Source organism: Thalassophryne amazonica, chromosome 2 (assembly GCF_902500255.1).
Source record: "Thalassophryne amazonica chromosome 2, fThaAma1.1, whole genome shotgun sequence".
NCBI lineage: Eukaryota > Metazoa > Chordata > Actinopteri > Batrachoidiformes > Batrachoididae > Thalassophryne > Thalassophryne amazonica.
This window is the reverse complement of record NC_047104.1, coordinates 36,680,467-36,824,645: the sequence shown is the minus strand read 5'-3', so window position 1 is coordinate 36,824,645 and position 144,179 is coordinate 36,680,467. Positions and strand designations below refer to the sequence as shown.

Sequence of the window (144,179 nt, the reverse complement as noted above, 5' to 3'; positions counted from 1 at the left end):
ATTGTATTCATAGAATACGCAATATTAACTCCAATATTTGTAAAAAAAAAAAAAACAAAAAAAAAAAATTAAATTCATTAGCAGTATTTTTGCTGTACATATACACATCATTCTCAATAAAATAATCCGGTAGCTGTTTGTGTAGAGTTTAGTCTCATTCCTTTATTTAATATATTCCATGTTGCTTTCATGTTTTCATGAATTTTTGGCTAAAAAGTTACTGAAACGATTTTCAAGTCACTGAATCATTTCGAATTGTTTCGTTCTAAATTAATCAAAATTGTTCTTTATTGGTAACCATGAATTGTGATACGAATGGAATCTTTGGTAAAATGAATTGTTACACCCCTACAGACTACTGTTAAAATAAATAAAAAATCAAATAAAACTATATGACTGCACTGTGCGCTGCTTTATACAGTTTATACAGGGTGGAAGATAGAGCCCACTGTGTCTCTTGGTGCAAAAGGCTTAAATTTCTAGGACTTTCCATTGTAATGCTAAGTTAGGTTGATTTAACACAATGCACGGCTGCTGTGTTGAGTAGTGTATCAGGTTTTAGGGTTAGGGTTAGGGTGCGTTTGTTGACGGACTGGATGTGGTGGTGGATTTCGTTACACTTGATCCTCATGCTGAACAAGCACGTTCTCTCTCTGCCAGCAGGGAAACCTCAGAATCGTCCACTTACTCATGTTTGCTGCACAATGGCTAATTTAGTCACCGCCTAAACCAAAGAACCTTAGCACAGTTTCTGCCAACAATAACAAATCATCATAATAATAGAAACAATGTCTTAGTTAATGTGGGTTCTCCCTTCTGACCTCCAGCTGCAATAAAATTGAATCCGTCAGCATCAGCTGGAAGACCTCCTGACCAGAAAACCTAAACACCACCTGCTGATCTCTGCAGACTCTTGAACAAAATTTACTCTTGAGGTACTTTTAAACTCTTGTTTTGCAACGTTAAAGATATCAGTCACATTTTAAAGTGCTCCGTGGTCCCAGTGAAATGCGAGCTCTGGAGCCACATGTGACCCATTTATATTAAACAACCAACCACACACACCACATTACGGGTACATTCCAATCCCCTTATTCCACTGCTTTGTGCATGACCCACAACTTGATCAGATCCTCCATCATGCATCTGTGCATAAAGCATGCAGAGATCTGGGTTGGGGAGGCCTCCCAGAGAACACTTTGTAAACCCATTTGTCACAGTAATGGATGAGAAATTCTTGTTCCCCTCGAAGTGAGCTGCAGCTTTAAATGGAGAAAATATCAATAAATCCAGCTTCTGTACATGACTTGACAGTTTCCAACAATTTATATCCTTAGAAATGCAATGTTAAATGATACCAGATGCGTTTCAAGTTATTTTTCAGTGCTACATGAGGGGAATATAACTTGACAGATTAAACAGCACACCATCAGCATCAGAGCACCATATGAACCCCTCCTCCGACTGACAGGAAACGTAAGACATCCTGATATCAGGAAGTTGGCCAATGTGCAATTGCTAAAGTTGATCACATCAGAGTTCAAACTGAGATCAGTTTTGCTTCTGCTCACCCCCTTTTTGGTCACACATGTCACTGTGGAATTATCTTGTATATCAGTTTTTGTTATTGACGAGTTGTGTGCCAAATAAGTTAAAGGTCAGGTCTGGGAACATTCGCCCTATTGAGGTTTCAAATCCCGTGAAATCTCGCAAAATTTTGTTTGCCGCTCTGTGAGATGTCAAGAACATTGAGAACTGCACTGACGGTCTGATAAGGCTGCAGTTTAACCGCTGCACACAGACAACACCATTAACATTGCAAGGTAAAACTTTGTATATTGTGCCTAAAACTCTCGTGAATATTATATCTGGGTTTTTAGATGTTGTTATTGTGTTTGTTTTATGTAAAAATGCGAGAAGCTTAGATTGTTTCTCCTTTATTTTTAATGTGAGCTGTGATCGCTTCCTGTTCACGTCGTTCTGGGGGAAAGAGAAGTTTGCTCTTTAACGTCCTGCTTATTGTCCTTTACAACTCTGTTTATACTGTTTGTTCTAGAGTAATAGATATAAGATGTCTGAAATTCGGTTTGCATTTGTGAAGTTCCACACAGGTTAAATGTAGCAGACACGGAATATTTGAAATATTTGTTTTAGCAAGTTTTCAAGGTCTCATGCATGCCGTCTCTTATAAAGATTAAGAAAGTGTTAGATAATATCTGTGCTATTCCTTATTTTATGTTAGTGATTAAGCATTTGTTTTTGATATGTGTTTGGAAGTCTCTGAAATCTGGTTTAAAGTTAAGATTCACTTCCAGCACGCATGTGCAAGTTGAGACCTCCCCCTGATGGTGAGAGCCAGTAACACTAGAAATGTGAGACTGTAATGCCCACATTGTATAAAAAGTGCCGTATGACCCATTTTCTGGGCCTTTTCACAAGATGGACACTGCCGATGTGGGTCCCAGTCCTGGTTTTTATTGTGACCTTTGCTAAACTCAAAATGAGGAAAATAATGGTTTGGTTCTTGGTAAGGGACAGTAAATTATATAAAAGAACCTGGAGAAATTACAAAAGGCATAAAAATGTATATTTTTGTAGTATAATGTTCATTTGCAATTTTGCAAAGTGTCATGTGGCTTCTCTACATTGTTTGGACTGCAGTGACTGTCGGAGGTGCAAGGAATTATGGGATATCTCAATAGGGCGAATACACTGGTGCTGCACATTGCAATGTCTACCGCCTTGGGTCTTGGATGGCAACCACCCAGGCACACAATTGGCCCATCTCTACCTCCTGAAAGTAACCCTCTTTCTGCAGCAGCCAGGTGAAAACTGTGTGTCCCCTTGGCCTTTTCGAGTTGCTGGGATCATGGAAATATAGACCTGGAATGGACGTCACGTGATTAGCGGCATGCCGCACGGCGGACATTACTAAGGGTGGAGAGAGCGCCTTGAGCCAGGCACCTGTTAAACAGAAGCAAAATGAGAGGAAAAAAGGCAGCCAGTGCTTCACCATCAACTGCACTAAAATGAACTGTACAATAGCCTTAATGTAGAGTAATTATGTAAAACAAATGTCTATTTTAAAGTCGTTGTGTCGCAATTTAATATTGATATACTGATATAAACGCCATAAGTTCTTTTCATTAAGCTGCGTTCACATGCATACAAGATAAGATGCCTTTCATTGTCATTGAATAAAATTCAACAAAATTTAAATTGCAGCTTCACCTTGTCTAGCACAAAACCTCATACAACAATTTAAGACAAAGGACAAAAATACACATTCAACTATATACACAGAGAATACAGTAGGCAAAGAAGTGCAGCAGGGAATATCAAAAAGTGCTGTACGCATAGCAACTATACGAGGGCTGTCCGTAAAGTATAGGTCCTTTTTATTTTTTTCAAAAACTATATGGATTTCATTCATATGTTTTTACGTCAGACATGCTTGAACCCTCGTGCGCATGCGTGAGTTTTTCCACGCATGTCGGTGACGTCATTCGCCTGTGAGCACTCCTTGTGGGAGGAGTCGTCCACCCCTTGTCGGAATACCTTGTTAGACCTCAGTGCTGCTTTTGATACTGTTGACCATAAAATTTTATTACAGAGATTAGAGCATGCCATAGGTATTAAAGGCACTGCGCTGCGGTGGTTTGAATCATATTTGTCTAATAGATTACAATTTGTTCATGTAAATGGGGAATCTTCTTCACAGACTAAAGTTAATTATGGAGTTCCACAAGGTTCTGTGCTAGGACCAATTTTATTCACTTTATACATGCTTCCCTTAGGCAGTATTATTAGACGGCATTGCTTAAATTTTCATTGTTACGCAGATGATACCCAGCTTTATCTATCCATGAAGCCAGAGGACACACCCAATTAGCTAAACTGCAGGATTGTCTTACAGACATAAAGACATGGATGACCTCTAATTTCCTGCTTTTAAACTCAGATAAAACTGAAGTTATTGTACTTGGCCCCACAAATCTTAGAAACATGGTGTCTAACCAGATCCTTACTCTGGATGGCATTACCCTGACCTCTAGTAATACTGTGAGAAATCTTGGAGTCATTTTTGATCAGGATATGTCATTCAAAGCGCATATTAAACAAATATGTAGGGCTGCTTTTTTGCATTTACGCAATATCTCTAAAATCAGAAAGGTCTTGTCTCAGAGTGATGCTGAAAAACTAATTCATGCATTTATTTCCTCTAGGCTGGACTATTGTAATTCATTATTATCAGGTTGTCCTAAAAGTTCCCTAAAAAGCCTTCAGTTAATTCAAAATGCTGCAGCTAGAGTACTGACGGGGACTAGAAGGAGAGAGCATATCTCACCCATATTGGCCTCTCTTCATTGGCTTCCTGTTAATTCTAGAATAGAATTTAAAATTCTTCTTCTTACTTATAAGGTTTTGAATAATCAGGTCCCATCTTATCTTAGGGACCTCGTAGTACCATATCACCCCAATAGAGCGCTTCGCTCTCAGACTGCAGGCTTACTTGTAGTTCCTAGGGTTTGTAAGAGTAGAATGGGAGGCAGAGCCTTCAGCTTTCAGGCTCCTCTCCTGTGTAACCAGCTCCCAATTCAGATCAGGGAGACAGACACCCTCTCTACTTTTAAGATTAGGCTTAAAACTTTCCTTTTTGCTAAAGCTTATAGTTAGGGCTGGATCAGGTGACCCTGAACCATCCCTTAGTTATGCTGCTATAGACGTAGACTGCTGGGGGGGTTCCCATGATGCACTGTTTCTTTCTCTTTTTGCTCTGTATGCACCACTCTGCATTTAATCATTAGTGATCGATCTCTGCTCCCCTCCACAGCATGTCTTTTTCCTGGTTCTCTCCCTCAGCCCTAACCAGTCCCAGCAGAAGACTGCCCCTCCCTGAGCCTGGTTCTGCTGGAGGTTTCTTCCTGTTAAAAGGGAGTTTTTCCTTCCCACTGTAGCCAAGTGCTTGCTCACAGGGGGTCGTTTTGAACCGTTGGGGTTTTACATAATTATTGTATGGCCTTGCCTTACAATATAAAGCGCCTTGGGGCAACTGTTTGTTGTGATTTGGCGCTATATAAAAAAATTGATTGATTGATTGATTGATTTAGAGTGCGATTTGGTTCAATTTAGAGCGCAAATGTGGTTCCATACGTTTGGTATCATTGCACTTTATACACACACCTACACACATACACACACGCACACACACACACACATGTGCATGCACATGCTCGCGCACACACACAAAGCAAATCCACTCCCGGCACACATACGACAGTCAGATACTGTGGAGACTTTTAAATCACATTTAAAGAAATTTGTTTTCCTTGTTTTATTGTCTTATGTGTTTTCATTCTTGTGTTCTTTTATGGTTTTGTTTTATTGTGTTATTAAATTTTTAATTCAGTTTTCTCTGTTTTTATTATGCTGTGTGAAGCACCTTGAGGTATTCTCATCACGAATTGGCGCTATATAAATTAATAAATTTGAAATTTGAATTTGCCCTGTAAGCCGTCTGGAGGCTGTTGCAGGAAGTTAGATTGAAAATCTACACACAAACACACACACAGAATCCACTCCGCTGTAAGCCGTCTGGATGCATGAAGAGCTGGTCAGATAAAAATTTGAAAAGCTGATGTGGTTTTTGGCTGGATTGAAGAACTACACAGTCTTTTTTTTTTTTTAAAGAAGTGTGAATGAAGTCAGTGCACACCATCACCAGACTACACGTCACAATTTGGACTCCTATTTAAAGTTCGTGTTGGACTTTAGCAGCACTGGATAATAAAAAGCAGCACAAATAATGAATGTTTTTACATTCTTTCACTGGAATGAATATTTAATTCAGTGAAACCTGGAACATACCATTCAACGAGTCGTTGAATGGTATGTTCCAGGTTTCACCTCATGAAATATTTGTACCATTGAACTCATAAACACTCATTATTTGTATATTATATAACGGCTGAGTGGATCCTTGTCATTTGATTGGTCTTTGTATGTCACATGACATGGATTATTCGTCCCATTTGCGTTGCATTGCATTTAGAGTGCAAATTTGGTTCCATACATTTGGTACCACTGTACTCTGTGCACGCACACACACACACACACACACACACACACACACACACTGTGCTGTCTGGAGGCTGTTAGCAGGACGTTAGAATGAAAAGCTGGACTGATTTTTTTTTCACTGCACTGAGGATGTACTCAGTCTTTTTTTTGTAGTACACTCATGCACAAGTGCCAACCAGGTTGTGTGAGCGCGCGTGCGCACACATGTGGGACAACAACACGAGCAAGATGATGATTTGATTGAGCTAACTGACGGTGCTAATTCCTGTAACACACATATATATATACACACACACACAAAATCCTCTCCGCTGTAAGCTGTCTGGATGCATGAAGAGCTGTTCAGATGAATAGCTGAAAAGTTGATGCAAATTTTGGCTGGACTGAGGAACTACACAAAGTCTTTTTTTTGTGTGTAGTCCGATGATGCAGTGCATCACCGGACTACATGTTACAATTTGGATTTTAGCAGCAGGGGAACACCAAAATGTAAGTCCCTTTTCTGTTGTTTATACATTAATAAAATATCAAATGACAATGATCTGTTTTAGCACAAATAATGAATGTTTTAAACAAATAATGAATGTTTTTACATTCTTTCAATGGAACAAATATTTAATTTGGTGAAAGCTGGAACATACCATTGCTGGAAAGCTGGAAGAAACCATTCAACGAGTCTTGCTGAATGGTTTCTTCCAGCTTTCACCTCATGAAATATTCGTACCATTGAACTCATAAACAGTCATTATTTGTATAATAAATGATGTGGGGAAAATGACTAAAATTGTTGAATAAAGGTTAGAAAATGATTTATTTTTTGTGTCGATCTGTATTCTGCAAAGTAGTGACTTCAGTTTTACTGCCTGAATGTGTTGTCATGCTAAATATCTCACCATTCGTTTCGTGATTCAATTAAAAGTCTCACTTTCATAAGTCTCAAATTATCCCTTTTTAATTAGTCTTGGGGTTTCTTCTTCACATCAGGTTTTCCTTCCTGAGATATTCTGTCAGAGCAAAGTCATAGAATGGAAATGCTTTTTCTCTCAATTTGGTGGGTCACATGACAGTCACTTTGACATTGTATATTCTAATAATATAAGAAAATATACGAATGAGAATAATTTATCAATAATATACTGAATATTCCAGTCTAGTGTTTTCAGCTTTCTTTCAACTTGGTACAGAAATTATTGAATAATCTAACTTCCATCAAGCTTACTTTTATTTTTTTTTATTTCAAATTTTTGCAGAGAAGCTCTCCTCTTTAATATGATGTGAGCATGCGACGCTGTGACTTTCAACCCGATTATTTCCCATCTTTAACTTCATAATGAAATGAATTAAGGATCTGGGGTCTTGGCAGACATATTGTGTTTGACAAAATGATGGTATTATTTTCTAACTTGATTCACAACATCTGGACTGGGACGAACAAATTCATTCAAGTCCATAATAGAACAGTCTGATCCTTTTTTTTTTTTTTAAATATTGGCTGTACAAATATGAGACTGAGTTTGAATAAATGTAACAGCAGTAATAGCATAGAAAATGCAGATTTATCTTAAACTCTCTTGAAAACATAGATCATGCCCATCAATTTCTATTTATGTCCGGCTGTCAGATGCTAACCAAAATGGCAGCACTTTGGCAACAGCCAGCGAATGAGCGGATCGCCTCGGTCAGAGTGCTTTGATTGGAGAGTGGCGTCGACTTAGAACACGGCGCCATTTTGGTTCCAACTGCGCTGAACTACTGAATGGACCTTTAATCTTTTCAACATTTTTTAAAATCATTTAACCACATACAGCAACACACCCAGGTACAGGTGCTATCAAAATAATATAAAAATAGTTAAGCTATCAAATTTACAATTTATGATGATTTATTTAATTAATTTAAAGCCTGATTTAAGCAGCTGCTGCTCTTTCACTCCGTGCCATGCAATGACATGCGTGACACTTTTAAAGTTCTCTGTCTCTGGATTATGCTTTATTATGGACTAATTTGACTCTCAACAAGCTTTTCTTTCTACAATCATCACCTCCAAATCAAAGGTAAGCTGAACATTTTCCTCTTTTATCGACTTTGTGCTGTAATGTGATGCAAATTTTTCTGATCCATTTATCAGTGTTCGCGCTATTATAGTATGATGGCAGACGAAGCAGTGAAAGCAGAAAAGTGTCAAATCACAGCTTTTTGTGTTTGATTTAACAGGTGCACATCAGACTGTGGGTCCGTGTCTGAACACCGTTTGAAAAAACTAAACGGTCGGACTTTTAATCTCAGAAATGATTCCTCTCCCACTTTCCACAAATTGGCGAGGGTCAGAGCTGAACTTTAATTTGTACCTCTGCACATCCAGACTGCTCGGGGTTTTAATGGAAATACATTGAGATCGGTCAGGACATTTTATCCGATGTGAGAGAAAAATCTGTGATACAAAATCCATTATATATGGTGTTTATTACATGGAAAACAATACAAAAACTTTGGGACTTTTTTGTCCGGTGACTGTGAATATCTGGTTTATACGATGATGGTTTAGGTGAGTTTTACTGTACATGGGACTGAACAATAAATTTACCTTTCAAAGCTTTGATGATGATGTTGGCTTCCATCCCACATGGCTGACTTTATTTTAACAAATTTTTCTTCTGTTCAAATCTGAAGGGAATCTGCACATCTTGAAGCCCTTGTTGTGTCTATTTCTGCATCCAAATGCACAGCAACCCGGCATTGTCAGTGAATAAATAAAATAGCTGGATTTGCATGCAGATATATTAACAGCCAATGCTATTTTTGCCCCAAGATGGTACCATGAGTCATGTGACTGATTTTTTTTTTTTTTTTCTCATGTTGCCACACTCTCTAATAAAGGCACTCTAGTCCCGGTCCTCCATCTAGTGATTCAATATATCTATGGTCTACACACATTCACCCAACCACATACAGGTACTTTGGTACCACCATAGTAAGTCCTTTCGGCTTCTCCCTAATTTCACTCAGGGTTGTCACAGCGAGGTGGATCTGGATGTTGATTTGGCACAAGTTCTCCGCCGGATGCCCTTCCTGATGCAACTCCGCATTACATAGAGAATCGCCAGGGGTGGTCTTGAACTGGAAACGTTCCGCACTGGAAACAAGCACACCACCCCTGGCTGCTTAGAGTGCATCCGGAAAGTATTCACAGCACTTTACCTTTTCCACATTTTGTTAAGTTACAGCCTTATTCCAAAAGGGAGTAAATTCATTTTTTTTCCTCAAAATTCTACTCACAACGCCCCATAATGACAACATAAAAAAGTTTTTTTTTTAAGTTTACAAATTTATTAAAACTAAAAAAACTCAGAAATCAGTACCTAAGTATTCACACCCTTTGCTCAATACTTTGTTGATGCCCTTTTGGCAGCAATTACAGCCTCATCTCTTCTTGAATATGATGCCATGAGCTTGGCACACCTATCTTTGGGCAGTTTTGCCCATTCCTCTTTGCAGCACCTCTCAAGATCCATCAGGTTCATATCAACAGGTTCACTGTTGAATTGTCTTGTTTATCAGTTTTTTGTTATTGTTGAGTCTGTGTGCCAAATAAATTAATTAATTCATTCAGGTTGGATGGGGTGTGTCGGTGCACAGCCATTTTCAGATCTGTTCAGAGATGTTCATTCAGATTCAGGTCTGGGCTCTGGCTGCGCACTCAAGGACATTCACAGAGTTGTCCTGAAGCCACTCCTTTGATATCTTGGCTGTGTTCTGAGGGTCATTGTCCTGCTGACAGATGAACAGTCATCCCCAGTCTGAGGTCAAGAGCGCTCTGGAGCACATTTTCATCCAGGATGTCTCTGCACATTGCTGCATTCATCTTTCCCTCAATCCTGACTAGTCTCTCAGTTCCTGCTGCTGAAAAACATCCCCACAGCATGATGCTGCCACCACCATGCTTCACTGTAGGGATGGTGCCTGGTTTCCTCCAAATATGATGCCTGACATTCACACCAAAGAGTTCAGTCTTTGTCAGGTGCCTTTTGGCAAACTCCAGGCAGGCTGCCATGTGCCTTTTACTAAGGAGTGGCTTCCTTCTGGCCACTCTACCATACAGGCCTGATTGGTGGATTGCTGGAGAGATTGTTGTCCTTCTGGAAGGTTCTCCTCTCTCCACAGAAGAATGCTGGAGCTATGACAGACTGACCATTGGGTTCTTACTCACCTCCCTGACTCAGGCCCTTGTCTCCCGATCACTCAGTGTAGATGGGCGGCCAGCTCTAGGAGGAGTCCTGGTGGATCTGAAGTTCTTCCATTTATGGATGATGGAGGCTACGGTGCTCATTGAGACCTTCAAAAAATCAAAAAATGTTTCTTTATCCTTCCCCAAATTTGTGCCTCAAGACAATCCCGTCTTGAAGGTCTACAGACAATTCCTTTGACTTCATGCTTGGTTTGTGCTCTGGCATGCACTGTCAGCTGTGGGACCTTATATGTACACAGGTGTGTGCCTTTCCAAGTCATGTCCAATCAACTGGATTTACTCCAGGTGGACTTTAATTAAGTTGTAGAAACATCTCAAGGATGATCAGTGGAAACAGGATGCACCTGAGCTCAATTTTGAGCTTCATGGCAAAGGATGTGAATACTTACATCTGGAACGTATTCTCAGCACTTCACTTTTTCCACGTTTTGTTATTATTTTTATTATATGTTATATCATTACATTTTCTTTTTTCCTCAAAATTCTACACACAAAACCCATAATGACAATGTAATTTTTTTAGATTTTTGCAAATTCATTAAAAAACCCAAATAAACAAGAAATCACATGTATGCAAGTATTCACAACCTTCAGTATTTATTTTTATTTATTTATGTCACGTGACTAATTAGTTTAATTTCATTGCTGACTTCTACCTTTTGTTGTTTCTTTGATGTACCGCCCACGTGAGTGATGTGTGTGTGTGTGTTGCAAATTGTAGTCAAGTTGTGTTCACTTTAGAACATGGGTGCATAAATTCTATGAACACCCAAACATGAATCTTGGAGGAGGGTCATGGTCCAAAAAGAAATTTTAATGTTACATTATTATTTTAGATTAATATTTGAAATCTAAAACTAAATTCCAGTAAAATAAAAGACTCGTCTGTAATATTTTTTCAGTATTTTATTAATACACAGACTGCAGACATTAATAAAACATCTGTATCCTTCTTTTTGCATAACATATTAAAAATTGGGTTGACCACCACAGAAATTCCACAGTGCCTCAGTTTTTACATGTAATATGTATATGTCGTAGACGTGAACTAGCAAAGCTCTTCAGCATCTCACCATGTCATTTAGGACCTCCAGACTTTTTTTTTTTTTTTGAGTAAATGCTTCAGAGGAGCAAACCTTTCAGCTTCCGGGAGGGAGCTCTGCCATCCAGACCCCCCGCCTTTTAAAGCATTTTTCTTTTTTGCCTCTCACATGCCTTGAAGCTCCTCACCATCTAACCATGTAATTTAGGTCCTTCAGGCTTTTTTTTTCAGTAAAATGGTTCTTGGGAGCATAAGCATGACTGAAACCTTTTGCCTCCAACATGTCTGGAAGCTCCTCACCATCTCACCATGTCATTTAGGTCCTTCAGACTTTTTTTGAGTAAATGCTTCAGGGGGAGCATTAGCATGGCTAAAACCTTTCAGCTTCTGGTGGGGGTGGAGCACCGTCCCCCCAGACCCCTGCCTTTTTAAGCTTTTTTTTTTTTTTTTGCCTCTCACATGTCTGGAAGCTCTTCACCATCTAACCATGTAATTTAGGTCCTTCACACTTTATTTTCAGTACATGCTTCTGAGTAGCATTAGCACAACTAATAAGGTTGAGCCGGACATTCGTTTCAGACAAGTATACAGTACGGATAAAGCATTTTTGATGAGCACGAGCCTAATCCGAATAAAACTCATCTATATCTGTGCTCGTGCTGAAGGAAAATTCTCGTTGGCTAACTGACTGTCTTCATGCTCTGTGATTGGCCAGTCACACACAGCGCCCACCCCTCCCTACACAGACACATCTGTCTGCAGCTTCTCTCACACACACAGACAGGATCTCTCTCTGTGCTTGGCTGGATTCTACCTAAGTTTTCTTCAGCTCACCTCTTTTTTCGGTTTGTATGAGAAAGTTAATTTGTGAACTTGTTTCATATCGTACGCGGTGCATTTGACAAGACAGAGCTGAAAATGGCTCATGTCGCATCGGCCACTGCCTCTACTCAGGTTGAGTTTTCATTTGTTGGTGATATAAAGTCAGTTGAAAAACTTTGCTCCTACTGAACGTGGTGCTTTTGAGAAGAATACAGTGAACAAGGCTGATATATTATTTCCCTGTTTGCCATCACTGGATGTTTGCATGAATCACCAAGTTCACACAGATCATTAAAAAATAAACAGTCTTACAGACCACTTACACACATACACACATATAGCTGAAAACACAAAGTAGCCTATATTAATATTTTTATTGAATATGACTACATGCAGTATCTGACACTTTCTCACTGCAGTTCATAAAAATAAATTGGTAAGTTGAACAACCTTTGTCTCTCACACAGTCAGTCACACACATATGCACACACAGACACACATGCACACACAGACACTCTTGCACACACAGACACATGCACACACATGCACACACAGACACATGCACACACATGCACACACAGACACATGCACACACATGCACACACAGACACTCTTGCACACACAGACACATGCACACACATGCACACACAGACACATGCACACACAGACACTCTTGCACACACAGACACACCTTAATCAATATTGTTTAATTTTGTGTGGAAAAAATGCCAAGAAAGTTAGGTAGTAAAAATAAATAAATAAATAACTGAAAAATCACAGTTTGATCATAAAATTAAAAAAAGAAAGTTGTGTTGAGTATGACAACTCTTGTTCATGCATACTTAGTAGTTCATCATTTCCTACTGCTTTGAATGTCAGTTTTGAGCCTGTTCTGTTATTCATTCATACACTTAAGAAGATTCATGTTCTGAGTTTATTAAAAAACTTGTTCTGTAAAATAGTTACTTTACTATTGTGATCAAAAACATATTCATGTTCTGAGTTTATATAAAAAAAAACTTGTTCTATAAGTAGTTCTTTTACTTTTGTGATCAAAAACATTGATTTGAATCTCAATTTTGAGGCTGTTCTGTAAATAGTTTTCAAATAAACAATAAATATAGCAGCTTCTGATCAATCCATATCAGTTTCAGACAAAATAATGTACTGATTTAAGACCCATCCAGTTTTTGTTAAACCACGCCCACTTCCGATTTAGACCACGCCCACTACAAGTACAGTTATGGATATAGATCATTTAGATGGTTGAACAGATACGGATAGTGGTGTACTTGCTCATCCCTAAAAAAACCTTCAGCTTTTGCAATCATAAGGTTAGGATACTGTGTCCTCCAAAAGTATTGGAACACTTGATATTTCACACATTTTAATTTGTTTATGCCATTTCAAATACAAGAAATACAAAAATATAAAGAATAAAATTTTCTAAAATGATCTTCCTTAAACTCTAACTGAAAGCAAATCTCTAAAACTTGATAAAATCTGTAAATAATAATCAGTTTCATTGCCAGTTTTCTTCAGACAAGTCAGGGGATGGAAACATAAACATTTCCAAGTCACCTAATATGTCTTGGACTTTATTTACATCAATTATGAAGAAAAACAAAAGTTTCTTCCACCAAAACATCAAATCTAGGCTTGCATCTCAGATGTACTTTCTGGCAAATTGTTGCTGAACTATTGGATGTTCTTTTTAACAAAATCCCCCTCTACACCACTTCACCAGGAAGCTGTATTTTATATTTTGAATTAATTTATATCAAGTTGTAGAGATTTCCTTTCAGTTTGAATTTAAGGAAGATTTTAAGGAAGATTTATTTAAAGTTGTGTCACTGGTGTGTCACTGAGACAGCAAAATTAAGAGGTTACACAGGTTTTATACAGAACAGAGGAGGAGAAATTTCCTGTATTTCTGTCAGGGTGAGCGTCTTCAAGTTATATCTCATGAATCAACAGCTGCCTGCTCATTTAAAAAAGACACACACACATATATAAGACAACTTGAATTAAAGGAGAAATGCTGATTTTAACAACCTGGACCTCATTTATGGCTTAAAATATGGTAGTTTACTCACCAGTATAACTTTGGTGTCATTTGGAGACTGTGGTTCAACAATGTTTTCAGTTTAAAATCTTAGTCAAACATTTTTCTTCTTCTACTAAGGTGGATTAAAACTTCTTGTGGTGGTACACAGCACCATTTACTGTACAGGAGAGACCTAGAAGTCAATATGGGTCACCGATTTCAAAGTGCAGCTCTTTTCAACCAGACGTGCGGTGCTGTGACATGTCAATCATCTGTGTCCAACAGTGTTGCCATAGATACTTTGAAAAAGTAATCCAATTACTGATTGCTCAATTTTAAAAGTAACTAAGTTAGATTACTAGTTACTTTATTTGTTACTTTCAGCAGCTACCGACAACCCCCCGCCACCTCAACATGAAAATGATAACCTGTTTTGTCAATACTCACTTTATAGTCACCCTGTCTTGACTTCAATGAACATAAATACTTGTTTTAATAAAAAATAAAATAAAGACATCTTTCTTGACCTCATATTTAACTGTTGACAGCAAGGTAACAGGGAAACTTACCAACATTCTTTGTAAACATTTTTCCTAATTTAAATTCTTTCTAAACATTTTAGTTGTTGAAATTATTATTGTTATTATTATTATTATTATTATTAGTAGTAGTAATAGCATGAAAAAATGTCTTTGTCTAGGGACACGTCTCCCCCCACCCCCGCCGCCCACATTCCCTTCCTGCATGTCCACGGCTTGCTGTTTTAGCAGAAGAATGGATAGTGTTTATTTATGCATAAAACACAACCAGATTGGCAGGTAAGAATGTTTTAGCAGTGTTTTTTACAATCCCAATTCCAATGAAGTTGGGGCATTGTGTAAAATGTAACTAAAAACAGAATACGATTTGCAAATCTTCTTCAACCTATATTCAACTGAATACACCACAAAGACAAGATATTTAATGTTCAAACTGATAAACTTTATTGTTTTTGTGCAAATATTTGCTCATTTTGAAATGGATGCCTACGATACATTTCAAAACAGCTGGGACAGTGGAATGTTTACCACTGTGTTACATCACCTTTCCTTCTAACAACACTCAGTAAGTGTTTGGAACTGAGGACACTAATTGCTGAAGCTTTGTAGGTGGAATTCTTTGCCATTTTTGCTTGATGTGTTATGTGTAGGACGCAGGACGGAGAACCGACCAGCGTTTGAAGGACCCAGTATAAAATAAGCAGAGCACGGTACAAAGGATAACTGAATTTAATAACATAACAGTGATGTGCAAAATACAAACAAATAAGTGCGCGGTCTGGCGTGGTGGAATGCCGGTGTGCTCCCAGCAGCACTAATGGTCCGGAGCCAGAAACAGTTCGGACCCAAGGACCCCGCCGACACCCCCCAGGTGGCCGCGACAAACCGAGTCTGTGAAAGAAGAAACCATCATGTGAGTCCACACTCCACACACAGAGAGACCACTCAAAGGTGTACATAAACAGCAAACACTTCCTGGCTTAATCACTAATCAGCTTCCCACCCTGCAGGCATGGAACACCCAGTTCACATTATCACTGCAGTGGAAGCTGATTAAACGACTAACATAACAGCTCAATATAATAAGGTGTGAGGGACACCACATTTACTGACTGTACTAATGTTAGTCACAAAACCTACTGTACCTCAGGAAGTGTGCTGACGAGCGTGAGACCTCACCCCCTCCTCTTTCACAGACCATGGCATCAAACCTGGACGGTCTCTGCATCCATGATGATGAGATGGCTCTCAAGACGACGATCTCACCCGTCTGGTCACAAGGTCGAGTCTCTGGCAAATACACACTGTGTACTCCAGACTTAAATGCAACTATGCTCCAATCCATGTAGATGCACCACAGCTGTGAGTCCTGACGAGCTGCACATGACCAGCCTCAGGTGATCAGGGTGAGGTCCTGATAGCTCAGCCACACAGCCACTCAGTCCTGATGCAAGCCACCTGGAAGGAAAAACAAAAGACAGAACAGAAGACAGAAACAAAAGGCAGCCAGGCACCCCCAGCCATACAACATGATGTACGACTTCAGTTGTTCAACAGTCCGCGGTCTTTGTTGTCGTATTTTGCGCTGCATAATGCACCGCATTTTAAATGGGTGACAGGTCTGGACTGCAGGCAGGCCAATCTAGTACCTGCACTCTTTTACTATGAAGCCACACTGTTGTAACGTGCGGAATGTGGCTTGGCATTGTCTTGCTGAAATAAGTAGGGACGTCCCTGAAAAAGACATTGCCTGGATGGCAGCATGTGTTGCTCCAAAACCTGGATGTACCTTTCAGCATTGATGGTGCCATCACAGATGTGTAAGTTGTCCATGCCATGGGCACTAACACACCACCACACCATCACAGATGCTGGCTTTTGAACTTTGCGCTGGTAACAATCTGGATGGTCTTTTTCCTCTTGAGTCCACATTTGAAATGTGGACTCATCAGCACACTTTTTAGGCGTTAGAGTAAATTATAGCAGAGTTTTAGATTTTTCTGGAAGGCGTATGTTAGTTAGGTTAGGTGTGCTGTTTGTTCATTTAACAGCTAGATTCACCACTGGGGGTTCGGGGGGTTTTGAGGTTTTTTTGGAGCTGTCACCAAGGGAGATTATCTGCTTTCTCTTGTTAATAACTATTCTATTCTGTTTGATTATTAAACTTGCACTGAACATGCCACCTTTTTTCAAATTACTTGATGAAAAACTCAGATCAATTACAATTAAGAACTGGATGGGGTGGTCAATATTTCACATCTACCTTTCAAGCCAAGTTGAGAGGCGTGGCCATAATTATAAGTAAGGATACACATTTCGTGCACTCTAGCTCATGGTCTGATGCCAACGGACGATATTTGGTGGTTACTGGTTTCCTATGTGGCATGAAGGTTGCACTGGTTAATATATATGCACCCAATTTTGATGATTCTTTGTTTTTTCAACGAGTTATCACATTGATTCCTGACCTAAATTCGCACTTGCTTATATTTGGTGGAGATTGTAACTTTTGTATGGACCTGGTGCTGGACAGATCCTCCTGTAGACAGGGCAGCAGGCAATCAGAATCAGCTACCTGCATGCAAGCCTTTCTTTCAGAATATGGAATTTCTGATGTATGGCGCTTTTTACATCCATACAACAAAGAATACTCATTTTCTCGCATGTCCATAACTCCTACAGCTGGATAGATTATTTTTTCATTGATTACTGTGAGTTTCTCTGTGAATTTTCAGACCTTTTGTCTGACTTAGTGCTTAGCTCAGATAAGATAATTATAGTGGGCGATTTTAACATCCACACAGATGCTGAGAATGACAGCCTCAACACTGCATTTAATCTATTATTAGACTCAATTGGCTTTGCTCAAAATGTAAATGAGTCAACCCACCACTTTAATTATATCTTAGATCTTGTTCTGACTTATGGTATGGAAATTGAAGACTTAACAGTATTCCCTGAAACCTCCTGAGTTATTTTCATTAGTTACTTCATCCAAACCATCAACATGTCTATTAGACCCCATTCCTACCAGGCTGCTCAAGGAAGCCCTACCATTATTTAATGCTTCGATCTTAAATATGATCAGTCTATCTTTATTAGTTGGCTATGTACCACAGGCTTTTAAGGTGGCAGTAATTAAACCATTACTTAAAAAGCCATCACTTGACCCAGCTATCTTAGCTAATTATAGGCCAATCTCCAACCTTCCTTTTCTCTCAAAAATTCTTGAAAGGGTAGTTGTAAAACAGCTAACTGATCATCTGCAGAGGAATGGTCTATTTGAAGAGTTTCAGTCAGGTTTTAGAATTCATCATAATACAGAAACAGCATTAGTGAAGGTTACAAATGATCTTCTTATGGCCTCGGACAGTGGACTCATCTCTGTGCTTGTTCTGTTAGACCTCAGTGCTGCTTTTGATACTGTTGACCATAAAATTTTATTACAGAGATTAGAGCATGCCATAGGTATTAAAGGCACTGCGCTGCGGTGGTTTGAATCATATTTATCTAATAGATTACAATTTGTTCATGTAAATGGGGAATCTTCTTCACAGACTAAGGTTAATTATGGAGTTCCACAAGGTTCTGTGCTAGGACCAATTTTATTCACTTTATACATGCTTCCCTTAGGCAGTATTATTAGACGGCATTGCTTAAATTTTCATTGTTACGCAGATGATACCCAGCTTTATCTATCCATGAAGCCAGAGGGACACACACCAATTAGCTAAACTGCAGGATTGTCTACAGACATAAAGACATGGATGACCTCTAATTTTCTGCTTTTAAACTCAGATAAAACTGAAGTTATTGTACTTGGCCCCACAAATCTTAGAAACATGGTGTCTAACCAGATCCTTACTCTGGATGGCATTACCCTGACCTCTAGTAATACTGTGAGAAATCTTGGAGTCATTTTTGATCAGGATATGTCATTCAAAGTGCATATTAAACAAATATGTAGGACTGCTTCTTTTGCATTTACGCAATATCTCTAAAATCAGAAAAGATCTTGTCTCAGAGTGATGCTGAAAAACTAATTCATGCATTTATTTCCTCTAGGCTGGACTATGTAATTCATTATTATCAGGTTGTCCTAAAAGTTCCCTGAAAAGCCTTCAGTTAATTCAAAATGCTGCAGCTAGAGTACTGACGGGGACTAGAAGGAGAGAGCATATCTCACCCATATTGGCCTCTCTTCATTGGCTTCCTGTTAATCTAGAATAGAATTTAAAATTCTTCTTCTTACTTATAAGGTTTGAATAATCAGGTCCCATCTTATCTTAGGACCTCATAGTACCATATCACCCCAATAGAGCGCTTCGCTCTCAGACTGCGGGCTTACTTGTAGTTCCTAGGGTTTGTAAGAGTAGAAGCCTTCAGCTTTCAGGCTCCTCTCCTGTGGAACCAGCTCCCAATTCAGATCAGGGAGACAGACACCCTCTCTACTTTAAGATTAGGCTTAAAACTTTCCTTTTTGCTAAAGCTTATAGTTAGGGCTGGATCAGGTGACCCTGAACCATCCCTTAGTTATGCTGCTATAGACTTAGACTGCTGGGATAACTAAGCAGCATAACTAACTAAGGGATACTTTATATATACTTTACAAACATAAATATATACATACATACATATACACAGTCACTTATATACATAAAGTATATACATATGTATATAGGTATATATGGCACAGCCCAAGCAGAGGGTCACCCCCAAGAGCCTGGTCTGTTTGAGGTTTCTTCCTTATAGGGAGTTTTTCCTCACCACAGTTGCCTAGTGCTTCCTCTGGGGTTGGTAAGGTTAGTCCTTACTGGCGTAAAGTGCCTTGATTCGATTTTCTTGTGATCTGGTACTATATAAATATAATTATAAGTGAATAGTATATTGATGTGTATGTCTGTGTGTCGACATGTAGTAGTGAATTTGTATTTATGTAAATATGACTGATAAGAATTGTGGACTTGTACGAGCAGGGGTGGGCGCTAATAAGCTTTGCTTCAGCCCACACCCTTTCGGACTCACTAGTTTTGTCTGTGTTTGTTTGTGGAATTGTTCATTTTTTTCTATTTAAATATTTTGTGTGCCGAATAAAAAAACTTTGTCACTTGTCACCTACGCAATGCATACAATTTAGTGTGGATCAGACAAGGAGATGAATGGAAGACAGCATTCAATACTCCCACCGGCCACTATGAGTATCTTGTCATGCCCCCAGCTTCACTAATGCACCTGACATATTTCAAAACCTGGTCAATAACATTCTACGTGAGTTTTTGAATACATTTGTATTCCTGTACCTAGATGACAGTTTGATCTTTTCCCCAGATGAAGAAACACACACCGCATGTGCGTTTACTACTCCAGACATTGTTGAGTAACCATTTATTTGTTAAAGTGGAAAAATGTGAATTTCATAAATCCACAGTCTCGTTTCTGGGGTTCACAATTGCACCAGGGAAAATCCAGATGGATCCAGAAAAAAATAGCTGCAGTGCATGATTGGGTAACCCCAAAAAGTCAAAAGGAGGTCCAAAGATTCCTAGGTTTGCAAACTTTTACTGTAGATTCATTTGAAATTTCAGTACAGTGGCAGCTCCTCTGCACAATGTCACTGCATCCCTCCAGACCTTTCACTGGTCACTGGAGTGTGATGAGGCATTTCGGGTCCTAAAGAAATGCTTCACAGCAGCCCCAATTCTACTCCTCCCTGACCCCACCCGACAGTTCGTGGTCAAGGTGGACGCTTCCGACGTTGGAGACATTTTGTCTCAAATTGATCCTGCTGATAGAAAATTACATCCTTGTGCTTTTTTGTCCAAGAAATTATCTCCAACTGAACGAAATTCCAACATCGGCGACCGGGAACTGTTGGCGGTAAAAGTAGCCTTGGAGGAGTGGTGCCATTGGTTAGAAGGGACACAAGTACCGTTTTTAGTGTGAACTGCTCATAAAAATCTAGAATACCTATGCTAGGTCAAACGGCTCAATTCCCAGCAAGCTAGGTTGTCCATCTTCTTTAGTCACTTTAACTTTGTACTGACATACCAGCCCGGCTCTAAAAACAGCAAACCTGATGTCCTCTCCCAGCACAAAGAGCCGTTGGAAGAACCGTCTGTACCCAATACCATCTTGCCCGCATCCTGCTTCGTCTCTGCTATCACCTGGGCCATTGACACTAGGGTCCAGTCCGCTGTGCTTAACGATCCCGTTGCTCCGGGTTGTCCCTTCCCTCAGGGGAACAGTGTTTGAAATAGGGATGAGCGAGTACACCACTATCTGTATCTGCATCTGTTCAATCATCTAAATTATCTGTATCCGTATCTGTACTCATAGTTGGCAGGGCCTAAACCGGAAGTGGGCGTGGTTTAACCTGAAATGGCTGGGGCTTAAATCAGTACATTATTTTAAGTCAGAAATTGATATGGATTGATCAGAAGTTGCTATATTTATTGTTTATTTGAAAACTATTTACAGAACAGCCTCAAAATTGAGGTTCAATTTTGACAGCTTATTTGCAAGGAGATTGGTAGAACCTCATCTGTAGCAAATGACTCCCTGTAGATTGTGCAGAAGCAGCTGGCGCCATTGATCAAGCAGGTTCTGTTTTTCTTTTTGGTGTTTTTTCCTTGGCTGTTTAGTTATGGCCCCAACCGACATAGCAGCAGCAGCGATAGTAGAGGTCATAGTACTGTCAGAGAGGATGCCAGCATTCCAAAGCTCTGACTCGATCTGCAGAGCCAGCGTAATAGCATTAGCCAGCGTCAGGTCTGATTTCAGCAAAAATCTGTCTCTAATGCTTGTATTGGCAACACACTCTATCAGATGGTCACAAACCATTTGCTCCATCATATCTACAAACTCAGAGCAGCTTACACAGTGCTGCCAAAAACTGATTAATAGACTCATCTGGTTGTTCGGTAATCACATTCGCTTGAGGAACAAAGTGTTTCTCAAGTGCTGCCACAGCACTAGTAAAAGTAGCACCTGAATCTGGTAGAGTATAAAACAGTCTTTGTCCCTCTGTGCCAAGTGCATGGAGAAGACGAGCCCATTTCCTTGCTTCTGACCATTTTTTAGCATTGATGACTGGCATGGATGACTTTAGAGGTGAAGAGGAAGAGAGTCAGAGGTCAACAAAAGATCAGATGGTAGAACCTGAAAGAGGAAGAATGTTGTGTGAAATTCAATGAGCAGATGAGACAGGCACTGGATGAAAAGAAAGCAGTTTTGGACTCCTGGAAAAGTACTGCAGATGTGGTGAGTGAGGCAGCTAGGAAGGTACTGGGTGTGACATGTGGACAGTTTAAAGAAGACAAGGAAACAGTGGTGGAACGAAGATGTTTAGGAAAGTATAAGGAGAAAGAAGTTGGCAAAAAGAATTGGGATAGTCAGAGAGACAAAGAAATAGGAGTACAAGGAGATATGGCATAAGGTGGAAAGCGAACTGATAAAAGCTAAGGTAAAGGCATATAGCAAACTGTACATGAAGTTGAACAGTAAAGGCCCTGTCACACCTTGACAATTTAGCCTACGTATGCCAACCATTTTAAAAACTCTGGTGCATGCTGTTGTACGTTTAATAAATTAAGGAAGGAGAAATGCACTTGTAAACAGTGGCCAACGGGACCGAGCTTGACAGGATGTGCAGCAGGTTAGAGTGGTAAAGGATGCAGATGATAATGTGCTGACAATCAAGGAGAGTGTGTTGAGAAGATGGAGGGAATATTTTTAGGAGCTGATGAATGAAGAAAATGAGAGAGAGAAAAGGCTGAGTAATGTGGAGAGAGTAAATTGGGAAGTGCAAGAGATTAGTAAGGATGAAGTGAGGGCAGCTATGAAGAGGATGAAGAGTAGAAAAACAGTCAGTCCAGATGACATGCCAATGCAGGCATGGAAATGTCTAAGAGAGATGACAGTGAAGTTTCAAACCAGATTGTTTAATAACATCTTGGAAAGTGAGATGATGCCTGAGGAGTGGAGATGAAGTGTGCTGGTTCCTATTTTTAAGTTGTTCTTAAAAATTGCAGAGCGGCACTAACTACAGCAGCATAAAGTTGATCAGCGACAGCATGAAGTTATGAGAAAGAGTCGTAGAAACTAGACTTAGACTGAAAATCTGTGAGCAGCAATATGGTTTCATGCTGAGAAAGAGCACTGCAGATGCAATGTTTGCTCTGAGAATACTGATGGAGAAGTACAGAGAAGGCCAGAAGGGGTGACATTGTGTGTTTGTAGATTTAGAGAAAGCTTATAACAGGGTGCCAAGAGAACAGTTGTCATATTGTATGAGGAAGTCTGGAGTGGCAGAGAAGTATGTGAGAGTAGCACAGGGCATGTACAAGGATAGTGTGACAGTGGTGCACTTCAGTGGTAATGTGACAGATGTGCAGTAGGAATGACAGACTCATTCAAATTGGATGTGAGATTACACCAAGGATCAGCTCTGAGTCCTTTCTTGTTTGCAATGGTGATGGTGACAGGTTGAAGCATTAGATCAGACAGGAGTCTCTATGGACTACGATATTTGCAGATGACTTTGTGATCTGTAGTGATAGCAGAGAGCAGGTTGAGTGTAGCCTGGAAATGTGGAGATACACTCTGGAGAGCAGGGGAATGAAAGTCACTCGGCGCAAGACCGAGTATGTGTGTGTGAATGAGAGGGAGCCCAGTGGAATAGTGCGGTTAAAGGAGTAGAAGTGGTGAAAGTATGAGTATAAATATTTGGATTCAATTGCACAAAGTAATGGAGAGTGTGGTAGAGAGGTGAAGAAAAAGGTGCCTGCAGGGTGGAGTGGGTGGCAAAAGGTGGCAGGAGTGACTTGTGACCAAAGAATATCAGCAAGGGTGAAGGGAAAAGTCTACAAGACAGTAATGAGACCAGATATGTTGTATGGCTTAGAGACAGTGGCACTAACAAAAAGACAGGAGGCAGAGCTGAAGATGTAGTGATTCTCTTTGGGAGTGATGAGGATGGACAGGATTAGGAATGAACATATCTGAGGGACAGCTCAGGTGGGACATTTGGAGACAGTCAGAGAGGTGAGACAGAGATGGTTTGGACATGTGCAGAGGATGGACCCAGGGTATATAGGGAGAAGGATGCTGAGGATGGAGCCACCAGGCAGGAGAAGAGGGAGGACAAAGAGGAGGTTTATGGAAGTGCTGAGGGAGGACATACAGGTTGTTGGTGTGACAGAGGAAGATACAGAAGACAGGGTGACATGAAAATAAATGATCTACTGTGGCAACCCCTAACAGGAGCAGCTGAAAGAAGAAGATCTGCAAAAGTGATCCAGCCAGTACTAAGCCTATGCAATGCCATGATATGTATTACAGGTGGGAGGATACTCTGAACATGAGAGTGTATTCCTTTTTTCTTTGTCTCACATTAACGCCACAGGAGCAATATGCAAAAGTCAACTTTATTTTGATTAAACAATGAACTATGTGATCATTACATTTTTGTGGATTTCCATTTTTTTTAAAACAAAATTCATAGTTTACATGTTGAAGAAGAAAAGGAAATATAAATAGTTTTATTTGAAAAACAAAATAGTCGGCAGCATGAATGGCTGAGGCCACAGAGTTCCGACATAAAATGCACAGAACTGAAACTGAAAGTACATACACACAAACACACACACAGAAACGCATTCCAACAATCACTACATACGCCACTGCTGTATGTTTTGAACATCGAATTCAGTGTGAAATGTTAAGTATACATATATATATAGTTTATGGTTGAAGTATTGCAAAGAAAAAATAATCATCAGAAACCCTGTGTATAAAAATGTCTGCTTTTAAGGACAATATTTTCTTTAAAATATAAAAATCTTTGGTTTGTTGCTTAAAAAACAACCTGAAAATGTCATTATTTTGAGCAGAGTTTAATCTGATCTCATTCATATCCCCCACTAGAGGGCCCTCAAACAATCAGCATGGGTTGTTACATTTCAGTGTTCAAAAAAAGAAGAGAAACATACACTACTGCTGCACCTCAACACCTAATGGTTGGCGACTGCCTGTCCAGACAACCAGTCCATCACTACCTGTTAGACCTATCTGCCATACCCACCTGATACTCAGCCCTGTGCCGTTGTCCAGTTACTGGGGTCCTCAAAACCGAGGCACCTGCATGCTGGACTATATAGACCTCACACTGTCACAATGTCATAGCTGACACTCCTAAGTGATACTTCTCATCAGTCTATGTAAGGATCCTTCCCCTCCTTTGCAAGATCCTTGGATACCATTAGTAGTGGGCAGCAAATATCATCAAACTGACTAAAAACTACTTTTTTAGTGAATTATTATGTATTATTTATAATAAATTTGCAGTTGCTAAATTTCAGACTGTCCTTGATACTTTTGATGTGATCAGATACAGTATGAAATTGGAAACGCCCATTTTCAAAGGTCAGTTCAGGTCTGGAAGGATGTGCTGGTACCACATCTACCATTTTACAGAACTGTTCTGGTTCCTGATTGTCAACCACCCACAGAGGCCACTGGTCTATCCCAAGTGCTACATACTGACCATCCATCTGCTGCAGCCAGGTGATACATGGGTGTGTCCTTGGCCTTCTCTAGTTAATGAAATCCTCAACACTGAGGTGTCAGCACTTTGGTTCATGCCCAGAGATGTTATAGCGGAAGTTCCCTCACAATGCAAGTAGAACTCTTCATCTGAGAGACTTTCAGTTAGCATTCATTTGACACCAAGTCATTCCAGCAGCATCCAAGGAGCATATCCCAGCAGTCATAGGCTGTGAGGTGGGTACACCCTGGGCAGGACACTAGTCCTCTCACAGGGTGACATACAGACAAACATACACATTCACAGCTATGGTCAATTTAAAGTTTCTAATTCACCTAACCTGCATGTCTTTGGATGTGGGAAGAAGCCGGAGCACCCGGAGAGAACCAGCGCAAACATGGGGAGAACATGCAAACTCCATACAGAAAGGCCCCAGGTGGGAAGCGATCCCACAACCTTCTTGCTGTGAGACTACAGTGCTAACCACTAAGCCATCAAAGTGGACAGACAGAATAATTATGAACAATAAAACATTTAATAAAAAAAACTGATGAATTGATGATTGAAATCATTATTCGCAGTCTCCATAACGTGTTGAGTTTTTTTATTTAGTCATGTCACGTGTTGGTTGCTTGTCAAGTTGAAGACATTGAGGGCAGCTTGTGTTCTGAGACACGAAACTTGAAGTGAGCTGACTGGACTTGAACTCGGCACCCTCTGTGTGGAGTGAGCGTGGAATTGTTGTGATTGTTGTGTTCTATGCTCTTCCTGCAGCCCTAATGACCTCACGAACGGCAGTGAGGCCTGTAGCAACGTATACTAGCTCTACGATACCCTGACTGACCTTACTGGAGTCACAAACCCCAAAATTCGGTGCATCATTTTCGCTCCTTCAGTTTCTTTCCAAAAACATACAGCATTACCGGTGCATTACACAAGTGGTCCTCGAAGCTACTGCGACAATGTTTCTATTGTTGGTGCATGGCAGGTTGGACCACCTTCTCCTCATTATTGTTGTTGCAGAACTTGAGGTTGATGTCGAAGCTCGACTGCTTCCTGAGCGCTCGTGGCATCAGCTTCTTCTTGAGGAACAGTTTCTGTATGAACCTGTCTCTGATGATGACTGGGCAGTAGCTATGGAGGAAATACATCAGGCCAATGCCTGGCCCAGCAAAGTAGCGCACCAGAGGTTGCGGAGACAACAATGCCTGCACGATGACGTCAATGACGGGGCTGACATCCGGGTTGGCTGTGCTTGTGTAGCTGCAGAAGAGCTCCTTGGTCTCAGTCACATAGTCCTCACCGTACTCCTCGAGCAGTGCTGGCGACAGAGTCTGAAGCAAGTGTTTGTGCTGCTGCTCCCAGTAGGCCTGGTTACTAGATTGACCTGAGGATGACAGACAAGGTTAAACATGATCATAACAACCTGTACTGTTTTCTGGTTGTGACAACAAAACTGATATCCATGAGAAATTTAACAGTGAATTTTTCAGAATTTGCTTTTATAATTGTTTAAATTTTGCCAGAGGCTGTTACATCTTCTCATTTTAGGTGGTAACACACAAAAACAAAAGGTAAACACTGACAGTTACAGCAAGACTGTGATGAAGACAGTGGCAAGCCTGAGTGACGTCACCCATCAGTTTTCCATCGATACCAGGAACAGCTGATATGTAGCTAATAGCGCTAACTTTGGCTACGTCATGATGAACCCATAAATGGCTGAAGAGGTGGAGCGTGGGTGGCTCAGTGTGCGACAAAAAAGCCTGAACACGTTGCTATCTTTGAATGTGAATCAGCTATGCTAACAGGCTAACCTTGATTTGGGTGTTTATTAAATCACATTTCTGGGGACAACGTGGTGGTTCTCATAATGATTTGCTTTGGTGTTGGCATAAAAAATTCTGAACGGGTTTTTTTTTCAGTGATCTGGCATTAGATGGATCTAAAGGATCAGGCTACCGATAGCTGCTAAAAGTGCTAATGCTGTTAGCATACAACATTAAATAAGATGAGAATTTCACTCAATGCAAATTATTATTTTTATTATTAACATTAACAAATGTATTATGTTTCAGTACATAAGTTGCACCGGAGTATTAAGCAACAGGACCTCCCAAACTACTAGGGGTGTAATGATTCATCTACTACATCGATGTATCGATTTATATTCCTATGATCCAACTACATCGATCTGTGCTTGACAAGTTGGCCTTCCGCACAACATATACCGATCTAATATAGTTTTTAAAAGGTAATGAATCGATTGTATCAATACTAGGAAATAACGCACTGGATTTAAGCACAGCAGATTTTATATGGATGTGTTTTGTCAGCACTTTTAATGACAAAGACGTTAAACATTACTTGATTCAATCTGCCTGTCTGTGACGGCATCACTATGCGCCAGAAGACAACAAAACATAGCATGGCGGGTGGCAGAGGAGAAGCTGGTGAGCGAAAAATTATCAAGCCACTATTGTGGTCCAGTGTGTGGAAACACGTTGGCTTTTGCAAAGATGGAGATGTTCTAAATAAGTTGCTTGCTGTTTGTAGGATATTTCACACAACGCTGAGTGAGGAGCAATAACGATGGATGGCTGGATGTCATGCTCAAATTTATTTCACACTCACACTGGTTGAATTTTATTTATTTGTTCATATTGTTTCACTCATTCATTGCCATCTTACATAAGACTTCCTGTTCGCTGACCTCTCCAACAAACAGACTGAATTCTGCTTTGCATTTTAGATGTTTTGGTTTTTTTTTGGTTAATTGTATTCATAGAATACGCAATATTAACTCCAATATTTGTAAAAAAAAACAAACAAAAAAAACAAATTAAATTCATTAGCAGTATTTTTGCTGTACATATACACATCATTCTCAATAAAATAATCCGGTAGCTGTTTGTGTAGAGTTTAGTCTCATTCCTTTATTTAATATATTCCATGTTGCTTTCATGTTTTCATGAATTTTTGGCTAAAAAGTTACTGAAACGATTTTCAAGTCACTGAATCATTTCGAATTGTTTCGTTCTAAATTAATCAAAATTGTTCTTTATTGGTAACCATGAATTGTGATACGAATGGAATCTTTGGTAAAATGAATTGTTACACCCCTACAGACTACTGTTAAAATAAATAAATAAATCAAATAAAATACTATATGACTGCACTGTGCGCTGCTTTATACAGTTTATACAGGGTGGAAGATAGAGCCCACTGTGTCTCTTGGTGCAAAAGGCTTAAATTTCTAGGACTTTCCATTGTAATGCTAAGTTAGGTTGATTTAACACAATGCACGGCTGCTGTGTTGAGTAGTGTATCAGGTTTTAGGGTTAGGGTTAGGGTGCGTTTGTTGACGGACTGGATGTGGTGGTGGATTTCGTTACACTTGATCCTCATGCTGAACAAGCACGTTCTCTCTCTGCCAGCAGGGAAACCTCAGAATCGTCCACTTACTCATGTTTGCTGCACAATGGCTAATTTAGTCACCGCCTAAACCAAAGAACCTTAGCACAGTTTCTGCCAACAATAACAAATCATCATAATAATAGAAACAATGTCTTAGTTAATGTGGGTTCTCCCTTCTGACCTCCAGCTGCAATAAAATTGAATCCGTCAGCATCAGCTGGAAGACCTCCTGACCAGAAAACCTAAACACCACCTGCTGATCTCTGCAGACTCTTGAACAAAATTTACTCTTGAGGTACTTTTAAACTCTTGTTTTGCAACGTTAAAGATATCAGTCACATTTTAAAGTGCTCCGTGGTCCCAGTGAAATGCGAGCTCTGGAGCCACATGTGACCCATTTATATTAAACAACCAACCACACACACACACATTACGGGTACATTCCAATCCCCTTATTCCACTGCTTTGTGCATGACCCACAACTTGATCAGATCCTCCATCATGCATCTGTGCATAAAGCATGCAGAGATCTGGGTTGGGGAGGCCTCCCAGAGAACACTTTGTAAACCCATTTGTCACAGTAATGGATGAGAAATTCTTGTTCCCCTCGAAGTGAGCTGCAGCTTTAAATGGAGAAAATATCAATAAATCCAGCTTCTGTACATGACTTGACAGTTTCCAACAATTTATATCCTTAGAAATGCAATGTTAAATGATACCAGATGCGTTTCAAGTTATTTTTCAGTGCTACATGAGGGGAATATAACTTGACAGATTAAACAGCACACCATCAGCATCAGAGCACCATATGAACCCCTCCTCCGACTGACAGGAAACGTAAGACGTCCTGATATCAGGAAGTTGGCCAATGTGCAATTGCTAAAGTTGATCACATCAGAGTTCAAACTGAGATCAGTTTTGCTTCTGCTCACCCCCTTTTTGGTCACACATGTCACTGTGGAATTATCTTGTATATCAGTTTTTGTTATTGACGAGTTGTGTGCCAAATAAGTTAAAGGTCAGGTCTGGGAACATTCGCCCTATTGAGGTTTCAAATCCCGTGAAATCTCGCAAAATTTTGTTTGCCGCTCTGTGAGATGTCAAGAACATTGAGAACTGCACTGACGGTCTGATAAGGCTGCAGTTTAACCGCTGCACACAGACAACACCATTAACATTGCAAGGTAAAACACTTTGTATATTGTGCCTAAAACTCTCGTGAATATTATATCTGGGTTTTTAGATGTTGTTATTGTGTTTGTTTTATGTAAAAATGCGAGAAGCTTAGATTGTTTCTCCTTTATTTTTAATGTGAGCTGTGATCGCTTCCTGTTCACGTCGTTCTGGGGGAAAGAGAAGTTTGCTCTTTAACGTCCTGCTTATTGTCCTTTACAACTCTGTTTATACTGTTTGTTCTAGAGTAATAGATATAAGATGTCTGAAATTCGGTTTGCATTTGTGAAGTTCCACACAGGTTAAATGTAGCAGACACGGAATATTTGAAATATTTGTTTTAGCAAGTTTTCAAGGTCTCATGCATGCCGTCTCTTATAAAGATTAAGAAAGTGTTAGATAATATCTGTGCTATTCCTTATTTTATGTTAGTGATTAAGCATTTGTTTTTGATATGTGTTTGGAAGTCTCTGAAATCTGGTTTAAAGTTAAGATTCACTTCCAGCACGCATGTGCAAGTTGAGACCTCCCCCTGATGGTGAGAGCCAGTAACACTAGAAATGTGAGACTGTAATGCCCACATTGTATAAAAAGTGCCGTATGACCCATTTTCTGGGCCTTTTCACAAGATGGACACTGCCGATGTGGGTCCCAGTCCTGGTTTTTATTGTGACCTTTGCTAAACTCAAAATGAGGAAAATAATGGTTTGGTTCTTGGTAAGGGACAGTAAATTATATAAAAGAACCTGGAGAAATTACAAAAGGCATAAAAATGTATATTTTTGTAGTATAATGTTCATTTGCAATTTTGCAAAGTGTCATGTGGCTTCTCTACATTGTTTGGACTGCAGTGACTGTCGGAGGTGCAAGGAATTATGGGATATCTCAATAGGGCGAATACACTGGTGCTGCACATTGCAATGTCTACCGCCTTGGGTCTTGGATGGCAACCACCCAGGCACACAATTGGCCCATCTCTACCTCCTGAAAGTAACCCTCTTTCTGCAGCAGCCAGGTGAAAACTGTGTGTCCCCTTGGCCTTTTCGAGTTGCTGGGATCATGGAAATATAGACCTGGAATGGACGTCACGTGATTAGCGGCATGCCGCACGGCGGACATTACTAAGGGTGGAGAGAGCGCCTTGAGCCAGGCACCTGTTAAACAGAAGCAAAATGAGAGGAAAAAAGGCAGCCAGTGCTTCACCATCAACTGCACTAAAATGAACTGTACAATAGCCTTAATGTAGAGTAATTATGTAAAACAAATGTCTATTTTAAAGTCGTTGTGTCGCAATTTAATATTGATATACTGAGACTATAAACGCCATAAGTTCTTTTCATTAAGCTGCGTTCACATGCATACAAGATAAGATGCCTTTCATTGTCATTGAATAAAATTCAACAAAATTTAAATTGCAGCTTCACCTTGTCTAGCACAAAACCTCATACAACAATTTAAGACAAAGGACAAAAATACACATTCAACTATATACACAGAGAATACAGTAGGCAAAGAAGTGCAGCAGGGAATATCAAAAAGTGCTGTACGCATAGCAACTATACGAGGGCTGTCCGTAAAGTATAGGTCCTTTTTATTTTTTTCAAAAACTATATGGATTTCATTCATATGTTTTTACGTCAGACATGCTTGAACCCTCGTGCGCATGCGTGAGTTTTTCCACGCATGTCGGTGACGTCATTCGCCTGTGAGCACTCCTTGTGGGAGGAGTCGTCCAGCCCCTTGTCGGAATTCCTTTGTCTGAGAAGTTGCTGAGAGACTGGCGCTTTGTTTGATCAAAATTTTTTCTAAACCTGTGAGACACATCGAAGTGGACATGGTTCAAAAAATTAAGCTGGTTTTCAGTGAAAATTTTAACAGCTGATGAGAGATTTTGAGGTGATTCTGTCGCTTTAAGGACTTTTCACGGTGCGAGACGTCGCGCAGCGCTCTCAGGCAGCGTCATCAGCCTGTTTCAAGCTTAAAACCTCCACATTTCAGGCTCTATTGATCCAGGACATCGTGAGAGAACAGAGAAGTTTCAGAAGAAGTCGGTTTCAGCATTTTATCCAGATATTCCACTGTTAAAGGAGATTTTTTTAATGAAAGACGTGCGGACGGGTCCGCGCGTCGGGACGCAGCCGACGCGGCGGCACAGGAAAAACACCTCCGTGTTGATAACCATTTGTTAAAATCCAGTTGGCTTTTGATGGCTTTCAGTGGAGCGAGTATATGAGAAATTGTTTATCAGCTGGAGATGTTCCAACTTGTCCTTAAGGCTTCCAGCAGAGGTGTTTTTCCTGTGACGGAGCGTCGCGGCGGCTGCGAGCCGACGCTGCAATCCGCCCGCACGTCTTTCATTAAAAAAAATCTCCTTTAACAGTGGAATATCCGGATAAAATGCTGAAACTGACTTCTTCTGAAACTTCTCTGTTCTCTCACGACGTCCTGGATCAATAGAGCCTGAAATGTGGAGGTTTTCAGCTTGAAACAGGCTGATGACGGCGCCTGAGAGCACTGCGCGACGTCTCGCACCGTGAAAAGTCCTTAAAGCGACAGAATCACCTCAAAATCTCTCATCAGCTGTTAAAATTTTCACTGAAAACCAGCTTAATTTTTCAAACCATGTCCACTTCGATGTGTCTCACAGGTTTAGAAAAGATTTTGATCAAACAAAGCGCCAGTCTCTCAGCAACTTCTCAGACAAAGGAATTCCGACGAGGGGCTGGACGACTCCTCCCACAAGGAGTGCTCACAGGCGAATGACGTCACCGACAGGCGTGGAAAAACTCACGCATGCGCACGAGGGTTCAAGCATGTCTGACGTAAAAACATATGAATGAAATCCATATAGTTTTTGAAAAAAATAAAAAGGACCTATACTTTACGGACAGCCCTCGTATAGATAAAAGTGCTGTGTGCATGACAGTTCTATAAAAGTGCAATGTGCCAGGAGTTGCAGACCCTGTGAATAAATAAATAAATAAATAAATAAAACAGGCCAGATATACTGAATGCATGATTACAGTCCCTAAAAAGGTTTGTGTGTGTGTGTATGTATATATGTGCATGCACACACACACACAAATACATATACATATATATATACATATATATATATATATATATATATACATATATATATATACATATATATATACATATATATATATACATATATATATATATATATATATACATATATATATACATATATATATACATATATATATATACATATATATACATATATATATATATATATACATACACACACACACAGACACACACACACTTGTAGTTGTTTAATATGATATGCACATGGTGGTCACAGGCGGCATTTAAATTTTAACAGTGTGGTTGGAGGGGATGGGGGTGGTACTTTTTACCCTGACTGAGGGTCAAAAGTCAAATTCTGAATGGCTTTACATCTACTTGTAATAAAATGTTAGTAAAAATCATATATATGTTGTTGTAATTAAAAGACTAGCAATAATATTACAGTGGAAAAAGCAGCAAGGCAGTGGCGGCTGGCCCATAGGGGGCGCTCGGGCGCTGCCCTCCTAGATGTGGAGGGGAAAAGTCATAATATATATATATTTAAAAAGTATTATCAATGTCAGTTTTACTTAATAGTATGTGCCTACATGTAATATGAATGATTAAAACAACACTTCCTCCAACTGACTCTCATTCAACAGTGCATTTCCACCGACAGAAGCAGAGAACGTATCATTCCTCGTCTTGGGCGGTCATTCAAAGCGCCCTTGAAGTGCAGCGAAATAACCAATTGTATGTAGTTGCTAGGGAAAATTAATAAATAATTGGCAAATCAACATTGCCAAAATTAATGGCTTTGGGGCGCCGTAATTTTAGCCCCTGCTACAAAAATGCGGGAACGTTAGATTGCTACAGTCAGTTATACGTGACGCTGCAGCTGCTGCTGTCAGTCAGTCAGGAAGAGTGACGACGACGTTTGGGTTATATTTATTTATTTTTATTTTGTCTCCGTGTGTTTTGCTGGAGTAAGTTGAAGAACTCTGGGACTCCTGCTCGTTATGTCTTCCGAGGTTTAAAACGGGACAAAAACGAATTAAATCAATGACACCAAAGTTTCGCGGGGATCCTTTTGGAGGCACAATGGAGCTGCGCACATCAGATCTTTCTCGTGGTTTTAATGACAACTGCACATCCCGGTTGGAGGAGAGACGTTTGTCTGACTCGTTATAAACCGTGTCAGGCTTCATTCACACGGTCAGCGCGCACACGTCACGGAGGCTGCTGATCTGCGCGGATGGAAAGGAGCGCATCCACCACTTCAGCTCAGGTGAGCTGACGAGCTGCTCGGATTTATTCCCGAATGTTGCTCCTGGTGTGGAAACGAGGATGAAAACTTAAGATAAAACGAATGAGTGATGTTTTTTTGTTTGTTTTAGGGGGTCAAAGCTGTGATCTTTATTGGGACAACAGACCAGTTATAATGGTAATAGGGGAGGCCGGGGCTGTTTGTAACAGTGTTCAAAGCTGCAGCCATGCTGGTATTTTGATTTCACTTTACACGTTATGAGGATCAGTTCACAGAAGTGAAATATTCTTTGGAGTATTCCACAGTCTAAAACAAATTATTTGCTCAGTTTAAAAACAAAACAAAACCCTAAAATAGCAATTTGCATGTTTTTTAAAGAAATTCTAACTCAGCCACTGAGTACACACAAGACACTTATGGTCAGACAAACCCAAGTTTAGCAACGCATTTAATTAAGTGGTTTTGTATACTTAATTTGCTTTGTCCTCTACACTCTTAATTAATTTTAACCATTTTAATTTAAAGGTTTTGGTGTTATTAGTTAGTGAAGTTATTTAAGTTTTTCAAGCTTCTTTAGTTTGCCTCCATTCCACTCAGTAATGTTCATGCAAAATATTACCTTAATTTTCTCTCGCTCTCTCTCACACACACACTCTCTCTCTCTATCACACTCTCTCTCTCTCTTACACACACGAACACTTTCTTTCTCTCACTCTCACACACTCTCTCTCTCTCTCTATCACACTCTCTCTCTCTCTTACACACACGAACACTTTCTTTCTCTCACTCTCACACACTCTCTCTCTCTCTCTATCACACTCTCTCTCTCTCTTACACACACGAACACTTTCTTTCTCTCACTCTCACACACTCTCTCTCTCTCTCTATCACACTCTCTCTCTCTCTTACACACACGAACACTTTCTTTCTCTCACTCTCACACACTCTCTCTCTCTCTCTCACACACACACACACACACACACACACACACACACACACACACACACACACACACACACACACACACACACACACACACACACACACACACACACAAACATTTTCTCTGTCTCTCTGTCTCTCTCTCTCTTGGAAGGTGGTGTGAACATTGTGATATTTTCTATTTTGTTAAGGGGGTGTCATTGTGAACCCCAGGATCTGTTTGTCTGAAGATAATGGCAGTGCAGTACAGTTTGGTGTACTATGTGTGTAATTGGTGTCAAATAGTGAAATGTTCTTTGCTCAAGAACTTGAGTGTTGTATTGCATTTGATACTGTTCCGTTCCAAAGTAGAAATGGGGCCTGATATAGCTGTAAATGCTTAACTTTATCTGTAAAACTGCTGATTTTGAGAAGGACATATAATGATTATTGTGGAATTGTCGTAATTTTCCGACTGTTCTCTTGAATGCCTGTACTGGACAAGGCAAGGGAATCTATTGGCACAGCAGCCCCACCAAGACTGTGTTTCACCAGCCGCCACTGCAGCAAGGTAAATGACCACAATGGCAAGGCACACTTCAGATTTATATTTTAATACATAAGGATTTTTTTGTTAAGAAATAGCGACACTAGTGCGAAAAAAGCGATCAGTTTATTATTCATGATCTGCACATCTCCACCCTTAGCAATGGCGCCACCCTGTCCTGAGCGACGCTAATAGATTGAGGCGCAAACTTCCATTCCAGGTCTCTATTACCATGGCTGGGATCCCCAAGACAGACACCTACATGCTGGGTCATGCCCACTGAAGCACCCCACATGGATAAATGTCATATCTAATATTCCCAAACATTGCCTGTGATTCTCCTCATTCTCCCTAAGTAAGTCAAGATCTTGGCTCAGTGGGCTTGGCCTTAAGATGGACTTTGCACTATTACGTACTTTCTTTTGTAACTGCTTGTAACTTTATAGCTGTGAGAATGGCCTAAGCAGTGGGTCACGCCTCTGAGTCTGGTCTGCTTGATTTTTCTTCCTCAAAAACACCACAGGGAGTTTTTCTTCACCACTGCCCCATATGTGCTTGCTCAGAGGGGTTGGTAAGGTTAGACCTTACCTGTGTGATGCACCTTGAGGCAGCTTTGTTGTGATTTGATGCTATATCAATAAATTAAATTGATTGAGAAGTAATCATTTGTTTGACAGAAACTCATTTGAGCAGTGCCCAAGGATCCCCTGAAGAGTCCCATTACCAAAGACCTCCAGTTGTCACCTTAAATCTTGGAGAACAGCCACATCTCACAGGTATACAATAAGACAGGAAGCACCAGGACCCTAAAAACCTTACATCTCCTGCAAAGGTATTGGCATCACCAAACGCCTCTCTCCAATAACCTCATGACTCCATAAACGTTTGCCAGGTGTCAGTCTAAGTGGATGAGGACCTAGAGATATGAAGGGTACTGAATGTCTCTACACACTTTTACCAGATACATGTCTGATGGTTGAGCACAGGAAGTCATTGAATGTCTGGAACAGACTCTTCTGTCAGTTTCCGCAGTGCTGCAAACATGGTATCCATTGATTCTGCAAAGACAGCAGCATCATCTGCAAACCTTTCCTTGCAAGCAAAGACACACAGTCCCACACACAACCCCGTCCACGCAAGCACTGAACAGACTAGGAGCCAGAACACATCCCTGAGGAATGGACCAATTCACTGGGAAGAATTCAGAAACACTGTCCCCACTCTGCACAGCAGGACTGTACAAAATTCAGAACTGAATTGGCAGTGACTCTTGAATTTCCATTCAATTCTTGAATTTGAGTTGAATTTTGAACTGATTCCGAGTGTTTAGAACCTTCAATATATTGTGGAGTCACTGTTGTGTAATAACTGTTGTATGAAAGTAAATTAAAGAAATCTAAACCCACATACAGAACAGGAGTGAAACACACACACCTTGGAGGCCTCAGGCTGTACGACCGATACTACAATTACAGCCTGGGCCATACTCCTTCTGGGAACAATTATCTTCCTCCTCCCACATTTGAGTGGGAGGTTAACTTTTTTAGATTCTGTTTAAATTTTCCACACTTGCAGCTGTCAGGTGACTTGGTTTTAATGACATTTGAAGAAACAATGTTAAGGTTCATTCAAGAGTGAGAAAATGTAAAAACTGTGCAGTAGGTCTTTGGGTCATTAAATTCTTTGAGCTTGAACTCTCTAATCACATTCACTCTGCAGCGCTGCCACGTCTGGTCTGTCCTCAAATGTTCTGTCCCACACATGCTCCACATTATCCGTGTCTCTGTGGGAAGCCTGTCATCATGTTTAATGTGGATTCAACACACAGTGCACCCCCAGCAAGCACACTGCAAAATATAATTGCTTTTCCACCAACACAGTGGATCAGTTCTTTCATTCTGGAATGACAGGATCACTCAACAAAGCAGCTGCATTTCCAAGGATTTAAATCTGACACTAATAACAGAGATGACACTTTCCCCATTCTGACATCCACGAGGAAGTCAGAACAGAATTAGTTTACAGTAAAAGGCACCCAATGATGTGGTTTTGAACGCCTAATCAGGATCCTGTGTTTTGGATTCATGTTCAAAGTGGGGTAGACCTAGAAAATGCTGAAATATTCTTTAGATAAGATTTTATTGATCTCACAGTGGAGAAATTCACATGTTACGTCAGCTCTTAAAAAAAACATAAGATGGGTGCGAGTAGAGGAAAATGTGCATCAAACACCATGTGCAAGGATAAGCGGACATATTATTGCATATGGTTATTTCACAGTGTTAATTGTAGGAGGTCTATTAGAAACGTATCCGACCTTATTTTTTTAAAAAACCATATGGATTTGAATCACGTGTGATTGCGTCAGACAAGCTTGAACCCTCGTGCGCATGCATGAGTTTTTTTCATGCCTGTCAGTTGCGTCATTCGCCTGTGGGCAGGCTTTGAGTGAGGTGTGGTCCACACCTCTCGGCGGATTTTTATTGCGAATAAATGTCTGAATGATTTGGAGCTTTGCTGCATCAATTTTTTTCCAGAAACTGTGAGAGACCTCCAGGTGGACACCATTCGAAAAATTAATATGGCTTTCAGGGACAATTTTATGGGGATTAAACAGATTACGGAGTGTTACTGCCGCTTTAAGGACTGCCCACAACTCCTGAGAGTGCGGCGCACTCCCAGCCCCCATCGACAGGCTGACACCCCACTGGAACAACCAGATCATTTCCAACATGAAAGCTTAGTTGATCCGGGACCTCGTCTGACTTTCACAAAAAGGCAGAAGATGTGGACATCAGCACTTTTTCGGTACATTCCACCATTACAGGAGTTTTTTTCATGGAAAGAAAAGCGGAGGGACGCGCCACGGAGCCGTTCATTACACGGGACAAAACCACCTCCGTGTTGGTCTCACAGGATGGCTTTCAGGTCGATTTCAGACGGATTCCGGTTGCTTTCCAGTCATGTGAATATCCGATTGTGATTGTGCATGAGCTGGACATGCCAGAACATGTCTCGTGAGGCTTCATCACAGCGTTGCTTTGCGCTGAGCGTGAAAAAACTCACGCATGCGCACGAGGGTTCAAGCTTGTCTGATGCAATCACACGTGATTCAAATCCATATGGTTTTTTAAAAATAATAATAAGGTTGGATACTTTTCTAATAGACCTCGTACAGTCTGACAGCAGCAGGGAGGAACGGCCTGCGGTATTGTTCCTTCTTGCACTGAGGGTGCCTCAGTCTGTCACTGAAGAAGCTACTCAGCTCCACTACAGTCCGGTGCAGAGGGTGAGAAGAGTTGTCCATGATGGATTTGAACTTGGCTAACACCCTCCTCTCAGCCACCTCCTCCAGAGAGTCCAGAGGACAGCCCAGGACAGAGCTGGACTTCCTGACCAGCTTATTCAGTCTCTTTCTCTCCCGCTCTGTGCTGCCTGGGGCCCAACAGACGACAGCATAGAGGAGAGCAGAGGCTACAACAGAGTCATAGAAGATCTTAAGCAGAGGCCTGCTCACTCCAAAGGATCTCAGTCTCCACAGGAGGTGGAGGCGACTCTGGCCCTTCTTGTACAGGGCATCGGTGTTGTGAGTCCAGTCCAGTTTGCTGTTGAGGTGAACACCCAGGTATTTGAAACTCTCCACGGTCTTTATGGCCTCTCCCTGGATGTTCACCGGTGGGTGAGGTGGTGTTTCCTCCTGAAGTCGATTACCATCTCCTTCGTCTTACTGGTGTTGAGACACAAGTGGTTGCGCTCACACCAGTCCACAAAGTCTGTGATGACCAACCGGTACGCCAGCTCATTCCCCTCAGACACACAACCCACAATGGCGGAGTCATCAGAGAACCTCTGGAGATGGCAGTTGTCTGTGTTGTAGGTGAAGTCTGAGGTGTAAAGGGTGAAGAGGAAAGGCGAGAGGACGGTGCCCTGGGGGGCCCTGGTGCTGCACCTTACCCCCTCAGACTGACAGCCACGCAGCCGCATGTACTGCGGGCGGTCAGTGAGGTAGTCGATGGTCCAGGCGGCGAGATGTCCATTCACACCTGCATCCTCCAGCTTCCCCTGCAGCAGCGCTGGTCTGATGGTGTTGAAAGCGCTGGAGAAATCAAAGAACATGACTCTCACAGTGCTCCCGCCAGTCTCCAGGGGGGTGAGCACTCGCTGCAGCAGGTAGATGACAGCGTCATCCACCTGGATGTTGGGCCTGTAGGCCAACTGCAGTGGGTCCAGGGTGTCGCTCACCATGGTGCGGAGGTGAGACAGGACGAGCCGCTCCATGGTCTTCATGAAGTGGGAGGTCAGGGCAACTGGTCTAGTGGGCTGTGTAGAAGAATTTTTAGGTCCATATTTGAACTGTGATGAACTATCAAGTGTCCTGATCTGAACTGTATGTCCTCTGGTTGAACTAGCAGGTGTTCAACCCAAAAAAGGGCTCTATTAGTCATTCAGTCTGTCAGGGGCTTTCCAAGGCCTTTTAGGTGCTTTCCCGCAGGCCACGTGCAGGGGCCTCAGGCCAGCTGCACGTGTGGCTGAGGCCACGTGCGGAGGGGGCCTCAGGCCAGCTGCACCTGTGGCTGAAGGTCTTTTAAAAAAATCAGTTGTAAATCCTTCATGTTTTAGTGGGAGCGTTTGTCACATTGAAATAATGGCCTAACACCTGCTTAGGGTTCACTAGAGGACGCTTCCAATAGAAAACCATGTCTTGGGAATGAAATAAATAAAAAAGTCGAAGGAGGAGCGATGCCCGCGGGTCTCCAATAAATAGACGAGCGCGGTTGTCATATTCAGTCTCTCTAGAGGACTCAGTTTGTCTAAGCTCTGTGTCAAAGGCTTAAATAAACTTAAAAACTCTGTGCATTTTATCTTGCTTAAGGCTGAATTATTCTAAAGTGTTGTGTCATTTTCTAGCATATCACTTGCAATTAGTTTGTGTTATCTAAAAGACGACATCCTGAGAAGACTAAAGACGAGCCGCGACAGAACTTGGCGAGCCAGCTTCAGGAGGGTCCAGGGGCATTCCGGCAGCCTGGGGCAGTCCAGCTCATCCCTCCAGACCGTAAATAACAGTGATCACGACTAAAAGGTAAGCAGAAACCTTTTATAACTTCTGCACGATCTGGAGGAGTGAGTCGGGATTTCCGCCCAAGTTGACAGGTGATATTTTTAATTGCCTCTTACCCAAAAGAACCTGGACTAAGAAAATTGATAAGAGACTAAAAAAGATAAGATTGAAAATTATCAGGCCTTGTAGATAAAATGCTCAGAAGGTGTGTGTGTTCCCGGGAAAAAGAATGTCTATGTGAGTGAAAGGTCAGGAATGTTCATGAACTCTGGTGCGGAAAGAGTGCGTGGAGAACTAACCTGGATGCTTGGGGAATAATTGGTGTTGAAATTCGTTACTAACGTGCCGGCTGATAGCATGCGCTGTAGGGGTTAATTTAGGGGAGTATACTGACAAATAGATACAAGGTAATACAAGGTTATTTAAAGAGTTTAACAGAGACTGAAGTGAAATAAGTGAGAAAAAAGAGTTTAACAAGAGAATACGTGCAGAGAAAGCACAAGATAAGCGCCTGAGGGGGCGCAGTAGAAATACCGTACATGATAAAGAGATTTAAAAGTGCAAAGTGGCACAGCTGACAGTAAGTAAAAGAGCTCAATTAAGGACGTCATTTTTTAAGAAAAGAGAAAAACTATAAAAAAAGATAAAATGAATGAAGAGTTAGTGCAGAATACATGAGAATTAATGAAGCAGAAAATAGTGCAGTAAGGCACCAGATACACGCTTGTGGGGCGTGGGAGAAGAATAAGTAATTAAGTACACAGTAATATGAGTTTTTTATAAGAAAAGAAAAAGAGAATATTTTCAGTGCAAAGGCACATTAAGCTCACGAGGAGCTCAGTAAGTGAAGAAAAAAAGGTAGAAGAAAGTGCAGAAAGGCACAGGATACGCACGCGAGGCGCGGTAAGGCGTAGAAATAAATGAAATATTGTATGCTCAGAAAGGAGCTTGTGAAAATAATATAGTAAGCACAGGATACGCACGCGAGGCGCGGTAAGGCGTAGAAATGAATGAAATATTGTATGCTCAGAAAGGAGCTTGTGAAAATAATATAGTAAGCACAGGATACGCACGCGAGGCGCGGTAAGGCGTAGAAATAAATGAAATATTGTATGCTCAGAAAGGAGCTGGTGAAAAATAATATATTAAGCACAGGATACGCACGCGAGGCGCGGTAAGGCGTAGAAGTAAATTAAATATTGTACGCTCAAAGAGGGCTTGTAAAAAAGGTAATATATGAAGTTGCTGACAGCGCCGGAGAAGCTGTCTAACGTGAAGAAGAGATACATGCTTAAACAGAACACATTGGTGTTAAGTGAATAAAAAGGTTGTTTAAAGCCGCGGAGTGAAAAGTGGCAGAAGTCTAGATAGAGATATATAGAAAGTTGTTTTTAATAATTTTTGTGTATAAAGCTGTTGAAAATTGTGTGTGGGAGAGTGGAGAGTAAGCGGGGAGGTGCAAGCAAAAAGCTGTGAGGGCTTGCAAGCTGGCTGACATACAAGATTAATGTGAAAGAGTACGAGGGGGAGGTATTTAGACCCAACAGGAGGACTTGGGAGGTGCATGACAGGCAGAGAGGAAAGTGTGAAACAGAGACAGTGAAGAAAAAGACAGGAGAAGAGTGCTATGTAAATACAGAGAAGGTAGATATTATTTCAAAGAGAGAAAACTAATAAACAAACATAGCAGAAAAAGACGAGAAGCAGAAAGTTAAAAAAAAAAAATAATTAGAAGGGAAATAGAAAGTCGGGAGCAAAGACATTAGGAGGTGTTAGGGTTGTAAGAGGATTAAATAAATAAAGTTGGTTATAAATCAAAAGAGATAAAGCTTAGATTATAGTGAAAAAGCTGACAGACTGATCAATGCTTGGGACAGTCATTGATGGGAGACTTAAGTGATGATGAAATAATACTCCCAGAACATTACTTGACTGACGGAGACATCGAAACCCAGGGAATCAGGACACATTTTTGGCTGGAAAGGACCTATTTTGACAGGGTAGGAGCAGAACATTGGCAGGACGAACAAGAGATCAATCAGAAATTATGGCAGATTACTAAGGTAATCAATCTGAAGCAAAAGAAAGAACAATTCCCTCTAATTAATTGGGAGCTGCTGATAAGACGTCTGTGGCATCAGGGTTTAACCCCGTGGCTGGAGCTGCTTTGTGCTGACCCTAATAAAGAACTTAGCATACCATTAAATCATTTAGTAACACTACCAACCGATCCAGGTGAAGAACTGTTTCCTAGGTTGACTCTGACTGTGGTCCCAAGGAAGGTTCGGTGGGAAACAGGTAAATTTTCATATTTAGTTAAAGAAAAAGAAGACGGGCATAGCAGTTGGAAATTTAATCCTTTTAAGGGTTTAAAATACAAAACAGGTGTTACAGCCAGCAAGTTATTGGTCTGGATCAGGACAGCCCCTGAGGGACTACCAGAACACCATAGAAACACCTCACATAGCGTTTGTCAGGGTTACATGGGTAACTCTCAAGGTCAAGGTCGGGAAAGTACCCCGCTAGACTTAGTACTAAGAAAATATCCAGGAAAACGCACTAAGGCCAACCAATGTATGAGAAAGTGGCACAAAAGGTCACATGGGGGCAGGCAATGGCCTTTGGTGGGATCATTTGACCCGGTGATGTGTGAAGCAGTTGCGGTAGAAATACAGAAAAAAGAAATTAAAGATCAGCAGAAGAACGTAAATAACAACAAAAAACGCACTGAAGAAAAAGAAGTTTTGGCCTTGTTCAAGCAGGAAGCACAGAGGCTACAGCAGAAAAGAGAAAAAATGGCAGAGGAAAGATCCAAAGAGACTAAAGCCAGTGCACCGAGCTGGGAAGCAGAGCCACCCCCATATAAACGTCATGATATGGGGAAGACAGCTGGACAATTTGTATTAGGAACTCGTGAAGAGGACCAAGGCATGGATGTGGAGGGCAAATTCACACTGACACTAAAAGCTCGAGAGCCACAAGGAGACAGGTCCTCAGTCTGTCAAATGGATCATACAAGGTCTCAAGTCTGAAAGTAAGTGGTCGCACACCACGACCAGCAGGGGGGGCCACAAATAACAGTGACACGGAGGCAGACGAGGATAAAGAGAGAGACCTGAAGGCTCCGCCTGCACATCGAGGTCCACTGAAAACCGTCCCCTCCCACCATAAGTCAGCCGACTGGACCTTCACAGGCTATAGAGGCTCCGAAGAGTGGCACAAGAGCTTCTGTGACACACTGGATCTGGCCAGAAGAGATAATGAAGAACTAGCTGAGCAACTTCGGCTAGCGAAGGAAAGAATACAAAGACATAGGGACGCCGAGGAAAGAAGAATATTACAACAATCGACGCCCAATCAAGGGAATCACATTATAGAGCCACCCACCCGAAAAATTTCTGGTGAGATCATCATTGAGAGTGCAAAAGAGGCCCGACTCAGGCAAAGACAACAATGTGTAGGCAAAGACATAGCGGCTTTAGAACAGAATATAACCGACTGGATGGACTGCCTGGAACCAGTCAGTCGCACTCGATCTGGAAGACAGTATGGAGCCCCCACAGAAGAAGAGGAGGACGAAGACCTCATATGCCCATTGGTGGTTAGAAATGGTCATCATGTGTATACCCCATGGAGCTGGACAGACATGGTGGGGCTGGCCAACAGGCTGCCAGACATCACCCAAGGAGCTGGGAGATGGATAACTGCCTTAGAAGAAGGCACTGCAGGGGTAACCTTGTCTTTAGGTGACATAAAAGCCTTGCTAATGCATGTCATGGGAAAACATGACACTGAAGAATTAGCAGGAAAGGTTGGACTAACACAAATGATGGGCACTAATCAACATGATGAAGTCCCCTTTAATCGCTATAGAAACTCCAGGTGGGAAGGACTGAGAAGAAAGTACCCTGAGGTCTTGGATCCCTCTAAATTGGATGATGAGGAGTGGACACCTGAAGAGTGCCCAAAGAAGTTCCTGCACCGATTCCAGAAAAGATGGGCGGAGGAAACAGGAAATGCATGGAACCATTCTCCAGCAACTGAAATCCTGTTTAAAATAACTGTAAAAAAGGCTCTACCAGATGAGGTTCAGAAAGCCCTAGATGGAGTTGTGGGACTATCGAAAATGAATTGGGCTTTATACTCTGAGCATATTTGTCACCATCTTGAAATCTACAAGAAAGAAAAACAAAAAGAAGAAGATGCAGCAAAATCCCTGACGAAAAAATTGGTGCAGATGCAGTTGGGAGAGCTAACCAAAGTCAAGAAAGAAAAAACAAAGACCCAGGCACCAATGATGACCCCTGTTCCTTCTGAGTCGGCAAGCCTAGGCCCTACGGCAAACACTGCTGCCACCATACAGGCACCTGTGGTAACAGCCACACAGAGCCCCCAAGGAGCAGCAGGAAGCACTCCTACAGGAGAAGTCTCAGCACCAGTGGAGCATCACTATCACTACCATAGCACTGGCACACCCGGAAATGGACCCACCTACAGTCATGGGTAGAGAGGAGAGTCACGGAACTTTCAAGGTCAAAGAGGAGGGTGGCGAAGAGGATCTCGCCAACCTTCATTTGGAAGCAGATTCCAAAACTCAGCTCCCAGGAACAGTCAAGCGGGACCGCCTATGGGACCAACACCCCCAATAGGGGATCAACCCTCTAATGAGTGTTGGAGCTGTGGACAACCTGGACATCGAATGAGAAATTGTCCGGCCCGACCTTGGGTTGGACCCTCTGCCTATTGGCAATAGGGAGGCCTAGAGAAGACAGAGGGGGAAACGGTGGCATTGGCTATTTCAATGATACCTAAGGAAGAGCCAACCGTCACTGTTAATATACAAAACAGAGATTTCCCTTTCATGGTGGATACAGGGGCAACATACTCTTGCATAGGGAAAATGGGCGCTCATCTCCCCCTCTCTGGGTCTGTAATTAAGACCATCGGCTTCTCTGGGAAAACTCAAATAATACCTTTTACACGCCCACTTCCTGTAACGATTGCAGGAAAAACAATTGAAGCACCCCTGTTATACTCACAAAATACACCTGTGAATTTGCTGGGAAGAGACATTTTATGTAAGCTACAAACCCAGATAGTGTGTACCCATCAAGGACTGCAAATACACTTTCCTGACGAAGCACTTGCCAACATTATGGTGCTTATGGACATGGAAAACAAGGTCCGACCTGTGCAACCCATGGTATACTGGCTGAAGTTACAACCAGAAAATTCAAATCTTCAACTGGAATGGGAAAAATGGAAGCCCTGGGCAGAACAACACTATGAAGCAATATGTACACCTAGTTTACCTTTACATGTCACCCTGATGTTCGATGCCAAACAAGAACAAACTGACTATGCATGCTGCTGGGATGCATTGATGAATCAACGGCTGTTTCACATAACCACCACAGAAATTTATTTAGGCCCCCAAGGGGCCGCAGCTTCTGTCAAGCTAACTTCAGCTGAACAACAATGGTATCAAGTGCCGAATGCCATGCCTCATGTGACCCTTTTAGTCTCAGAAAAGTATGAATCCCATGACCTAGGTCCAATGGTAAAGACAGCCTCAGAAGTTGAAGAATGGCAAAACATGGAAAGTCCACAAGTACATCTGTCAAAAGACCAGCAGTTTATACGAATTAATTTAAAAGTAAATGATGAGGCTATAGCTCAAAAAGTGGAGCTCAATCCTAGATCAGAGGGACAGATGGTGTTATCGGCCCAACAAGAGAAATTGTTAGAGCAAATACCACCAGTGGTGTGGTCCAAAAGCAAAACGGATGTAGGACTAGTAAAAACAGCCTTACCAGTAAAAATAAAAGTAAAACCGGGAGCAAAACTGCCTCACCAAAGGCAGTATCCATTAAAACCTCAGGCTATTGAAGGCATAAAACCAGTAATCAAGGGACTAATGGCAGCTGGAGTTTTAATAAAAACTGCAAGCCCATGCAATACTCCTATCTACCCTATCCCTAAAAACAATACCAAAGAGTATCGGCTGGTACATGATCTGCGTCCTATCAATGCAATTATAGAAATGGATGCACCTATAGTACCTGATCCGCATACTATACTATCAAGCATCCCTGCTGGAGCAAAATGGTACACAGTAATCGATCTGTGTTCAGCCTATTTCAGTGTGCCTGTGCACCCAGACTCACAACATTTGTTTGCATTCACATTTCTGGGACAACAGCTAACGTATACACGGCTACCTCAGGGACTGAACCTGTCCCCAGCCATCTTTAACAAAGTCCTGGCTGAAGATTTACAACACCTTGACATACCCAGTACATTGGTGCAATATATGGATGATCTCCTTATTGCATCAGAGACTCAAGAACAGTGTGAAAAAGATTCATTAATTGTATTGCATGCATTGGCAGATGGAGGTCATAAAGTAAGTAAGGACAAATTGCAGTTCTGCAAACAACAAGTAGAATACTTGGGAAGACAGTTGTGTGGGACCACGCGATGTATAGCCCCAAGCCAAGTGGAGGCTATAATCAAGGCTCCCAAACCCCAAACAGTGGGACAGATGCTTTCATTCCTTGGGATGGCAGGGTACAGTCGGCCGTGGATTTGTGATTATGCTATAAAAACTGCACCTTTGCGTGCCATGATTAGAGCAGTGGGGCAAACAAGCAATGCAGCTCTCCTCGTCTGGACAGATGAGGCAACGGGAGCTTTTGAGGCCCTAAAAACAGACATGCAATCTGCTCCCGCGTTAGGTAACCCAGATTATGGGAAACCTTTCCATTTGTATGTTACTGAAAAAGCTGGTTATGCTTGTGCTGTACTAATGCAGGAAACAAATGAAGGAAAACAACCATTGGCCTATTATAGTACAAAGCTTGACAACATTGAAACAGGATTGCCACCATGCTATCAGGGTCTAGCAGCAGCTGCTTTTGCATTTCAAAAAGCATCATCCATAATCATGGGACATGCAGTAACGTTGTACACGTCGCATCAGTTACATGCCCTGCTAACCAGTCAACGTTTTGTCTTAACACAAGCTAGACGCACTGGATATGAAGTTGTGTTGTCCGCTCCAGAAATAACAATACAACGTTGTCACACGGTGAATCCCGCCACCAAATTGACCACACCGTTAGATGGTACTCCACATAACTGTGTGGCAGAGACAGAGAAATTTTTGAGAGCCAGAGAACATTTGTATAATCACGCCATAGATGCAGATCTAACCCTGTTCGTGGATGGCTCATGCTTTCGGGATGCCGCGGGATTGCATGCGGGTATGGGGATTGTTAAACTAAACACGGATGGCGAGACCTTTGAATTACTGGAGTCCCAAGGAATTGATCAGCCTTGTTCAGCCCAACTGGCAGAAATCAAAGCCTTAACTATGGCTTGCCAGATAGCTAAAGATCAACGTGTTAATATCTACACAGACTCAGCCTACGCTTATGGCGTATGTCATGTACATGCAAACATTTGGAAACAAAGGGGATTCCTGAGAGCAGATGGCACCCCTGTCACTCATGGAGAAGCGATTTCCCAACTGTTACAAGCTCTCCAATTACCGTCTGAGGTAGCCATCATTAAATGTGCAGGTCATCAAAAGAATAATAACATCATAGCTCAAGGTAACAACCTAGCAGATGACGCAGCTCGCAAAGGAGCACAAGGAGAAAATATGTTTCCCCTGCTAACCATCCAAGATTGTGCCCCACTGGTTTCAATTGACGCACTGATAGTGGCTCAAAGTAGGGCCAGTGGAGAAGAAAAACGAATGTGGGTTAAACGAGGCGCTATTGAGACACGCAGTCAGGGGCCAGCAGACAAGCTGTGGCGCAGTAGTCATGGACATTTTGTGTTACCCACCAATTTATTACGACATGCAATCATTTGGGCCCACGGACCCGATCATTGTTCGCGAGTCCAAATTATGAACAAACTAAAAGCTGTCTGGTGGTCACCATATATGGCAGCAACAGTGGACCGTTTGTTGAATGAGTGTGAGGTATGTGCACAGTACAATGTCCGGAAATCATTCACAGCCCCTTTAGCCCACATTCTGGTCCCTGATGGGCCATTCAGACATCTTATGATGGATTTCATAGACATGGGAGCTGAAAATCGAGTTAAACGAATGAGATATGTTTTGGTAGTGATATGCAGATTCAGCCGATGGATTGAGGCAGTAGCCTCTGCAAATCAAGACCATAAAACGGTAGCCAAATTCTTGTGCCGAGACGTCTTTCCAAGATTTGGCATTCCAGATACTATCTCATCTGACAACGGTAGGGCTTTTGTAGCCAAGGTTACACAAGAAACATTCAAACAATTGGGTATCAAACAGAAGTTTGGGTGTGTTTATCACCCTCAATCAAATGGGGAAGTGGAACGGGCTAATGGCATTTTAAAGAACAAACTAGCAAAAATCATAGCAGACAGCAATGGCAAACTAACCTGGCTGGATGCGTTGCCGCTTGCTTTATTGTCAATGCGCTCACAAACTAACCGACTAACCCATTTGACACCATTTGAAGCTCTTACAGGTCGGCCGATGCCTATTCCATACCTGAGAGGACCCTACGAAGGACCATCGCTGGAGCAGCTACAAGACGAATGGCATAATTATCTGAGACAGTTAACCCAAATACACAAAACTATCTTTTTGCAGGTCAAAGGTGCTACAGAAGACAGAGAAGCAGAGATTCCACTTGAAAATCAGAGCATCCAGCCTGGTGATCTGGTTTACGTCAAGGTGTTCAAAAAGAAGTGGGACAGGCCCCGCCGAGAAGGTCCTTTCAAAGTTATTCTTGCCTCACGTACAGCAGTCAAAGTAGACGGTAAGGACACTTGGTTTCATTTAAACCACTGCTGTAGGGTTGGTGGCCCAGCGCCCCTGCGGCCTCGGCAAGCTCGTCTTGGCAGAGCCGCCGGGCCAAGGGGGGAAGCAGGAGAAGCCAGAGACCCTACAGCAGCACCGAGGGACGGCCACGCCTCCCTGCAGCCAGAAGAAGCACCAAGGGAAGGCCACGCCTCCCTGCAGCCAGGCGAACACTGGCCAAGGCGCTCACAGAGACTGATTGAACAAAGACGACGCACAGCTTCAGAGAGTAGTGGATCCCTGCCAGATAGAGCAGCGACAGACTCAGATGCAGACTCAGAGACAACTGGAGACGCAGGCCAACAGACAGACAGAAATACAGACCGACAGATAGACAGGCCACAGGAGACATCAGACTCGGACAGCAACTCAGTAGATTTACCGACAGAAGAACCGCAGGAAGTACAACCCAGACAAAGCACAGATACACCACACATCCCTAGTGACAGCTCATCTAGTGACGGCTCACTTAGTAGCACATCTAGTAGCACATCTCAACAGTCATCAGAGCAATGATTAAGGAATTATTCAAGGGATTGACAATACTACTGGTGGTCAGTATGGGAGAAAATAGACATCCAAAACATACAACGGACTGTGCCGTGGCCATGGCCGCAATAGCAGCTAAACAAGGCATTCTAAACACAGGAAAAACATATAATTTGGTATACATTAAATCAAAAGCCTACAAGAACATAGGAATACAGGGAAAGCTGGGGGATTACATATTAGGCGAAGCCATTAGCATCAAATGTGAAGAGGAGGGAACACTCAACATAGAGGTAATTTGTGATAAAAGAGGATGCAGGGAAACCAAGCAAGACGTAACTGTTACAGTACATGAAGCCACAAAATGGGTAAAAATCAAACCAAGGAAAAAGAGGACAATTAGAAGCCTAGAAACAAGCAGTCACTTAGGGAGATGGGATCCCAGTACAGACCTAGCCCGCACACAAGGGTTGAAGACCAATTTATTTTACCAATGGTTGAAATTTTCGGCTAGGCAGATCAGTGAAAAGCCTTGCATAGCCTGTCACCGGAAAGGTGTGATACCTCAGGCTAAACCCCTACCTGATATCAACAACTGTTATAGGAGTCCCCAACATAACTCAGACCAAGCAGAATGCTATACACAATGTGTTATGAAAATGGCAGTAGGTGATGAAAAATATGCTGCCGACAGTAAACTTTGTCCAGTGCCCCTAAGTACAGAAGGAACCGTTCCACCTATGATTAAAATAGAGAAAGGGATGATACACCCATTCTGTATAGCTAAAGGCTTAGTAGCACAATACATAAGCGATTGGCAGGTAGGGACGACCCAGCCAAAACACCACATACAGTGTATGCAAAAGCAGCAAGAATACAAACCGGCCAAAACAGCATGGAACATTACCGTCTGTCACACCCTGCCAGCAGCAGGCATACAGTGTGAACAAATAGTACCGGCCACAGGGGGGTCTGTAATTGGACTGAATCTCACCCATGCTTCATGGGTATCTACTCCAAATTTAGCTAAGGGAACGGTACCCTTAGCTGACATCTTTTGGATATGCGGACAAAAAAGGAAACTCCTGTCATCGCTGTCCCCGAATTGGAAAGGCCTTTGTGCTCCTGTGATGCTCACAGGAGCAATAACAGTAATTGAAATGCCGAATTCAATACAACCCATGCCACAGAAACTTCGTAAGAAAAGAGGAATAATGACGTTTAAAACAGACTACAACATCACAGTAAGAAACGGGATACCAGAAGGGATACCCCGACAGTTAGAAGCCATAGACAGTAGCAGAGTTAAAGCAGATGAAGATGCGGATAAATGGGGATGGGCATTGGCTCTGTTTGGGGTTACTCCAAAAATCCGTTCTAGGTTCCAGGAGGTGCAGTGGATTAATTACTTGTGGTATAATCAACAAAGATATTTGAATTGGACATTGGCAGCTGTAGGAGCCTTAACCGAACAACTGCACGCCACCTCGCTAATGACAATGCAAAATAGATTAGCTATCGAGATGATGATGGCTGATGAACAAGGAGTTTGTATTATGATCAAAGCCACCGAATGTTGCACAGCTATTCCCATGCGTACAGGGGAAGACGGAAATTTGACAGAGCTCTTAATCACACTTGAAGAGATGCAACAGGAACTGTTAAGTAACTCCATAGGAGGGAGAAATGAAACTGACGATTCTGGATACATTGTAGGGAATGGAATGAATATTGGCCCACTGTTTTCACTGTTTGGGACTCTAAGGAGAGGGTGGATATCATGGAAAGACTGGTTATACCAGATAGGTGTAATCTTGGCACTAACAGGGGTGGCGGTCTTGCTGGTAATATGTTGTGGTATTCCCTTGATAAAATTTCTGGTCAATAAATTGATTTCATCCACAGTAGGACAGCTCCCACTGTTAGCCATCTGAGCCCTGGAAGAAAGCACAAACGAAACAGACAGAGAACCAGAATATATGGAAATGGATGAAATACCAATTATCCTCCCCGACAGCCCCCAACTCCCTAATATTGTGGCGTACACCCCAGATAGGGAGGACTGGGATGGACCGTGCTTGGTGATATTGTAGACGAGGAAGAAGACATGCACGCACATTTACATTCACACACATGCACCCACAAAAATGAGGGATAGGATAGACAATATCTGAAAGAATGACATGGAGCTGTAATAATGAACGTATATGTATATTACTAGGACACAGGAGTATGGCTGAGAGACCAGACTCCCCTGATCAGGGACCTATGCCTGATCTGCCTCTATCAAGTCTGATTGGACTCTCAGAACTGTTTGGAGAAGAGGATATACAGGAGGGATGGTCGAGACATGATTGGTCGCCACAGCCGCCTTCCATCCAGCAGCTAAACCAGTTGGCAACAGAAGGATCTTCATCGTTCCAGCACCTGGCGATGACGGCTTCACAGAATCTGCCTGCAGCAAGAGTCGGCCCGAGGACTCCACCATCACCTGAAGGACCCTTTGGACTCAGGAACACACCCCTTCCGCAGATGCCATGGAGACAGTCACATGTGCCAGTGGCAACGATACCCTCCAGGGGAGGCAGCCAAGGTCGGCCATATGCAGCAACTGCCCGAGTGCATCCTAGACCCAATTCGCTGCTAGGACCTGTCCCCAGCTTTCCAACCCCAAGGCAGGAGAGATATTCTGATCAGCCCAGTACCTCTGGAGGGGGATCAGCAGGGGTGGACCTTAGTCGAACTCACCCACCAGGACAGAGGGGAGCTTTGTACAGGCTACTAAATGCCCAGAGTGTCCCAACCACTTGCCTGTGCGACATCAACAATACTCCCCCCACACACGAAATGCCTTCCCCCTTGTACTTCCTGTCCCCTGGACTGCACAACCTTAATCTGGTCATGGTCACCCCACAGGACATGGCAATCTTGGTTCGAGAGCTTCGTCTTCCACAAGAGTCTGTTCCAAAAACCTTGGAGCAGCTCCTGCCCCTCACAAATCACATTCCCCATGAGCTATTTGAGGAAATCATGCTACAACTAAGTCAGACAGCTGCATACCTGTTCAGGATACACCGTGACAATGCCAACATCTCTTGTGCTCAGGAGGGCCTCCATACTCAACTGTGTGGTCTTCAGTCTAGTATGGACATGCTAGCCTGCATGATGGAGCATATGGAAAGGGAACAGCTAGGGCTGGCCACCACCACCCTGAATGTGGGCAAGAATTCTCTGGGGGCCCTGTACAACCTGGCCAAGCAGCACAAGGAGCTGGAAAGATCCATCAGAGAACTGCACGACTGTCTGAAAGCCAGAATTCCTGATCCTTCCCCCACTACCCCTGAAAGGCCAACCTCCCCATGTTCCCCAACTTCTCCCAAAACTTCAGATGCTGAGTAAATGCTGAGGAGCGCGGACTGACGTAATGGCACTGAACACGGACTATGATCTTGGTTCTTGAGTTTGAATTGCGGACTGGTTTCAGAAATCTGAGTGTAAATAAAAACAAAGAAGGATATATGTTAGTAACGAAGGTTGGGTAAATGTCTGTTCTTACCATCATCTGCGTAACACAGATAAAGCTAAATGCATACACATAGATATCACATTGCAAAGTTATAAAAAGGGGACCCTTACACGGCGTGTTTGTAGATTTAGTAGTAAAAATGCACCATAGGGACCCCTTTTTCTTAAATTATAGCATGCCTCAAGAGACATGCATCGCCTAAATTTGGCGTCTGGCCAAAAAAGGGCATTAGAAAACAAGCTGAAAAAGAAGAAAAACAAAGTGGAGAATGTTGAGAAATGGCCTATAATGAAAACCATTATATGATTGACTAAGGCAAATGACTTAAGGACGGACATGAAGGGAAACCATTTATTGTGTTTATCATTTAACTAGACATAGCTGCGCTAACCTTAGAATAGTTTCTTGATTGGTTGACTAAATAGTGGTAACGTAGGGGTTATTTGATGCATTTAAATAATAAATGTGTGACGCTTTAACAAAATAATATGTAGAACCAAGTATAATGGGTTGGAGCCTCTGGTTGAGTGAGTCAATAGATGCCAGAAGATGATTGGTTGCACTGATGTCAATGTAAAGCCTTTACTTTGCCATGATTAAGAAGTTGCTGTAACTTGTTTTATGTGGCCATTTTAAGTGCCTTGAATTACACCAAAACTCAATGTTTGAATGTCACCTTGCGTTGATATAATCCAGCTAATTGCTCACCTTGTGCCTTAGTATGTAGGTTCACCTGCACTGCAATATATTTACCGTGTGAAGTATCACTGATATTCATATCCGCACCAGAGTTATCAGTAAGTCGAGTGATGTGTTTTTCTTTTTTATTGCAATGCACAAATGAGGATGTCTTGTCAGTAAACAACCCAAGAGTATAGTTGATGTAATGGGACTCTTTCGAGTCCCAGAGGAGGGACTGTAGAAGAATTTTTAGGTCCATATTTGAACTGTGATGAACTATCAAGTGTCCTGATCCGAACTGTATGTCCTCTGGTTGAACTAGCAGGTGTTCAACCCAAAAAAGGGCTCTATTAGTCATTCAGTCTGTCAGGGGCTTTCCAAGGCCTTTTAGGTGCTTTCCCGCAGGCCACGTGCAGGGGCCTCAGGCCAGCTGCACGTGTGGCTGAGGCCACGTGCGGAGGGGGCCTCAGGCCAGCTGCACCTGTGGCTGAAGGTCTTTTAAAAAAATCAGTTGTAAATCCTTCATGTTTTAATGGGAGCGTTTGTCACATTGAAATAATGGCCTAACACCTGCTTAGGGTTCACTAGAGAACGCTTCCAATAGAAAACCATGTCTTGGGAATGAAATAAATAAAAAAGTCGAAGGAGGAGCGATGCCCGCGGGTCTCCAATAAATAGACGAGCGCGGTTGTCATATTCAGTCTCTCTAGAGGACTCAGTTTGTCTAAGCTCTGTGTCAAAGGCTTAAATAAACTTAAAAACTCTGTGCATTTTATCTTGCTTAAGGCTGAATTATTCTAAAGTGTTGTGTCATTTTCTAGCATATCACTTGCAATTAGTTTGTGTTATCTAAAAGACGACATCCTGAGAAGACTAAAGACGAGCCGCGACAGCTGGTTCCTTGGCGTGCGGTGTTTTGGGAACCGGGACCACACAGGAGGTTTTCCACAGGGTGGGGACCACCCCCAGGCTGATGCTCTTGTTGAAGATGTGGTTGAGGACCTCACAGAGATCATCTGCACAGGTCCTCAGCAGCCTCGGGGACATCCCATCAGGTCCTGCTGCTTTCCTCTGCTTCAGCTGCAGGAGCTGGCCTCTCACCTCAGTCGGAGTTACAGTGAGGGAGGGAGGGAGGGGGGAGCTGAGGTGTGAGCTGAGGTGGGCTGGTGCTGAATACAGTCCGGGGAGAGGAGGTGCAAAGTCTGGGGTGCAGTGGAGGTAACCAGGGGGAAGAAGGTGGGGGGTCAGAGGGCCTGGAGGGCTGGCTGCTGGAGACGTCTGGAGAGCCGGGAGCAGGCAGGGGGGCAGGTGTGGAGGAGCCAAAACGATTAAAGTAACAGTTTAGCTCTTCTGCAAACCGAGAATCTCCATCTGCAGTCCTGCTGGCACCCTGCCCAAATCCGGAGGCGGTCTTGAGGCCTCTCCACACATCCATGACATTGTTCTGGGCCAGCTGCTCCTCCATCTTCCTTCCATACTCCTTCTTGGCTGTTGGGAAAGCACTTTATCCCATCAAGGCTGAGAACTGGATTGGAGTGAATTATCCTGCAGCTCCAGACAAGGGCAGTTAAATAATTTTTTTGATATTAAAGTCTGCAGGCCACAGAGCTTATTGTGTGCCTGCTTTGTGGAGTGATCTCTCTGCATCAATAAAGCAGTTAGATTCTGTAGAGGCTTTCAAGTCCAGACTTAAGACGCACTTATCTTCCCTTTCGTATGGCTAGCATACTGGCACAGTGTGTTACTATGCTTCCTACCCTTTTAAATTCATTTTAATCACTAAACAGAGGGGGTCACACCTCAACTTTCTCTAAAGTCTGGGTCTGTTAGTGAAGCTTAGTAGTGGCTGGCGATCACCTTAGTATTTCTTCTGTTTTTCTTGGTGCTTAATGCTAATGAATTAAGTGTAATTTTTCAGGCTGACTGATTCTGTTTTCTTTTTCTCTCTGTCCAAAATGCAGTTGGATCCACATGCTGGATTGGATGCTTTCTGTGGCGGATGGACTCTACTGGAGGAACAGATCCAACAAGTGGCTCAGTGACCTCCCCCTCCCCCAACGGTGGACTGGATGCCTGCATGGATTCTCGTCAATTGTTGTTGTGTTGTGTTCTGTATTGTACTCAACTCAGCTTTTATTTCTAAAGCACGTTTAAAAGACAGTAGTCAACCAAAGTGCTGTACATAATTAAAAAATGGACACCAAGTTACCCCAAATTATAAATAAATCAATGAAAAACAACAATAAAATTACAACAGGCAATAAAACAGATAAAAGACAATGTAAAATAAAGAGTAAAAAGTAGTAGGAAATTATTTTATTTTATTTTATTTACATAGTGGCAAATCACAAGAACGCCGCCTCGGGTGCAACGCATAAGTAAGGTCTAACCTTACCAACCCCTAGAGCAAGCACACAGGCAACAGTGGTAAGAAAAAACTCCATCCAAAGATCTTGAGGAAGAAACGTCAATCAGACCAGACTCAAAGGGGAGACACTCTGCTTGGGCCACGGTACCGAAAGACTACAAATAAGGTAAAATTTGTCAGCATTAAGCAACAAGAAAAACAGAAGGAATACTAAGGTGAAACAGAGATGTAATTGCTTATTTAGGAAAGGCCAGAGAAAAGAAACAGGTTTTTAAAGAGGCTTTAAAAGTCTCTAGGGACAGTGATGATCTAATATTAAAGAGGAGACTATTCTAGAGCCTGGGGGCAGCCGCTGCAAAGGCTCTGTCACCTCTCATCTTTAATCTGGTTTTAGCCACCTCCAGCAAAAGTTGGTCAGAAGACCTTAAGACTCCGGTTGGGGTGTAAAGAAAAGATGATAACTGATAACTTTCAGTCCAACTTTTTTTGCTGTTAAAGCGAGCAAAGTTTAACGGTCAAAAACCCTAAAATCAAATTAGTCCATCTATTGTGTGTTTGTAGCAGACTGGCTGCCTGTCGCTTGCTGATGACATCATCATTCAGTGCAAAATAGTCCAGATCACTGTGTCATTCCATGGGAATTGAATGCCACAAGTGATTTTATTATTTAAATAGCATCAACAGGGTATCAATAAGAAAAAAAGACATTGGTGGCAATTTTACTTCTGCAATTTTGTGTTTTTATGCCAGAATACATGGCAACGCCATCATTTTCATGATTTTAACACTTCGACATCAGAAATGAAACTATGTTTCTTGAGATAAACTTTCATTCTTGAGGAAATATCTGCAGGAAACACCTAATAAATGACAGGTGGTTTTGCTATAGAACTGTATACCTTTGTGTGGCATATATGGAAAATAATTTAAACATTTGAGGTTTTATTAACTGAAACTGAAGGACTTGATCTAGCATTCATGACCGTTTCAATCCCTGTTTTCTTCTGAGGCATTACTTTCACCAGAATGGTTTCAAGTGCATTTCTGGTTGGCATATGTTTGATGTGGATAAAATGTTAGTCCTAAACATGTCAAATATCCTATCTTTAGTCATTTAATTTTTCATTGGAGAAGTCATGAAAGGTATGCAATATATTTTTATCAGTTTATGTGTGAATAATAATGAAGTTTGTTCATCTTGTCCTTTACCCAAAGAGATATAGGGGTCTACATGTGAATAAGTTTGAAAACTTGGCCCTTTAGGATGTTATGGTAATATGTGAAGTGGGAAACATTTATCTGTTTACACTACTTGTCCACTTATTTTAGGGTGGAGAATAATTGCTTGATGAGATCAGGTTATGTGTAAAAGTGGGAATGGACGAGATTATTAGGACACACATTAAAAAAAAACGTATTTGTCATATTTTGGGTTACTGGCTTCACATTTTACCATGTTCATGTGTTAATTAAATGCATGAATATTTTCACAGCTTTAATACAGTCCAGCCCAGACCATGCATTATCTTTTGATCAAAGTGAAGAAATGACCTGTTCTGTAACTGATGAACTGATTAGTGCAGATATGGAAAATGCCATGGGACAGGAGCAGACCACAAATGATGATGAAAATGTTCAATCAAATTATTCTGATGCTGATTATCAGGATGAAATTGTTTCCCTAGAATCAAGATTTGACAGGGAAAAGGTTATTATAATAGATGGACAAGCTATTGTGCAAGGTATGAAGAAGGTTCCTGGCATGCATACAATTGGTGATCTGGCAGATGCATTTGTCAAGAGGATTGACAAAATGCTGCAGTGGTATAATGAAGGTCGCATCATATTTGACCGGTATATAACTGGATCCCTGAAAGAAAAACATGCAACAAGCAAGCAGGGGCTACACAACCAGTGAAATTCATTATTCAAGAGGCAATGAATATACACAATGTCTCCATGAAGCTTCTGCTGTCCCATCCAGACACCAAGGCCCAGTTGACAGAATTTTTGGGGAGAAGGCTGCTAAGGCAGTATGCTGAGAGTGACAAGGGTCTTATTGTCTTTGGACTGCAGTCTATGCTAATCATTCCAACATAATTAGTGAGCAAATCACTACTCACAATAATGGAGAGGCCAATACACAGATTCTGATTCATGTGATTGATGTAACAACTCAAGGAATGTCAACTTCTTTGTCTTTCGGCTGTTCCCATTAGGGGTCGCCACAGCAGATCAATCGTTTCCACCTCGCCCTGTCCTCTGTATCTTCCTCTGTCACAACTCAGGGGACCCAGGACATCGGCAGAGCAGGCTGTGGAAGTGCTCCCCCCCCAAACAGGCTAACCTCCATCTTGGATTCATTAAGATCTAATAAGTTAGCACTCATCCAAGATTTGACCTGACTCAAACAATCCAGTAATGGCTGCATTGGGTCATTGCCTAAGGACCTTAGTGGCAGGTAAATTTCGACTTCAGTGGCAAAGCAGTGGAAAGATATTTGGTATTTTTAAAAGATACCGCTGAATACAAAAGGAAAAGAAAAGGACCTAGAATGGAGACTTGAGGGACTCCACAGGTCAGTGGAGCCACATCTGAAGAAAAGTGGCCCTGCTTTACACAAAAGCTCTGCTCTGTGAGGTAAGAACTGAACCAGGTGAGAGCAGAGCCTGTAATGCCCACACACTGCTTGAGACGATGCAGCAGAATCACGTGGTCCACTGTGTCAAAGGCAGCTGACAAATCTAAAAGCGTCAGGATGGCAGGACTACCTAAGTCAGCAGCTAAAATCAAATTATTAAAAACTCAGCAGAGCGGTTTCGGTGCTATGTCTGGGTTTGAAACCAGATTGGAACTGTTCATAAATGTCATGCTGATTATGACAACTTGACATTAATCAAAGCGACATGACCAGAAGTTGTCTTCGGCTTTTTTGCTCTTCGGTTGTATGCCGACTTGTCAATACAGAAACCAAATGACACTTAATGACAGCAGTCATAAATATTTATGACATTGACATAATGTTTATAACACATTCATAACGGTGTCATGTAACAGTTATGATAGTGTCATGCAACTATTATGATGATACCTTGAAGTAAAGTGTTACCATAATGGGTAATGAAATGTTATGAGTGACATTATGAGAACATACAGGTTGGTGCGGATGCACATTTCAGCACGGGCAATATGTGGCACAGATGTGCTGCAGTGCAGCTTTTGTTTGAAAAGCTGAATGCAAACTTGCAGAGTGACTGCCTCTTACGGTTGATTCCACCTGCATCCTGGAACTATTTTACTCCTGCATGAGCACAGAGGGGTACTTTGCTATGGTTACCTGTTTTGTATGAGGACGGCAGAATGATGGAGACTCGGATACCCCAGGGCTCCAGCTCATGGCGCAGCGTATTGATGAAAAGGTTGAGTGCTGCTTTTGAGGCGCCGTATGCTGCCAGGGAAGGAAATGGCTGGTCACCTGATAATGGAGCCACAATACAGTCATGCCACGGTGCTGTTCAGTACAAAGTATTTCTCAAAGTCATCTGTACCATGAAATGAGCCATCTAATCCGACCGCATCATGCAAGATTGGTCATTTTTAGAATGTTTTTCAATCTTGAATATGTGGATCCCTGACATTATGTGGATTCTCACCACAAAAACAAGCATAAAAAGAAAGAAGCGTGAATTCTTTCTCTGCAAATGATTTGCAAGTGTCTGCAGATGGGTGCAAACAGCACCTTAATGTGTTACTTATTCAGGAGGCACACAGCTGAGTGTCGACCTTTGCACACCTCTACTGCTGACCAGCATGAGCGGCGGAGCATTGATGACTCCTCGGGAAGTTGAGTCCTTTTGTCAAAAATTGGTCATGTGATGTTCTTGCCTGTTTGTGTTGAACCTTTTACATCCTTTGGTCCATTGGTATATGGCTCTGATTTCTCAGATCTCCTGAAATGTAATTAAACTAAAAGGTATAAACTGCTATGTAGATTTTTTTTCCCTCAATCTAATGCAAGCCATGTTAAATTTACCACTTTAAAATCTATTAAACAGTTTCTGTTAATTTTTAACAGTCTTGCTGTACAAATGCTGAACACTTCATTTGAATAGTACTAATAGTAATTGAATGCTACTACTACTACCGATACTAATGCCTTGGTGTGAAAATAATGACCTTTGGTCTTGACCTTCACAAACAATGACATTTTGGGTTTATTAGCAATACCTTGGGCCATAAGTGAACTTGGGCTTTGTCTTCCATTGTGCACAAAGCAGTGCACAGTGCAGCCCATATCTGCATTCAGCGTACGTGTGCTCTACTTTCCCATGTACATATCACTACCTGTCTGTTACATCTTAACATGTCAAATGGGTTCTGTTGGCCCGCTCACATTTTTGCTCATCTGTAGTGGGATGACTGTGTCTCCAGCAGCTATAACAGCAGAATTATATTGTTGATATTCCACATTTAATTTCTGGGATGGAGTCTCTTAATTAGTGTTGAACATTTTCATCAAGGGAAATCTTCTCTGCATTTTTACAGACTTAATCTTGCTGTCAGGTTTTGTGAAAATTGTTTTGTTTGTTTCCCAGAGTGGCTCTGCTAAAAAAGTTCCAGCAGATACAGCAGAAAGAGGACAAAAAAAAAATCCATCCTAAGTGGGGGGGTAACTAAATATCTGTTCAAGCTCTTTTCCAATCCATGTTTAGCCTCTAATTTTCTGTGCAGATGTTTCTCTGTTGGCAGCAGCAGGAGCTATTGTTCATCTCAAGATAATTACCAAAACAACTGGTTTTCTTCCCAGAATTCACAGTGTGATGTTCTTATGCCTACGATGAAGAGGCTTTGGCCTGTTTTGACAGTCCACCCATAGTTTGACTTGACAAGCAGCCAGCTGGAAGCTTCAGTAAGCTGGGATCAGCTGCCAAAGCAGGCCCCTCCCCCAGAGACAAGCTGAAGGCTTGTTTCTTCGTCGGACTGAAACTAATCTGTGGCTTTCGTCTGCAGGAAGGGAACACATTGTTCTGATGGTAGTTACAGGAATAAACCCACCTGCATGGAGGGGTGTGTCCCCCCCCCCCCAAAAAACCTTGATCATTTGAATGTCACATTTGGTGGACATACCGGCTGGACTGGAAATGGTCACAAGGCGTCCTTTGGACTGCCGCAGGAGTGGGAGGAAACTCTGCGTGACGTTGAGCGTGCCGAAGAAGTTGACCTCCATGCAGCCTCTGTAGTTTGACATAAGTGACAGCTCAGCATCTCCAAAGTTTACGCACACTCCGGCATTGTTCACCAAACCCCATAAACCTGTTAGAACAACACATAATACAATACACTTAGGTCCATATACATCTGGACAAGGACAAAGTGTTTTTTTTCACTGTGTATTAGAACTGAATGCAAATGGTGAATATCAGCATCTAATACATTCATAGCATCCAGGGCCATTCTTGCTGATCTAGTTTGCACAATCTAAAGTGCATAGTGCAAGTGCATGTGAGGCGTGCCCAACTCCATCGAGTTATTCACATGGTTCATAACCTGGGCACAAAGTACATTGCAAAAATTTTTTTAAACTTGCAGATATTTAGGAAGATGTTGCCAAGACTCTTTCACTTAAGGCTTTCAACTTGATTGCTCCTGTGCAGCCACGTAGTGCCTTGCTCCTTGTAATTCTGTATGCCATAATAATGGCAGATTCTTTGAATGCACGGAAGAAAAATGTCATGTTTGCTTCCACACCAGTGGAAAAGAATCAAGAAAGCAATCCTCACAAATATCAGTCATGCTCAGAATAGAGCAGTGCAGTCTCATTTGAACCCTGCGTGATACCGCAGGATTTGACCACTTATGGGCCGTGGTGGGCACAGTTCCGCTAATCCGCTAATTAGTGAAGATAACATTTTCATTAGCGGATTAGCTTTTCAGCTAACTTCAAAAGCCATCAGCAGACCAATTAGCTTCTACTACATTTAGTTTGATAACTTTCAGCAGTCTGCTGTTTTTTCTGGCAGAGATAAAGCTGAACAGTCAGAAATATCTGCAAAACCTAAAATCTTACATGTTAAATTTTGGCATGTGCCTTGCAATAAACAGACCACTGTGAGAAGCTCAGTCCTCCCTCCGTAAAAGTGAGCGGACAAGTTGCTGCTGTTGTTGTTGTTACTGTTACTACTATTACTGCTACTGCTACTGCTACTACAAAAAAAATGTAACTTACTTTTAACATGCTGATACAGCGTGGGCAGGAAGACATGAAGTGCAAAGCACCTTTCACTCATGGTTTCATTTAAAACCAACTAATTCCAGACAGTTTATGGAAAATAATGGCAACTGTCATTTTGACAAAGTGAAACTATCAGCTATATGTTTTAGTTTTAAAGTAATGCACAAATTCTAAAGGTTTGACGCATGTGGCGAAAGGCATTATGAGAACATTCAAATGACCTGCTCTCATCACTTCCTCCTCCCCCCCCTCTGTCAAAGTGCAGAGGACACTGGCATTTACTGGATGGGAGTGTAAATAGACCAACATATTCAGAACATCTCAATATAAGTAGATCACAGATCTCAGGCATTGTAAAAACAGACACACAAGTTACAGTAACTTTACAGGGGGTGTCAAAATTGGCATTTTTTTATTGTTTATTTCAGTTTCACGACAGTATATCATTTTAAAGTACCACAATTCACCCCACTGAGATATTCCATAATCCCTTGCGCACCAGAGAGTTGCTGCAGTCAAAATAACACTGATACATATCGACTATTGCAAATGAACATTATACAACCAAAATATAACTTTTATGCCTTTCATAACATTTTTTAAGAGACTGCTGCATGAGATCCTGAATCCTTGCTAAAACAAATATTCCAAATATTCCGTGTCTGCTACCTGCCTGGAACTTCATAAACACAAACAGAATTTCAAACATTTTATATATATTATTCTGGAACAAACAATGCTGTAAAGGACAATAAGTAGTATGTTAAAAAGCAAATTTCAGTTTTCTCCAGAATGACATGAACATGAAGCGATCATGGCTCAGCGATTTCCCGCCCACTGTAGTAATGGTTAAACAACCTGAGCTTCTCGCTGGTTTACATAAAACAAACAATAACGTCTATAAACCCAGGTCATATATTCACAAGGGTTTTATGCACAATATACAAAGTTTTATGTTGGGATGAAGTTAATGCTGTTGTTCGTGTGCAGTGCAGCGGTTAAATTGCAGCCTGATTATACAGTCTCAATGTGAACTCTGTAAACTTTTGTGACATTTTGCGGGATTTGAAACTTCAATACCACACAAATTACAGTTGGTCTATTTACACTCCCATTCAGTAGATGGCAGTATTCTCTGCATTTTTACGGGGGGGGGGGGGGTGATGAGAGCAGGCATTTGAATATTCCCATAATGCCTTTCGACACATGTGCCTGTTTAACTTCAAACCTTCAGAATTTGTACATTTCTTTAAAACTAAAACATATAGCTGATATTTTCACTTTGTAAAAACGAAAGAGGTGACATTAATTTAAATAACTTGTCTGGAATTAGTTTGTTTAAAATTCGAACCATAAGTCAAAACTGCGTTGCTGTGCATGACTCATGTGACATGTCTGCTAGAGCTTTTTTTTTTTTGGGTGGGGGAGCTACCCTTCCGTTTTCTCTGGTCACCAGGGGCCTGTACTACGAAGCAGGGTTAACTTACTCAGATGTAACCCAGGGTCAACCTCTTAAACCGTGGTTGACAAAACCTGGTTCCCTCAAGTGGTGGTAAGCGGTACTATGACGCTGAATATGATGTTGATTTGTTGAACCTGTGTTAACCTAAGTGGAGTATGTGCGCGTTCACATAAAAGGGGCATTTTGCAGCACAGGTCACCATTTTTTCCAATGATGACGCGGTCACCTTACTTTACTGAAGAAGAATGCACAATTATTATGCGGAGCTACGAGGAATTTAAATTAATGTTAAGGGGGAAATCGAACACATCGTCTGCCAATAAAGCAAGACAGGCTTGTTGGAAACGTATTGCTGATCGGGTAAATGCGTAATTGTTCTCCAAATCTGTTACAGATGATTAGCCCGTGGAATGTCTGATATGTGTAGAAAAATGCCCCTCTTCCATTAATTACGCCCAGATGCAACATGATTCAGAAGTGGCCATGGGCCTACTAATAAATGTTAGGTTAATTTAATGTTTCCTTAATAGGCTACCTTGACTGTTTGATTGCTATTCCTAATCCTGTCAATATGTCAGATGCAATAGCAGTGCCAAACGCACCTGGCTGGCAGCAGGTGAAAATGAAATATAAAAACATCCTTCATCCTTCAAAACGGTAGGTTTATATTCATAGCTTGATAAGCCCCACTTCGCCTAATTAATGGACATGCATTAGACCTATTTTGATAAAACCCTTCTTTGATTTGCACTGCAGATAAATGGCCAGGAAAAACGCCAAATGCATCCAACAGTTTAGATAGAGCAAGTACTACCTTGCGAATCATACAACATACAGTATTCTTGCTCAGATGTTCAGCATCACCGAAGGAATACATAAATTGTCCACTGGCAGAATATCTAAGCGCAAGGCACATGATCTGCTCGATCGTCGGGGCATTGCTACACTGTAAAAAATGACTTTTTTGTACAGGAAAACACTGGCAGTTGTGATTACCAGGGAATTCCTGTAAAACATACAGCAGCACAGTAGATAACATTACAGACATTCTTCTTCGACTTTATTTAACCAGGTAAAAAACTCATTGAGATTAAAACCTCTTTTTCAAGAGTGACCTGGCCAAGATGGTAACACAGAAGAAAAGTAGTTACATCAAACACAAAACACACACATTCAAGAAACAGAATTGCAATACATAGTTACAGAACGCAATTACACAGTCCAATTGTCCTTAACTCTCTGTCCTTTATCGTTTTAAATTCTCCCAAAGTTACAAGATGTGTCAATTTGAGGTCCTTCTGCAAAATATTCCATGTGGACGGGGCAGCAACTTTAAAAGCCTTTTTGCCCAATTCAGTTCTAACTCTTGGGACCTGCATTAGTATAACGTCCTGAGAGCGCAGGCTATAAGCACTGAGGTTTCTACACATATATGAACACAAATATGAAGGCAGAAGTTCAAGAATACATCTATAAATAAAAATCAGCCAATGAGAGCGTCTACGAACAGACAAGGATGAACAATGTGCAGCGGCATATAGTGATCAGTGATGTACACAATAACTGCAGCCAGTAATAAAACGTAAAGCACAATGGTATACAACATCCAGTTTCAATAAAAACTGATGAGGAGCATTCATAAAAAGCAAGTCTCCATAGTCCAATAAGGGCAGAAAGACTGTGGTAATCAGTTTTTTTCTAGCTTGCAATGAAAAACATGATTTATTTCTAAAAAAGAAACCCAGTTTCAATTTTAGTTTAAAAACAAGTTAATCAATATGTGATTTAAAAGACAAGTTCTCATCAATTAAGATGCCCAAGTATTTGTAAGATGTGACCGTTTCAATTTCTGCTCCGTAAATGGTTGACAACTTAGGAAGGGAAAATGGAAGCTGCTTGCCATTTGAAAACAGCATAGTCTTTGATTTGTCTGCATTCAGCACCAACTTGAGCTGTTTCAAACGGAGCTGAACAGTGTCAAAGGCCGACTGAAACAACTCAAGGGATTTTAAGGCTGAGGAAGCGAAACAGTAAATTACAGTGTCATCAGCATAAAAATGTGACGCAGCATCAGACAAATCATCGCAAAGATTATTTACATAAATTGTAAACAACAAAGGCCCCAGTATAGAGCCTTGAGGTACTCCATTTTGTACGGGGAGGAAAGAAGAAAAAGACCCGGCAGCCTGAACACACTGCGTTCTCTCTGATAAATAATTGGAGAACCAGTTTAAGGCCCGGTTAAATAACCCAATCTTATGGAGTCTATCCACCAGGACAGCATGATCAACTGTATCAAATGCCTTTGACAAATCTATAAACAGAGCTGCACAGTATTTTCGACCATCTAGGGCCTCTATAATGTCGTTTACCACATAATATGTGTGGATTTACAGTGAATGAACCACGGCTGACTTACATTAAAGGAACTGTTACATCTACAAACAAGAGCTCTTTTTTTTTGTACATTTAACCGCTGTATTTTTTACAGTGGTGACCACAGCTGCCAGCGTCTTCCTGTAAAAACAACAGCCTTTTATTACAGTGTACGATGGATGATGTTACAGACGTCTGGCCCGATCAGCTGTCATAGATTACCAATTCCCTCGTCTGAGGATCTATATCTTTCATAGAGAATATCGTCCGGGTATGTCAGCGGATTCTGGCGGTCTTTAAAAACCCTCGCCCTGCGGAGAGAGCCCCCACAATTTGTGCCCCAATATCAAACGGATCATCCAGATAGGCCGGCATTGTCTTCGGAGTGATGCAGGTGGATGGACGGTACTTATAAAGGGAGTGGTTAAGCGGAAACCTCACGCTAATCCTGGAACATAACCTGCTCGGAGCAGGTTTGGCGCAAAGCGTAAGTTGCCGTGGCAGCATGCCTCGATCGAAACCTATCCACCTTTCATAGTACGGGTTAACCGGGAAGTTACTCCACACATCATCAACTTACTCCACAAGTTACCCTGATAAGCCAGTAACCCCGCTTCGTAGTACAGGCCCCAGATCTCTTTTGCTGACAACTTTACAGAGAACCAGAATACTGTGGGTACTTTGGTAATTTATATCCCAACAGGGGAATGTTTTTTGTTTTCATATTGGGCAGCTTCAAATTTTATTTAGTGGGCAAAAACAGCGCTGGGCTGAATTGCAATCCACTTGGTGGGTTTTTAGAAATGCATTTTATATCCAATTTGAAACAAAACCTAGGAGTGTAAAACTTCTACCATAGACATACAAATGTCTTCTCTCAGCCAGTCAGATTACTGAAGCACCTTCTCATCCCACCTTCACGCAAAGGTACGATCTCACACATTTGTTTTGTAAATTCCAATAATTATGAAATAGTAATCATTCATCATTATGCACAGAAATAATCATTTAAAATGTTAAGTAATTTACCTTCTTCTAAAAGTGCACTATGTGTATGCACGTGTGCACATGTGCGTGAGCGCACTGAATGTGTTCTCACTGCTCTTGGTCAAATAGGAATAGGTTCTATGTCATTTGTCTGCCTTTACAACACGCAGTGTTTGGCACAGTTCTCTGTCCCAGCTGCAGCTTTCCAGAGAGCAGAGGAGTGCACTGTAGGCTAATCAGTAGGTCACATCATGTCACCTTTGACATGATGTTGGCTTTGTTGTCAGCATTTTATTGCTGTCGGATTTTTATGTATGCTTTGGCTGCTTTGCTTTTTATGACACACTAGCCTCAGCAATAGAGACACTGAACAAAAGCTCTAATCCCATGTTTTGGATGGTTTTGTGTATGTTTTGCCATTTTTTTTTAATCACTTTTGAGCTAGAAACCAATATCTAATATCTGACAGCACTGCTCCCTTGATATTTTGGGATAGGAGCATGGAGTGTTGTTCCTCATCTCTGACATATCGTTTTTAAATTACAAAGAAGCTTGAAAGTGCATTTGCCGCAACATGACAAATTATTTTCAATCTAACATGGATTTTGCTGGTAAGAAAAATACATTTAAATATTCCTGCAGTAAAAGGAGACTACAAAATAAAGATGTTTTCATCTGTTATTCATTTTCCTGAGTTTTTGCTTTTGATAATCTTTTCTTTTGAATGTCACATCGACTTATTCCTACTAGGCACGTGAACCTCATCGATTAGATATGCACCTTGATAAGATACGAATCACCCCTGTTCCTGATTCAATGAGATTTCATATGTATTTGATGGCGATTCAGTTCCTCATAGTGTGATACGATGCAATTAATGATTTGTATTGATAAGATTTTATCGATATCGATGCCATCATCGATTCCGCTTATTGATCCGATTCTTTATGGATTCCCTTATCGATACCTCTTGTGAATTTTTTGTGTACTAAAAGTAGGCTTTACAGGTTTTGTATGTCAACATTTTATTGAGTCTTAAAGTAAATAAATATGAAATTGGTCACTGGATCCTTGATCTCTGAACATAAATAAAAATCAATAAAATCTGTGCATGGCCACTGGATCCTTGATGTGCATGATGGATCCTTGATCTCTGGACAGAAATAGAAATAAACAAAATCTGTAGTTTTTGTCAAAACCATTTCCTTTCAGATATTAATGACACAAATGTAACTCCATAGAATATGAGCTGAGCTCTTTAGCCGGCTGCTGCACATCAGGATCAATGTTTCATAAAGAACAAAGGACATCTCATTTTGGGGAAATAAACAGTTTTGGTTGGTTGTAGTTTATAGTATAACGTTTGGAAAACGGCGATTCGCTCTGAAGTTATTCATTCAGGCCAAAACCTGCATGGGTCTTTGGAGCTGTGCACTTAGTCCCACAAAACAGAGGATATTATTATTACGTTTACCTGATGGACAACTTCAGTTTATGCACCAGCTCACGCCAGAGAACCATTGCATAAAACTCCGGTGTGGAACAGAGGACGATTCTGTTTCTTGTCCACTACAAGACAAGAGTCCCAGTTTGTGACCTTAATCCACACAAAGGTCACTCACGATTAACACCTTTAAATGGCTTTGAGGGGGTTAATGAAGACATTGCAGACCTGCTGCTTCAAGCAAAGCAGGGAACCAGCGAACAGCGGGTCGAAGCGCTGCTTCGTTGCTTCAAGCAGACCTGCTGCAGTCTGCAATCAAGTAAGAGAAATGATGATTTCCCAATAAACACCCTCAAAAACAACGGCTGCTCCAGTGTCCCGAACTAAAGGACCGATAAGGGAATCGTTAAGCAAAAAGGCTTTTGATGTCATTATATTTGTTGTGGTAGAAATGGGCTTTGAGGCCTCCGTCAGTGGTGCATTCAATGTGCATTGGAAAAAAAATTGATGCGAGCAGGCAGCGAGCGATGCAACACGATTCAACCCGTCAAATAAATCTATGCACACTGAATGAATCGATACGCTCACATCGCGCAAATTTGCATCTAGATACCGATTCGTATATGAATTGATTTTAGTCTCCACATCCCTAATTCCTACTACTCCTTCAATGTTGCATTTTTTTGTGCAAAAAGCATCAGACAAATTTCTCAGTAGGCCGTATGGTCCTGCGTGCACCCCCCCACCCCTGCCCCCACAACCCTTTTTGTATCATTAAAAAGCTTAGGATGGCTAGATTACAAAAAAATATTTGGCAGCAGGAAATATACTGGGTCTTACTATGACATATGAGCATTTTATTGACCTACCCAAGCCCCCTCCACCCCCAAAAAATGTTCAATTATGAAATCTGATATTTTTCTGCACAACATAAAGTTACCAAATTGTTATCTTTTAAGCAAATGGGATATATAAGACACCAAATGAAAGCTGTCTTTATATAGAATCAACTATATTTTGAATTATATGCACAGCTTTCTTGTTCAGATCAGGGGGTACACTTTAAAAAAAGGAACTGCTGTCTCAATGAGAAAAACTGTAAAAGTGATGTAACAATTTGCATAGATTTTTTAAAGGTTTCTTTTTTCAACTTAGTTATTTCAAGTTTCAACTGGGTTAATGCCAAAAGATGTCTCTAGTTAAGCTGAAATAACTTTAGTTAAGTTGACATAACGTAAAAAAAAAAAAAATCAATGCAAATTGTTACATCACTTTTTCTCATTTTTTAGAGGGCATGCCTTCTCACAAACCCCCATGTTGAAGGTTGTAATGACATACTCTTGACCTCCTTCATTGGCCTCTTCTGCTACTCACAGGCGTCCTTTGACAGTTTTGTATTCAGTAATAAGGTGATTAGTGCAGTAATCCGATGTTGTTATATGTCACAGTGAGCCCCAGTATTTTTACTGTTACCAGTTATTTTTGTAATCTAGACATCCTAAACTTTCTAATGATACCAAATTTATAGGGTTGTGGGGAGCAGATGCATGCTTGACCATGCTGACCCCATGGTCTACAGGAAGTGGCGCTCTGCATTTTGAAAACACGCATGGCAACATACCAATTTCTCATTGTCTTCTGATCATGTGTGCCTACTTTCATTGAAATCGAATGGATTTTTGTTTTCCTTTGGAAAGTCTTCAACAAGATATTTAACACAAAATGTAGATTAGGACACAAATGTTTGGCGCATTGCAATTTTGATGGCTGAGTCAAACATGAGAGGTTTTCTGCTTAGAAAAAACTTCTGCATGCAGAAAGTCAAAATGACATGAGTGAGAACAGCAGCCATCCACTGTGACTCCCTGAGGTGAAGCATTTGGGTGCCTCTTATAACAACTCCTCCACCGACTGCCTGATCTCCTCCATGTCCCACCGGGGGGGACAGCCTCCCCCATCCAACTGTACCTGGACCCTGTAGCCAGACCTGTTTTGGTGCAGTCCACCAGCCAACCCGGGTAGGAAGTAAACTTGTATAAAACAGTGAACCGCACATCCTGCTGCACCCACTTCACTAGACCACACAGATATAATGTTTGTTATAGCAGCATGATAGAATCATATTGATTAGCTTGACACTTGAGGATGCCTGAACGAAAGGCATGTTTTGCTCTTTCGAACAGGGTGACTTTAATTTTCATTTTGCAGTTATGCTACATGCAATTGTTTGATGCTGAAGTTGCTGTGTTCTTACAGCTCAAACCTTGGTGAGAGGATTTGTCTGTTTCATTCTGCAGTGTCTGGGCATGCTGTGAATGTAAAGCTCCAATCAGAACATCGGTTTCTCTCGCTCTCTTGCATTGCTTGTGAAAACAAGCCTGGCTCGTCCTTATCTGATGAGGTCTGAGCTGGAATCTCTCACGTTTGTCCTAACAGCTTTAATTGAAGTGCTGCAGTGTTTCACAATTGCAAACACAAAGAGAACATCCATGTTGGCAGGTGCTCAAATACCTGAGTAACATGTTCTGGTAAAGTCCCGCCTCCAGTATCTGGATACACAGGTGCCAAAACAATGTTTGCATAATACATACTGCTTTTATTATTACCACTTGGTCTTTAACACATTATTACATTTGCTAACCAGGTTATATTTTTAATAGTTAGGAAGATTTGTCACAAATCTTTTCAAACAATATCTAGACAATATGATAGACAGGTGAGGCTCGGGCTGAAAAACAGCCCATTCAAATTCAGTGCAGATCCACTTGAATGTCTTTGTGGTTGTGTGTGTGTGGGGGGGTTTTGTGCAGTTGCCAGTCAGGATCCAGGGTGGTTTTGTAATGTGGTCAATGATGCAACACATGACTCCAGGCATTTCCTCCCTGACCCGACTTTATCAGAATGTGAACATCAGCACAAAATTCACTCACTATTCTGTTTCCATGAGCAGCTTGAGATCAGTGTGAAGTATGAGGTCTGTGATGAAAAAAGCGGCCCTTTTTATTTTTTTCAAAAAATAAATGGATTTGATTCATATGTTTTTACGTCAGACAAGCTTGAACCCTCGTGCGCATGCGTGAGTTTTTTCACGCGTCGGTGACGTCATTCGCCTGTGGGGAGGCCTTGAGTGAGGAGTGCTCCACCCCGCCCGTCGGAATCTCTTTGTCTGAATAGCTGCTGCAGACAGCGCCACTCCTCACTCAAAGACTGCCCACAGGCGAATGACGTAACCGACAGGTGTGAAAAAACTCTTGCATGCCCACGAGGGTTCAAGCATGTCTGATGTAATCACACGTGATTCAAATCCATATGGTTTTTGAAAAAAATAATAAGGTCCGTTACTTTTATCACAGACCTCGTACATCTACAAATCCATGGACAGTGTCAGTTGACTATCATTGACATGCAGTTTATTTGTTTAGCTTTTTTTTTTTTTTTTACACATATACATATGTATTTGCAATAACCTGGTAATGCACTTTGGGGGACATTGTGAATGTAATTATGTGTTGATTGTTCTTTCCTATCATAACACCAGCACTTACTTGTTCATTTTTGCAATGGGTCCATTTTACAATGTAACAACATCATTTTTATTATCGTCATCCTCGACCAGTGTGGTTTAAGCATAAACACTTGCAATTGGTATCATAGGTGGCAGTACTGCACCTTTATGTACAATCCCGGTAGCCAGTCATTAGAAAAGAAGACTGAACTTTATACGTTTTTAAAGAAGAATAAATGTTAACAAATAAATTATATCAGAATTCATTACAAATTTTCTTAAATGTTGTCGGATTCTGGGGTGGAGCAGTATAGTTGGTCTCTTTTCTTTTAAAGCGCAAAGCCATGTAGGGCTGCTTTCTTTGAACAAGAAGGAGACTTTGCCTGCTGCATGAAATGTAACACTAATCTGAAATACTGTGGCAGAGCCACCAACTCCATGATTTACCACGAGCAGGGAACCTACTGTACAATGACAAGAAACCACCAGCTGTGTAGGAGGAGAGGCCTGTGAATCCTGACAGGGAGCTAAAATGCTATCAACCTTAATATGCATGACCCCTGAGCAGCTAAGCTCCAACTGCGGGGAGAAGATGTCTCTGCATGTGTCAACAAATCACTCTATAGACATATCAATATGCACCGCTTGTACTGACATCACATTTCATTCATATCATATCGGGAAGTGTTTATGAGCGAATACATCAAATTTGACAACATTGATGACAGTCCCACTGTGTAGTACTCTTGTCCTGTTTTACTTGTACCTTTGTGAGCTGGTAGATATTGGGAAAATGGAGTTACATTGCCAAAATGTAGACCTGCGTTCAATTCCCACTCATAGTATTTGTCTTTGTCCTTGGATAAGATTCTCCATTAGCATTGTATCAGTCCACCCAGCTGTAAATGGGGACACTCTTGGCTATATCCACATTTTACACTGACTGACAGCAGCACCTCATGAATGAAAACAGGGTAGTACCAGTGTTCTATTGCAAACTTCCTGCTATACTTCATATTTTATGTAACATGCCTGGTTTCTTTTATAGAGTATGCAAAGTGTTTGTTTTGTGGGACACATTTTTATTCATGTTAAAATGTGATATCAAGATCCAGGGTGGTTCTCTAGTGTGGTCCATGTGGAAACACATGGCACTGGTTAATATACTGTAAACCTGAACATAAATATTTCTTTACAGTTCTACATGTGACATATTTCATGATGCCAGACAATAATATGATTTATGTCTTAAATTTAGTGGTACAGTCTGTAAAATCTTGTGACATTATGGACGGTCACATGACAAGTGTCCAGGGGTACCTAGTTAGGAAGAGGGAGGGAGGATTTAGGACATACTGACAGGGGCTATAAAATATTTTGACATTGAAACTACATTTTTAATAGAATATATTGTTTACAGCGCAGTACAAGTTGTGTTTTTTTAAACTTGTTTGGCTGGTCCTGTGACTTGCATATGAGAAAAAAATAGTATATTATCATCTATGACCACACGATAACACTGTTTACACATGACACATTGCTTGAGCTCAGTGAGGTACTGTGCTTCACACTCCAGAGCCGAAGGTGGTGGTAATGTATCATTAAACTGGATACAAACCACCATAAACAAGACGAAAATGATCTGAATGAGAAGGACATCATGGGTCTTGGAGAGTGAAATTAATAAATTATGCTCTCATACTGAAAGACCACACTTGAACAAATAGAGGGATTGGCCTTCATATTACTTATTCTTCATATTACTCGACATTTCACTTCCTTGCATTCATGGGGCAGTCCGAACAGCAATGAAGAGGTCAGCTAGGCTAAGGTAAGGCTAACTTATGTTTTTAAAATGTATAAGCTCTAAAATATTTAATTATTTAATGAGGTACATGTACACACACTTAACGCTGAGCAGCAGTTTACTCTTGAGTTCTTTGTGACTCTTATGATAACATTAATTAGCCTGTAAGCCTTTGCTCACTAATGTGGTATTTGCATTATAAACAAATAATGTGCTGATTAAATTAAATTTGCTTCTTGTGGCATATAGCAATAGCACAATGTATGCATATACAGTGGTGGGCACAGATAACCAAAAAATTAACTTCGATAGCAGATAATCAGATGACTGAAAAGTTATTTTTGATAAAGATAAACCACCCAAAAATGTTTTGGAAGTTACAGATAACCGATAAATTCCAGTATTGTCTCTGGTACATTTGCAACTACTAACAAGCTGAATTTGAGTTTTAACACCACAATCGCTTTTGGAAGCATCAAAAGTGACAAAAGACCTAAACAATAAGCCTGTACTTCTATATTTGAACATCCTGCCCCCTGCTGGAAGCTCTTGTTTACTACACAGCTTATAGCACAGAAGCAAGCTGAGAGCAGGCACAAAGCCAGCTCTCTACCAATCACAATGCTCCGGTCAGGTGCAGGTCTTGGAAAATAAAATCATGTTGACTTATGGTTTTGTGTGAATACTGATAGAATAACTCCATTAATGTGAATACTGATAGAATAACTCCATTAATGTGAATACTGATAGAATAACTCCATTAATGTCAATTCTGTCATTTGTACAAAGTTAAAATATAACATATATCTTTTAATGTTGAATAATGCACTAATTCAGAGGTTTTATAACAAACACAGACAGATCGCAAAGGATTCTGGGTAAAAGTGCCTCTGCTAAACACTGATTGGTTCAGTCATTCATTATGTAAACCAACACGTTAATGTGACATGTGTAATGTGTTGGTGTTTACAAATAAATGTGCTTTTGTAAAATATTCCATTTTTATTTGTAAAAACAGGCATTTTTACAGAGGCTTGGAAGTGTCATCACAAAATGTTTTGCATGTGGAGAGAATGTGCGCACATTTTATTAGTGCCGTGCGCACGTTTGATGATGTAAAATGTGCACTCAGTATTGTCTTGACACATAAATGTTGGCTTTACACTGTGCGACTTTTGGCCCTTTTTCAGATGATTTTTCATTCGTGCAAGAATTTTTTGGACCAAGTTTCAGGTTAATCGCGCATCCTGCATCATGTCGTGTACATGGAGTAACAAGCTGCGTTTAACATCTCACGACCACCTCCTGATCGCAGATCGTATGGTTGAATAAAAATCAAACCTGTTTGATATTCTTCTTGTCGGCCGTCATGAGGGTATCCTGTTGCTGAAGAGCAACAAGCATCTGACCGCTCACACTGTGCATGTGCAAACACCGCAGAGCTGTCTTTTGTTGTTGTTTTTTTTAAACTTTGATGTCTCCCATCGAGAGTTTTTGTATATTAAGTTTGAAAAAAGCTTACGTTTTGGTTCTGGAAACACGAGTTTGAAATGTGGTTTCTGAACGTACAATGGGCCTCATGTATCAACGTTGCGTACGGCGATATTTGAGCGTATATGGGGTGTACGCCAAAACGGCTGCGCCACTTGGCATTTATCAATGTGGTCGTTGGCGTACGCTGCGCTGAAAATATACACCAGGTCGAGAGGTGGTGTAAATTATACGCCAAAATGAACCAGTGCTGGAATCCACATAAAAATGAAAATTATCAACATGATAAACAGTGCCATCATACAAATCAATGCATATGTTACATAAATAACACTTTCCTGATTATACTACATAATAATAAATACAAATCCCGCCTTTGTGGGATTGTTATGGAGCACGACCCGTGGCTACAGCGCTGAGTGCAAAGAAAGCGCTGCTCGCCTTTTTCTCCAGAGTTCAAGCCTGGAGCCAGAGCAGCGCTGAGCTTAACTTTATGTGGTGTGATCGTTTTAGACTATGAAATTGATAATAACAACTGTAGTTTCGTCATTCCCTTAATTCGCCCGTGCTGCAATCAGGTTTTGTCGTCTCCATTCGGTTGTCACAATAAAATAAATACAGAAATACATTTAAAAAATAAAGAAATCTGACAGATTAGGCGTGTCTTATTAATTGAGCGAGCAAATATCCACATGTCAAGAATTATTGACATGTCAAAAGAGAATACAGTGGTCCCTCGCTATAACACCGTTCACCTGTCGTGGCCTAGGAGTCTCGTGGAGTATTTAGTCCAATTTTGCATGCCTTTTTTTTTTTTTTTACACTGTTCTGTGTATCTGTTTATAAGAATCTTGTTGCCCAGAAGAGAAAAGAGCGCCAACAACTACTCATAACTGTGTTTGTCACTCGGAAACAGACACCTGCTGCAGCAAGATGTGAGTGGGAAAAGGCGTGGCGTCAGGATGCAGAGGCGCGATCTGTGAAATACTGGTCAGTCACTATTAATAATTTCTTATGTGTCCGACCTCGTTCGTTGATCGTTAAAATTAATTTGTTAGTTCTAAAAGCCATCATAATTATTTATAGGAAAACGTTCTATTTTTATTTCTCAAACAAATGTTTGGGCCTGAAAACAGTTTGGTCTTATTTTCCTACTAAGGTTTGAACTTTGAGAGTGTTTACACACGAGAGAAAAGTGAGAAAATGTTCATGCCTGATTGAGAAAGTGTATAAACTGTGTAGTGAGGGGTTTTACAGCTTTAAAACGTCTATAATAACTATAAAAAATAACGCAGACTACGTCGCGGATTTCATGTATTACGGGCTATTTTTAGAACGTAACTCCCGCAATAAACGAGGGACCACTGTAACACTTTATTGATTATATACTACAAAACAATTAATACGACGGCTGCTTTTGACGCTCTATTGGCACGCGTCGTGATTGGTGGAATTCTTTTTCATTGCCATCTTCCCGACTTCCATGTTGTAAAATGAGGGTGTGTCTGAAGCGGAGTCTGAATATTTATGGGCGTGTTTATTATAATTACGATCGTTTCCACCCGCCGCATTTATCAAGTTCACGTCAGGCGTACGCTGGAAATGGGCAGGTGCGCACTGCTTGATACATGTCACAGCGACTTTGGTGTATTTCAAGGTTACACCGTAAATTTACGCCACAAGTGCGCAACATTGATACATGAGGCCCAATGTGTGTGAGAACATAAATCGGGCGCTCTGAACTTTTACACTGTGCGGTTCTGTTGTACAGTTTGAACTGAAACAGAGTACAGTGATTAAAATATCATACAGTGTCTGCCCAGCTTCAGGATGAATACTGCCATGAACACTACTGCCCAGGAGATGGCAGTAGAGGCCTTGAAACCTTGCCGAAACAAAATTCTAGATAATCCGTGTCTGCTACATTTAAGATGTGTGGAATTTAACAAACGCAAATACAATAACAACTTCTATAAACCCAGAGAATATATTCATGAGAGTTTTAGGCACTAGAGTTTAATGTTGTTGTCCGTGGAGCCTGAACAGAGTGTCTGAAATGCATTTGTCCTGTCATGAACGTACTGCGATTACCCTATCCTACCCATAATGCACTGCTGGGCACAGCATGTGCTCACTCAAACCTTAAAAAATGAGCACATTACTTTAAAACTAAAACATATATCTGATATTTTCACTTTATAAAACTTCAGACATTACAGTAATTTTAAATAACTTGTCCAAAATTAGTTTGGTTAAAATTTGAACCATAAGTTAAAAATGTATGCCCCTGGATGACTTGGGTGATATTGCCAGCGTATTAGTATGGTATTAAAAGAAAGGATTTTTTTTTTTTGTGACCAGTTCTCTTTTGTCTGCAGAGGATAGAGCAATTTCTTCTGGAAGCAGTTCTCTTCTGTTTGCAGAGGGTAGAACTATACGTTTTAGGAAACTTTTAACAGGTAGGTGCTCAATTGATTTTAAATTTTAAAAAAGTTTGCCACTGTTCAGCTTTCTTTACTACGTTATCGGTCTAAAAGTTATTGGACAAAAATTTATCGTTAGATAATTTGTCTGATAATTGTTTTTAAAGTTATCTAAAAAGATAATCTGATAATGAAAACATTATCTTTGATAATTATGTTATCGGATTATGGAACTGTGCATATATATATATATGCATCTTTTTTCTTCACAACACTTTTTTAGAGAGATGAGACTCAGGTGAAACAGTCTGGGAACAACAGTAATGTTTCTTTTCTCATAAAAATCCAGAGAACCTCTGTGCCAGTACTTACAGTACTTGCTGTTACCTGGAGTATTATGTGTCAATGTGTCAGCCTCTGAAAAAACAAAATCTGATTTCTAAAAAAGGAAAAAAGAGGCGAGAGACAAAAAAGTGACCAGATGTTGCAGAATTTTTCTTAAAAGAGAGGTGATGGCCTTGAGGTAAAAGAAGACCAGAGTCTCAAGACCAGAGGTTATTTCAATTCCCAGACAGCAAAAGCACCAAGGTCCCTGGGATGAGGTCTTTAAGCCTCAAGTTGTTCAAAATGTGGAGTTAAGCACCTTGCTGATATTACACTGCAAATTATTTGGTTCTTACCAAGATAAAAAAGCAAAAGCACTAGATAATTTATCTTGTTTTAAGAGTTAATTTGTTATTTTAAGTGTTCAACATGCTTATTTCTAGATTTAACAATCTTAAGACATCTTGTCAAGTGAAATTATCTGTCCATGCAGCAAGATAATTAACCTCAGATTTAGTGTTTTATATTGTTTTTAAACACCTCTTTTTTGCAGTGTAGTGTCTTTGTGTGTGTGTAGAAGTGTATGTGAGGGGACATTACAAAGTGTGTTGAGCATGTGCTTTGGAGAGAAAAGAGCTATAAAAATATAAGTACTTTATAAAAGGAGGGTGTAGTCCATGAATGGTAAGAATTAGCCTGTGAGCTTCATCCATAGTGAAGTAAATTCTACTTTTGCTCCCCAGACATCAGTTAATAGTGTCACAGAAAATTGTGATCACAGTCAAGCAGTTGACCGTCTTCTCTTACCGTTGGGGCCGAGTTTGTTCTTGGTGACCAGGAGGGCCTGCTGAACCTGCTGAGGCTGGGTGATGTCCACTTGGATGAGGGTGAGGCGAGGTGAGCATGTCCTCTGGAGTTCTTTAGCACCTTCACCAGACAGGTTGAGTACCGTCGCGAACACCTCAAAACCAAGTGCATCCAGACGCATTGCAGCAGCTTTTCCAAAACCAGAGTCACAGCCTGATGGGACAGAGGGACATACAGTGAGCCAGCATACATTCAGAGATATCATAAAATAGCTTAAAGGTTGCATTAACACCTCACGTCGGTCGTAATTTTGTTACTGCTGAAGGCACAGCAGGTCTAAGCATTCCTAGATTCCATGTGTGGTGTGTGCATCTGTGTGTGTCTGTCTGGTTGATGCGTATGCAATGTCTTGATAAAAGTGTTGTGTATTGGTACACAAGATCACCTCACTAAAACAAGCTCAACGCTGGATACGTTTTGACTGTAATTATAGCCACCAGGGGCTGAGACTCAAAGCTAATGCATACAATACCACCACAATGACTTCAGGGATTGTGTTGAACGCTACGACACAAGAAGAGGGGAGGTGATGGCCTAGTGGTTAAGGTGTTGGGCTTGAGTCCAGAAGACCATGGGTTCAAATCCCCGCCTGACTGGAAAATTACTTTATTCCCCTATTGCTCCCGGTGTGTAGTGAGCGCCTTGTATGGCAGCACCCTGACATCGGAGTGAATGTGAGGCATAATTGTAAAGCGCTTTGGAAAAGCGCTATATAAATGCAGTCCATTTATGATTACATTGCAAAGAAAAAAGTTTGACATTGGGTGTTTTTCCAATTTTACACAGGGGCCTTTGATATTTTGACATAGAACACAGGGTGAAACATGGTACACAAGGTTGCCTCACTAAACCGTGGACATCTTCCACATTGGGTGCATTCCAAACACCAGGATAGATGCCATCTTATCCAGACTGGTGAAAGTAACTGGCCAGCAGTGTATTCATCTTTTGCAAACATTCTGTAAAGTGGACATCTTGCAGGATGGCTGTAAAATGCAAGCATTCAGTTCACTGTTCAAAAAAAGGGCAATAAGTAAGAACAGAAGAATTGACATGCAAGCAACATACTCCTTCACATAATTGTGAGAACGCACCTTATCACGTGGGATTCACAAACAGGTGTGGCACAAGATAACAAAAGTTGATATAGCTAACAGCACCTGCTGCACACCAGCACTCGGGTGCCAACTAAATGCAGGTCACGTATGTCGGCAAATGGAATTTCCTTTCCTGTGTTCACCCAGTTAGTGATTTTACTAAATAAATCAATTTTTCAGTTTTGACATTGTCTAAAGCCTGGTTCACACAGTAGGATTTTAAAATTATCTGCAGGTTTCCAAAACCTGAGAGACCACACACGTGAAGATAAAGAATTATGGATCTAACAGGTTTGGTCGTACAGTGAGTGTGTGGTGTTCAGCCACACGGTAAGAACAACACCACCACACACGAACAGATTTCACACACGAACATTCACAGCTCAGACAGGAAATCTCGCAAAATCTCTCGAGATTAAACGTGACTTCAGAGTAAACAAATAGAGATACTTTGTGGACTATTTAAAACAGGGGGAAAAAAACGATACCAAAAGAAAAAGAAAAGGCGTTCTAAAGCAGTGGAGACCACCGGACTTTCTGGTAAGTCAGAACAGCTGTTTTGATTAGATTTCGCTCCGTGCGTCCGTTACCTTGCTTTCTGATTGGCTGCACATCACATTCAGCAGGCTGCGTGCTCGTTTGTGGTCGGAGGACACAACACGCTGCGATATCGGGCCAAAAAAATCCAACATGTTGAATATCCCCGATTTGTGATCGGAGCGCTCCTGACGCCCTTCCGAGCAGATCAGAGTGCTCTGAACACACCACACACAGCAGGAATATCTGATACGTTTTAACGTCATCACAATTGTCGGGGCGTCCTGAAGATTGTCGGAAAGGGAAGATCGGGTCTGATATTGGCCTAATTATCCTGCCATGTGAACCCGGCCTTAGATTTTTTGCTTCATAATGTTCCCATTGGCCAAACAACAGCCAGTTACAGGTCTGCAACTTGCCAAACTACAACAACCTATAAATCATATCAGATCTGGGAGCACGCAGGAGAGTGATGCATCATCACATCCACCACACAATGGAACTGCATGGAACCTTGAATGATAACCAAGGTTATCATTATGACACCTAGTCCATCTCCATCAGCTTCCCCTTGGTCGTGTTCAAGTTGCTGGGGTTCTCAACACTGTGGTACCTGCATACTGGATCATGCCCAGAGAAACATGTAACATGGCTAAAATGCAGTGAGGATGGATAAAGTCTTCACAGCCAGCCCATCTGTGCCAGTGGTCACTTTGAAATCACCCATGATGAGTGGAGTACTGTAACCTCTGGGACTGTCATCCATCACCAAGGTAAGCTGCATCTAGAAACTCTCCCTCACCATGACATCAATCATCACATTTGGGTCACAGACTGAACCAGCAGACAAACATCCAGAGAAATAGTTTGACTCTCATAATATCATCGATTGTCAGTGGTGACATCTGGCAATAGCTGCTTCACCTCAGCCTCTGTCATTCCCTCGAAACACCAACCCTTTTCATGACCAGACTAAAAATAGGTACACCGAAATCTGGCCACCTCCAGGTCTCCAAACGTCAGACAGTGCAACCACTGCAATGCAAAGATTTCCAAGCTCTTATCTTTCTTTTTCGGTGCTACGCTTTGTGAAATGATTTATGGCAGAAGTAATATAACATATGAAAAAAGATTTTAAAACTGTGTACCAGTATTACATCTCCTCATGCCTTGTGGCAAATGGGGGGGGGAACTGCACTTCCACATGTTGGAATTGTGCATTTTGCATCACTACTCTTAGCTTTATAGTGGAGAAGCATTTTCTTTCACCAAAACAGATCAAATCTAAACTTTGTAGCTAAACTTTCAGGTCTTCTTTTTAAGAAAATCCTCACCTATACCACTTCATCATGAAGCTGTATAAATGGTGATACAAAATGCCAAACATGCACAATTTCCCCAATCACAGCCATATAAGTCTATAACTTCTTCTGGGTTGTCTGGGTGGCTTGGTGGCTTTCCTCACTCTTCTCCTTCTTGCACAGTCACTCAGTTTTTGAGAACGGTCTACTCTGTAAGAGTGTTGCATGATGCATAACAGAATGGCTGGCGCACATCCAAAATGTCCTCGTAGCTATCTGATCTCTACTGAACTGCTTTTCAAAATGGCTGATGTACAAAATGTCCTTGTATTTGCCGCGACTAGCTGATCCTTTTAAAACCATCTGATATTTTTTAGCTGTCTAATTGATAAAACCAAAGTATTCACATCTATTTGGACAGCATGATGGAACACTCTGATTTATTGTTTGGCATGACATACACAAACACTATAAGATTTTTACATAATGGCCTTAAACGCAACTTGAGCAGACACCTGCTAATACCCGCCTACTTCACTTTTGCAGCCAATCACATAGACATTGATTCATGACAGGCTAAGGACCGTCCACATGGGGCCAGGTTAGGCACAGAAATAAAAGTTAGCATAGAAAGGAAATCTGGGCTCTTTGTTCTACCTGTTTGGATGTGATCTGGTTCAAAGTCCCCAGCGCTGTTAGATCACTCTTAGCCTGACAACCAGCCGCGAATTGGGTCAGATACTGGCCTCTCTCCTAGCCTGTGACTGGTTGGAGGCCAAGACACTGACATCAGCATTGGTCAGCCTCACTTTGGGCAAGTTTGAGGGTGTGGCACAAGCACTGCTCTTTTATTCATCATTTAGGAATGGGAAATCTCACTCCAAGATGGAGGCCAGTATCCAGTCCAATTCATAGTCGGGCCAGTTGTCAGCTAGATGACTCTCTGAATCAGGGTTTGAACTTTTTTCAGTACAACATCTAAACTTTGAAGTCCATTCCCTGTCCAGTTCTCTCCGAGATCACTCATCACCACAATAAAAGAACCTAACAACTCCATGCAGATTTATAGTATGGTATGATATGTCTTCCCATAGGATTTGTTTGCTAAAATTTATTTTTTTACTCCATTGGGTTGATTTGGGACCAGACTATCCAAAAATGGCGGGGAGCAAATTGTCCCACCCTTAACCCCCCCTCTGGGGGGTTTTTTGGTCCCAAGATGCCCCCCGAACTGCCTCAGCACCTACCTTCGGTAATAATGATGGGATTTTCATGATTTTAAGGTCGTTTTAGGGGTTTTGGGGGACACCGGTTCCATTTATAATACTGCAGTAGTCACTGAAAGTAGTTTTAATGCATTTCGGTGATAATTATAAATTTTGAGTGTCCTGTAACGCCAAAATTTGAGGTCACTATCAAGTTAGAGAGAACCTAGTCATGCAGAACCACTTTTTAGGGGTTTTCAAGTATGACAAATCGTTTTGTGCAGTTGTTTTAATGATAAGACATTCCTGTTACCATGTTTATGAAACATGGTTACTTAGTTTAAGGAATATTAATGTCCATGTATTTTGTATTCTTTCAGGAAAGATGCTGCAAAGCTGGAAGGATCATCATTAAAAGCATGGAACTCTTCAGTTACCAGATATTATACTACATACGTTTAAAGAACCTGGGTGCAATACTTCATTCCATATCTGATTGTGTATTTTCAGGTTGAGATCCTTGGAGGATATCATCATCAGAGAGTAGCCATGTCTGAAAAGAAGTGTGTCATTTGCAGCAAGGGTGCAACCTCAAGTAGGAGATTGATTAACAATCCTGATATGGTTGATGAACTTGTATCATGTTGTAAAGAGCAGCTGGACCTAGGCCAAACTAAACTGAAACAGCTCCATGATCACTTATTCAGTATGAGTGAATCTGAACGCAATTTGGTGAATTATCATAGTGATTGTCGGAAATCCATTGTCAATAAGAACATGATCAAATGACTCCGATGTAAGAGAGACCGATCTGATTCCCCTGCATGTGCTGTGCAAGGGTCTGGCAGCCCTTCAACTTCCAGAGACTCTAGCCAGCCTAAAAGGACAAAATCTATTCCAAAGGCAGAAGTACGTTTGTTCTCTAGCTGCAGCTTCTGCCCCAATGACAATATAGAACCGCTCCACCGTGTTTTCTCAGATAGAATGGGTGAAAATTTCCTCCAGATGAAGCTGAAAACTAATGATGATCATGTCCGAATTTGCGTATCAGATTTGGAAGATCCAGGCGATGCATCTGCTCTTGAAAGGTACTACCACAGAAAATGTTTGCGCTCTGCTCAGCGCACCTTGACCTCAAAAGAATATTGTAATGCTGAGCTCATTCATTCTGCCTGTGACGAACAATTGATCCACTTTGTTGAAAACACTCTCACTGACAATGACGCTACCCTCAATATGGCTGAAATCAATGATGCATACTTGTCGATTTTGACAAGGTATCAAGTAGAGATGAATGAGACGAAAAACTACCGCAAACATCTGAAAAAGCTGATTTCAGATCGCCTCCCCAGTGTCCAGTTCATCAAATCTTTACGGAGGAATGAGCCTGAAATGATTGTCCTCCCGAGAGCAGTTAGCAAAGCAATGGATCTTCAATCTGCTTTCCTTGATGTCGATGAAAAGATTGGCTACCTGAAAGAAATGGCCACAATTCTAAGGGATGAAGTTCTGAACTACTGCAACTGGTCATTGAATGATGGATTTGACAACTTTGAAAATCCACCACTATTGCAGTTCTTCGTCACACAGTTCCTGTTTGGCAGACATGTTTTCAAAGCTTCAGGGACGAGGAACGCTAAAGTTGACAAGGCTGTTGATGTTGGCTGCGAGTTTATCATTCAAAACACTCGCAGTGATCGACAGGTGAAGCATCAGTCGAAACGGGACGGTGGTTTTCGACAGGCTGTTCATACACCCCTCTCGATCAGCCTAGCTCTTACCATTCATTCCAGAGAATGTGACACGTGACCGATGTGTTGACAGTGCTGCTCGATCTGGTCTCTTGTGGATACCTTGGAAGTTGCACTCATCTCAAGTTTCTAACCGGAAAAGCCACAAAATACAGAGAAATAGATGTACTACAGCGAGTACGAGTGATCGGTCGTCAGAAGTCCCTGTCAGTACTCTAGCTGCAGCATTTTGAATTAACTGAAGGCTTTTCAGGGAACTTTTAGGACAACCTGATAATAATGAATTACAATAGTCCAGCCTAGAGGAAATAAATGCATGAATTAGTTTTTCAGCATCACTCTGAGACAAGACCTTTCTAATTTTAGAGATATTGCGCAAATGCAAAAAAGCAGTCCTACATATTTGCAGTTATCATTCATATAGTCTGGAAAATGGCCAAAAACAATTGCCAGGGTATGTAAAATTTTGAGCACAACTGTATTTATCTATCTAATAATAATAACAACAAATTAACCTGTTTAAATATGAAGAATATAAGTTCTTTTTGAAATCAAATATCATGAAAGGAAGAGAGGATCGTGGGGGACGACTTTTACATCCTGGAACTAGTTTTCTTAGAGCTGGAGGTTCCGTACAGTTTAGTAGAGTTCACAGTGTTGGGATAATGTCAGCGACGTCTGCCTTGAGCAACTTTGCTCCATGTGGGTGGTGGTAATGAACACCTGCACCAGCTCTTCCAGCCCAACATTCTTCTTTTTAAGTGTGTATTGTAGAACTGGCTTTTTGTAGGGTGGCACTACAAGAAAGGAATGGAGACACGTGACACACGGAACAGGCTGATGGCCTGAGGCATCGCTGCTTTTGCATGTACGTGTGTGTGGGTGGAAACCAGGTGATCTCTGCTGTCGACTTCACCGTCTTTTCAGGAAATGAACTGTGCTTACTGACTAACTTAGGAACACTTCACCACTTCACAACAACAGAATGATCCAGAACATCACAGATTTGCTGTATGTGATCCAATCTCAAGGTATATATATAAAAAAAATGCAGTCACATATTGGCCTGAGAAATGTTTTTGAAGAGTTTTTATGAATGGGGAGTATCTGTTCCATCAGATGGATCATCAACAGGATCACAGAACTGACAACAAACAGATTTTATTGTTGGCTGTTCCTTTTATCTTTGAAATCTGAATCTCTGAGCAAAAACAGTGAAAGAACGTTTCCAGGATGTTACTGCCACTCATAAAGTAGTTTAATCGCTGTTGACAGAGAAAGACAAAGTCGACGAGTGCAGCTGTAAAATCTGTAGTTCCAAGGGAAATGCTGCTGACTCTACAGTGTTATAACGGTGGATTATAGTCCGCTTTACAGGCTCATAAAACTGGATTATAGTCAGCTTTATAGCCTGTCATGATGCAGCTCATCACTCCAACTGGAAGTTGATGTCCCTTGAAATCAAAGCACGGTGCACCTGGAAAGTATTCACAGCGCATCACTTTTTCTACATTTGGTTATGTTACAGCCTTATTCCAAAATGGAGTCAATTCATTTTGTTCCACAAAATTCTACTCACAACACCCCATAATGACAACTTGAAAAAAAAGTTTTGTTTTTTTTTCAAATTTCATCCATCCATCCATCCATTTTCTTCCGCTTTATCTGGAGTCGGGTTGCGGGGGCAGCAGCTCAAGCAAAGCCACCCAGACCTCCTGATCCACACACACCTCCCCCAACTCCTCCAGGGGAACCCCAAGGCGTTCCCAAGCCAGCCGAGAGACGTAGTCCCTCCAGCGCGTATCTTCCCTGGGACCTCCTCCCGATGGAATGTGCCCGGAACACCTCTCCAGTGAGGCGTCCAGGGGGCATCCGGAAAAGATGCCAGAGCCACCTCAACCTGCTCCTTTCGATGTGGAGGAGCAGCGGCTTGACTCCGAGCTCCTCCCGAGTGACCAAGCTCCTCACCCTATCTCTAAGGAAGCACCCAGCCACCCTGCGGAGGAAACTCATCTCGGCCGCTTGTACTCGCAATCTCGTTCTTTCGGTCATGAGCCAAATCTCATGACCATAGGTGAGGATCGGAATGTAGATCGATCGGTAAATCGAGAGCTTTGCCACTACTCAGCTCTCTCTTCACCACGATGGTCCGATATAGCGACCGCATCACTGCAGATGCTGCACCGAACCGTCTATCGATCTCATGCTCCATCCGTCCCTCACTCATGAACAAGATCCCGAGATACTTAAACTCCTCCACTTGAGGCAAGGAAACTCCACTGACCTGAAGAGGGCAAAGCACCTTTTTCCGATCGAGAACCATGGCCTCGGATTTGAAGGTGCTGATTTTCATCCCGGACGCTTCACACTCGGCTGCAAACCGCCCCAGTGCACGCTGAAGGTCCTGATTTGACGAAGCCAACAGAACCACATCATCCGCAAACAGCAGAGACGAGATTCTGTGGTTCCCAAACCAGACCCCCTCTACACCCTGGCTGCGCCTAGAAATTCTGTCCATAAAGATAATGAACAGAACTGGTGACAAAGGGCAGCCCTGGTGGAGGCCAATGTGCACTGGAAACAGGTTTGACTTACTACCAGCAATGCGAACCAAGCTCCTGCTGCGGTCGTACAGGGACCGGATAACCCTTAGCAAAGGACCCCGGACCCCGTACTCCCAGAGCACCCCCACAGGGTGCCCCGAGGGACATGGTCAAACGCCTTCTCCAGATCCACAAAGCACATGTGGACTGGTTGGGCGAACTCCCATGAACCCTCGAGCACCCAATGGAGCATGTAGAGCTGGTCCAGTGTGCCGCTACCAGGAGGAAAACCACACTGCTCCTCCTGAATCCGAGGTTCGACTATCGGTTGAATTCTCCTCTCCAGTACTCTGGAATAGACCTTACCGGGGAGGCTGAGGAGTGTGATCCCCCTGTAGTTGGAACACACCCTCTGGTCCCCCTTCTTAAACAGAAGGACCACCACCCCGGTCTGCCAATCCAGAGGCACTGTCCCCGACCGCCATGCGATGTTGCAGAGGCGTGTCAGTCAAGACAGTCCCACAACATCCAGAGACTTAAGATACTCAGGATGGATTTCATCCACCCCAGGAGCCTTTCTACCGAGGAGCTTTCTAACTTCCTCTGTGACTTCGACCTGGGTAATGGATGAGTATGTCTCTGAATCCCCAGTCTCTGCTTCCTCTTCGGAAGACGTGACAATGGGATTGAGGAGATCCTCGAAGTATTCCTTCCACCGCCCGACAACATCCCCAGTCAGGGTCAACAGCTCCCCACCCACACCGTAGACAGTGCTGGTGGAGAGCTGCTTCCGCCTCCTGAGGCATCGGACGGTTTGCCAGAATTTCTTCGAGGCCGACAGACAGTCCTCCTCCATGGCCTCCCCGAACTCCTCCCAGACCCAAGTTTTTGCCTCTGCGACCGCACGGGCTGTGGCATGCTTGGCCTGCCGGTACCTGTCAGCTGCCTCCAGGGTCCCACCTACCAACAAATACAAGTAGGACTCCTTCTTCAGCTTGACGGCATCCCTTACTTCCGGCGTCCACTACCGGGTTCAGGGATTGCCGCCGCGACAGGCGCCAGAGGCCTTGTGACCTTGTGCTACGAGCGCCCGCATCAACAATGGAGGTGGAGAACATGGTACACTCGGATTCCATGTCTCCAACCTCCCCCGGGATCTGGGAGAAGCTCTCCCAGAGGTGGGAGTTGAAGACTTTGCTGACAGAGGGTTCCGCCAGTCGTTCCCAGCAGACCCTCACAATACGTTTGGGCCTGCCAGGTCTGACCGGCTTCCTCCCCTCCCAGTGGATCCAACTCACCACCAGGTGGTGATCGTCGACAGCTCAGCCCCTCTGTTCACTCGAGTGTCCGAGACACGTAGCCGAAGGTCAGATGATACGACTACAAAATCGATCATCGACCTCCGGCTCAGGGTGTCCTGGTGCTACGTGAACTTATGGACACCCTTGTGCTCGAACATGGTGTTCGTGATGGACAAACTGTGACTAGCACAGAAGTCCAACAACTGAACACCACTCGGGTTCAGATCGGGGAGGCCGTGCTTCCCGATCACCCCCCTCCAGGACTCACTGTCACCGCCCACATGGGCGTTGAAATCCCCCAGGAGAACAATGGAGTCCCCAGTCAGAGTGCTATCTAGTACACCTCCCAGGGACTCCAAGAAGGTTGGGTACTCTGCACTGCCGCTCGGCCCATAGGCCGAGACAACAGTGAGAGACCTGTCCCCGACCCGAAGGCATAGGGACGCGACCCTCTCGTTCACCGGAGTGAACTCCAACACATGGCGACTGAGCTGGGGAGCAACAGCCAGGGGCTGTGAGCGTGGACCGGGCTGCCGGGCCACCCAACCTCGACTGCCACCCAATCCTCTCTGCACCCGACCCCCATGGCCCCCTCTGCAGGTGGTGAACCCACAGGAGGGCGGGCCCACGTTGCTCTTTTAGGCTGAGCCCGGCCGGGCCCCATGGGCTAAGGCCCAACCACCAGGTGCTCGCACGTGAGTCCCAACCCCATGCCTGGCTCCAGGGTGGGGCCCCGGCTCCGCCATACCGGGCAACGTCTCAGTCCTTGATTTTTTTACTCGTCATGGGAGCTTCTGCAAACATTTTCAAATTTCTTAAAAATAGAATAAAAAAAAAAAGAAATCACACGTACACAAGTATTCACACCTTCTGCTCAATACTTTGGCAGCAATTATTTTTTAATTTATTCAAATGGCAAAACCATCTGTCTTATCTGCAATGTAAATGTGGCTTTACTGAAGAAAGGGAATTTGGAGTAACATTTCAAGACAATTCACAAAAGCTATGATGCTAACTTCCCGACTAAATGCACACCCAAAAACTCCAGCAAAGAGGGTGGACTGCTATTCAGTATTTCATATAGTAACAGCAAAACCTTTCAGATTAGTTTTATTGCCATATGAGTGAACAAGTTCACAACATTAGGAAATTGCTGCGGTACTTGGTGCTAACATTAAAACAAGTAATATATAATAAAACTTAACACTATAGCAATGTTACAAAATGTACAGAATGTATGAGCTAAGATAAATAAATGGTGATGATAAATGGTGATAGCAACAATCTAGAGTTCTAAAAGTTCTTGTTGATGAGGCTAACAGCAGAGGGGAAAAAACTGTTCTTATGGCGGGAGGTTCTGGTCCGAAGGGACTGTAGCCTCCTGCCTGAGGGGAGGAGGTCAAAAAGGCTATATCCAGGGTGAGAAGGATCGGCTCTGATCCGACCTGAACGCCCCACTGTCCTGGAGGTGTACAGGTCCTGAAGAGATGGAAGATTGCAGCCAATCACTTTCTTGGCAGAGCGTATAACGCGCTGTAGTCTCTGTATGTCCCTGCTCCAGCATACCATACGGTGATGGAGGTGGTGAGGATGGACTCGATGATGGCAGTACAAAACTGTATCATGATCCTTGCTGGCAGGTTGAATTTCTTCAACTGCTGCAGGAAGTACATCCTCTGCTGGGCCTTCTTGACAACAGAAGTAATTGTGGACTCCCACCTGAGGTCCTGGGTTAGAGTGATTCCCAGGAAACAGAAGGTGTCCACTATGATGATGGGGGTGTCTGCCAGGGTAATGAAGGGGAGAGGGGAGAGAGGAGTCGGGTCGCGGGGGCAGCAGCTCAAGCAAAGCCACCCAGTCACATGTACCAGAAGCTGATGAAGTGGAGTTAATATTGGTGTAATTTCATCAAATTTCCTTGTCAAATGTCGAGTTGCTTTGAAGACAATTTGTAGTGGTGGTTTGATGCAACTCAAACATTTGCAGGCTGGCAGGGCATGTTTTCCAGAATGTAGCATAAATGCTGAAAAACTGCCACAGTAGTTGTCTGCCACATCTCCTGAGGCACCCTTGGATTCCCAGCATTCCATTTACAGAGAACCTGATCTGTTAAAGTACATGCTGTTCTGTTTGCTGAGTCTTGTGTTGTGGCTTTTGTACGATGGGCATATCATAATAGCTGTTGACAATAGTGTCAGGGCGTTGGCACACTGCTTCACCCTGTGTCCTTGGAGGATGTACAGAGCCACATCTTGAGGCATTGCCAAGAAAACATTGCATAAATTCTATTTGCAGACTGTGTCCTCAGGGCATTCAGTGCCAAGATCCGGTTCACATTGCTATGAGTTTCTTTAAAGCTTTGGCAAGCCAGTAAATAAATAACATAAAACTTTAAACACCACTGAGACCTCACACTAAATTGTGTTTTTATTTTTACTTAACTGTGGTTGCTTCACATTAACAGTGGGTATTGGCCTTCCTGTCCAATCCACCTAGCGTAGATGTATCATGAATTAACCTCCATATACAGTAGTGTTCAGAATAATAGTAGTGCTATGTGACTAAAAAGATTAATCCAGGATTTGAGTATATTTCTTATTGTTACATGGGAAACAAGGTACCAGTAGATTCTCACAAATCCAACAAGACCAAGCATTCATGATATGCACACTCTTAAGGCTATGAAATTGGGCTATTAGTAAAAAAAAAAAAAGTAGAAAAGAGGGTATTCACAATAATAGTAGCATCTGCTGTTGACGCTACAAACTTAAAACTATTATGTTCAAACTGCTTTTTTAGCAATCCTGTGAATCACTAAACTAGTATTTAGTTGTATAACCACAGTTTTTCATGATTTCTTCACATCTGCGAGGCATTAATTTTGTTGGTTTGGAACCAAGATTTTGCTTGTTTACTAGTGTTCTTGGGGTCATTGTCTTGTTGAAACACCCATTTCAAGTGCATGAACTCTTCAGCATAAGGCAACATGACCTCTTCAAGTATTCTGACATATCCAAACTGATCCATGATACCTGGTATGCGATATATAGGCCCAACACCATAGTAGGAGAAACATGCCCATATCATCATGCTTGCGCCACCATGCTTCACTGTGAACTGTGGCTTGAATTCAGAATTTGGGGGTCATCTCACAAACTGTTTGCAGCCCTTGGACCCAAAAAGAACAATTTTACTCTTATCAGTCCACAAAATATTCTCCATTTCTCTTTAGGCCAGTTGATGTGTTCTTTGGCAAATTGTAACCTCTTCTGCACATGTCTTTTATTTAACAGAGGGACTTTGCGGGGGATTCTTACAAATAAATTAGCTTCACACAGGCATCTTCTAACTGTCCCAGCACTTACAGGTAACTGCAGACTGTCTTTGGTCATCCTGGAGCTGATCAATGGGTGAGCCTTTGCCATTCTGGTTATTCTTCTATCCATTTTGATGGATGTTTTCCATTTTCTTCCACGCATCTGTTTTTTTTTTTTTTTTTTTTGTCTATTTTAAAGCATTGGAGATCATTGTAGATGAACAGCCTATAATTTTTTTGCACCTGCGTATAAATTTTCCCCTCTCCAATCAACTTTTTAATCAAACTACGCTGTTCTTATGAACAGTGTCTTGAACGTCCCATTTTCCTCAGGCTTTCAAAGAGAAAAGCATGTTCAACAGGTGCTGGCTTCATCTTTAAATAGGGGACACCTGATTCACATCTGTATGTTCCACAAACTTGACGAACCCACTGACTGAATGCCACACTACTATTATTGTGAACACCCCCTTTTCTACTTTTTTTTTACTAATAGCCCAATTTCATAGCCTTTTGAGTGTGCATATCAGGAATGCTTGGTCTTGTTGGATTTGTGAGAATCTACTGGTACCTTGTTTCCCATGTAACAATAAGAAATATACTCAAAACCTGGATTAATCTTTTTAGTCACATAGCACTACTATTATTCTGAACACTACTGTGTGTTTTCTTTTTGGTTTGTGGTTGCACAACAGCACACAGATTTGGAGCTGAGACCTGATTTGACACTCTGTAAGGGCAAGTCAGGTGCTGGAGAAGGATCTACATGAGATGAAATTAAGGCTGGAGTTCAAAAGTCACATGTTTCTGGGCGGGGCCTCTATCAGATCACAGCATAGTCGGGACTGTGCACGACACAAGTTTTTTTTAAATTTTCTAATAAGTTTATTCAGTGAGGGGAAACAAATGCTAAATTATTGTTGTGTTGTAATTTAATTTTTGTTCAGCCTTTGTGACCCATTTTCATGAAGTTAGATGCAGAAATGTTGTAATTGTCCCTATCCTGCAATGATAAAGAATCTCTAAAAACATTACTGGATCCGGATCGTGTTCCAGACCATTACCAAAATTTAATGACTTCTAAGTTAGGCCATAGTACACCCCTGGTAAAAATTTCATTGAAATCTGTTGAGGATTTTTTGAGTAATCCTGCTAACAAACTAACCAACAAACAAACGGACATGAACAAAAACATAACCTCCTTGGCGGAGGTAATAAGCATCAGAAAAAAGGCATAACAGTTTTACAGTACGTTAGGAACCCTTCTGTCATTACCATGAAGGTCCATTTAAATTTGGCACAGTTTAGACTGAGTATCCTTCCTTCCTTATGCAACTCCACATTACATGAAGAATAGGTGTGTGTGGTCTTGGACTGAGGTCCTTGTCTTTTGGATGAAAGTGCACTGACCACTTAGCCACCACACTGCATGATGAAGAAAAAAGGTTTTACAGTGAACCTGGAAAGTATTCACAGCGCTTCACTTTTTCCACATTTTGTTATGTTACAGCCTTATTCTAAAATGAAGTAAATTCATTTTTTCCCCTCAAAATTCTACTCACAACACCCCATAATGACAACATGAAACTTTTTTTGGGGGGAAATTTTTACAAATTTATTAAAAAAAAACCAAACAAAAAAAAAAACAAGAAATCACAGGTACGCAAGTATTCACTCACTTTGTTCAATACTTTGTTGATGCACCTTTGCAAGCAACTACAGCCTCAAGTCTTGGTGAATATGATGCCACAAGCTTGGTGCACTTATCTTTGGGCAGTTTTGCCTATTCCTCTTTTCAGCACCTTTCAACCTCTATCAGGTTGAATAAGAAGCATCAGTGCACAGCCATTTTCAGATCTCTCCAGAGATGTTCAATCAGATTCAGGTCTGGGCTCTAGCTAGGCCACTCAAGCACATTCACAGAGTTGTCCTGAAGCCACTTCTTTGATATCTTGGCTTTGTACTTATCATCCAGTCAAGTTACCCAATTTAAGGCTCCAACCCACCGCTAATTTGCAAAAAAAAAAAAAAAAAAAAAATCATGTGGGATTCTCCTCTGATATATCCAGGAATAACGTATTAAAAACAGAACAATAGAAGGGGTGGAAGGGCCCAAAATATGCTAATTTCTGTTAATTAGGTATGAACATCAAAGGAACCAGTCAAACAACTGGAAATCTTGTATCTATCATCAAAAGAATTCACCTGTAGTGTTGTTAGAAATACTAGAAATTGAAATTGGGTGCCCTTTTGGATAATTATCTAATTATGCGGGCAGCAATAGCTCAGTTGGTAAAGCGAGCCGTCTTATGACCGAAGGGTCAGCAGTTCGAATCCGGCTCCCAATCAGTCAAAAATCTGCATGTTGCCATTGTGTCCTTGTGCAAGGCACTTAACCCATCTTGCCTGTGTATGAATGAGGTGGTGGTCAGAGGGGCCATAGGCACAGAATGGCAACCACGCTTCTGTCAGTTTGCCCCAGGGCAGCTGTGGCTACACTATAGCTTACCACCACCAATGTGTGAATGTGTGAGTGAATGAATAATGCAACTTGTAAAGCGCTTTGAGTGTCTTGAAAAGTGCTCTATAAATCCAAGCCATTATCATAATTATGTTGCTCAGAATTCAGGAAACATGCAGAAGTCTTTCTGACTGCCCAGATACAGAACACGATCAAATTATTGAAGCTGGGGAGAAGGCAATTCTGTCCCTGTATAATGGAGGAAAAAATGACTGCCTCAACAAAATTAGATGCCAGTGATTTAAAGAAAAGATTGTCAGGTGTTCAAAAGAGATTCGGGTACATGATTTGCCACCAACTTCAGGTGCAGCAAAGTACCACTCACTATGTGTCTTCCATTAAGTAAGTGAATGGAAAGGAGGAAGCCTCAATGTCACTGAATATGGATGGACGGAAAAGAATGGCAAGTTCATTCCAGTACGAACAGACCTGCATCCAGCTCCTGACCGCATACTGGAAAGTATCCACTGTAACTGTAAAACCGGATGCAGTACTTTGAAATGCACGTGTCACAGGCATGGCTTTGAGCATACATTTGGTTGTGGAGACTGCAAAGGTTCTAGCCACTCTAATGCAATGGATCCAGAGGTTGTGACTGAAGATGATGAATGAGTAATCACAGAGCTTCAAAAAGTGTTTCAGTGACTTTGTAATCATTTTGGTTTTGTGTTATCTGGTGTGAGGTGTACTTTTTCTTTAAGCCATATTTGCATAATTACAACCTCTTTAGGATTCTTACATGTGTTATTTGAACGCTTCCTGAATTTGACACTTATCTCATAGGAATTTGTTCAAAGTTCTAAGCATTATGATAAAATAGGTGTTCTTTTCAATAATTGGCTCAATTATAATTACATAATTAACTAATTATACAAAAGAGCACCCGATTTTAGTTTCTAGTATTTGTTAGAACACTACAGGTGAATTTGCATTGCATTTCAGTCCTTTTGATGACAGCTACAAGATTTCCAGTTATTTGAGTGTTTTGTTTTGGTTTTAATACCTAATTAACAAATTTGTATATTTGGGGCCTTTCCACCCCTTCTATTGTTCTCCATTTTTAATACATCCCCTGGCAAAAATTATGGAATCACCGGCCTCGGAGGATGTTCATTCAGTTGTTTAATTTTGTAGAAAAAAAGCAGATCACAGACATGACACAAAACTAAAGTCATTTCAAATGGCAACTTTCTGGCTTTAAGAAACACTATAAGAAATCAAGAAAAAAAGATTGTGGCAGTCAGTAACGGTTACTTTTTTAGACCAAGCAGAGGAAAAAAAATATGGAATCACTCAATTCTGAGGAAAAAATTATGGAATCACCCTGTAAATTTTCATCCCCAAAACTAACACCTGCATCATATCAGATCTGCTCGTTAGTCTGCATCTAAAAAGGAGTGAACACACCTTGGAGAGCTGTTGCACCAAGTGGACTGACATGAATCATGGCTCCAACACGAGAGATGTCAATTGAAACAAAGGAGAGGATTATCAAACTCTTAAAAGAGAGTAAATCATCACGCAATGTTGCAAAAGATGTTGGTTGTTCACAGTCAGCTGTGTCTAAACTCTGGACCAAATACAGGGAAGGTTGTTAAAGGCAAACATACTGGTAGACCAAGGAAGACAAAGCGTCAAGACAGAAAACTTAAAGCAATATGTCTCAAAAATCGAAAAATGTACAACAAAACAAATGAGGAACGAATGGGAGGAAACTGGAGTCAACGTCTGTGACCGAACTGTAAGAAACCGCCTAAAGGAAATGGGATTTACATACAGAAAAGCTAAACGAAAGGCATCATTAACACCTAAACAGAAAAAAACAAGGTTACAATGGGCTAAGGAAAAGCAATTGTGGACTGTGGATGACTGGATGAAAGTCATATTCAGTGATGAATCTCGAATCTGCATTGGGCAACGTGATGATGCTGGAACTTTTGTTTGGTGCCTTTCCAATGAGATTTATAAAGATGACTGCCTGAAGAGAACATGTAAATTTCTACAGTCATTGATGATATGGGGCTGCATGTCAGGTAAAGGCACTGGGGAGATGGCTGTCATTACATCATCAAATGCACAAGTTTATGTTGATATTTTGGACAATTGAAAGGATGTTTGGGGATGATGAAATCATTTTTCAAGATGATAATGCATCTTGCCATAGAGCAAAAACTGCAAAAACATTCCTTGCAAAAAGACACATAGGGTCAATGTCATGGCATAGGGTCAATGTCAATGAGCAGATCTGATTTGATGCAGGCGTTAATTTGGGGGATGAAAATTTACAGGGTGATTCCATAATTTTTTTCCTCAGAATTGAGTGATTCCATATTTTTTTCCTCTGCTTGGTCTAAAAAAGTAACCATTACTGACTGCCACAATCTTTTTTTCTTGATTTCTTATAGTGTTTCTTAAAGCCAGAAAGTTGCCATTTGAAATGACTTTAGTTTTGTGTCATGTCTGTGATCTGCTTTTTTTCTACAAAATTAAACAACTGAATGAAGATCCTCTGAGGCCGGTGATTCCAGAATTTTTGCCAGGGGTTGTATATTATTCCTGGGGTATATATATATATATATTTTTTTTTTGCAATTAGTGGTGGATCAAGTCTCAATATGAATGAACTATTAGGGTCATTGTCCTGCTGAAAGATGAACTGTCACCCCAGTCAGAGGTTAAGAACACTCTGGGGCAGGTTTTCATCCAGGATGTCTCTGTATATTGTTGCTTTCATCTTTCCCTCAATCCTGACTAGTCTCCCAGTTCCTGTCACTGAAAACATAACCACACCATGATGGTGCCACCACCATGCTTCATTGTAGAGATGGTGCCTGGCTTCCTCCAAACATGATGCCTGGCATTCACGCCAAAGATTTCAGTGTTTGTCTCATCAGACCAGAGAATTTTGCTTCTCATGGTCTGAAGCAAATAAAACTCCAGGTGGGCTGTCATGTGCCTTTTAATAAGGAGTGGCTTCTGTCTGGCCTTTCTACCATACAGGCCTGATTGGTAGATTGCTGGAGAGATGGTTGTCCTTCTGGAATGTTCTTCTCTCTCCACAGAGATGCTCTGACACAGTGACCATTGGCTTCTTGGTCCCCCCCCAAACTAAGGTCCTTTTCCCCCAATGGCTCAGTTTAGACAGGTGGCCAGCTCTAGGAAGAGTCCTGGTGGATCTGAACTACTTCCATTAACAGTTGATGGAGGCCACTGTGCTCACTGGGATCTTCAAAGGAGCAGAAATGTTTCTGTACCCTTTCCCAGATTTGTGCCTTGAGACAATCCTGTCTTGGAGGTCTACAGATAATTCATTTGACTTCATGCTTGGTTTGTGCTCTGACATGCACCGCCAACTGTGGGACCTGATATGTAGACAGGTGTGTGCCTTTCCAAATCATGCCCATCAACTGAATTTACCCCAGGTGGACTCCAATTAAGCTGTTAAGATGATTAATGGAAACAGGATGCACCTGAGCTCAATTTGAGCTTCATGGAAAAGGATGTGAATACTTATGTACATGTGATTTTTTTTTAGTTTTTTTTTTTTAAATAAATTTGCAAAAAAAAAAAAAATACTTTTTTCACATTGTCATTGTGTGTGTAGTTTGAGGAAAAAAGTAATTTCATCCATTTTGGAATAAGGCTGCAACATAAAATGTGGAAAAAGTGAAGTGCTGTGAATGTTTTCTGTATGCACAGAGATGTTTTTTTTCTTTGATACATTTTTAAAAATGGTTATTTTAGGAAACAAGAAGTCACTTTTTTTAATTAACTTTTGAGTATGTTGCTAAATATGTAGCAAAAGTTGGGATTATTTAAGAAAAAGGTCTGGTGTTTAACACCATTGTTGTCCCTGTTTAGGCACAAAATACTACATGTATTTGTTTTGTACCAAAAAACTAACATGAAGATGTGCAAAATCAGTTTGCATAAAAATGGTTTCAGTCATCAGCTTCATCTTTTTCACATCGACACAGCCGTCTGTCCTTTGAAGGGACCTGCTATTTGATACATAATTTACTTGCCTGTTACCATGTGTTAAAAAAAAAAAGGTGATCCCTCATCTACTCATATACTGTGGAATTGCAAAGAAGGACTTAAAAAAAATTAAAGCCAGAGGAAGGTATGCTTTAGGGCCCATTCACAGAAGGCTCGCTCCGGGGGTCCAGGTTTTTTGTCTTTGCCCTAGGTTGACATAGCTCAGCAGAGGGCAACGTTGTACTGGCCGTGCTCAACATTTGGCGACAATTCACTGAACAAAAATATAAATGCAACACTTTTGTTTTTGCTCCCATTTTTCATGAGCTGAACTCAAAGATCTAAAAGATTTTCTGTATACATGAAGACCTATTTCCTTCAAATATTGTGCACAATCTGTGTTAGTCAGCACTTCTTTGCTGAGATAACCCATCCCACCTCACAGGTGTGGCATATCAAGATGCTGATTAAACAGCATGATTATTGCACAGGTGTGCTTTAGGCTGGCCCACAATAAAAGGCCACTCTAAAATGTTCAGTTTATCACACAGCACAAAGCCACATAGTGCAGCAGATAACTGAAACAATCCTTCACTTGATGAATGTTCCATTAACTCAAAACCCTATAAACTCAACCAATAATTTGCATCACATTTTACAAAGACTGGAGCAACTTTAACTTTTGACCCTTGTACAACAATTGACCTTTGTCACCATTCTTGCTGTTTTTATCCCATAACATTCAGTCATAGATAGTCCAAACTATAGCTTTTTGGAATCTTTGTGATCAGTATAGCTTTCAATATGATTGGAGCATTTTTAAATTTTGACCCCTGTGTAATTCTTCATTGACCCCTACCTGGCCGCCATATTGGATTTTCAAGTGGCCGCACTTTTTTCTCAAACACTGATTTATGAAGAACATTCATGCCAAATCTGATGCTTGTTTCACTGTGTGAACAATTCTGGCCAAAAACATCAAACGTATCTGCTCCACTAACAGATGTCGCAAGTTTTGAGGGAACGTGTCATTGACATGCTGACTGCAGGAATGTCCACCAGAGCTGTTGCCCATGAACTGAATGTTCATTTCTCTGCCATAGGTTGTCTCCAAAGGTATTTCAGAAAATTTCGTAGTACATCCAACCACGTGTAACCACACCAACCCAGGACCTCCACATCCAGCAAGATCATCTGAGACCTGGACAGCTGCTGCAACAATCGGTTAGCAGAACCAAAGACTTTCTACACAAACTGTCAGAAACTGTCTCAGAGAGGCTCATCTGCATCCTCGTCATCATCATCATCTGGGTCTTGACCTGACAGGAGTTCGTCATCATAACCGAATTGAGTGGATAAATGTTCACATTCGATGGCGTCTGGCTACTGATGAACTCCATGTGAAGGAAATGTGTTGCACTGCGTGAGGCAAATCGTGGTCACACCACATACTGACTGGTTTTTTGACCCCTCCCCCTCTTCAGACCCCTCCCCAATAAAGCAAAACTTCACATTTTAGAGTGGCCTTTTATTGTGGCCAGCCTAAGGCACACCTGTGCAATAATCATGCTGTCGAATCAGCATCTTGATATGCCACACGTGTGAGGTGGGATGGGTTATCTCAGCAAACATTAAGTGCTCACTAACACAGATTCGTGCCCAATATTTGAGAGAAATTGGGCTTTTGTGTATATAGAAAATGTTTTAGATCTTTAAGTTCAGCTCATGAAAAATGGGAGCAAAAACAAAGTGTTACTTTTATATTTTTTCCAGTGTACGTATGTATGACAGACATAGTTCATTGGTAGTGCACTCCGCTTGGCAGAGTTGATCACTGACTCAACATTTGAGATGTCTCGCGATGCAGCCAATATAAACGCAACATAACTGTGATTACATCATTTGCTACTGGTGCATCCTAGAGACAGGTTTTACATATTCTTTCACATTTCTATATATTTACACATTTATTCATGGCCAAGGAATCTGGAGAAGGTGGTGCATCCAGTCAAGCCTCTGATGTTGGCCAGCAGAGGCAAGCAGAGCAGTAATGATGTACTCGTGGTAAATGATGTAGCAGAGCTCAACTCTTTCTGGAATTTTAGCATGAACGTCAAAGATTTTTCAGCATGTTGAAAATTTTTCTGGGACCACGATGAATATCAGCATTACCTGATTGACATCGACTTAGTTCCTGCGGAGTCTGGTGGACCTCAGCTCTGGTTGACAATAAACTTTTCACCCTGTGCAGGCAGATGGTCGGGCTAATGGTCAGGGTGTGAATGTGAAGGCTATCTTGTGTTTTCATTGAATTTATTTCTGAATCAGAAAATGCAGTGCTTGAGCTCATTACGTTCCAAATAAGCTCAGCTTTCTGTCAGTATTTATGCAATGCCAATTTGATGAGAAATGTTGCAACCTCTGTTAACAGGGTGCTGAGCCCACACACAGGCTGCTCTGCTTTTTAGGGATTTGCAGCATGGTACTGCAATGGATCCCTGTTTGAAATGTGAAACTTCACTTCCCGGTGTGTACTTGAAGGCGGTGTGTGTCCACATGATCCTCATCAGCTCCATAGGGATCTGCTCTGCCTGCTTTCTGATATTTGTAGGGCCTCAATTAGTTTCCTTCCTGTGTGGGAGCTGCCTGATAGTGACCACACCTTCATCCAAAGTCCAGCAATATGAACAAAAGTGACAAACACACCTCAACACATACAACGCTGCGGGGGATGGAACTCAACTGAGTGAACAGACGCAAAATCCTTACTGTATCACATGGCAACGAGTAGAAACACACACACACACACGCACACACAAAGCATTTTTAAAATCTTAATTTGAAACCGTTTCAATTAAAACCGTGTATTTTTACAAACTGATTCCAAATCAGTACAAAACATTTTGTTCACACACATCAGATTAAAAAAAAGTTAAATGATACAAAAGTAATTAATGCAATATATTAATGTCAAAATAAATTAATCAAATGCTTTTACTTTAACTGGAGTGCAAAATGTGGAAAAACAAAGTGTAGGACTCAAATTCAAACTGATTCGACAGTCATACAATTTGAAGCATTTCATTCATTCATTCATTAATGCATCTTCAACCGCTTATCCAGGATGGGGTCGTGGGAGCAACAGCTCCAGCAAGGGACCCCACACTTCCCTTTCCCAAGAATTTCAATGAGCCAAAAAAAAAAAAAGGGTAAATGTTCACTAAGTTCAATGGCAAATTTTAAGGTGCAATGAAAATTTTGTTTTTGTCCTGATCTGACCAGAAAAATACACTATAAAACTGATTAGAGACTTTTGAAAATAAAATATCACATTTCCATGGAGACTGGAAATGTTCCGTTGATGAGATGTGTTTGCAACATGAACAGACCGAATTCAAAAGGTGATCATGTTGAAACTAAAATTATCCAATTGTTTTTTTTTAAGGTGGATTTTTCTTAGGTCAGATATCAGCTTGTGTCTCCCATGTACTTTGTTTGTTTGTTTGTTTTTTTGTATGAAAATGCTTCTCTATCCTGCGGGTGATCAGTAAAGTTCATCTTATCACTTATCTCAATGAATCATTGACATTGTTGACATTTCTCCAGGCACAGCTGCAGAAGCCTGTTACTCGTTTTGAGATACCGAGGGTGTCTTGGTGGTGTCCTTCACTTTGAGAACACTCTACTCCAGCATTTGAGAACGGTCTACTCCAGCTTTGTATTAAAGCTGGAGGTCCACACAACAAGCTCATCCATTATGGTGGTCTCACTGTCCAAATACTTGTGGACCTGTGTGTATTTTAAAGGAATAGGAATGTTTGTACATTTCAGACCCGGTTTTCCACGGATGAAGAAAACAAAAACACATTTCCACGTTTCTGTCACAATTCAAGGGTGCCTGAATGAAACCTTCACACAGGCCATTATTGTAGCCAAGTGGCCTCTGTGTGTGTGTGTGTTGCATGTGTGTATGGCTTTGATTACGCAAAAACCAGGGAGAGCTGATTTGTCGTTTGGTATACTTATGTATTTTGGGTCAAGGATGAACGCTGCAAAAATGGAACAATGGATGTTTCTTTCTGGACTCACACGCCATTCCAGCAGGGGGCAGTAAGTCATCTTTATATTCAAATTGTGAGTGTGGTGAGTGATTTTAAGTTCAGTGTAAGCACATAACATAATTGTAAATACACATTGAAAATACATGGATGACACAAGAAAGTGAAAACACTCATTTTTTTTTTTTTACTTTTTTTTTCACTCCACAAGCCCAAAAGTGTAAAAATGTTAATTTTAGCATTGATGTGATTAAAATAAAAATAAATCTTGATCTGATATGTGAGTTGATTTTTATCAGCTAAAACTGATCATTTCAAAGAACAAATGGCTGAAACACTCAATGGACTATAAAAAAAATAATAAAAAACTGAGTTGTTTTTACTATGATGAAGCACACAGCTGGTCAGGGGGAGGAGCTTAACAGTGGCTCTTACCTGTAATGAATACAGCTTTGCCATGTGCAGGCAGAGTGGGCAGTGCCCCGGGCCTGAAAGTGGAGTAAAGCCAGACACTAAGACCAAACAGTGCCATCAAGAGGACAGTGGGCAGGCAGAATGCCCACAACCGCTCTACCAGCACGGTGAAGCTGAGCCATGCCAGCAGTGCCGGGGTGGAGCTCAGGTGGAACGCCAACACCTTCTTCATGACACTGCCAACTATGACAGCCAGGACGGCGAGGTAAATCCAGGTGGGCAGCATATAGTCGTCCATCATCAGAGGTGGATGTCCTCCCGGGTGTCACTGTGGCTGTCTGTGATTGGTGGAACCAGCAACAGGTTCAGCTCGTCCTCTACAGCTGTCTGTCCTCTGTCTGCCTATATTAAGAGCTTCAGCAGGGGGCGGGGCTAAAGGAAGCAGCCCTTCATCTAATCAACCAACCAGCACAAAGTCTCTCACACACACATGCACGGACACATGTGCACACACGGTGTGTGAGGACAGTTTGACATAGTGTTTCCTTAAACCAATTGTGACAGCACGACATGTCCTGAATGCACAAAAAAAAGTTCTTACTGCAGGAAAAAAAACAACCCTCATGGACAAAACGTCTCATTTTCCAAAATGTCCCACTGTCAAAAGAAATATCAAAAAAGATACTTTTGTACCTGATACAGACACTGAAACTGCTTTACAATGATTCATATTCTCTCTCTCTCTCTCTCTCTTTCTCTCTCTCTCTCTCTCTCTCTCTCTCTCATACTACCATGCAGTGCATTCAACTGCACATAAGGAGCAACTTTGAGATTGAAGACTTTGCTCAAGGGCATTTGAGTGAGTTTTAAGTCTGACTGGGGAATCGTGTTGGTCACACACCCACATTTCTAACCTCCAGGCCATCATGTCTCCAAAAGCACTTGGATTGTTTCCAGCTCACTGTTGTTCAGTTCTGAAATCACAATCAGATAAAGGCTGGTGTGGACCAGCGGGGTGTGTGCGTCACGGAGACCTCACAGGTGTCTGTGCTGTCAGTTGAACTCACCAACTGTGTATTTAGTTTCAGAGAAAACAAAACAGAAAATGCAAAGATTTGCTGGACTCGTGATCCAGAGATTAGTGTGTCTGTGGTGCGTCTGCGTTTGTGGTGTTTGGATGGACCTCTTTATTCAACAATTACTGTAAGTGGATCTCTTGAAGTCATGTTTGGGTGGATCTCATGTTGTAGCATTTGGATAGCTGTCTTTATGCTGCATTGAGGTGGATTGGCGGCAGTGGATTAGTGGCACTGTTGCCTCACAGCAAGAAGGTCATGGGATCACTTCTGCATTTAGAACACACCATTCCATGGAGACAGCTCTCACAAAAGTGGTAAATGATCTTCTACTTGCAATGGATTCTGACACGACTAAGTTCTGTTGCTGTGCTGCATTTGATACAGTGGATCACTGTATTCTACTTGACAGCCTGGAACATCATTTTGGGATTGCTGGGAATGTACTTACGTGGTTGACATCCTACCTAACCAGTCTCTCTCACTGTGTCCTGTACAATAACACTACTAACCTTGGCGCCATGAAATACGGGGTTCCACAGGGGTCCATCTAAGGCACTCTGCTTTTATCCCTTTATATAGCACCTCTTACCTTCATCATTCTTCAGAATAAGAAGGATCCTGACGGTAACTACAACACATAGAATTAGAAATGTAGTACTGAGACAAAGCGTAGGCTCAAATGAAACAGTGGTTGATGTTATACGTAAGAAGAAGCTAAAGTGGTTTGGTCATTTTAAAAGAATGAAGCAGGACAGTCTACTGACAAGAGTCCTGCACTGCTATACCCCTGGACGGAGAAGCAGAAGCAAAGCAAAGACATGGATGAATAATATACAGGAAGACCTTAAGATAGATGGCATAAGCATGGAAGAAGCTATGCAACTAACTTGGGACAGGGCTATGTTTAAAAATCCCGTGTCAGTGCCATCATCATCTTAGGATTGACAGAATGGCAAAAGAAGAAGAAGAATAGCACCCCTTGGGCACATACTGTGGCATTAGGGGATTACTTTTCATTACTACGCTGACGGCAGTCAGGTGTACATGGCAATAACTGCTGGTAATCTCATACAGATAAAGCCCTTAGGATTGCCTTGCATCAGTAAAAAGCTGGACGTCCAGCAATTTCTTCATTTTAAATTCGGACGAGACCAAAATGATGGTCCTTGGTCCAGCGAGACATCGTCAGTAGGTAGGCTCATGTGTCATACATCACACTGGCAAAGTGAGAAACCTTGGGTGATTTTTGATCCTGTCCTTTGACCTACGTTTGTTCGTTGGCCTTTGATATCATGGGGACTCCTTTCTTCCACCTTCGAAACACAGCAAAAAATCCTTCTATCCTGTCTATTGCTGATGCAGAGACTCTGACCCATGCATTTGTCTCTTCTGGATTAGACTACTGCAATGTTCTCTTCTCTGGTTTACAGCAGTTCAGCATTAGGGGTCTCCAACTGGTTCAAAATGACGCTGCCAGAATTTTGACAAGAAGCAGAAAGTTTGACCACATTACACTCATTTTGGCATCTCTTCACTGGCTTCCTGTCTCTGTGAGGTCAGATTTTAAGGTTCTGTTACTAACCATTAAAATTATTCAGGGACTAGCAACTTCCTACTTAGGTGAACTAATTACACCCTACGTACCTGTCCAGGCTCTGTGTTCTCAGGGTGCAGGACTACTTTGTTTCCCTAGGATGAATAAAAAGTCTGCAGGTCTCTGCTCAAGATTTGGATAGGCTTAATACTGATATCCTCTCTACAGAAATACAAAAGGCAATTGCATCCCTTAAAAGTGGGAAAGCACCCGGTCCCAATGGCTTACCGTTGAACTTTAAAAAAAAAATTAGCAGTATGTTACACCAAAACAAGCTCAACTGGAAGGTACCCTACCACCAACACTAACTCAGGCAACAATCACAGTTTTTCATAAAAAAGTTAAACATGAATTAAATGTAGGCTCATACTGTCCAATTTCTCTATTAAATATAGATTATAAATATATGCAAAAATCCTGGCTAATAGATTAAATCCTTTACATTCATCCACTGTGACCAAACTGGCTTTATAACAAACAGAAGCTCAACATCTAATCTACGCCGACTGTTTAATATTTTATACACTGACAGAAACATGTATAATGATCTAGTTATTTTGACTCTCCATGTGGAAAAGGCGTTTGATCAGATAAAGTGGGAATATTTGTTTGAAGTACTTAAATTATTAAACTTGTATCATCCACTGGAGTCCCTCAGGGCTGCATTTTATCTCCTTTGTTGTTTGTTCTTTATACTAATCTCTGTCAAAGCCAACATGATAATCATCACATCATAAAATATGCAGATGATTCAGTTATCCTGTCCCTTCTGCATGGTGATGACTCCACAGACCATAGCTTGGTCTTGCTGGACTTTTTAGAGTGGTGCCATTCATCCTCTCTCTATATAAATGTGGACAAAACTAAAGAAATGCACATTGATTTCAGGAAAACACCACCTGTTCTGAATCAAATGTCCATTGATGGGAAGCCCATAGATGTTGTTGAGAATTATAAGCATCTGGGCACCCAAACTGACAATAAATTATCTTTTGAATTGCAGGTTAATGCAGTGTGCAGTAAGGCGCATCAAAGAATGCACTTTCTGCTTAGGAATTACAACGTAGATGGTGTCTTCATGAAAATGTTCTACAGTTGCTTTGTGGAGTCTGTGTTAACCTTTTCCTTCCTGTGTTGGCTCAACTTACTGAACCTTAAGAATCGCAACCGTCTTTGTAATATTGTCAAGGAATGTGATAAAATTATGGGAACTCAGTGCATGGACATCGTGGACATTTTTAAAACAAGGATTGTGTCAAAAGCCAAGAAAATTATGGCAGATTCGGCACACCCTCTGCACTCACAATTTAAGTTTCTGCCTTTGGGCAGATGCCTGGTAATGCCCACAGGCAGAACCAACAGACTAAAAAACTCTTTTATTCCCACAGCCATTGCTCTCCTAAATAACACCTAAGGACTCACTGTTGTACTTAAGTCTACACTGACTTGCACCTTATTTTTCTTGGTTTTTGTTTTGTATATTTATTCTGCTGTGTTTTTATGAACTTGTATGATGTGGTTTTATGAATGCAAATTTTTCTGCTGACTGCACCTGAATTGCCCCCATGGGGACTAAATAAACGATCAAATCAAATCAGACTTGGGTGATAGGTTTATAAATTGGATAAGGCTCTTGTATTCAAATCCTGACGCACAAATTCACACAAATCAAAGCCTGTCTAAATCTTTTCATTTGTTTAGAGGAACATGCCAAGGCTGCCCTTTGTTGGCACTAATTTTTGCTCTCACTATCACACCACTTGCACAAAGTATCTGTTTAGATCCCCAAATACACAGTTATCAAACTAAGACTACAATTAATAAAATTTCATTATCTGCAGATGATATTTTATTATATGTGACTAAACCCCATTGTTCGATACCATCTATTGAAAAAAATCGAGGTTATCATACACTCAACAAAAATATAAACGCAACACTTTTGGTTTTGCTCCCATTTTGTATGAGATGAACTCAAAGATCTCAAACTTTTTCCACATACACAATATCACCATTTCCCTCAAATATTGTTCACAAACCAGTCTAAATCTGTGATAGTGAGCACTTCTCCTTTGCTGAGATAATCCATCCCACCTCACAGGTGTGCCATATCAAGATGCTGATTAGACACCATGATTAGTGCACAGTTGTGCCTTAGACTGCCCACAATAAAAGGCCACTCTGAAAGGTGCAGTTTTGTTTTATTGGGGGGGATACCAGTCAGTATCTGGTGTGACCACCATTTGCCTCATGCAGTGCAACACATCTCCTTTGCATAGAGTTGATCAGGTTGTCAGTTGTGGCCTGTGGAATGTTGGTCCACTCCTCTTCAATGGCTGTGCGAAGTTGCTGGATATTGGCAGGAACTGGTACACGCTGTCGTATATTTTTGTTGAGTATATAAATTGGACTAAATGCATATTAATGCCTGTCCACTCCATCCCCCAAACAACTCTTGCAAGATTCTCCTTTAAAGTATCCACTGACAAATTCACTTACTTAGGCATTGAGGTTACAAAACAGTTCTCCTCTCTCATACAGTCTAACTTTTCACTGCTACTGGATCAACTTAAAAACAAAATTCAGTTTTGGAAAACACTGCCAACATCATTACTCGGGAGGATAAATGCTATCAAAATGATTTTTTCTACCACAAATATTATATTTATTTCAAAATATTCCCATATTTCTAACAAAATCCTTTTTTAAGAAAATTGACTCAATTATCCAACCTTTCCTGTGGAATTACAAGATGCTGAGAATCACCAAAAAGTTCACCAAAACAGTTCTTACCTATCCTGATAGGTAAGAACTGTATAGGGGAGGTGATGGTCTAGTGGTTAAGGTGTTGGGCTTGAGTCCAGAAGATCATGGGTTCAAATCCCCGCCTGACTGGAAAATCACTATGGGCCCTTAGGCAAGGCCTTTAATCCCCTATTGCTCACGGTGTGTAGTGAGTGCCTTGTATGGCAGCACCCTGACATCGGGGTGAATGTGACGCATAATTGTAAAGCGCTTTGAGCGTCTGATGCAGATGGAAAAGCGCTATATAAATACAGTCCATTTACCAAAAAACACTGAACTATATCTAAGGTGAATGGGAGTCTATCCCTTCCAAACTTCATAATGCATTCCTGGGCATGCACCTTTAAAAGTTTGAATTTTTTTTTTATCATTCCTAACACCGTCCCCACCTGGCTATAGAACTGGAAGACTGTGATCCATATTCATCTCCGGCCCTTGTACTTTCACCAACTTCTCCTGACAAATCAAAATATAGTAAAAACACATTAATGTATAATTTAATCCGCATTTGGAAGCAAATCAAATCACACTTCACTTACAAATCAATGCCCCTCTCTTTACCAATCATGACAAATCCATCTTTTGCCCCTTCTAATCTAGATTTGACATTTTGTGATTGGAGTAGACTGGGAATACGTTGCATTTGTGACGTGTACATTGAGGGTAAATTTGCTACTTTTGCACAACTACAGACAAAATTTAAACTACACAGTAATAATATTTTTAGATACTTGCAAGTTAGGTATTATTATCCTGTTCCAACAATGTCAGACACTGTCTAATTCAATTCAAAATATTACATAGACTTCATTATTCTAAAGTAAAGATTCATAATATTTTTTCGAATGCCTCACTAACTTGTGATAAATGTCAGTCCTTCGATGCAACGCTCTTCTACGCCTTTTTAACCTGCCTTAAAGTTGCCACCTACTGGTCGGATGTGTTCAATACATTGTCAAGAATTTTTAATACTACACTGTAACCAGAACCTTTATTATTCATTCTGGACACATCTCAGATATCTAGAAAACTTACACCAACACAGCAAAAGTTCATTTCCTATTCTCTTATCACTGTGAAAAAAAATTACATCTGACATCATGGAAAGGACCAGCAGTAGCTAAAGCTAAAATGTGGCTACGAGAGTTGTCCAACATCTTACATCTGAAAAAAAAAAAAGATATCTGTTGAAAGACAATCTGTCATTGTTTCAAAATATTTGGCAACCCTTTAAACCCTTTAATTTTTAAAGAAAATTGTATAATTTGTACACCCAAATGATGTAGCATTTGGGTGGATCGCTTCATTCCACATTTGGGTGGATGATCTCCTGATGTAGCATTTGGGTGGATCACCTGACGTAGAATTTTGGTGAATCTCTTTATGTTGCTTTTTATTGGATCTCCTGATGTAGCATTTGGGTGCAGTTGCTGGTGTGGTGTTGTAAAGCAAGTCACTAGTTGACCCGTGTGACCCGATAAGCAGCTAAGATGTGTAGAATCAGATCATTAACCCTTTTAGCTGTAATCATGGCTTCACGTGAGCTTTTCCTGACGTGTTTCACATCACCTGACTGTCTCGCTGCCTCAAAGATCAGTACTCAGCCTGCTGTCCTCCAGTCTGCAGATTAGCAATGTGACAACTCCTTAATCCCTTCAACTTTGTCTCATTACCTCTGACCTTTGCCCCACATTGGTGCGATGGTCAACTTCAGAGGAACGGGTTGCGGACTGACTTAGGTTCAATTAGCTGCTTTGAAACATCTCAGTAGCTCCTTCAGGTTCGTAGATGTGCATTTGTCGAAAGGGATGCGAAGCTTCAAATGAAGGCACATTTTACATTTCACAATTTCAAACAGCCACGCTTTGTGGTAGTGATTGGTTGACATAATTTAACATAATAACATTTATTTAACCAGGTTATTTCCATTCATATTGAGATCTCTTTTTGCAAGGGAGACCTGGACAATTATAAAGTTTCCAATTCACCTAACCTGCAGGTCTTTAAATGTTGGAGGAAACCAGAGCAAACAGAGGAATCCCACGCAAATTCAGGGAGAACATGCAAACTCCACACAGAAAGGCCACAGGCGGGAATTGAACCCATGACCTTCATGCTGTGAGGCAACAGTGCTAACCACTAAGTCACCGTGCTGCAAAAGATAGCATTATTTTATTTATATCCCATAAACTTCCGCTCAGATTGAACAGCAACCGGACATCCTGCCTTCATGCTTACACTCACATCTCACCACGAAAGCAGGAAATGGGGCTGAGATCTGCACATCCTTGTGCAAAGACACAGGATGTGGAGGGTACTACAGCACCACCTGTTGGCTGAGGAGACGGATTTTTAAAACGGCCTGCCTGCTTCTTCATTCTTCTTCCTCAGTGCTGAAGACCCAGCAGCTGGAAAAGGGCAAGAATATGCACATGTGTAACCTGGCTGCAGCAGATAAATGGCTACTGTTTTTAATAAGTCAGGGCTTTTTTTCCTGTACAAGTTTGGGAGTTGCTTACTTAGTCTTAGTCAACTTACACTCTGTGGCAACATATACCAAATGTTGTGTGTTGGGGGGTGTGGCTGGATGTTTTGGTGTTCTTTTCTTTTCTTTGCTCTTCAGGTGGCATGGAAACTGATTCTTCTGTGGAGAAGGTGCTGGCTGAAGAGTCCTCACCCTCATCAACATCATGTGAAGCACCTGTGACTGGTGCTCACATGCAACCTTAAAGATTTTCAGCTGAAGCAGATAAGTGGATGGCGTTCTGCATTTAAGGCATGTGTGATTCAAGCAGAACTGCCGGGAACTCGACCTTGTGATGTCCGTTTGTGAGAAGCTGAGGACCGCGCCTGGGTTTGACACATCGAGCCCGTGAAGCAAGGAAGGGTGAGGACACTTGCTGTCAGCACACATTAAAGGTGATTAAGTGTTCGACTAATTGTTGATAGTAACTTGGTGTTTTGTTACACAGTATACTTGAATTGTGATGAGAATTGTGCAGTTTGCTTCTCACTGCTGTGGCGTGCGGATAAGTGATCCTCCACCTGTTGTGAGAAGCTGCTCATTTGCATAAAGTTAAAAAAGATACAGACCTGAATGTGTTGCTGATAGCGTGTGTCTTTTGAAAGATATTGTTGTAACTGCTGACTTACCTCACCTCTTCTTTGCTTCACAGAGAGTCGGTTTGTTGTGTCCACCTGGGGGGTGTTTGGCGGTGGTAGTGGGTCCAGGAACGCCGGGCTTTGATCCTTGCGGGCGCTGGAGAGCGTGCCAACAGTCACTCCACCAGAGGGACGCTGTTTTTGTTTTTACACCTTTTATGGACAGTGGGGGTAATAAATATATTGTTTTTGGAACCGCTTTCTGGTTATTTTTAGCGCTGGGTTCCATCTGACGCAGGTCCGCTCCTCAACCCGCGTCGACACATAACACCAAAAAAAAAAAAGTTACTACTAATAACTATTTATATAGGGTTTTCCCAGAAATCCATTCATCCTTCCATTTTCTAATCCAACTTACTCCAATTAAGGGTCACGGGGGGCTGGAGCCTATCCCAGCAATCAGTAAGTAGGGTCCACCCTGAACAGGATGCCAGTCTGTCACAGGGCCACATATAGACGGACAAACGCATTCACACCTGCATACACACCAGCAGTCAGTTTAAAGTTTCAAATCCACAAATCCACATTACCTGCATGTTTTTGGATGTGGGAGGAAGTCGGAGCACCCGGAGGGAGCCCACGCAAACACGGGGAGAACATGCAAACCCCACACAGAAAGGCCACAGGTGGGAGGCGATCCCATGACCTTCATGATGTGAGGCAACAGTGCTAAACACTAAGCCACTGTACTACTCCTTCCCAGAAATCAAAGCACTAAACAAGATCAACTCCAATAATAATCTCTGTCAACAAAGTTCTCCGAAGGTTATTTTTTCACCCAGTTGTTTGTTTGTCTGGTTGTGAACAGCCTGAAACCACAATTTTTCATATATCGTTATGAAATCTTTACAGATGATTCATATCCTGATAGGTAAGAACTAATTAAATTTCCAAGATCATAGGTCAAATGTTAAAGTCAAGAAAAATCTTGGAAAATTGGAAAAATCCCAATCCTTTAACATTGAACTAATTGTCAAAAATTCATACCTCTGTCAGAAAAGATCAAACTTCTTTCATATTTGAGAGAATTATAAAGGATGGTATTCTTTATTTACTGACAAAGTTTGATGTGGATCTGAACTGGATTACAGATTTTTGGTCATTTAAATTAAACATTGAAAACACTATTTAACATATATTTTACATCATATCTTAATCAAACATGCCCCAATCACTCTCATATTTGAAAGTGAGGTGTAGACTGGCACTCACTATCACCTGACTATGTTTGATCCGGATCTGATCCAGATTGTGGATTTTGTGGACATTTTAATTTAATATTGAAAAGCCCATTTGGTGTACATTTTGCATTAGATCTCAATTAAAAGTGCTTCAGTCACTCTCATTTTTCTGTTTTGGATTTACCTACACCACCAAAATTCATGCCTGTTTGTGTGTCTTCCAGATATCAGTTGGAAACCAAGTCCCAGAAAGCAATGACAAATTGTGCAAAGCAAAGATAAGGGCTTCCTCACACATAGTATGAATCAGTACAAATCAGGACGAATCACGGTAAAACAGCTCATATGAGCGAACCATGAAAACATTGAGCCGATGTCGGGAGGGACACGTGGTCAGGCAGGCGTGAATGATCCCGCTGTGATGGTTTCGTGCATGCTCGTGCATGAAACTGTCGTAGCGGGATCGCAGTGCAAGCAGCTGGAGCATGTGTAACAACATTGCACAGCTGCTGTGGAAAAAATAAAAAAATACATGCCACCCACGGGATTCGAACTTGCAATTTACAAAAACTCTGATTGCCAGCCAGAAACTTACCACAAGAAGGAGATAAAGCAGCTAAAAAAATAAAATAAAACCACACACCATAAAGAACACTGCATTTTATTGAATCCCTCTTATCAAGCGAACAATACAAGTATGAACCGTCTGTTCCTCTGTAGATGAACCATGGTCACAGACGTGCAGTCATGAAATGACATAAATGAAGCAGTTCACTTTGATCATGTTCACATCTGCTGGCCAGCCGGCCCCACGTGTGTGTCTGGCCTGATACATGTGTCCTGTGGATGGCACGCCGTAGGACAGACACCGTGTCATGTAGAACAGAGCTCACATGGGTGACGTGACATTCAAATCGATGGCCCGCTGCGTGTTACGATCTGACCGACTGTTTCACCTGGGACAGCCTGTCAATATGTGCACCGTGCGCTCGCTCACTGCAGCCCCTCGCAACAGCGATATATGTTTTTATGTATGTCCACGTGAGGACAGCAAGCAGACACACACACGTCACAATTGAAAGTTCATGTCCTTCAAAAACACGGTACATGTTTCCCAACTGGAACCAGAACCAGAGATCTCAAAAGCTGCAGCTGTCGGCGGACATGCCCCCTGTCAATTCAGGGCACACACCAACGTGTCACTCTTTGTTATGTGATCATTATGGTGTATCATACATCACACTGACAAAGTGAGGAACCTTGGGGTAATTTGTGATCCTACATTGTCCTTTGACCTCCACATTAGAAAAATTACGAGGACTGCTTTCTACCACTTGTAAAATATAGCGAAGATTCGTCCCATCCTGTCTATGGCTAGTGGTCGGCGATCATCTTAGTATTTCTTCTGTTTTTCTTGTTGCTTAATGCTGACAAATTATACTGTTTTTGCAGCCCAGTCTCATGTTTTTTTTCATGCTCCATGACAAAATGAGCCAAATTTTCGTGACAGGGTTTTTTAAAGTCACTATTACTAACCCTACTCCTACCCCCAACCCTAACCTTAACCCAGGGGTAGGCAACCTGTTCCAGAAAGAGCCATGAGGGTGCAGGTTTTCTTTGCAGCCACTGACTCCACCAGGTGATTTCACTGATTAACTGATTCCATCTGCTCAAAGTGATATTAATCAGTAAAATCACCTGGTGGAGTCAGTGGCTGCAAAGAAAACCTGCACCCTCATGGCTCTTTCTGGAAAAGGTTGCCTACCCCTGCCTTAACCATAGCCTAATCCTGCTCCTCTCCCCACCCTAACCATAACCCCCCCCCCCCCCGCTTCACTTTTAATTTCGTGCAGTCATCACAGAATGAATTAGAATGAATTTGTGCTGCTGTGATGAAAATGAGGAGCTTTTCATCACAATATCACAAACCAATCGATTAATGTATATTTCGTGCTGCTGAATCACGACTTGCAGTGAGACTGGGTTGGTATTTGTTGTCTTTCTGATGCTTGATTCTGTTTCTCTCTCTCTCTCTCTCTCTCTCTCTCTGTTTAAGGTGTGGCTCCATCCAGAGATGGGTGTGGTGTGTTTTCTGTTTCTGTGCCCTCCTGTCCTGTACACCGGCAACATTTCCTGCATTTTTGTTTTGTGAATTTTTCTGCAAAATTGTGTCAGTAGCATGGCCCAAGAAGAGGGTCACTGCTTTGAGTCTGGTCTGCTTGAGGTTTCTTCCTCAATATCATCAGAGGGAGTTTTTCCTTACCACTGTCGCCTGTGTGCTTCCTCTGGGGGTTGGTAAGGTTAGACCTTACTTGTGTGAAGCGTCTTGAGGCAACTTTGTTGTGATTTGGTGCTATATAAATTAAAATAAATTGAAAAATTGAAATTATGTAATTGTGTATGTAGGTCGTGTAGTACTCTTATTAATATACTTGTCCTGGCTGTGGTCTCTGTGTTTGTACTATGACTTGTCCTGTACACTGAGCCATCATTTGTGTCTCTGGTAAGCAGCTGGGAGGTGCCTCCCCGTGCCGTGTGCGCTCTGACCTGGCTGTCCGGCCCCGCATGTGTTCATGTCTGTACGTACATACATGCAAGTGTGCTCCCCCCCCACACACACACACCACATGTGAAGGGGGGGAGTGGTGGGGAGGGAACACACATACGCCACGTGTTTTGCGGGGTAAAGCGGAGGGAGCAGTGTGACACACGCGCACACATACAGCACATGTGTGTTGCTTTTTGCAATGCCGCACTCGTGAAAAAAGCACACAGGGACTCAGCTCATTTATATAACAAAGGGAGGAGGTTGGTAATATGCTAAACTTTGGGGGATTTTCACTGCAAACTAAAGTCTTCTCTGTGGGCGTACACATGCTAGTTCATTAATCAATGCCAATAATAAAAAGTACACCACAACGGTGCACAAAAATCCCAATCCCTAGCGATTTATACTCCAAAAAATCTGGTATTTTTGGGAGGTGGGGAGGGACCACTTGTAATGGTTGTTAGTCAGGACCATAGACTGTATATAGTGGGGCAAACAACTATTGGATATGTTGTTGATTTTGCAGGTTTTCCCACCTACAAAGAATGGAGAGGTCTGTAATTTTTATCGTAGGTACACTTCAACTGTGAGTGAGAGAATCTAAAAACAAAAACAAAACAAAAACAAAACAAAAAGTCAGAAAATCACATTGTATGATTTTTAAATAATTAATTTGCATTTAAATAAGTAGTTGATCAAATAGAAAAACAGGCCTTAATATTTGGTACAGAAACCATTGTTTGCAGTTACAGGGGGCAGATGTTTCCTGTAGTTCTTGACCAAGTTTTCACACACTGCAGCAGGGATTTTGGGCCACTCCTTCATACAGATCTTCTCCAGATCTTTCAGGTTTGGTGTTTCAGCTCCCTCCAAAGATTTTCTATTGAGTTCAGGTCTGGAGACTGGCCAGGCCACTCCAGGACCTTGAAATGCTTCTTGCGGAGCCCCTCCTTAGTTGCCCTGGCTGTGCGTTTTGGGTCACTGTCATGCTGGAAGACCCAGCCATGACCCATCTTCAATGCTCTTACTGAGGGAAGGAGGTTGTTTGCCAAAATCTCACAATACATGACCCCATCCATCCTCTCTTCAATATGGTGCAGTCATCCTGGTGAACTGGTGAACTTCAAACGGGCCTGGACATGTCCTGGTTTGACCAGGGTGACCTTGCTGCCCTGCAAAATTTTAAACCATGATGGCATCGTGTGTACTAGTGTAATCTTTGCAACTGTGATCCTAGTTGTCTTCAGGTCATTGACCAGGTCCTACCGTGTAGTTCAGGGCTTTCTCAGAATCATTCTTACTCAACGAGACGAGATCTTGCATGGAGCCCCAGACTGAAGAAGACTGACAGTCATCTTGTCTTTCTTCAATTTTCTAAGAATTGCACCAACAGTTGTTGTCTTCTCACAAGCTGCTTGCCTGTTGTCCATCCTAGCCTTGTGCAGATCTGCAGTTTTGTCCCTATTGTCCTTAGACAGCTCTTTGGTCTTGTCCATGGTGGACAGGTTGGAGTGTGATTGATTGAGTGTGTGGACAGGTGTCTTTTACACAGGTAACAAGTTCAAACAGGTGCAATTAATTCAGGTAAAGAGTGCAGAATAAGAGGACTTCTTAAAGAAGAACTAACAGGTCTGTGAGAGCCAGAATTCTTGCTGGTTGGAAAAATGCAAATGAATTATTGTAAAATAATATAATATGATTTTCACCAGATAGGAACCAGGACAGATCGTGACACTGAGGCTATAGTTGCTGCCAAAGGTGCATCAACTAAGTATTGAGCAGAGGGTGTGAATACTTATGTACATCTGATTTCTTAGCTTTTATTTTTAATAAATTAGCAAAAATTTCAAACAACATTTTTCATGTTGTCATCATGGGGTGTTATGAGTAGAAATTTGAGGGTAAAAAATTAATTCACTCCATTTTGGAATAAGGATGTAATATACCAAAATGAAGAAAAAGTGAAGCGAAAGCAAGATGTAACTGTTGATATATTACAGCTTATTACAACCTTAGGCCTTTGCTGCTATGGACATGACCTGCACCCAGGTAACACCTGGTATGGTGCCATACATGTTGAAAGTTCAAGTTTCTGTTCAAAGCAATTAAATCGTATACTGCAAAGAACTGTTTGTCTGTGTGCTACCAGGAGGTACGAGGCTACAGGCTGGTTACAATAGAAGTCTTAGTGGCACTATCTCCATGCTATAAACCAAGGTGAGTCTCTATGATGAGGCTGTGCATTCACTTACACTGAAGTGATTTATCTGAAGTTTTATGGATATGACAAACATGCATGTGCACTGTTTATTGTCCAGTTAGTGAGTGTGGTGAAGGGATGGCCATTAGTAATAATTATAATGACTATCCCACGAATCAAAACACTAAACAAAGAACAAGTACTACAACAATGCATATAAATCTCAAATTAAAGAGCTAATAATACAGAAAAAAAGGTGTGACTTATACTCCAGAAAATATATGTTTGAGTGTACTTAACCCAGTTGCAGGAAACAAGCTCTTGCCATGATTATCAGGGGAACTGGGCACAGCAGGAGGTACACTGAAAAAAGAACCAACTTAAAAAGGCACTACAATTGGTAAAACCTGAATGAATTAAGTTGTTTGAACTTAAGTTTGTAAGTTAGAGTTGATCGAGAGTTGATCTAACTAATAAGCGTAAGTTCAAACAACTTAATTAATTCAGGTTTTAACCAATTGTAAGGGTTTTTTAAGTTGGTTCCACGATTCTCTTTTTTCAGTGTAGGAGGCACATTGCAGACTCACAAGCAGGTAGTAGGATATAAAAGGCTTTATCCAAGATTCTGGCAGTGGGTCTGGTACACAAAAAGGCAGACAGTGAGGCGAAGGTACAGGCAGGTGTAAAGCAAGGGCGTCATCAAAAAATACAGACTGAGGTCAAAGCACGGCAAACAGTTACAAGGGCTGAAACAAAGGCGAGGTCAAGAAAAACAGGCACGGTCGGCAACAAGGAACTATGGCTAGGAACTAGGATACGTGAGCTGGAACGGAGACAGAACATCAACGAACAAGCACAGAACACACAACTCAAAGAGCTTAAATACACAGAAGATAATTAGCACTGATGTGAAACAGGTGTGGTGAGCTGGCAGGAGGAGGGCGTGGACAACCAAAGATGAGAGACACTGTGTGAGGCAAGAGAGTGCTGTAACAAGTGGGTGAGGAGAAGACAGACAAAACGGGGTGTGGCCAACAGAGATGAGGAAGTGCAGGTGCAGGGCAAGAGAGTGCAGTGATCAGAGGGAGACAGTGATACAAACTGAAACTGGGAATGAATACATGAAAACAGAGATGAGGAGTGCAGACGAGGGAGTGCAGAGACAACATGAACAGGACTAATAACCATAAAGTAACAACACTAAAGTAAGAACTTTAGTGAAGAACTAATGGACAAAGGATGCATGGACTCTTGACAAGAAAAGATTAATACTTGACCATAAATAGAAAAGCAGACATCAAGAAAATCAAAGGCTGAAACTAGAACAGGACTGACATGAATAATACAACCAAAGACTAATGTGGTAAACCTGAGAAATCAAACTAGTGACATAAGCAATCATGAAACAATCAAAAACAGTGGATCAAAACTAAACTAAAGAAGAACGGAACTCAACATGTGGTTGAAGTGGGATGAACAGAAAACAACAAGCTGTGACAAAAGCAATGATGAACAAAAATCAAAGCCAGTGGATCAAAGACTAAACTAAACCAAAATGGAACTCAAGATGTGGGTGAAGTGTGATGAACAGAAAACAAGCAGCTGTGACAAAGCAAAACAAACAGATGATAAAAAAAAGCAGACGAAAGAACTCAATAAAGACAAACTGACAGAAAATCATAATGATCATGGACAGAGCAGGTGCAAATAATGACAGCTCTGAAAGATGAAGAGTTGATCAAAGATGAGATGAAACACTTTAGGACTGAGCTGAGCAATGAGCTGATGGGTGACAAGAGCTGCTTGGAGGTGGTGAGCAGATGACAGGCATTAGCTGTGAACAGTTGCCGAGGGGCAGCGAGCTGCAAAGAGTTGCCGGGGAGGTGGTGAGCTGCAAGGGGATGATAGATGGTGATTAGCTGCAATGAGCTGCCATGAGGCAGTGGGTTCTAAAGCACTGAGAGATGGTGATTAAGAACATTGAGGAGAAGGGAGGTGGGACACAGAGTGATGAAGTGGAAAACAAACAGGGCACTAAGTAGATGTATGACATGTATGAGATGGTGCACAGATTGATGTCAGGTGTGCAGATCAGAGAACTGGACACGGCTGTACTCCTTCCTTATTTTCAGCTGCTCCGTTTAGGGAGTGCTGTTTGAGGTGTAACAGGGAAATGTTGCGCCATTCTCAGTTTCTCCATTCACATCCACAGACCTTTGTACCTCACGAGCAGTTTTTCTGTTTTCAGGAAAAAGCCCCAAAAGGCTTTTCCTTCCATTCCTTTCTTGTTGTGACCGGTCCTGCAATTCAACAGAGCAATTCCTGGCGTGTTGTGTAATTTCAACGGCTTTGTTGTGTGAACAAAGGGACCTGAATCCTACTAGGGAGCCGTTCATCTTATCGGTGTGCTAAAACTGCAGTGCTCCCCCCCCAAATCCAATCTGCTCTCCTTATGTGCACACAAACAGCCACTCTGAGAGAGACAGACAGTGGGAAGAAGAAGGTGAGAGTGGGGAGAGGAAGTGAGCAGGACGAAAACTTTTATGCAGCTGGAAGTTTTGGAGTTCCAGCTGCTCCCATTTGAGTGGGATCGTCACAGTGGACGCAGCACACATCAGCATTGGAATTTGGTACAGGTTCTAGAGCGGTCTTAAAGTGACACCAGAAATTAATAAGTAAACAACCATCCACAGAAACGTGGAAATAAAACCAAATCCAAAATTGAACACCAAAACCCCCGACACATCCACAATCTAAAAATAGCTCGGAAACAAAAAGACAAGAGAACGTGGTGGACCATGAAAATTGACAATGCAGTGCAAAACCAGAAAAAGACCTGATCAAACACAGAGAAATAATAAAAGACAGATGACACCACCCTAAATAAATACATTCTGACATAGACTAACTAACAAATGCCACAAAGGCAGACGATGCAAACCAAAACATAATCACAACCAAAGGTGACCTGACACCAGATCACATAGGGCGGGGCCCACAGACACTGGCAGCTGCCACACGCGGCCATCAGGCGAGACCAAGACGGCTGTGTGTGACTGGCAAACAGGAGGAAGAGACAATTGTAAAAAGCTCATGCCAGCATACACCCACTGACCATGGGATGAGGAGCATGTCGAGGACAGACGAACCCCATGCACATGGTCCCACATGCACGTACAAGTTCTCGACTGTACTAGCATTCACCCACATAAACACACAAACACAGACCACGGGAAACCGACACACACTTGCGCAAGATGGACAGGTGACGACTTCACACATGCACCCACTCACACACACCCATGGCCCACAACAGACTAAACCACTCACAGGTTCACACATGTACTCTTAAACGGACACAACAGAAGGACTGGACAGGGCATGTGATCAGAAACATAAAAAAGACATGGGACAAGAATAAACTACAAAGAACACAAAAAGCACCTCAACCAACCTGAACCCCAACACTCTAGTTCCTTTAGATATCACGTGTTTCTGTTGTTTCCTGTCTGCCTTGATTTTTGCACCTGTTGTTAATGAAATCTTTTTGCTTTTAAGCAACACCCATTTGTCTTTTTTGTTGCTGGTCAATTACATTGTTGTCCTTGTGATGTGGTGATCTGTTCTCAAGTTCGCACCCATGTTCGCTGTTCTTTGTAAGTACCCTGTGTCATTGTCACCTTTCGGTAGTTTTTCTCCTTTGCACCTCCCATTTGCTCTCTGCCCTGTGTTTTGTGTTGGACTCTTTTTTTCTATCTACATCCCACAACCTGCTGGTTTGGTTGTTGTATAATCACCTGGATAATTAAAGCACCTTGGATTTTTGTAACACATCCCCCTGTGTCCTGGCTGCCTGCTACTGGGGTTCTATTTGACATTGTCATGGCACCTAATCATAACAGTTACACTGTTTTTGAGGGTGTGTAGCGGGAAAATGATAATTTCTCTATACTGAATGTAAACCCATTGCTTCTGATTCAGAAGCAGAAGGATTGTTTGCTGTTGAGATGCTCTTCTGATCTTTACATGGTTGTATATGTTTCTCTTATTTCTGTTTAACACTTTTTTGGTTTTGAAGTGTATCTACCCTGAATTTTATTTAACTACAGTCCTATTGTGAATCACTAGCGGTTAGCTTTCGCTAGCAGTTAGCTTGTGTTTGCTAGGTTGACCCCCCCGCCATTACCGTATTACTGTTTTTACCAGTCTAATACTTCTGTTAGTTTTTCAGTGTAACTGCTGTGAATTTTAGGTCATTATTTTACTCCTGTGTAAATCTTAGGAGTGGCTAGCATTTTCGCTAGCAGTTAGCTCACTTTAGCTTGGTCAACCCCCCACATAGTTATTCAAGTTGGTGCCAATGATATCAGGATGAAGCACTCAGAGGTCACAAAAATGGACATAGAAAGGACTTGTGACCTTGCCAGAAAGATGTGTCGGCATCGATTAATAGTCTCTGGTCCCCTCTGCTCCCGGGATAATGATGAGGTGTTTAGCAGGCTGACATCATTGAATAGGTGGCTGGCGCAATTTTGTAGACCTCAAGGCTTTAGTTTTATTGATAACTGGTCTTTGTTCTGGGGCTGCCATGGCTTGCCGGTGCGGGATGGCCTTCACCCTACTGGGGAAGGCGCCACCATCTTGTCTGAGAACATAGATAGAGCTCTCCAGGGAGGATAACATTAGGATTTTACAGCAGGCCACGGAGCAGGTGATAAGAGACCCTGCAAGGTTTATGACAAAGGTGCGTATGGAATTCATTAGCTTAGTGGGGAAATCAGTGCAGAAAATCTACTATGGTGATAGTGCAGTTTATCTGCCAGGGAGGGAAATTCAACAAGTTGAGACTGTGGCCTGCTTACGCAGATGTGTCAATAAAAATCATAGAGGGACATGCTTTGCAAACTTAATACCCATTACTACACTGGATGATGTTGAAACTAAGGATGGCTGTTCCAGCACTATCAAAGATTTTGTGTCTGCTACCTACAACTCGTGTGGCATGTCTCAAACCTAAACCTACTTCCAGGCATCTTATATATGCTGTTGTGGAACCACCCCAAACCCAAACAGTCCAACTGTCAACCTCACTGAGGTCCTTAGTCTGGGCCTCATTAACATACGTAAGATCACTATCCTCAAAATCATTGTTGATTAATGATCTAATTATGGATCATCATTAGATATGATTGGGTTATGTGAAACCTGGCTTAAACCTGCAGCTGTCCTCCCCTTAAATAAGCCTGCCCACCGGCGTATACATTTACTCATGTCCCTCGTGATGTAAAGTAAGGCGGGGGTGATTCTCCCCTCTGCCCACGATGCTACGTATTGCCAAGGTCAGAAGAATAAAAATCACACATATTACTTTGTCACTGTATATAGGCCATACTCTGAATTCTTAGATGAATTTGGTGCATTCATCTCTAACTTGTCAATGAGTGCAGATAACATTCTGATTATTGGTGACTTTAACATTCATGTAAATAAGCCTTCTGATCCCCTCTGCAAATAATTTATGGAAATTGTGGATGCATTAGAATTTCAGCAATGCATTCACGACTCAACGCACATTAGTGGAAATACCCTGGATTTGGTTCTCACACATGGTATTGCTGTCACGAATATTGACATCATGGCTCATGCTTTGGTGGCCTCTGATCACTCACTTATTAGGTTTACAGTTGCACTGCCGTGTTTAGTGGAACAACCTTATTTATCATTATGGCGATGCATCAACTCCTCAACTGCGACTGAACTCGAAGCTAGACTGTCTGATATCTTAGCTTCACATTTGGTAAATGCCCAATCAATAGACAGTCTTGTGGATAGTTTAAACTCAGTGCTCAAAACTACACTCGACATGATTGCGCCACCTTTTTAAAACCATGCTCCCCAAAAACACAGTCACCTTGGTTCAATGACTACTTGCATGACCTCAAGCATAAGGCTAGAGGTCTAGAATGGAAATGGCGTAGTTCAAAATTAGAAGTATTCCACCTTGCGTGGCGTGATGCTATCTTAGACTATAAGCATGCACTGCTGACTACAAAGTGGGCCTATTACTCTGATTTGATCAACAAAAACAAGCATAACTCAAAGTTCTTGTTCGACACAGTGGCAACACTTATACATGGACAACCACCTGTATTTCACTCTCCTTTTACAGCATAAGATTTCCTGGACTGCTTCGAGAAGAAAATAGAAGACATTAGGTTGAGCATATCCCAGCATGCCTTAACTCAGCCACTACACCTTGCTATTGAGGTGGGTGTCAATACTGAGGTATTACCTAGATTTACATAATTTGATTGTATTTCACTAGGTGTACTGACAAAACTCGTAATGTCTACAACTAGAGACATTCGTCATGAAATGCCTCACGTGCAGTACTAGTTTCCATGTAAAGTGCAGTAATATGTACGTGTGGGGTAGGTATTTGGTTGAACCCTCATGTGTTTGATGTAAACTGGGATACACAGTGGAAAAATTGGAGATTGACATTATATTTATTTAGAGGATGTGGCCAACATTGGCCATAAAATGTTGGTAGCCTTTGAAGAAATGCAACTATTGGTAATTTTTAAAAAGTAGGTCAAGGTCACTGGCCTTCGAACCCATGCGAAGTACTCCTCCAAGGCATCTACCCACCAAATATGAAGTTTTTGCAAGGAATAGGTGCCGAGGTACATTGCGGCGAACAAACTTCAGGCAAAGGATTTGACAGTTGTGACCATTGGTGACCTTGAAAAGTAGGTCAAGGCCACCGGCTTTCGAACCCATGTGAAGTACTCCTCCAAGGCATGTACCCATCAAATATGAAGTTTCTGTGAGCAATAGGTGCCGAGCTATGTTGCGGCGAACGAATTGTGGCCAGATTGACGGACGGACAGACAGATGGACAGACAGAAGGACAGACAACCCGGATGCTATATGCCCTTCCTCATGGCGCAAGCGCCGTGCGGGGCATAAAAAGAATAACCTGCTTATTTCATCATATACCAACAAAACTGTCTAAGGACCTGTGGCCCACTGACTGTGCTGGAAATTATTTATCTCTCATTAACTTCTGGATCTGTTCCTAAATGTTTCAAATCTGCAGTGATTAAACCATTACTTAAGAAATCTAATTTTGACCCTAGTATATTGAAAAACTAAGGCCAATATCAAATCTATTATTTTGCACTAAAATTCTGGAAAAAGTGGGTTCACGACAGCTTGTGGACTACCTTACCGAGAATAATCTTTTTCAGCCACTGCAGTCTGCTTTTAGAAAATATCATTCCACAGAGACAGCTCTCACTAAAGTGGTGAATGTTCTTCTGCTTGCAATGAATTCAGACACCACTACAGTTCTGGTGCTGTTAGATCTCAGTGCTGCGTATGATACTGTGGATCATCATATTCTACTCGATAGGCTGGAGAAGCATTTTTGGGATTACTGGGAGTGCCCTTGCTTGGTTGAGGTCATACCTGACCAATCGTTCTCACTGTGTTTTGTACAATAACACTACTTCTGACCTTGGTGACATGAAATTTGGGGTTCCACAGGGGTCCGTCTTAGGTCCCCTGCTTTTCTCCCTTTATATAGCACCCCTTGGGCACATATTGCGGCATTTTTGGGTTGCCTTTCACTGCTATGCTTATGATACTCAGTTATACATGTCGATAACTGCTGGTAATCTCATCCACATAAAATCCTTAGAAGTTTAACTGAGAAGCTGGATGTCTAGCAACTTCCTGCTTTTAAACTGTGATAAGACTGAAATGATGGTTCTTGGTCCAGTGAGACATTGGCATCAATTTGACCAGTTAATGCTGGGCCTAGGCTCGTGTGTCATACATCACACTGACAAAGTGAGGAACCTTGGGGTAATTTTTGATCATACGTTGTCCTTTGACCTCCACATTAGAGATATTAAGAGGAGTGCTTTCTTCCATCTGCGAAATATAGTGAAGATTTGTCCTATCCTGTCTATGGCTGATGCTGAGACCCTCATTCATGCATTTGACTCTTCTAGATTGGACTACTGCAATATTCTATTTTCTGGTTTACCACAGTCCAGCATTAGGGCTCTCCAATTGGTTCAAAATGCTGCTGCCAGACTTTTGACACGAAGCAGAAATTTTGACCACATTACACCCATTTTGGCATCTCTTCACTGGCTCCCTGTCTCGGTGAGATCAGATTTTAAGGTTCTGCTACTAACCTATAAAACTGTTCATGGACTGGCACCTCCCTACCTACCTTCTCCTTCTTCTTTGTCTTTCGGCTGTTCCCGTTAGGGGTCGCCACAGCAGATCAATCGTTTCCATCTCACCCTGTCCTCTGTATCTTCCTCTGTCACACCAACCACCTGCATGTCCTCCCTCAGCATTAAACCCTACGTGCCAGCCAGGGCTTTGCGTTCTCAAGGTGCAGGACTACTTTGTGTCCCTATGGTGAATAAGAAGTTTGTGGGTCATAGAACTTTCTCTTATCATGCCCCTGTTCTGTGAAATGATCTCCCTGCATCAATAAAACAGTCAGATTCTGTAGAGACTTTCAAGTCCAGATTTAAAATGCACTTATTTTCCCTGTCGTATGGCTAGAATACTGGCACAGTATGTTTCTATGGTTTTTACTCTTTTAATTCATTTTATTAGAAAATGGAGTGGGCCACGCCCTCAACTTTATCTAAATTCTGGGTCTTTACTGAAGCTTAGGGCAAGTGGCCGGCAATCACCTTAGTATTTCTTCTGTTTTTCTTGTTGCTTAATGCTGACAAATTACAGTGTATTTGTTGTCTTTCTGATACTTGATTCTGCTTTTTTCTTTTCTCTCTGTTTGAGGTGCAGCTCCATCCAGAGATGGGCGTGGTATCTGTTCCAGAAACCTCCCTGTGCACCGGCAACATTTCCTGTATGTTCATTTTGTGAATTGTTTTGTAATTTGTGTCTGTAGCATGGTCACCCCTTTGAGTTTCATCTGCTTGAGGTTTCTTCCTCAGAGGGAGTCTTTCCTTACCACTGTTGCTCTGGGGGTTGGTAAGGTTAGACCTTACTTGTGTGAAGTGCCTTGAGGCAACCTTGTTGTGATTTGGCACTATATAAATGAAAATAAATTAAAATTGGAATTGAATCGTGATTCATCTTTCTGCTAATTAAAGCTGATAACCAGGACTCTTGTCTGTTGTTGCGGGCAAGAAACGAGAATCGTCCGGTGTTTCACGCAAGACAGTTTTTATTCATTCCTCATTAATGTGCCTTTTTCATGGGGCAGCCCACGCAATGGTTCTCTGGCATGGTCTGGACCTTTAATATCGCCTACTTCGCCGGTTTGTAAACTGAAGTTACAGTGCCTCATGTAAAGGAGAAAATTATAATAATCAAAAGAGCAAACGGCGATTTCTGACGTCTGCCAATCCAGATCCGGATCACCTCCAAAATGCAGTGGAGTCTTCCATGCCCTAATATGTATCTGTGGTGTAAATTTGGGGAGAATCCATGAAGTACTTTTGACGTAATCCCTCAAAGCCTATATAAAGTGAAATCTTGATCCAGAATCTGAAGCTGGATCCAGGTTACCTCCAAAATTCAATGGAGTCTTCCATACCCTATTATCTATCTGTGGTGCAAATTTGGTGAGAATCTGTGCAGTAGTTTTGACGTTATCTTGCTAACAGTAATCATTCAAAGCCTATATAAAATGAAACTTGATGCAGAATCTGGATCTGGATCACCTCCAAAATTTAATGGAGTCTTCTTTGGTCTAATATCTATCTATGGTGAAAATTTCATCAAAATCTGTGCAGTAGTTCTGACGTAATCTTGCTAACAGACAGACAACCAGACAGACAAATAAATAATTTAAAATGATTTAAATGATTTTATTACGTCCTTGGCAGATGTAATAATATCCTCTATGTGTTGTTGTGGGACTTCACTGATTAAACATTGTTCCTCCAAATGTTCTGGTTGTACTACAGCACTTAGATTGGAAAACTGTAGTATGTTATAATATCAGGGATTTTTTTTATTCCAATAAATGTGATTAAAATCTGAATAACTTTATTATTTATTGAACTTTATTTTTATCTTGTAATGCCAACAAACTCACATCACACATCAATGAACTCCCTCTGGTTGTACTACAACACTGAGACTGAAAAATATACTACGTGTTATGTAATTTCAGGGATTTTTTTATTGTAATAAAATTTAATAAAATCTCAATAACATTTTATTTATACCTTGTAGTGTAACCAAACTCATATGACACATCCATGAACTCCTCCTGGTTGTACTTGGGGGGTAAAAAGGTTTTGGTTGGTTGTAGTTTGTTGTCTGTGTTACAACATTTGGAAAGAGGTGTCATTTGATTTTAAAGAGCAATTCAAAAGTTATTAATGCTGGAATTGAATCTTTGAATATCTTTCCAGTTTTACTTAAGCTGTGGTCACAACCCGCCGTACTTGCACGTGCGTGCAGTCTACTTGCAAAAACGTGGGCTAAGTTTGGAGATCTGTACGTCGTAAGTACTGCCTCAGTACGAATTTAGGAGCACGCAGACACAAACAGACACGCCGTAGAGGTTTTAGTGCATTCAGAACTTTCGCTGCGGTCAGGCTGCGGATTCACCACCAGTACAGATGACGCACGTTGTGAGTACTGCCTCAGTACGGATTCAAAGCAGCACATTTTCATTCAATTACTATTGAATTAACCAAATCCGTACGTAGGCAGTACGAATTACAGCACTCACCACATACTATGGAGGCCGACAGACTTGCATGCACAACGCAGTTTCTCACTTGAACTTGGACTTTATTTCCAAACGTCAGCAACACAGATACTCCACAGCTTCAGTCTGTTAACTAGCTGTAACTTTTCGAGGCAAGTAAACACTCGTACAACTTACCGCTGCAGGCTGGACATGCTCATGCATCGCCGACACCGAAAAACACCTGCCGCTCCGGTCCCACTCATAAAAAAGAAAAGCGACCCCACACACACACACTGCTTTATTGTCAACTCTCTTTATCATTACAGTCCTAGAGACGTACATTGAACGTACTCCGTCCTTCCTCTTGCTACTGCCTCCGTACGTTTTCACAAAAATGTAGTGGCCGTGGCATCCACAGAAAACGTACGGCGAAAAAAAAAAACGCACGGTGGGTTGTGAACAGGGCTTTAACTAACAACAGTAACATGATTGTGACTCCACCCCATTTGCTAACTCCTCACCAATGAATTTATCCTGGTATTGATAGCTCATTTTATAAGTGAAAACTGTCAATTTCTGTTGAAATTTGCTATGTCCCCAACCATGTGAAGAAGGTGATGTCTGTGCATCAAGACATAATGCGGAACCTGGCGAAACTGGCCTCAACCATTGCTGTAATTCCTATTTCAACAGCCATTATTTTTAAAGTTTCATATATGATAATTTTTTTTTAATTTACCCTGGTATTATATTATACCCGGTGTTCGTATACTATTGACTTGAAGAAATTTAGATTGTAGACATAATTAGCATCTTGAAACAAAAGCTATTGAATGCATTTACTTGTATTGCCTCAATACACATGCACTGTGAGGAAGGAGACTGTTAGCCCAAGGCTGAGGTTTCAAGTAATGTATATTTTCTGACTGTGAAAGAGGCTTTTCCACTCTCACGAGGATCAAGACCCCCTCCGAAACAGACTGAAAGAAGAAACCCCGGACAAACGCTTTGTGATTTCTATTGAAGGAGATGAGACAGAAACATTCAGCTTTGACTCAGCTTGCAACAACTGGGCCAAGATGAATAAAAGAAGAATTGACGTTACTGCTTGAACATTCTTTAATCAACTCTACGATACAAATATACGTGACTGTTTTAATTTCAATAAATGTTGCTGTGAGCTCATGATCTGGGTGATATTGTAAGCTTAAGTACCTGGTTGTCCAATATTATACTGTTTCTACTGCAAAGCAGGGGGATGAGAGTCACAAACTACTGGCCAGACATTATATTTCAGTGATAGTTGATGTTTTTTAAACCATTAAAATAATTCTGAAATAAATATAGACTATAGGGTTTTTTTTTGGGGGGGGGGGGGGGGGGGGTTGTTCTTTTATGTTTTTTTCTCCATAATTATAGCTTAATTCAACACACAGCTGCTCACCTCATTCCTCAGGGGGTACTTGGGCTTGATCAGGTGGGGAAGGACAGATGTGCTGCTGCTGCTTTTGACACGTTAAGAACAGACAACATGCTAACATTCCATGAAAGAACTGGGTGATATACTGCTGACTATTCGCTTCTTTCTCCTGTCATTGTTTTCTCAGAGTTCTCTGAACTCTGAGCTGTCCTGCCGTCTGCTCCTCCACTCGCTATCTGTGAAGTTTCTTCAGATGTCTGATGGAGCAGATGGACTGAACCATTTTATGTAAATATGGGGGGCGGGGGGGAGTGGGTGGAGCGTGCATTGAGAAATATTTCCAAAACAAATAACCTTAGTGTTGCCAATACATTGTAAATGAAATATACAGTTGTATGCAAAAGTTTGGGTACCCTGATAATTTTCATAATTTTCCTTTATAAATCATTGGTTGTCTGGATCGGAAATTTCATTTAAATATATCAAATAGCAGATGAACACACTGATATTTGAGAAGTGAAATGAAGTTTCCAGTATTTACAGAAAGTGTGCAATAATTATTTTAAAAAATTGGACAGGTGCATAAATATGGGAATCCTTGTCATTTTATTGATTTGAACACATTCAGCACTAATTATTGGAACACAAAATGGGTTTGGTAAGCTCATTGACCCTTGACCTCCTTACACAGGTGAATCCAATCATGAGAAAGGGTATTTAAGGTGGCCATTTGCAAATGTTTCCTCTCTTTGCATCTCTTCTAATGAGTGGCAACATGGGAGCCTCTAAACAACTCTCAAATGACCTGAAAATAAAGATTGTTCAACATCATGATTTAGGGGAAGGATACAAAAAGCTATTTCAGAGATTTCAGCTGTCATTTTCCACTGTGAGGAACATAGTGAGGAAATGGAAGACCGCAGGCACAGTACTAGTTAAGGCCCAAAGTGGCAGGCCAAGAAAAGGATGGTAGAACAGTCATAGTCAACCCACAGACCTACTCCAAAGACCTACAACATGAGCTTGCTGCTGATAGTGTCTCTGTGCATCGTTCAACTATACAGCGCACTTTGCACAAAGAGATGCTGTATGATGCTGCAATGCAGAGGAGGCTTTTTCTGCATACACACCACAAACATGGTATGCTAAAGCACATTTGGACAAACCAGCTTCATTTTGGAATAAGGTGCTGTGGACTGATGAAACTAAAATTGAGTTATTTGGACATAACAAGGGGCGGTATGCATGGCAGAAAAAGAACACAGCATTCCAAGAAAAACACTTGCTACCTCCAGTAAAATTTGGACTTGGTTTTATCATGCTGTGTGGCTGTGTGGCCAGTGCAGGTACTGGGAATCTTGTTAAAGTTGAGGGTCACATGGATTCCAGTCAATATCAGCACATTCTTGAAAACAATGTTCATGAATCAGTGACAAAGTTGAAATTGTGCCGGGGCTGTATCTTTCAACAAGACAACGACCCTAAACACTGCTCAAAATCTACTAAGGCATGCATGCAGAGGAACAAGTACAACATTCTGGAATGGCCATCTCAGTCCCCAGACCTGAATATCATTGAAAATCTGTGGTGTGATTTTAAGCGGACTGTCCATGCTCAGAAACCAACAAACCTGAGATGTTTTATAAAGAAGAATGGTCCAAAATACCTTCAACCAGAATCCAGACTGTCATTGGAAGCTATAGGAAGCGTTTAGAGGCTGTTATTTCTGCAAAAGGAGGATCTACTAAATATTGATGCAGTTTTTCTGCTGGGGGGCCCAAATTTATGCACCTGCCTAATTTTGTTTAAAGAATTATTGCACTTAAAATCATAAATCATATGAACTTCATTTCACTTCTGAAATATCAATGTGTTCGTCTGCTATATGATATATTTAACTGAAATTTCTGATCCAAACAACCAATGATTTATAATGGAAAATCATTAGGGGTGCCCAGACCTTTACATACAACTGTACATGTGGTTCTAAGTTTATTACCAAGTGTCATATTATTTTGTCAGCATTATAATTTTATTAGAGGCCTCTCTGGGCCCCTGTCAGTCATGGGCCCCTTGAATCATTCTCCTTATTCTCCCCTTTTTGGCACCCCTGTCCCCAAGCCACTTGTGCCCCTTTCAGGAAGGACATCCAGCATAAAGCCTGTGCTAAATCAACACGTGGAACCATTTTTGGATCTGCTGCAATGACCCTGAACAAAAAATTAGGGACAGTTCAAAAGACCTTACATTACAGTTTGGAGTCAATCTAAACAAAGGAGTGGGACCAAATGAACAGATTAAGTAAGAAATTGTGAGACAGTGACACTGTAATTCTTTTGTATCTGAGCAGATTAAAATTCTTCAAGTGTAGAAACACAAAACCCACCACGAACATTTGATTGTCATGCTGTCCTTCACTGATTTGTGTCACTTGGTTTCTGTACAAACAAACCTCAAAGAAAGCCGAACAGAACTGGTGCGAAAAAGTGTAAACAGATTGTTTCCCAGTTGTGCTGAAACAGATTATCATAATTCAGGACTTTGGAGGGAACATGGCCTTCCATACTTCTGATCCTTTCAGAAAACACTCTGAAAAGCAGCTTTTCCTTCATCACATCACGTATGAAACTGCAAATCTGAAATAATCTGATATCCACTCATTGTTCGAGTTTTATTACAAATGTTTGGAATATTTTAACCGCTAGCAACTTTTGTTTTTTGTTTTTTTTTTTGGGGGGGGGGGGGGGGGGGGTGGTCTAGTGGTTAAGCATTGGGCTTGAGACCAGATGATCCTCAGTTCAAACCCCAGCCAGACTGGAAAATCACTAAGGGCCCTTGGGAAAGGTCTTTAATCCCCAAGTTGCTCCCAGTGTGAAATGAGCACTCTGCATGGCGGCACCCTGACATCGGTGTGTGAGTGTGAGGCATAATTGTAAAGCACTGTGAGTGTCTGATGTAGATGGAAAAGCGCTATATAAATGCAGTCCATTTACCATTTTACCATTCTTTGCTTTCTGATGTGAAGTTTGGGGTAATTGTATTTTATTTTTTTTCAGTTGCAGAATATCAGTGTTCCTGACTCTGAAAGCCTCTCAGATTATAGTAAAACTGTAAATATCCATTTGGTCAGAATAATGTGTAGCAACAAGTACAGTCAGATACACAATGACACCTCAACACTCACGACTCTGTCACACATACACATACACTCTTCTGAACAATGTGCTCCTTCTCTGGACCAACATGTCCACCTGTGCTACAGTGAATCTGAGTGTGGACTCATTAGGGGATAGCATGACACGAGAACACCAGCATGGATCTGAACCTGATTCACAAGCCGTCAAAACACTGCACGGTGACTAAGAACAATGTTCTTTCCACTTAATTTAACAATTCTCATAGCTGTAAACAACATGTGGTCTGCGTGATGCTTTGGAACTATGAATTCTTCATGCACTCACTGTGGGTCAAACGGCGCCAACAGGAGGCGCACACATCAAACCCGGGTCTGTACGACACAGCATGGGCCGCTAGGCAAATGACATTTTAACAAATATTGTGGTTGTGGTAATTCTAAACAGAGGACTGCATTTATGAAGCGTATTCATAAATGACGCCACAGTTTTACAAAAACAAAGTCAAGGGAAATTTGAAGTGATGTTAGCAGAAAATAATAAAGTTGGATGATACATCATTTCAGTGGCATCTTCATGATGTGCATTTACGTAGCTGTAAGCCATGTGTAATGGTGCTGTGCTTTGCCGCATCCATGACACCACGGAACCGCACTGGATCCTGGATGGCAACCACCCAGGCAGACAACTGGTCCATTCCCACATTTCTAAAATAACCATCTGTCTACCGCAACCAGGTGAAATGTGTGCCTTCCCTTGCCTGCTCCAGCTACTGGGGTCCTCAACACTCAGACACATGCATCATCATCTTACGTCACTGTTAGCATCCACATCTCACAATACACATACAGCAAGACAGGCAGCATCAGGACCCTGAAGAGTTGGACCTTCATTCGTAGGCAGAGATATCTGCATCACCAACCACCTCCCATGAGGGACACATAATGTCAGAGAAGGCAAATAACATCAAACACGTCACTAAACAGGTTCTTCTACTTCTTCTATACTCTTCTCCTTCATGACACAAAGCTTTTTATGGAGTGTTTAAAAATATTCCCAACATGATTATCATCTTCCATGAGTAATCTGTCGGGGAGAACATACAGTGATTTAAGACAATTTAAGGATTCTAGTAAATGATCTCTCCTGGTTGTGTAGATATCCTTTTGATGACCTGGACTTTAACCTTTGACCAATCTGGTCCAATAGATAATCATCTGGAGACATTCACTTAGACAGTTTTTCTGCTTAACCAGTTCTGAGTTATTTTGTATACTGACAAACAGACAGACACAGATGTACATACACACATCAGGTCAGGTCAGAGAGAATGAGCTTGTTCACTCCACCACACTATAGACCCTCCTTGGGTCCTTGAAGGCATCCACCCAGGTAGACAACTGGTCTATTTTTTGGCCTTCTCCAGCCACTGAGGTCCTCCACTCTGAGGCACCTGTGTGCTGGACTTGCATAGAGAATTTAGCTACATGCAAAATATAGCGGACATTCCCTCACAATGCAAATTGTACTCTTCATCTGAGTTCCCCTAAATAACAGTTTGGTTGACATCAAGTCAACCCAGTGCAACCCAAGCATGCTCTGAAGAAACCAAGTACCAAAGACAGCCAGTTACTGCCTTTAGCTCACTGATTAGTGCCCAAGTCTCACAACCATACACTAAATCCCGATTCACAACCATCAGAGAAGGAGCTGGAACTGCATTTCAAGAGAGCCTTTGCATTGAACAGATGCTCAAAGTACTTTACAATGATGCCTCACAATTGCTTCCACAGTCAAGGCTAGTACCCATTTTATCTCTCGGCTGGCTTGGGAATGCCTTGGGGTTCCCCTGGAGGAGCTGGGGGAGGTGTGTGTGGATCGGAGGTCTGGGCGGCTTTGCTTGAGCTGCTGCCCCCGCGACCTGACTCCGGATAAAGCGGAAGAAAATGGATGGATGGATGGACTGAGACCATGCAGATTAACTGTCTTGTACAAACAGGATTTGACTCATCCATTAGCATTCAGCCAGCCGTGAGAGGTGAGTGGTGGTGAAATCAGTTGGAAACTGGACATCAGGTTATTCAACAGTTAAGTCAGAGCTTTGCAGTCACAGGTCTGCTTGGCAGCAACCGAGTATCCATGACATTAATACCTTCTCCACAGCAGAATCCTGTTCTTGGCCTGCCTTCTTATTTATTCAGGAACTACGTGTGTTTTGCTGCTGCTGTTCTTGTACATTGTGGATTGAAAGGTCAAGGTTTGGTACAGAATGTAATCCATTTGCGATTGCACGCTGAGCACCATTACCTAGGAGCAGGGCCGAGGTTTGTACCAATCAGACAAAGGTACAGAATGACCAGGATGTTTTGTGATAGACCCTGATCCTTTGGTTTGTTTGGTGCTGTCATAAACTACTTCATGGTGCATGAAAACATTTTTCCAGAGATCATCACTGCAGCATCTGTTTCACTTCAAACTGCCCAACACGAATAGCTATCTTATTTTCAATCAGTACCAACCAGCGTATCCATCCGTCAACCCTCAGAAGTGCATGATTATTTTGGTTGCTCCTATTTTTTTTTTTTTTTTGACACCACAATGGAGCCATTATGGAACTCAAAGCAATGGTTTTCATTTACTCATAGTTTTTTGCTGTTCTTTTGTACTATAGTTGCTACAGGATAAAAGTGGTTTAAAGAAATGCCAAAATACCATATGAACAAAAACAGCCTCGCCACGCCCCTACCAACCAACCAACCAACCAACCAACCAACTTTATTTGTTAAAAACATTAAAACAACAACAGTGGACCAAAGTGCTGAACAGAAGAATGAATAAAAACTATCATAAACAACATAACAAATCACATAAAACATAAAATGTATAAACAAAATACAACTAAAATAAAAGCCATAAAACATGAGTAAAAATAACCACCATACGATAAAAACAATAAGATAAAATCAAATAAATGAGTAAAGTCAATGTCTTACTAGATGTCAAAGGCCAAGGAGAAGAGATGGTGTTTTTTTTTTTCCTAGTGTAACTTTAGCACAACTTTAGCACTTCCAGAAAACCTCTGGGTGATGTCATGGCATGAAAAACAAGAGCAAACTGAGATTTCTGACGTCCGCGAATCCAGATCCGGATCCCCTCCAAAATTTAATGTCTTCGAAGCCCTAATGTCTATCCATGGTGTAAATTTGGTGAGAATCTGTGAAGTAGTTTTGAAGTGTATAGAAAGCTTCACAGCGTATAGAAAGTGAAATCTTGATCCAGAATCTGGATCCAGATCCAGATCACCTCCAAAATGCATTAGTGTCTTCCATGGACTAATATGTATCCGTGGTGAAAATTTGGTGAGAATCTGTAAAGTAGTCTTGACGTAATCCTTCAAAGTGTATATAAAGTGAAATATTGATCCAGAATCTGGATCCGGATCTCCTCCAAAATTTAGTGGAGGCTTCCATGCCCTAATATGTATCTGTGTTGAAAATTTCTTCAAAATCTGTGAAGTTGTTTTGATGTAATCCTTCAAAGCATATATAAAGTGAAATCTTGATCCAGAATCCGGATCCAGATCCAGATCACCTCCAAAACGCAATGGTGTCTTCCATGGGCTAATATGTATCCATGGTGAAAACTGGGTGAGAATCCGTAAAGTAGTCTTGATGTAATCCTTCAAAGTGTATATAAAGTGAAATCTTGAGCCAGAATTCGGATCCAGATCAACTCCAAAATTTAATGGTGTCTTCCATGGCCTAATCTGTATCCGTGGTGAAAATGTTGTGAGAATCTGTGACGTAGTTTTGACGTAATCCTTCAAAGACTATATAAACTGGAACTTGATCCAAAATCTGGATCCAGATCCAGATCACTTCCAAAATTTCATGGCGTCTTCCATGCCCTAATATGTATCTGTGTTGAAAAATGTCATCAAAATCTGTGAAGTAGTTTTGACATAATCCTTCAAAACATATATGAAGTGAAATCTTGATCCAGAATCCGGATCTGGATCACTTCCAAAATTTAAAGAAGTCATCCATGGCCTAATATGTATCTGTGGTGAATATTTGGTGAGAATCGTGAAGTAATTTTGACATAATACTTCAAAGACTATATAAAGTGAAACTTGATCCAGGATCCAGATCCAGATCACCTCCAAACTTTATTGTAGTCTTCCATTGCCTAATATGTATCTCTGTTGAAAACCTCATCAAAATCTGTGCAGTAGTTGACGTAATCCTTCTTACAGACAGACAGACAAACAGACAGACAGACAGACAAATAAATAAACACAGTTGATTTTATTACATCCTTGGCAGACATAGCAAATGTTATAGGCTCTACAAAAATGCAAGGAATTACCATTACCAAGTAACATCAAATTTTCACAACCCAAAAAAAAAGGGCTTTATAGACATCTTAAAAATTCTGTCACCACAGTACAGTAACAGCATATCACTTTTGATTACAGACACCTTACTGCGCACTCTAATGGCCCCTTCACACATAGTGCAAAGTTTGGACGACGTTTGGAAGAAAATGGCGAAACAGCGCAAAACAGTTCGAAATAAGCGCATGAAACATTGCGCCAACGGGCAGGCGTGCACAAACCTGGTGCGAGAGTTCATGCACACGCCGGTGCCCATCAAGCAGGAACAGTGCCAGGTGCACCGAAAAAATAAAAATCAGCTGGTACATGTGGCACCACTTTACGCCGCTTATGTGGAATAATAAAAAAAAAAGGGAAAAAAACACACCACCCGAGATGCGAACTCATGCCTTTCAAAACCTTTGATTCCCTGTCAGAAACTTTACCACTGAGCTATGGAGCTGCTCTTTGAAAGCTCTGGGAAACTGCCTCATATCAGGGAGGAAATATAAGTATTACAAAAAAAAATTAAATCACACACCATCTTTTAAAAGAAAAAAATAGGCCGACTGCTCATATGAAATGACCCCCTTATGAAACTAACCCTATTTGTTGATGCATTGTTTCGATAAGCCTGGAAACAGGTTTCAATAGCCTCCTTGCTCTCGTTCTAACATGACCATCACCACCCATGTCTCCAACAGACACAATGGAACTATCATGAACTCTGCGGAAGTGGTTATCATGTCGGTCATCAGTCGCAGTGTTGCCTTTTCCAACAACAACAATAACACTTGGCCTTACAGGCACCTCTACAGGGGACATCTGTACAGATGTGACAGGCATGTTAGTCTCCGGTTAGTTGTGAGTCTCTGGTTCAGTCATGGACACCGAAAATGTGGAGGTGAGTTCGGAGTGAAGGTCAACATCAGCTTCCTTCAAATCCACCCCAACAGAAACTCTGGAAGATAAGACTTCAGACACCCAAACTTTTATTCTGTACTCTGCCGATTCCTCAGACTTGTCTGAAATTGCCACTTGCCTTTCAGGTAAGTCTTCAGCACTAGGCACTGATGACACATCAAACTCACTTTGGTCAGAAACTTCAGCTAAAGGGAGAAAATTAACTGGCATTATCAGGTTTTGGTGGACAATTTTCTCCTGGCCTGTGATGTGATGTTGGATCTTGAAAGTGTGGCTTTCTGCATTTTTTCCTATCACAACATATACTGCACTCTCCCAATGGTCTGCAAGTTTCTTTTTGCCTCGCTGCCCCTTGTTGGCAAGCAACACGCGGTCCCCAACCTCGACACTGGCCCCTCGTACTTTTTTATTGTAGAGCTCAGTATGACGGCGCAACTGCTTTGAAGCGGTGATTTGGGCTATTTCCATGGCCTCTTTTAGGTCTTTCTTCAAGGCCTGCACATAGCGGTCATAGTCGGCAACTTCTTTGCTGTCCAGAACTGAACTGAAGATAGTGTCAACCGGAAGCCTTGGCACTCTGCCAAACATGAGCAAGAAAGTTGCAAACCCAGTTGTTTCATGGATCGTGCAGTTGTATGCAAACGTGAGAGACTTAAATGCATCTGGCCACCTTTGCTTGGCTCTTGGAGGAAGTGCTCGGATCATGTTGCCCAAGGTTTGATTCATCCTCTCACAGGACCCGTTGCCCATAGGATGGTATGGAGTCGTGTGAGACTTCTGAACCCCCGCAACACTGAGCAACTCAGTGATCAAAGCGCTCTCAAAGTTAGCCCCTTGATCAGAATGCAGGTGCTTTGGGAACCCATAGATACAAAAATAGTTATGCCATAACTGATGTGCAACTGCTTTTGCCGATTGATTAGGGCACAAAAAGGCATGGGCCATTTTCGTGAAATGATCCGTGACAACAAGTATATCCAATGACTTGTTAGCATGATCCTCAGCTGTCCAGAAATCAATGAACACCAGTTCTAGGGGCTCTGATGTTCTAATGTTCTTCAGGGGTGCCCGAGCTTCTGGTTCTGGTGATTTACTGACTAGACACCATCTGCAGTTCCTGACATAATCAGTTACATCTTTATGCAGACCAAGCTAAATGAACCTCTGCCGTGCAAGGTACAATGTCCGCTGCTGCCCTTGGTGGCTGGCATCATCACGTACACCCTGCAAAACCTTTGCCCACAAGGAAGGTGGGACGACGTTCATATAGGTCTTTTGTTTCGTGATTGTGTTCCTCGCCACACGATACATAATACTGTTCCTCAAGGTAAGCCTGTCCCAAAACTTCAAAAACCTGACAACTCCGGTAGCTTCCTTGCTGCGCTCCCTCCTGGATGGTCTACGACCCCTATCCAAATAGAATAACACTCTGCTCAGGACACTGTCATCACGCTGTCTCTCTGCTAGAATATCGAGAGGGATCACCTCGGAATCGACATGCTCTGGAGTCAGCACAGTCTGAGGGAATTGAGGCAACAGGTAAGCATGTGGGCACACTTTCGATTCGGGCTGGTGATGAGCCTGAAAAACGGCTGCCACCTCCCCTGATGACACGGATCCAGACTGAGCAACCAATGCTGACTGTGAAGTGAATGGTTGGCATCCGGCTGTGAATCTGTCAGATGGCTGTATGGACTGGCGAAAAGCATCCTGCACACCATGTGCACAGACAGCCATTGCTTCAGCCAGCAAGTCATCATAAGGCACTCTTATCAGCCGATAAGATGCCCATTGGGTCACAAAAGGCTCTCTGCTCAAGGCATCTGCAACTGTATTCTTAGGGCCTGGTATGTACTTTATGTCAAATTGGAAAGGCGCCAACTTAGCCACCCATCGTTGTTCACATGCATCCATCCTGGCTTTGGACAGTATGTAAGTCAGGGGGTTATTATCTGTCCAAACTGTGAACTTCTGACCCCTCAACCAATGATGGAATTTGTCACACACTGCCCATTTCAAAGCAAAAAATTCCAACCTATGGGATAGATACTTGGACTGTGCATGCATGAGTGACTTACTTGCAAAGGCAACTGGCCTCGCGGTTGACCCTCCCTCTGCAGTCTGTGACAAAACAGCGCCAAGACCATTGCAAGAAGCATCCACGGAAAGAAAGGAATGGTCTACTGAAATCAGGGTGAGCCAAAGGGACCTGCTCCAGCAATGCCTGTTTCAGTTTGTCAAAAGCTTGGCTGCACTCATGAGTCCAGTCAGCTTCAGTCAGCTTTCTTTGCAACTGCTTGCACTTACGCCCAGCTCCACGAGGGCTCCGAGCACCCGTTGTGAGTCCAAATAATGGCTTTGCAATGGACGAGCAACCTTCAATGAACTGCTGGTAGAACACTACCATGCCAAGAAAGGACCGAATCTTTCTCTGAGATGGAATGCTGGTACCCTGCTCCATGAGATCAGATTCAGTCAGTGACGTAATGGCAGCCACTTTGTCAGGGTCAGATCTTATACCATCAGTACTGAGGATATGCCCCAAAAATCTTACAGATCTCTGCAAGAAGTGGCATTTCTTCAGAGCCAGCTTGAGATTGTGAGCCTTGAGGCACCCAAAGACCATCTCTAAACGCTCCAATGCCAGCTCCTCTGTGGGGGCAAACACCAACATGTCGTCCAGGTAGCAAAGCACACTGAGAAAATTTTGGTCACCGAAAATTCTCAGCATCATTCTCATGAAGGTCGCAGGGCTATTACATAATCCCTGGGGCATTCGATTGTATTCATACAATCCAAATGGCGATGTAAAGGCCGCATACTTTTTGTCATCCTCATGGACCTCCACGTTGTAATACCCTGAGGTAAGGTCCATTGTGGAGAAGAATGCATTGTCCCCGAGGGCTGCCAGGGCATCAGATGGGTGGGGGAGAGGGTGAGCATCTTTGATTGTTCTGGCGTTAAGCCAGCGAAAATCATTGCATATCCTAATCTCGCCCGACTTTTTCCAAACAAGTACCAACAGTGAGGCAAACTCACTGCTGGATCTCCGAATGATTTCTCTCTCCTCCGTCTCATCCAATGCTTGCCTGAGTTTCTCATACTGCGTAGGTGTTACACATCGGCAGGGAAGTCGGAAAGGCTTTTCATCGACAACTCTGATCCGATGTACACAGTCTGTAGCCTTACCACAGTCCAACTTGGCTCTGGAGAAAATGGACTGATATTCTGCAATGAGATTGACCAGCCTTTCCTTGCAGGTAGATGACACCTTGCATGAGTCAATGTTCAGATCAGACAACCCCAGGCTGTCCAAAACTGAATGCCAAGGATCAGTTTGAGAACCTGGTTTTCTCGGTAGAGGCTGATCGGGCAACCTCTGTGGTCAGGCTGCCGTTGTCACAGCAGCAACTGGACAGCTGCACGTTTTGCTACACACCACACTGAGAGTCACCAGCATCTTTAAGACCACCAAAACACTCCACTACCACACAGGAGTACATGTCAGTCATTTTAGCATTACTTCTTAATGTGACAGGCTTCTCAGAAGGATTAATCACCTTGAGAGGTAACCAGTTGTCATCGCTCAGCAGTGCTACGGTTCTCCCTACAATCATCAATCGCGGTCTTGCTCTTGAGGTTGTTGGCTCCAAGATAATGGTGCTACCAGCAGGCAGCTCGCTTGGTCCCTGTAGCTTACACCAGACCAGGTGTTCGGTCGTGGGCTCTAGTGTAACAGCCTTTATCAACTTAACAGTGCCAATCTTGTCCGGCACACCAACTGTCTCCTGTCCTTCCACTCGAGCCATCAACCCAGACAGATATTTATCTGAGCGCCCATCAGGACCAGGTGAGTTGGCGCATGAACCCAAAAGGCCTGTCTCCATCTTTAAGTGATGAGCTAGGTACCTCAATAGATTGCTACCAATGATAAGGCTGTCATGCTGCCCAGGAACCACTAAGGTTGGTACGAGAACTTTACAGCCATAAAGCTCGACCTCCAGGTCCAACACACCTGATGGAAATGTTTTTGAACCACCACATCCAATGAGAACAACATCAGTGGGCTCAAGAGTGGGAGCCTTCAGTACGTCATGCTGTAACAGCTGAGGTATCACCGCAGAGCTTAGAGTGCAAGCCATAGAACCACTGTCGAGTATAGCTCTCACTGTCACCTTCCCACCCAAGGTAACATTTTCATCGAACAATTCATCGTGTGGTACTAGGCTCTGCATATTTTGGAAAATCAGTCTGCATCCCATTTCTCTCACCTCATCTACACTTTGATAGACAGATTCTGAATCTTCAACATCATCAGTTACTGGGGAATCACTCTCAGGCCCAACACTTGTCCCCTCCCTGTGCAGGCCAGCTAGTTTCCCTCCTGCCTGACTGTGGAGTCCACAGCACGATTCTTCCTGGCTACAGCCCTGGGACAATTAGCGCGTGTGTGGTCAGAGGCAAAACAGATATAGCATAGCTGATGGGTTCTGCAGTGGTAGTGCGTGGTGTGTTCTGTGTCTCCACAAATGTCACATGGCAAAGCTGGTCTGCCTATGAATTTGGAATTCTGTCAGGCACCAACTTCGTACCTAGGCTGTTGTGGCTGCTGTTGAAGAACCTGTTGGCAATAAGACAATCGAGGCGATCAGGGGAACCCTCTGTCTACGGTACACAAGATGGCACTGTAACAGGCTTCTGAGCTGAAGCAGTGTGGCTGTTCGTCACCTGTTGGCTATTGATAGTCATTTCCTGCAAACTAAGCTTCTTGTCTCTGCTATGTTCAACCAGTCTCTCATGAATTTCCGCTGCAGTCCACTTTTGTATGGGCTTACACTTGAAGGGGTCAGGACAATGGTAAATAAACATGGCAGTCAAGTCTCAAGACAGATAATCAAATGCCTTATTCTGCCTCCTCAGACAGTCTTCAGTCATCTCTATAGACCTGTTTAGTCTTAGCCATTAGTCAAATGGGTGCTCACCTGAACTTGGTAGTGTGGCATAAAAGTCGGCCAAGGGTAACCCTGAAGAGACTGTGTCAGAGAAGTGTAGCTTCAGAATCTCAAATATTGGCTCTGGACCCCGAGTTAAGGAAAGAGATGGCTCACTATGGATGCCAACCCTCACAACCTCACGCGCCCTCCCACCAGCTTACTCAGGACTTCCTCAGCCTGTTCCACGAGAGGAACCCCATTCTTCTTCAAATAGCCCACCATAACAGCTTCCCACTGATGGACTGAGAGACTGTCATGCCCGTCCCCCTTAAGACTCACAGGCTCTTTAATGTCAGGCCTGACAATAACATTCATCATTGATAAATCCGGTACTGTAGCGCCAGGGGCCCCACTCAGATTATGTCCCACCCCACAGCTTAAGCGTGACTCAATGCACGCTGCAATGCTTTCACCAATAGACAGCCCAATCTTTGTTGGCATACCC

The 144,179-nt window shown here is 41.8% G+C and overlaps 1 protein-coding gene and 1 long non-coding RNA gene across 3 annotated transcripts; one reads left to right on the top strand and one right to left on the bottom strand.

The window, feature by feature from the left end:
- Positions 1-24,183: 24,183 nt before the first annotated feature.
- On the bottom strand, positions 24,184-104,001 carry hsd11b2 (hydroxysteroid (11-beta) dehydrogenase 2). 2 transcript variants are annotated; one of them, XM_034184974.1, is made up of 5 exons: positions 103,635-104,001; positions 79,532-79,744; positions 61,801-61,986; positions 60,011-60,148; positions 24,184-26,707 (listed from the first exon to the last, which is right to left on the bottom strand). In XM_034184974.1, exons 1-5 carry the CDS (start codon positions 103,912-103,914, stop codon positions 26,289-26,291), a joined length of 1,236 nt encoding a protein of 411 aa, XP_034040865.1. In that variant the 5' UTR covers positions 103,915-104,001; the 3' UTR covers positions 24,184-26,288. The 2 variants fall into 2 exon arrangements, with proteins under 2 accessions (XP_034040865.1, XP_034040873.1); XM_034184982.1 differs by lacking the exon at positions 60,011-60,148.
- An 8,578-nt stretch (positions 104,002-112,579) lies between these two features.
- LOC117502011 lies at positions 112,580-129,926 on the top strand. Its single transcript, XR_004558159.1, has 3 exons — positions 112,580-112,655; positions 119,120-119,125; positions 129,917-129,926. It is a non-coding gene; the product is annotated as an uncharacterized LOC117502011 (long non-coding RNA).
- The last annotated feature ends 14,253 nt before the right edge of the window (positions 129,927-144,179 follow it).

What these genes read in the sequence shown, in the direction of transcription:
- hsd11b2 (XM_034184974.1), bottom strand. Translation starts at nt 103,914, where the DNA reads ATGATGGACGACTATATGCTGCCCACCTGGATTTACCTCGCCGTCCTG. An exon ending in CAAAGCTGTATTCATTACAG is followed by an intron (nt 79,745 to 103,634) that starts GTAAGAGCCACT and finishes CTGTCCCATCAG; the next exon opens with GCTGTGACTCTGGTTTTGGA. An exon ending in GAACAAACTCGGCCCCAACG is followed by an intron (nt 61,987 to 79,531) that starts GTAAGAGAAGAC and finishes TTGTTCTAACAG; the next exon opens with GTTTATGGGGTTTGGTGAAC.